General features: G+C 51.5%; 1 protein-coding gene across 1 annotated transcript; it reads left to right on the top strand.

Annotated features, from left to right (window-relative positions):
* Positions 1-24,313: 24,313 nt before the first annotated feature.
* HCN4 (hyperpolarization activated cyclic nucleotide gated potassium channel 4) lies at positions 24,314-119,462 on the top strand. Its single transcript, XM_041418712.1, has 8 exons — positions 24,314-25,017; positions 52,164-52,587; positions 81,116-81,277; positions 90,057-90,275; positions 102,539-102,685; positions 104,266-104,506; positions 106,651-106,815; positions 117,895-119,462. Exons 1-8 carry the CDS (start codon positions 24,314-24,316, stop codon positions 119,460-119,462), a joined length of 3,630 nt encoding a protein of 1,209 aa, XP_041274646.1.
* The last annotated feature ends 2,434 nt before the right edge of the window (positions 119,463-121,896 follow it).

A 121,896-nucleotide genomic window follows, 5' to 3' on the forward strand; every position in this document is an offset into this window, starting at 1 on the left:
CTGCTTCCAGATCCCTATCTTGGTTTTGGCAAGATAAAACACTGGGCCACCAGTGCTAAGTTCAGCTTGAGCTAAAGGACCAAGTTAGAGAAATCAGTATTTGCTAGTAAAGGAGCACAAAAGGAAATGTATATCAGACTCAGGCCAGGGGGGTATACAGAATATTGTCAGGGCTGGGTGGTACAATCTCACATACTTTATGGCTAATATATACCTCAGACAAACTCAAAAGAACCTCAAAAGTGTCACTTTGGTGGGGGAAAAAAGTGAAAATATATGGTGTAGAAAATGCCTTTTTATCCCAGTCTGATGATCAACAGGGTGCCTCTGTCCAAGCCATCATCAATTATACCTTTTCCCCCAGAGCTGTTTACTGATCTATTTTCAGAGCTCTGTGTAGTAGCAACAACAAGAGGAAGAAGAAAGGCTCAGCAAACAGGCTGAGCCCTTCAGGTACAGAGCAGAGGATCTATTAGTGGGAGGAGATGCTATTTTTGAAGCATTCCCACTGTCCCACTTATTCACGGGTCTCATCCATCCATGTACCTCTCAAAACGCTGTAAGAAAGCAGGCAGCGAGCCTTTGGCCAGACGTGCGTGCGGTGCTGCTGGTTAATGGGCGTTGGGCGAGTGAGCTGAAAGGCTCCGTCCGTGTCAGCCCCCGCCCCAGCTCCTCGGGATGGGACACGAGGGGCCCGCGGGGTCCCTCTGCTGTGAAGTGCTGCCGCCGGCAGCGGGGAGGAGCAGAGATGCTCTGAGGTGATGCCTTCTGAACTGCCGGGAAAAGTCGTTTATTTGGAACTGCTCCGATGAGCTGAGTGCCCCAAGGGCCACAATCCCATCGCTGTGATCCCTGCTCCGGAGCTGCGGGCAACCCTGCTCTAGGGGACGCCGTGTTTTCTGTGGGGTGCGAGGCTGTTTGAACGGCTGAAGTTTGATCCAGGCTCCATTGTCCAACAGTTCTAGAAGCTGGAAGTGCCCAGAGTTCAGTGCACAAATCCTGACCTTTGTTTTCTCTGGATGAACTTAAGAGCAAAGCAAGCAAAGGGCTCCTGAGTGTGTGACAAACCATCCTCACAGATAGATCTGCTCTGGCTTTAAGGCAGGTTTGTTCCAGGACTCTTCCCCGCTGTGGGGGCTGCACTTGAAATTTACTTTGCTTAGGAACTGTCTAGTGCTTGGGTTGGAAACCGACACGGTGTAACCTTGGGGGAGTCATGAAATTGCACATAACCCTATTTGCAAGTTTGGGATATTAAAATCCTCTTCTTGAAGAAGGGCACAAAGTCTATTAAGTTCCCTAGGAGGCAGACTGCTGGGAAATGAGCATCATTGCAATTCACATGCTTGAGTGAGACATGAGTACAATTTGCTGTGAGCTCTGCAGCATGAGCAGCATTTTCTTCATTCTGTTGTACTGAGATTTTATAATTTCATTACTTTAAATTGAATGGGACATGAAGGCAAATCCATCTATGGAATTGAAGCATAGTTCAGTGCATGCACTAATGCTTTAATATCTTTAGACAGGGCACATCCCATTGGAAGTAGTCTGTGCTTATGTTGTGAAAAGCTTAATCTGGGAAACTGAGGCATGCATCCTTCCGATTACTCACCTGCCTAAAAGCTTGTGCCTTCTTTTCAAATTATGCTCCCACTAAAAATCTGCGGTTTTCGTAATGATAAATATTTAACAGCCCTGAAGAATTCCAGAATTTTGCATATTTATCAAATTATTCAAGCAGAAAACCTTGTCCTATCCTTGCACATGCTGCTCTAAAAAGGGGGAAAGTTTGCTTTCCCTGGCTCATTCAGTTCTCAGTAGGCAAGGCAGTTTAATTTGGGAGCAGACCTGAAATCATTTAGTGCTCTCAGTGCAGTCATCAGGTGCAGGCATTGGTTCTGGCTCTCTGCAGGTGGAGCAGTGTGAGCTGGCTTTGTTCTTGAGGCTCTGGTTGCCATTGCCATTCTCCAGTGGCTTTTTTGAACCCTGTCCCAAACTAATGAAGCACTCCTTACGATATCCCTCACCCAGTTAGTCCTGAGACCGTAATTTGGTTTTGTTACTGACGGTGAATTCCATGATGAATGTATGCAAAAGGAGAGAACTGCAGAAGGGAAGGTGATCATGGAAGAATTGCTTCTTCCATCCCACCCCTCTCAGGCACACACCCCTTGCCCTCACAAAGAGGTGGAATTGCTGAAGGAGCAGGAAGAGCAGGGCTGTTCTACAGGGAGTCAGCAGCTGAGGGAGCCCAGGCAGGGGCAGCATCCTCCCCAGTGGGCCACAGCCCCACAGCACTTCAGCTGGGAAAGCAGGACAGGGCTGGTGACCATCACAGGGCCAGGAAAGTCAGAGAATTCAGGAACAAACATGGAAACAGCAGAGCTCAGGGCAGGACTGGCTGCAGGACCGAGGATTCCAACTCCACAGGTTGAAGAGAGAACTGTCATTCAAAGATGAGTGCTCCCTTCCCTCTCTCCTCCTGCAGCCTGCCTGGCACTGGCAATGCTGGGCTGCTGTTCCCTTCATTCCAACGACATGAATCTCCTAAAGCCAGTCACTGCCTGACCATCACAAGCAATTTATGGGAAAGCACTTCTCTTGTTTGCTGAAGTGTCACACCAAAGCAATTTGAAATCCAGGTTTATCTTCCTATTTCTTTAACTGCTGTTTCCTGCAAATTCACAGCACTGAATAAATGAAGAGCACACAGTAATAAATCACTCTTGTTGAGGCTGCTTGGTGCCCAAACACTGCAGCCAGAAAGAGATGTCACATCTTTGCTGCGGTGACAGTGGAGGCAGTGAAGGATGATGCTGCCCCCTCCCTCAGTGCCAGGCAGGAGATCCCAGCTACCATCTCTTCAGGCCTTGATGTGTGCCAGCTGCCATTCATTAAACAGCACTGGAGAATTTGCATCCATCCCCAGCACATCTGATTTACTGACCAAAGACTGGGAGCCTTTTCTAAAGGAAACATTTTTCCTACCCTCCTTCACACTTAGAGCAGCTTGAGATGGGGACATCTTTTCTTCCTTAATTCCTAACTATTTAATTTTGAGGCAACCCAATAGCTGCCTTATTTCCTAACCACTTTAGCATCTTCATAATTCACAAGCTCTTCCATGGACAGCTCCTGAGCTATCCTTTTAGACATGGCAACTTGGCTTCTGCTCCACAGGATACTTTGCTCCAGTTCAAGGCTAAATATTAGGCTGTTCCCCAAAATTTCCATGGAATGCTCCAGCTGAGTGCTGAGCCCTTTCAGTCCCACACAGGAGAAGCACTACAGAGGTTGCTTGTTAAGGGAGCAGCCACATTTTTTCATTTGGTACTGTTTAGTCATGGGTCCTGTGCCTTGGGGCTGCCCGAGGGATTGTCTCTACAAAAGCTGTTTTAAAACAGACTTTGCATCAGATTTCTGAGAGTTAAAGATGATCTGGCAATGTTTAGTGCCATTACTGTTCTTCTTTGTGCTCCCTATTTTAGTGGGTTCTTAGGAAGATAGCTTTGTGATAATCTCTCCCTAATCCTGCAGAAACCTGGTTTTTGCTGGGCTGCTGAGGGCTCTGGTGAGCAGAGCTTGCATTTGGGGTATAAATGCACTTGGCAGCGTGGTCTTTCTTACACGTGATGGACTCTTCCAGATCAGAGGGATGATCACTCTGATTCTCAGCCTCTTCTTTGTGACTCATTTTTGGTTACTGAGAAGTGTCTTTGAAAGCAAGGGATTCTTCCCCAGCTAAGCCACGATGGGTTTACAAACCTATTGGGCTTCCTTTTTGGTTTTGATGGGAAATGAGACCCACTTCTGCCTTCAAAATCAGAGAGAAGGCAGCTGCCTGAGTTGCAGCCCATGTCCTCCAAAGGAAGCCAAACACTCCTGTGGAGGTCAGGACACTGAGTTTTGGACCAGTTTGAACTGAACTACAGCTGGCAGCCCAGGAGCAGAGAGGTGCTGCATCTTTTTGTTCTCCCAAGACATCTAATTTTCTAGAAGAGGATATAAATATTAACAAATAATTGCTGTTCTGGTTAATAAAAGAACCCATTTTCCATCATCCCAGGAGCAGGCATTGATTTTTGTAGAAATTCAGCAATCTCAATTCAGCAATCCAGAGAACAGACCTGTTCACTATTTATGACTTACACTGAATGGTTTTCTAAAAAATAGAGCCAAGGATTTGATCTTGAATGATTCATGGAAATCAGAAAAAAAGGTCAATCCCCAAGAAAGTCTGATAAGTATTTCAGAATTGCAGCAGCACTTCCCAGACTGTATTCCTGGCTCAGTTATCATCTTTGAACTCTCCATTAGTCCCCGATTTCCTTCTGTCTTGCCCATAACCATCCTGACTAAATCCAGGGACAGGCGATTCCATCGTTGTCCCTGTTAAGCTCCCAGCACTCGTTCCTGAGTTACCACAACAACAAGGATTACGTGACAAGCAAATGAAGAACGAGTGAGATAATGGAGTTTTTTAAATGGGGATTACTGGTGCTGAAGATGTAATGGCCTCTTTGATGCTGTTACTATCTATAGCACAAATCCTTCTCGGTCTTTGGACTATTGACCTGACACACTGAAAAGGCTCCTCTGCAGCCCCCATTGTCCGGAGAAAGGGAGAAGCTTTGAGCACAGACGCCTTCAAGGCACAGGAAAAACACAAGGCAAAGAGATAAGCTCGGTAATTTGAAAGCATTTGATTTCTTTCAAGCACAATCCCAACGTTTTAGCTGAAACTGATATCCCGATTTTATCTGTGTTGCTTTTTCTCCAAGGTGTGCACTCAATACTTTGTAATTTCCAAAGATACTCTGAGCTGATCTTCCAGCAGCTTGCAAATCAGATCTGCCGGAAAGGACTGTCTGAGGAGATTCTGGGGGAAAAGGTGTCCCTGACCCTTGGGCCCTTGTTCCTTTTGGGGAGTGTACAGGTTGGACAGCATGACTGGATGTAGAACCTAAGAATAAATAGCTGGATTTAGGAATAACTGGGCTGATTGTTCTTGGTTTGGGAGGTATCAGTTAATGGCAGCGGGGAGAATTTGCAGAAAGGGGAGGTTTTTTACCCTTTGTTGGTAACATAATGCTGATTGTCTGAATGGCTGCTGATGTCCAGGGAAGCTGGACAAGCATCAGCCCTTTGCTCTTTCATCCAGAGAGTTCTGGGGTTTTTTGCAAATAGATTATCAAGCTCATAATATTGGGAGGAAGTCGGGGATTGTAATGCTTCCTATTTTAGAGATACAAGGTGAAATTCTCTCCTGCATTATGGCAACATTGTGCTTTCTAGCAGAGTTGTGAAGGCTGCCTGCAGGAACTGAACAGGTGTAGCTGTGCTTCACACACACACTCCCCTGCTTGGGTCTCTGATTAGTCCCTGCTTTTGTGAGAGCTCTGTGGGATACCAGGCAATTAGCAAGTGTTGGACCAGTTTCAGTTTGCTCCGAGACTGAAAATATGTGTGCAAAAGAAAACTGAGGGGTGAGGCTGAAAGCTGCACTTGTAGAGAAGTTGCTTCCTTCTGTTTTGACTCTGCTCCTCAGCTGCATTCAGGGCCAGGCTCATGGAAACTCAGCACAGTGGGACTCATTCAAGTGTCCTCTGAGGAGATCCTTGTCCTCAGTGTCCCCACGAGCTCTGCCCCTCAAGGCTGCTGTCCCTCTGTGTGTGCACAGGCCTGTGCTGATGCCAACACCTTCAGTAGGTGCCACTGCCCGGCCTCACAGGGACTGCTGCCTCCTTTCCCTTGTGCCTCTTCACAACTCAGGACTCTAAACACTTGTCCAGGAGCTTGACTTCTACACTGGCTTCAGAGCATTTTCCCTTGCAGTGCTCCAGTGCTGGATGTCAGAGCTGTTTCAGCATTTGTGCTCTGGACTTTTATTTCCACAAGCCTTGGACGTGTCTCTGCTCAGTTGCACGGTTCATGGAGTGTCATTACATCACTGGCAGGAGACTCCTGGGCTTTGCTGCCTTTACTGCCTTCCCTTTCCCTTCTCATGACAGCACTCTAACAAACTGGATTGCCCTTCCTGCATTCAAACCCTTCAGCTTTGGGCAGGTGGTTTTCAGGACCCCCAGTCATTGCTGAGCCAAGCTGTACATATTTAATTGTGTTCATTTCATCTTTCTTCACAAGTCAGTCTTTTCAGCTCCCTCATCCCTTGTGTCATTTTTTCTGAACTGCCTACAAACTCTGTCAATAAAGGAGTCCATGACAGAACACCATCTTATAGATACAATTTCACCACAGTGGCAAAGAAGAAATTTTACTGTTTCCTGCTTCCTTAATGCAGTGTCACTGCAGATTATACCTCAGAATTCCTTTGCTTTCTCTTCCCTTTTACTGATGTATTTTAGTGAAAACTTACTGCCGGTTTCTCCTAAGGCCCCAGGTGTTGCCCAGGGTCACATACAGTGCATAGGATGTGGGGAGGATATTGACTTTAAATTCAGCCCACTCGAGAAGGATGGTGCACTTGTCCAGGAGCTTGACTTCTACACTGGCTTCAGAGCATTTTCCCTTGCAGTGCTCCAGTGCTGGATGTCAGAGCTGTTTCAGCATTTGTGCTCTGGACTTTTATTTCCACAAGCCTTGGACGTGTCTCTGCTCAGTTGCACGGTTCATGGAGTGTCATTACATCACTGGCAGGAGACTCCTGGGCTTTGCTGCCTTTACTGCCTTCCCTTTCCCTTCTCATGACAGCACTCTGTAGCAAACTGGATTGCCCTTCCTGCATTCAAACCCTTCAGCTTTGGGCAGGTGGTTTTCAGGACCCCCAGTCATTGCTGAGCCAAGCTGTACATATTTAATTGTGTTCATTTCATCTTTCTTCACAAGTCAGTCTTTTCAGCTCCCTCATCCATAATTTTTTCTGAACTGCCTACAAACTCTGTCAATAAAGGAGTCCATGACAGAACACCATCTTATAGATACAATTTCACCACAGTGGCAAAGAAGAAATTTTACTGTTTCCTGCTTCCTTAATGCAGTGTCACTGCAGATTATACCTCAGAATTCCTTTGCTTTCTCTTCCCTTTTACTGATGTATTTTAGTGAAAACTTACTGCCGGTTTCTCCTAAGGCCCCAGGTGTTGCCCAGGGTCACATACAGTGCATAGGATGTGGGGAGGATATTGACTTTAAATTCAGCCCACTCGAGAAGGATGGTGGGCTTATTTGTCAGGATGGAGAGAGGTGCTGGTAGGAGTCCCCTGGGGCACAGCAGTTTAAACAGAATTCAGGGAATGAGTCACAGCCAGAGCTGAGAACACAAGACAGGAGCTCGGGTTGCTGTTTTCTGCACCAACCTTTGCCCTCACACCCCAGGCCCAGAGGCCTGGGAATGGCCCCTATCTCGAGTGCGTGCTCTGAGCTGCCCTGGCAACCTGAGCAGCAGCACTTCCACCCTGCTGTGTGAGCAGGCACACCCGAGCTGGGCACAGCAGGGTTACTCTCAAATGCAGCCACACACGGTCCGTGCTGCACTGTGTGACCTGATCTGTTCAGACTGGAGCTGGTTGAGGTGTGATCTCTTACAGGGGCAGTGACAGGGGAAGCTGTGGAAATGGAACGTGAGCTGACATCTCAGAGTGTCACAGCAGAGACTCGGTGTGGGTACACTGACCTGGCCTGGTGCTCAGGACACCCTGCCCTACACCTGACTGACTGACTGTGGGCATGACTGAAGCACCTTCCCACCCTTGGCCTCTCTTTGCTCCCTGACCCTTCATCTAGAACATCAGCCCTCTCAAACAGCAGCTTGGGGACTTTTTTTATGCAGTGCCTAAGCAGCAGGGGCTGGGTTTAGCTGGGTTTAGATTCTCTCAATCACTCTAATGAAGCCCATCACAACAGAACAAAAAAAAGCAGAGCAGAGTGGTAACCCCTCACTAAGTTATTAGAATTGCAGCAGGACTAAATCCCGCTCAATCTGCTAAAGACAAGGCTGGCAGCAAGGGAATTTCAGTAATGTAATACACTTATTTTTAAACAGGGAAATAAGGGGAGCTGCAGGCCAGGCAGTCTCACCTCAGGACCCAGCAAGGTGGAGCAGATCTGCACTACAGTAGAAGTAAAGAGATGATTGGTGACAGCCAGCATGGCTTCTCTAGGGGCAAATCCTGCCTGACAAATGGGTGACCTTCTGTGACAGGATTATAGTGTTGAGGGGTGAGGGAAGGACGACTGAATCGTCTGCCTGGGCTTGTGCAAAGCATCACACACTGTCCTGCACGATCCCAGTCTCTGAACTGGAGAGACATGGATTTCATGGCTGGGCCACAGGGTGGGTGAGGAATTGGCTGGATGATCACACCCAAGAAGCTGTGGTCAGTGGCTCAGTGTCCAAGGGACCAGTGGTGTCCTCAGGGGTTGGACTGGGACTGGTGCTGTTGAACATCTTTGTCAGTGACAGGGACAGCGGCATCCTGTGAAAACCCCAGTGGGTTTGCAAAGACACAGAGCTGTGTAGTGTGGTGAGTGTGGGGTGTGGGGTGTGGTCAGCCTGGGGACCTGGCACAGGGTGCCCAGAGCAGCTGGGGCTGCCCCTGGATCCCTGGCAGTGCCCAAGGCCAGGCTGGACAGGGCTTGGAGCACCCTGAGACAGTGGAAGGTGTCCCTGCCCATGACAGGAAAGGGCTTTAAGGTCCCTTCCAACCCAAACCATTCCATGGTTCTGTGTGTGAGCTAACACACACTGGGACAGGAGTACATGGCCATGAGTGCACCACAAGTAAATTTAGGGTGAAAAGTTGAAGAAGAACTTTCTAAGCATCAAGCCAGATATGTTCTGGAAGAGTTCCCCCCTAAGGAAGTTGAAGGCAGATGACATAACCTTTTGTACTGTGAACACCCTTTTAACTTTAAAACATGGGCAACTAATGAAGTTTACAGACAGATTCCTGCTCCACATCTCCCTTTCTCAAAGCCATGTCAGTTCTTAATTTCCTTTATTTCTATCTTGAATTCCTACCAAGCATTTCCTTTAGTTAACCTGAAAAAGAATCTAAAACGAATTTGTTAACCAAGCTGAGGTCAGGTCAGAGGGTTCTACCTGTCCATTCTAAACTGAGAAACTGTGGCTGCTTAGTGAGGACTTCTAACAGGATTTTTGTCTGAACCACATTACCATAATGGAGATAATTTGTTCCTTGATTGCAGCAGTCCACTTAAGGAAGTTTGCAGCTGAAGTGTGCAAGCAAATGCACCTTCTTCCCCACCAGCAGGAAGGGAGGCTGTGCTCCCCTGCCTGCCACCTTGGGTTTCTGCAGCTCTGCAGGCTGTGCCAGTGTCTTAACTAGGTCAGGCAATATGGAAAGTGGAACCTTAGCTGGTTATCACCCTTGAGAAAAGTGCTGGCTTGGGTTTCAGCTCGAGCTGCTGATCCAACCTGTGGGGAAATGACTTCAGTGGAAAAAGCTACTTTTGTGAAGGAACAAAGCAGAAGGGAATTTGAATGGACTTCAGAGTAGCTGAGAAACTCCACTTGGTACCTGCCTGCCTTTGTTCCCCTGTCCTTCCTGTGCATGTGCTCTAAAATACATAGCAGAACAAGCTCCTTGGAGTGTAAAATGCCAGGAATTCTGCCTGAATGGATCAGTGTCACTCCTGTGCCAGTGGCATGGCTTTGACAGGGCTGCTGGATGCAAACACCAATCGTGACCTCCAGGCCCAGGCAACTCTTCCTTGTAAGAGCCAGCTTGGCAGCATCCTTTTCCAGGAGGTTTTGCAGGACCATGTGACTGGCAGGCAGAACAATCTCTCACAGACACCCTGCACAGGATGTGGATTGGGAAATGCACTCTGCATCCATTTGGGATCTTCCTTCATTGTGTCTTCGCTGCTCTGTCCTTTCTCCCGTGCTCAGATGAAGGCAGATGCTCTGTGTTCCTTTCCAGCAGTCACAGCTGAAACCAGAGTCCTGAGGCTCCCCTGAAGGTACCATCTGATAGTGCCCAGGCAGAGCCCAGGACACAGTGTTCTGCAGGGCTTCCAGCCCTTCTTTCTCAAAGCATCCCAACAGCTTTCCTGGCAAGGAGTCCCTTCCTGGCATCTCTGCCTCACCTTGCTATTCTGTGTGTCACAATGAGCCAAAGGTTACTGCTGCTCCAAGGGGGGAGCTGCATTTCCCCAGCCACCTCCCAGCCTCTGCTGCTTTTACTGCCTCTGGCTCTCAGCAGGGCTTTACAAACTGAGGGGGTCTTCTGAGCTGTCAGCTAAGGAAGCAAAACAAAAAACTCTTAAGATTTTCTGGATTAGGAAGTAGAAATGTTTGTGAAAGTTTTCTGAGTGCAAAGAAAAGGGAAGGGAGAGCAGAACTGGAGAGTGAAGACCACTTTCAGTATCTGCCAGCTGGTAAAGTTGTAGTTTCAGCTGTAGTTTCACCCTGTATTTTCTAAAACATTGGGAATAACTAAAAAGCTGAAAACACAGAACCAATTTTCAGGCTCAGAGAGATACCTCTCCTAAGGTTGCAAAAATGCCTACAGGATAATTGTCACAGACCACAAGCCACATGAATGTAGTGTCCTTTATTCTAGGTACATTTTGGCAGAGTGCAGCCCCTAATGGTGAATATTCTGCTCCTTGGGTGGCATCTAGGCTAGAAAAAATGAAGAATTAGCTTGTCCCAGTGGAACACTGTCAGAACTCCCACCTGTAACTCTGGATTCAGGCTGTTCTCTCATGCTCCATGTTCACCCTGGAGAACCTTCTCCTGCTCTCTAGTGGTGGAAGCACAAAAAGGCCAAAAATGTTCCGCTGCTTCCCGGCCAGCTCTCACATTCACACCTCGCTGTTGCTGCACAGCCCCAGAAATGGTTCCCAGTTCCAAGCTGGAGTAGTTCAGTGCAGCATATATCTGTATGCATAGTGCTTCTTAAGAGTGTCAGAGCAATCGTCGTGCTGCACTCTTGAAACTTTTAAAGAAGAGTAAAGTCCTTGCCCAGCTCTGCCTTTAACTCACTGTTCCACGCAGTAAAAGTGGCAGTAGCAGAGAGGCTGCTTGGCTGCCTGGCAGCTGAGGACACAGTCCTTAAACTCACACCTGCAAACACACCTATAAATAGAAACGAGTCCGAACTAAATGAGAGGTGGATCTGGGTTTTAAACATGCAAACATTTCAGAACAGTGTCCTGGATTATAAACTAAACAAAAAGCTCCCTTTAAGGCTTGCTTTAACACAGGCAACTCAGAACAGATGAGTCAGTGCTGGAAAATTGCAGATTACTCTCTTATTCATCCCATCCAGTGAAAAATAAGGGATATAAACTTTTCCTAGTCATCTGCTGACGTGTGAGTAACATGGTTTGATACCTGGACAGGCAATCCTCAGCTTAACTGCCTCAGTTGCTGAAGTATCCATTTTAATCAGAATTGCACAGCACCCTCTTCTGCTGAGAGGAGCTGAGCCGTGGAACTCCCTGGGCTGGCTCTTTTCCTGTCTCTGATGGGCATTTATACACTGAAGAGCAAGGTAAGTATAAAAACTCAATTACAGCAACCAGGGCAGAATCAATAAAGAAATGAGAGGCTGGCAGCTGCATGGATGGGGCTTTATCTCTGCAGCAGAATCCTGACACACGACATTACAAGAACATGGAGTGCTTAGATGAGTTATGAAGATTGATATTTATGATTATGACTTGCAATTGTGCTATTTAAAAAACCCACCTATTTGGTAATGAAAACCTGCTGGCAAGATCTGCTCAAAGAGGTGAAATTGCAGGAAGAGTAAAATCAGATCAGTAAATCAAATGCTCTAAATCATCAGTGAGACACACTACAATTAGGATTGGATTCAAGCAGGCAGACTTATTGAATTGCAAGCATAAATCCATGGCATGCATGTGCTGCCACTCCTTCTGGGAAGCACACTCTCACCTCCAGCATTTCCAGACTGACCTCTGCCAAGGGCAGGAGGATAAGGACTGTCTCCCAACATAGTGATTCCCATGGACCCAGTGAGGTTCAGTTCTCCAGAAGATCCCCATTCCTTACCTCAGGCTCTGGGGGCACACAGGTGGATGAGGCACAGAGACCTGCTGGAGGCTCAGAGCCCTTGGCTGACTCTGCCTGATCTGAAATGCAGAACAACCTTGGAACAGCAGGGCCTTCACTTTTTCTGACTCCAAACCTTGGCTCTTTTTTTTCCTTAATCCCACTTGCTCTGTTTGACTTAAGAAGACTCCCAGTTCCTAATTCCAGTGCACGGAATCTGCAACAGGAGTGGAAGGTGCGGGAGCTCCTCTGAGCAACGCGGCGAAGCTCTGCTGTGCTGCGCTGTTACCCCTTTCCTTCCCCACCCCAGAAAAACATGATGTCAGGGGATGAAACTGCAGCCTGGGCTTTCCCTGCTGCCCAGGCACACCTACTCAGGACATGGCTGTCAGCTGGGGATTGAAGAGACTCTCCCAGTGGCAGCTGGCTCATCAGGTTCAGTGCACACAAACCTGCCTTGGAATGCATTTAGGGAAATGCTTAACAAAAGCTGCTTTCAGCTCAGTGGCAACAGCTGGATTCTGGTTTTAAGAGGCAGCATTGAACAAGCACAAGTGGAGAGGAATGGTTTGTTCCAGTGGGCTGATTATGGCACAAGGAATTAGGAAATCCTGCATTTTAGTTCCTACCACTGCTTTGCAAAGAGGCCTTGGTGAAATCTTTTAGATTCTCTCTAGTGAGCATCTTCCTTATTTCACCTCCTCTAGCAATAAAACTTGCTTCAGTGAACAGTCACAAAGGCTGGCAGCTTGACACACTACAAATGAGCCTTGCTCAGAAAATTTAAGCAGGGCATATGGTTTCCCTGGTTTAATTTTTAGTAGAGAGGAAAATTGTCCCAGGAGTACACATGGGAGTGATAATATCTGAGAATTTCCTGTTCTCACTGGAGGAAAACACAGATCTAAGAGCACTTCTTTCTGTTTCTCCTATTTCAGATCCTCTCTCCTTGATCCCTTTATAAAGAGGAATTAGAATAAAAGAGTGGATTTATGAGGAAATAACCCCTCCAATTAATTGGGATTTTTGCTACAGAATGGTGAGGAATGATTTGAAAGTGACAGCAAGACTGTTACAGGTTTTTAATCCTGAATCCAGCATTGATTTCATTGTGGTAATCTGGCCAAGGTAACCATTCTGCTCATTTTCCCCACACAGAAACCAGACACAAGGTGCTGAAGTGAATTTGTGCACCTGCTCTGAGCAGCACCTTTGGTGCAAAGGAGTTATTTCAGTGGCTCCTTGATGTTCTTTGTGTGTATCCTGCAAAACTGCTGGAGGGAACTCAGTAAATGAATGGTTACTTGTCATCCAGCCTTGGGAATGGCTCCATCAGTTCTCCAAAGTGCCAGTTTATTACTCATTTTACTGAGCTACGAGGCATTAATAAAACATGAAGGCTGAAGCTGACTTCACTGCACTTGGAAATTCATGCAATATAATTACCCAGGCTGGGAAATCTCATTATTTTGCTTTCAATTTCTCCAGGAAAACAAACATTTTGCACCAACAGAATTTACTGTTTGTGGGTTTCAGTTTGGATTCAGCATCCCATCACATTGCCATGCTCCCAGCAAGAGTCTTGCAAAAAGCAAAGACACAATCCCCAAGAATTCACTGGGAGTCTTCCTTTGAAGCAGACTCAAAGAGTGGTCAAACAGATCACTGCAACCAAACCCAGAATCCTGAATTCTGGGCACACAAACCTCTGCAGGACAGGAGCTTGGATAAAAAGGATCTACTTGGTTCCACTTGGGAAGGGTCAAAAGGAGCCCTGAGAGTTTCCAAACCTCTTGAACATCTTCAAAGAGTCATCAATAAATGGAATGGCAAGATCTGATTTATACTGTCCATTGGAAGTTTCAAAAGGCTTTGGCAAATCAATTTTTTGAGGAAACTGAGCAGCCAGAGAGAGCAAAGGAAGGTCCTAACATGGGGAGACAAAGACAGGGATGGTAAAAGTAAGGGATGGAGCCCCACGATAGTGCCAGAGGAGCTCCTTAGGGATTTGTGCTGCATGTAAGCAGCAGAGCATATTCACAAGTGACTCAGAAGAGGGTGTGAGCATTCTAGTCACTATTCCTGTTCATTTGCCTTTCTGTTTTCCAGGATTTAATATAGAAAAGAACATTAACATTTACTCTGGCTTTCTTTGCGACATGAGCTGGGACAAACCCAAATTGATTGCAGATTCAAATCTAGTATCTGGGATTGAGCTAAGGCAGACCTTTTATGAAAAAAAAAAAATCTAATCTTCTGCTTAAAATTTCCTGTGACAGAGAATCTACGAGAACTTCATCGTGTCAATCTAGAGGTTGGTTGCCCTCAACATGAAAAATTATTAACTGAATTCTGGCCTGGAGGCGTGGAGCTCGCAGGCAGCGTCTCTTTTGCAACTCCATCTGCTGGTGTGAGGAGTCCTCCGTGTTCAGGTCTCCACCTCTCCGTGTGGGTACTTACAGATGATTATCAAATAATTACTTACACTTCCTTTTGCTTAACCAGAAAAGATTAGGCTGCCAGGGTCTTTTCTGTTAAAGTCTGTCTTGCAGTTCTTTTCCGCTGAACAGGATCTTCAGCTTGAATTTGGTGCAAACACCTGCTCCCACAAGTCCTGGGTGGTGTTTGATTACCTTTGTGAGGGTCTTCTGCACCTGGAGACCCTTCCAGCCAAGGGGAAGGGCAGGATCTTTCTCTGTCCATCCTACTCCAGTCTTGGCCCTGCTAGGAAAAGTTAAGCGTTCCCTCGTACTGAAAGGGCAAACACCCGCTCTGAACCCTTTCCCCTCCTGAGAAGTCTGAATTTATAGAAGGAACAATGCAATTGTGAGCTTCCCCCCATTACTCATGAAGGAGATGTTTCCATCACCACACATTTCCACAGAAATCCTCTCACCTAATCCTGTTAAGCGAAGCCTGCAAATCCAAGGAAGTGAAGTTTGTTGCTTCACTGAAACAGGGATTTGTGAAAGGTTTTGCAGAAAGGTGAAAAACAAAGAATTAACAAGCCCAGAAGTAGCTAATAACATACACAATTATTCCTGGAACAGACTTTGATCACAGCTTGTCAAGTGTCTGCTGTGCCATGAAGTTTCTCTGAAGGGGGACAGCAGTGGCTGTGTTGCTGTTTAACCTGAAGTGCTCCCTCTGGGCTGGAGCGTGCCCTGGGATGTCCCCACTCCACAGTGCTCCTCAGCCTGACCTCTCTCCAGGGGAGCAGGACGAGATGGTGGCAGTGTCTGGGTGGGCTTTACTCAGCTGCTTTCTGGATCTATGGATGTGAACAGAGCCAGCAGAAATCAATGTTTTGTGCCAGCCACTGTGGGAACACAGAAACCTGGGAATCTGTGGGCACGTGGCCTGTGCCGCCTCAGGCAAGGTTTTACCAGCCCCAGAGAAGGGTGGAAGTGCAGTGTGTGGGTCCTGGGGGCCAGCCAGACTGGGACACTGGACCTCTCTGTGCACTGGTGGCTCTCTGGGGACCATGCCAGCCTGTGTGCCAAGCAGGGAGCAGCTGAGCCCTGAGGGAAGTGCTGCCAAAATCAGGTACCCACAAATTGCTGTTCCCCCTTATCCCACAGCAGATCAGCCACGTGTGGGGCTGCATGTGCTGTCCCATCATCCAGAACTCTGCCAGAAAGATTCAAGCTTTTTTCCTAAAAAAACCCATAAACCAGAAGCATTTTCATTCTCCTCAATTGCAGCTGGTGAAGCAAATACCCCTTCTCTGTTTGCCTGATGTCCCACAGGAAGCATCTTGGTGAAGCTGCTCCATTGAACAGAAGATTTAAGACACCATCAGGCAGTAGGGAGAGCACAGGAGGGAATTTGATTCTGTCAGCTAATGGTTCAGGGGGAAATCAGGAAGGCCTGGCTTCTGTCCTGCTCCAGGAATGTCTCTGCAATTCACATGGGACACGGCCTTGTCTGAAGACAGCCCTGGAAGCAGCATCTGGAACTGCTGGGTGTTGCCCTGCCCTGCCTCAGCAGCACTGAGCAGTTACAGCTGCAGTTCCTCATTGATTTCACCAGAAAAAGCTTCAATGTCCACAGAGGAGCCAGGTGAGGGATCCCTCCCCCGCACAAAAACACACAAGGCTGCCATCCACCCAGGCAAATTTATTGCAGTGATGAACTGATACTATCAAGGCAGCAGCCTCAAGGGTCTGCAGAGCTTTGTTTAAACCCTCACACAAAGGTCAGCAGAGTGTTGAAAACAAATGAAAGCACAGGCTGTGAAAATCAATCCATGGGGAGTCCCTGGGTGGGCTCAAGGAACAGGGGGGCAGGGCTGGGCACTCTGCTTCCCTCTGCTCAGCTCCAGGAGCATCCCAGAATTTGGCACTGTTTAACCAGGATGGCACTGAGGAGGAGCAAATCTTAGTTTGTCCTTGGCTTGAGAACCAGGGAGGTGCCTGCAGGATAGAATTGATGAGCACAAGGTGAGGGGCACCCAGGGAGGGCAGGCACAGGTAAGGAAACATGGAAGGAACCTTCTGCCTCCCCCCTCCTGCCTTTGCTGGGTATTTCACCTTTGTCAAGTGAACAGCACCAGCACTTTCCTTTATTAAGGAGTCCTAATCTTATTTTGTAATTAACCACTTGAGTAATCCATTGCCTCCTAAACTACCATATAAAAAATAGGGGAAAACCACATTTTCTCTCTTTTTTTTTTCCTTTTCTTCACATACAACCTTCTTGTTTACAAAGCCAGCAGGTTTTGCTTTATCTTTCAAAAGAAGGAAATTCCCTTTTAGGTAAAGATAAGGTGTTCAGAATGTCAGCTTAGATAGTTGAGATGAAGAATGACCACAAGAGGGGAAAACCACATTTTCTCGGTCTTTTTTTTTTTTCCTTTTCTTCACATACAACCTTCTTGTTTACAAAGCCAGCAGGTTTTGCTTTATCTTTCAAAAGAAGGAAATTCCCTTTTAGGTAAAGATAAGGTGTTCAGAATGTCAGCTTAGATAGTTGAGATGAAGAATGACCACAAAGCAGTTTATAATGGAAGTTCAGCTTGTCCTTAATGGTGGCATTGCAGCACAACCTCATCATGCAGTGCAGACAGTTCTCCCCCTGCCTTCTTCCCATGTTCTCATGGAGCTCTGCCCTCCTCTTCTGCTTGGATCCCCTTCTCTGTCTTTTCCCTGCTCAACTCCTCTCACCAAAGCTTTCTCTGAACCTAAACAAGCAAAAAGGAAACAGCTCTCAGCTGGTATTTGGATCCCATGAGCTTGTTTCCTCTGCTGCCATATTCTGTTCTCTGCTGGCTTTTGACATCAGCAGGATTTTCTGTAACACCTATAATTAAACAACAGCAACAAATGACACACAGATGGGACAATTTTGATCCAGAATTGAAGGCAAAGCTTGATCAGCACAAGCACAAATGTGCATGTGAAGACACAGGCAGGAGAAAACTGCAGGGAATAACCTCTGATTTAGGCTAACCACAAGACCTTTCTGGTGCTGAGTGGGCTACAGGCAGTGCCACCCAAGGGTGAGTTCTACAGCAAAGCCCAGACAGAGCTTTATTTTAATCTCAGTATTATTTGCAGCCTTATCAAGTGAAGCCTTTTCCCTTTCCTGTCCTTATCTCCTGGCTCCTGAGGTGCTGGGCACTGCTGACACTGCTGCTGAGCCACACACATGGTGGTGGCACAAATCCTCCTTTCCCTGCAGGAGGATGGGGATGTCTGGAGGACTCAGGCTGCCCTAAACTGTTTGCATGTTTGTAGAGGATGTGCTTGTGCCAGTCAGAACAAAATGCAGGCAGAAAAAAATACTCTGTGTCCCTTGGCTGTGTTTTCATGGCAGTGAAGCTCTGCTCCACTGAAGTTACAGAGTGGGAAGGATAATTCCTGAAATTCCCTCTGTGGCACCGTGGCAGGGGTGTGTGCATGGGATAACTCCTGAAATTCCCTCTGTGGCACCGTGGCAGGGGTGTGTGCATGGGATAACTCCTGAAAATCCCTCTGTGGCACCGTGGCAGGGGTACTTGGGAGGGATAACTCCTGCAAATCCTTCAGTGGAACCATGGCAGGGGTACCTGGGAGGGGCAATGGTCAGCAGGCATCTGCTTGAATCTCTTTTACTTCAGATGTGCTGACCAAGCTTGGCTTTGCAGGTTGGCTGTTTTCACAAGTCCAGGGATATTGAGTCAGAATGAAAATACCTTGAGGTTGGTCTCCCAAATCCTGACTTCTTGCTGCCTGCCTGAAGAAGTGAACCCTGCAGAGTCATGCTCTGTATCTATCATTGTGTCAGTTCCCTCCTACTAATATTTCAACCTGTTTGATCATTTGAAACTAATTTGACAGAATGATTTTATCTCATAGTGAGTATCTTCCTACATAGTTCTGGAAGTAGGTGGCTGGAGTAAAGAGAGAATTCTTCCTGAGTCATGGCATTATAGAATTAGAGAATTATTTAGGTTGGAAGGGGTCTCTGAGAATCTATTGCTCCAAGCTGCTGCTCATGGCACAAGCATCAATAAAGGAGCAGACACTGGAGGATCCATGTGCTGTGAATTATGGACAGAATGTTTGTGTTGAATCCTGCACATTGGACATGGGAGACTCCACTCACAAGGAATTTCTTTATGGCCATTTTGCTTCCAGAACATCTTGTTTCTAATTAGTCTCTTATTTCAAATTTTTCAATCTTCTGCCTGTTTTCAGCCAGTGGAGGGAGGGAGGCAACGCTAAGGTACATCCCTGAGGGTTATGAGTTCCTAAAACACAGCTGTACAAGTGCCTGACAGGCTGTAAAACTTTGGGTTGGAAATGTGCTGTTGAGTTTGATTAACCTCTTCTGAGAAAAAGAGAGGTTTAAAGTGAGCCCAGACCGAATGCAGCTCACCAAGAGCAGAGTCTGGACTTGCCAAAGCTGGAGCTGCCATGAGAGCTGTGGGAGCAGAGGCACATTTGCCATCCAAACCAGCACTGCCTGACCATCCAGAGTAGCACAGTGCCTGTAGACAGGAGATCCATCAGCAGGACAGGCTCCAGAGAGGGATGCATTCTTGTCTGGGAGGCTGCAGCTCATTAAGCACTGCTGAAAGGCACTATTTTGAGAAGGACTCGTTTGATAAGCACTGAGCTGATCCAGTTGGAGCAAACCTCTCCTGAATAACTCCAGATCACGGGAGAAAAATAAGCTAGTGCTCAGTTTTAAAATGTAAATTTGATGGAATGTATATTTTGAAGGCAAATTTTGGTGAAGTCCAAGATATGTGCTCAATATAAGCACTCTGAATATTGGAGAATTCATTGGTAGAGTTTAGACAGGAACTTTGGAAGCTAATTGTGACTAAATCATGTAGCTGCTCTAATCTCAGCAGCTCCTCTGATCTCTGTCATTTCTTTTCCTTGCAGCTCCATCCATGGTTAACTGTGTCTCTTTTCCTATTTCTAGGAAGGTTCCTATTCTCCAAGGGGAGTGTAAAAGGCCAGGTGCCAAGAGGCTCATGCTAATCACTCTGTTCCTAGGTAGGATTTTCAGCTGCTTGCTGCAGTGAGGATTACCATCTTCTGCAGAACATCCTGGAAATTTCAGGGCGTTATTTGCTGCAGAGTCTGGGAATTCTTTCCATAGCCACCAACGTGGCTGAATTTTTCGATAATGTCCTTTTTGCAGTTGGGTTGCAAAGCAGTTTGTTGGCTGTCAGCACATTCCCAGCAACCCCCTCACACCCGTGACAAGTACTGACATTCTGATCTTGGTTACAAGGGTGAAGAGAGCAGGCTTGCTCTGGATTTATTTTCCCCTGGAAGCTGGAGTTATCATTGCTTTCCAAGCACTTCCTGGGAGCAGCTTTTCCACCCTGCTGTGTATCTGAGCTCCCGTGCCAGGCTCCGCTCTCCGCCGCCGCTGGGGATCTGGTCAGTGTCTCCACTGATGGACTTGGAACAGTTCTGCCTCAAAACCCACTGCAACCCTTCCTTCCATCCTGACAGCAGCTCTGGGGATCTCCCTGTCTGTCCCCCTGCCCAGATCCCAGGCATGGATCTCCCTTGCCATTGCTCCTTGACAGTGGAGCCTTTATCCAGGACACCCTTAAGGATATCTAAAGGATACCCAAAGGATATCTAACCATGTACAGGATATCCAGATATCCTTTATCCAGCCTCGTGCCCTCTGGGCCTTAAATCAGCCTGGGCTGTATGTTGCAGTCCCCACTCTGCAGCTCCTCTAAGGAACACAGAGCAGGAGCAAAGCCCAGGCTGAATTTCAATGAGTGCAGTGTGACAGCACACCTGGGTAATGAATAGGGCCAAGGGTGAGCGAGGATTTGTGTATTTCTCACGATTATTTCTTCATTATCTCTGAGCTGTGAGGGAGCTGCAGAGGCAGCCAGTGCAGCCTCTCCCACCAAAACTCCAAGGCAGAATTTCTCTGCTTTGTAGTGTTGAATATTTCATGAGTTTCAAATGCCAATTATGAGTTACCTGCTGCCTGCTAGGAACAATAGGCAGCTTTGAAAAGACTTGCTCCCATCCTTCCAAGGCCTGCCACATGTTTAGTGACTCCTTTTTTACCTGAGAGTCCAGAGGCTCAAGGGTGATGATGGGAACTCTCAGCTGAGCCAAGGTGGGCTAAAAGACCAGCTTGCACTGCTGTTTCTGTACCTTGAGCCACAGGATATCTGTCAGTTCTTATGGCTCTCAATCTATTCTTCTGTAGTCCTGAGCTCATTTGGGATGGGATTTTTCACATTTGCAGTGTAGCACTGGATTTTTATCAAAATACCATCTATATGCATATTAAAAAAATTTATAAGCAATATGAGCTGGCAAAATTCCTTAAGAAACAAACAAATCGTTGGCTGCTTCACCTGCATTCTCCCCAATAAATCCATTCCCTTTGTATCTATGCCAAGTCCCTTGGAACAGTATTGACAAATATTGTTGAAAAGGAGATTATTTCCCTCAAAACCAGTTCTTCCTTTTCCTGACAGGTGACTTCTCCATCCCCCCTTTGAATGTACAGTGCAGCCAGTGATACTCAAGACAGTGAAATATTTTAAAAATCTGCTTCTAAAGGTGCATTTGCTGCCCTGGAAAGCAGTGCCACAATGCTGGCAATAAATTCCATCTCTGATAGTGGTTTCATAACATTAGACAAGGATAATTCCCATCCTCTACACTTAGTTCTTGGAAGGCTCTCAAGTAAAATACCATTACTTTGAAGTTGTTTCAACACAAAATTGTCACTACATTTAAAGAGTCAAGAAATTCCTCTGAGTTTGGCTATCTGGCACCGCTGGAGCCAAGTTTTTAGAAGTGTTCAGGAACCCACACTTGGAGACAGAAGTGCACAAGGAGCACCTTCTGGATTTAGCACTTGGGATGATTCCATGAACTAACAGAGCTTCCTTAGATTCATCTTTCTTACAGAGAGGTGTAAAGGTAGCTGTGGTCTGTGAGTGAGGAATTGCAGCTGTGATGTACAGACTGGCCAGTGGGGCTGGGCAGTGCCAGGCTCCCGGGCACAGGGATATATCCATCCCTCTGGAATGGTGCAGGGTGTGCCCACAGCCCGGCTCAGCCTCTGCTCCCCGTCATTTCTGTCCTCCTGCACAAGGGGTGGAGCAGAGTTCTGCTGCTGGCTGCCCTGTGGTATTCTCCCTCTGCCTCAGGGCTGGGAGAGAACCTGATCCTGTCACCAAATCAGGCACAGCCTGATCCTGTCACCACATCAGGCCCAACAATGCCATCCAGGCCAGGGAACAGTGGCATTTCCACGAGTGGCAGCCAGAGCACCTCTAGCTGAGAGAGGACAAACAGCTTGGTTGCTTGGGCACGTCCTTTCCTGCTCTGTCATTCCCTGGGAACACGAGGGACTACGCTTAAGAAGCTGCATCAGTTTCAGATGTTGGTGCACCTCATTAATCAACACACATCCTTTTGGAAGGCAGTTGATTGCAGCTGGGGCACAGAAGTGCTTACACCTCAGCATCCCTAGTGCCTGCAGGAGGGAAGAAAAACAGGGAAAAGACCTTTAGTGCTCTCCCTGGCTTAGTTCACGTTATCTAATCTACAGGAGCATTGGAAGAATGAAATTTATTTCCTCAGAAAAGCTCGTTCTATTAGAAATTGTGATGAAAATAATAATATTAAATTATATTTGCACTGTGGAGTATTTGGAATGAGTCACAGGCAGTCTGGCTGTGCCAGGAGGTGGGAGTAGAAAAGGAGCAGGTAGAACACATGGGAGAAAGGATTCAGGAGAGGCAAACAAAGATGAGGAAGCATGTGCTGTGTGTGTGCTTGGTGGAGTCACTGCTGAGCAGCATTTCCTTGCCGTGGAGATGCAGGAACATCCTGCTGCTTTGCATGGCACAGTCACTTCTGGCCAGTGGCTCCTGCAAGGAAAAAGGGGAATATTTGCTCCCAAAGCAAAAGCACAGAGGTGAGGTGGGGATTTCCTCCCTGCCTGCCGTGGGCATTCCTTGCTGTGCTCAGCCTCCCTGCCTGCGCAGTTCACGTGGTTTCCTTCTCCTAGCAGGTAGGATTTGCAATGTCTGAAACAACAAACATTCTAGAAAGCCTCAGATGCTGAACCTCTGCAAAAATACACACCAAAATCTCTCATATGACCAAACAGATTCTTTATTTTATTCCACTGGTTTCACAGGCTCGGCAGTAGGAACTGTGTGAACCACTTTATCAACCTAGGAGCGTTTTGAACAGAATAAGCAGCCATTCCCAAAGCAGCACGGGCAGGGCTGACTGCCACCTCTTTCCCTCTTTTTCCCCAGAAAAACCCTCTCAAATATCAAAAGGTAGGGAAATGCCTAACTGTAGCCGTTTTCCCCGCTGTTTTGCCTCAGTGACAGGAGGTGCCCTGTGGGCAGCAGCGAGGGGCAGCAGCACTGCCAGCATGAGCGGCTTCCCCGAGCAGCCTGGGCGGGCAGTGCTGACTCAGGAGCCCCCTGGGAAGTGGGGTTCCCCCTCCGCGGGAGAGCCCACGCAGCCCGCAGCGCCAGCCCAGCCTCCCGCAGGCCAGCGGCGGAGCTCGCCCAGATGCAGCTGCCTTTTATTGATTCGGTTTTGGATGACTTCTGCACATCCAACCCCGCAGGAGAGCAATAGTACCGACAGCCAGGGAAGAAGGGTCCTTCCAAACCTCCGGGACGCTGCGGACGGGGGCGAAGGCAGCGTGTTCCCGGCAGGCAAACTTCTGCTAGGGAGCACAGGCACTCCCGAGCCCCTGCTTTGCATGCAAGTGCGATTTTCAAGGTGAACCGCTGGTTTTCCTTTAGATTTGGGTTCGCCCCTTCCCACAAAACCCCCCCGTGCCTTCACGAGCAAACCTGCCCCCAGCAGCCACACCTCCGGGCGGAGCAGGGAGCGCCCGCATCCGAGAGAAAAAGGAATATTCTCGCTCCTATTTATTTACTTTGTCATGTTTACGATGCTGCTGTTGATAAGCTGGCGGCAGCCCGGCGGCCGTGGCCGCTGACGCGGGGCGGGCCCGGGGCCCGGCGCTGCCCGGTGCCCGCAGCGCGGTGCCCGCAGCGCCCGGGGCGCGGTGCCCGCGGCGGCGGCGGAGCCCGCGGTTGCCGGGCGTTGCCCCTTTAAGAAGCCCGGGTGCTGTCTCAGGTAGGCAGAGCCTGTGCGCTGTAGTCGCTCCTATGGCAACCCAATAGAATGGGATCGCTTCATGAATATTCCCAGGAGCAGGGGCTGCATGAGGAATAAGTGATGACAGTGATGTAAGCAAGCAGTGGCCGCTGCAGGTTGCAGTTCATTGTGTTATTGGCCGGCAGGTTGAGGAGTTTGAGGCTTGAGCTTCGCTTTCCGGATGATGTCTGCCCGCCGGGAGCCACGGCACATTTGCATCTCGAAGCCAACATGGCAAGGCGGCTGCTGCCGCCGCTGCCGCCCTCCCTCGCCTTCCAGCCAGAAGTGTGTGGCTCTCCTCTAGACTACTTGCCCAGTGCTCAGCATCTGAGCAGACAGGGATTGCAGTAACACTCACCAAGGGGAGACAAGCAGCAAGCAGCCAAATCGGGACAACGGAGGAGAAGGGGGAGCTTTTTGCCTTCCCTCTTTTTTTTTTTTTTTCCTTTTTTTTTTTTTTTTATCCCTCATTCCCTTCCCTTCTGGATGCAGAGCCTGTGTTTTGATGCAGAGCCTGTGGATGCCACAGCCTGGTAAGGAGATGACACGCCAGTCCCTGGTCCCCCGTGCCCCGTGAGCCGGGGGCAGGGGCCTGGGGGCAGTGCCGGTTCCCCTCGCTGGGCAGAGCGGGGGGGTCTCTCCCTGTCCCCGAGCAGCAGCAGCAGCAGCAGCGGCCATGGACAAGCTGCCCCCCTCCATGCGCAAGAGGCTCTACAGCCTGCCCCAGCAGATCGGACCCAAGGCGTCGATCATGGACGAGGAGGATGACAGCGACAAGGACACCCGCAGGAAAAGCATCAGGCTCAAGCCACTGCCTTCGCCCTCTGCTGGGAGCACCCGGGCCCTCGGGGGGGACCCCGGCCGAGGGGGAGACCCCGGCCTGCTGGAGACGGAGGCCGGCGGCAAGGGCGCCAAGACCAGCACCAACGGGGACTGCCGCCGCTTCAAAGGGAGCCTGTCCTCGCTCACCAGCAGGCACCTCCACGACGCGGCCGAGGAGAAGCGGCTCATCGGCGGCGAGGGGGAGCCGGCCTCTCCCGGGGAGGACAAGAGCCCCCCCGGCAGCGGGGAGCTGGAGCAGGGGCTGCCTGTGCCCCCACCGCCCGCCTCCCCCCCGGAGCCCCAGCAGCCGCCCCCCCGGGCCTGCTCCTCGACCTCCATCAAAGTGGAGGGAGGTGGAGGGTGCGACCAGATCACCCCAGATGAGGAGCAGAGGCTCGGCCAGGCCGGTTTCATGCAGAGGCAGTTCGGGGCCATGCTCCAGCCGGGGGTCAACAAATTCTCCTTGAGGATGTTTGGCAGCCAGAAGGCCGTGGAGAGAGAGCAGGAAAGAGTTAAGTCTGCCGGGTTCTGGATCATCCATCCCTACAGCGACTTCAGGTACACCCCACCCTTTCCAAACCCCCCTCTTTCCCGGCCCACTCCGAAACGGCTGGCCAGCCCCTTCCCATGCCACCTCCTGCACAGGGCACCCACCCCTACAGAACTTTCCTGGGTCATTTCCTAGCCAGAGGAGCTGGAAGACACAGCCAAGATCTTGTTTGAGCTCCACTCAAACAAACTGCAGGTTTCCTTTCCATTTCACCTTAATTTTAGTGTCCTCACACTATTAGCAATTTTAAATTGTTTTTAAACTAATTGTCTTTGGGTTTTTATAATGGAAAGGCTCTCTTTAAGTTCGTTGTAAATGGGAAAAACTGTTCCCACCTGATGCACAACTCTAAATCTCTGATCTTAACTAGTCCTGCATTTCCATGGATGCTCTGCTTGATTGATGCTTCCCGTTTTCACACTTCCAAGTCCTCTCCCTGCTCCTTTCCAAGAGTTAGGCAGGGATGTTGCTACTCTTGCTGCTGTGTAGGCGTCTTACTGCAGCATGGCTTTTCGGGATTTGGGATGTGCAGGGGATGGCAGGTTCATTAACAAGGTTCTTAACAGAGAACGAGCCTCTTTTCCATCTGTTCATCCTCATTTGCAAATTAGTTTGGATTTGGAATAGTTAACACTGACTTCACCGAAGTAATGGCTTGCTCTCAGTCCACATCAACATTTCTGTGGAGGTTAATAGGTAAATAAACTTGGAAAGCCTAGAGCTGGTTTTGGTAAAGTCCTGTATGGTCCTGCACAGAGGGGCTGTGTTTGGGTATTTCTGAGCAAAGTACTGTCTCCTGCACAGGTGAACTGTCCTCTGCAATATGTACCTAAAGCACTGCAATCAATAATTAATTACTGAGTGCAATCAATGCCTAAGGTTTATTGCTTCAACTTTAATTACAGCGGGCTTACATCTCACATTTAAAAGCACACAGGAGAAGAGCATTATTCAAACACACCTTTGTCACACTATCTGATTTTATTGAATGTGTGCACTCTGCAAGGAGCCATGCATGATTCCCTCAAATACAGTTAGCGAGATAATTGCAGGAAGGAGTTTCAGGGTGGATTTGGCCTCCCAAAGGCAGGAATGACAAACCTCTTGACACCACCTATTAGGGATTTAGCAAGCAGCCCACATGCTTAGCAGATTCAGCACTGGCACTGACCAGATTCCTTGATATTTGCTTGGATTAACAAATGTTATTAGAAGGCTCTGTGAGTTGGAAGACTGCACTGTCATTTAAATTCAGTGCATTCAAGTGTCCCAAGCACACAGCTGACTGAGCTTAGGAGGGTTTCCAGCAGCTACAGCATGATGCAGAGTCCTTGCAAGCGCAGCCTTACCCAATCCCACACTGGAACCAGGAGAAAATTGCCTCCCAGTGCGACTGACCAAGTAATAGCTCCCAAACACTGACATGTGAGAATGAGCAGCTTTCAAAAGAACAAAACCAGTTTCGTACTCTCAGCTATATTTGCAGTATTTGCCATGAGTCTGGAGTTTTAACTGCTGTGTTTTCTTGGGTTATACTAGCAAGGCGTGCTCTGCATGTCGCACCCTCAGGAAATTTGGGGTTTAGTCTCTGCGTTGGATCTGGAGTTAGGCAAAAGCAGTGTTCAGCTTCCATATCCTTCTGTCTCTGTAGTGGGTTTATACTCTTCCATATCTGTGCCTGTTTTCAGCACAGAACCATCCTGGCAAACTTCAGCAGCAGGAGATGAGGTAACCACCTTGCCCAAGGTGAGATGTACCCAAGAGTTTGAGATTTTAAGGTTCCTACAGAGCCAGTGCTTATTCTGCGAGATGATGAGGTAACTTTTCCTTCCTGAGGCACTTGGCTAATGAGGCCTTGCCCGAAGGAATGGAGTCTGCTGGCAAGCCCTGGCTCCCCGAGCCACATGATGGCGCGGAGCTGCTGGCACTGAGCTGTTTGTGCGTGCAGAGCTCTGTGGGTGCATGGGTGACTCCTGGTGTAAGTAACAGCCCCTGCCCTGATGGAGCTGGGAAGGCACAGAGAGCTGCTGTTTGTGCCTGTGGGCACATTCCAGGTGGGCTGGTTTCCTTGTGAGCTGGTGTAGCAGCCCAGCCCAGCCCAGCAGCACGGAGTGTCCCTGCTGTCCCCCTGGGCCGGGGCAGTGGGGTGAGTGTCTGGAGCCATGTGCTGAGGCCGGGAGGAGCTGGATGCACCACTGCCTGCTCAGGGGGGATATTTCCAGGGAGGCTTTGTTCACCCCTGTTTCTAGGTCACCTGCAGCAGATCTGTTTGGATAGCAATGCTGCTTAGAGCATGGGCTTCCATGGAAAGTGACCTGTGGACAATGGCTGCCTTGAGGGGGAAGAGTGGGAGCCTTCCCACCTTCTGTTTGGGCTTTGTGTTCCCTCTTGCCCTCTGCTAAGGCATACCTCTTGGAAACAGCTCCCATGAATATGGCTAACATTTTTTGACCTCTGAAATGCAGCAGATTGCACCAAAGAGCAGATCTTATCAAAGAGCTGTATCCGTGCCCCAAAGGAGGGTGTAGTGTGCCTGGGGAATTACGCAGTGCAATTCCTGACTGCTCCGTGTTCCAGCCGGCTGCGGATCCCGGAGCCTCGGCATCCTGGAGGCTCCATTATCCTGCCCTTGGCTGGAACCAAGGCTGTGCAGCAGTGTTTGCTGGTCAAGTTTCAAAGTGAAGAAAAGGTTTAGAGGCTGAGCTGGCTTTCTGTGCCTGTGGAGGAAGCTGCCTCTCCTCTGTGAGTGAGGTGCATCTCCAGGCTCCAGGGCTGCAGCCCTCGTGACTGCTGGCTCCGGGCAGCTGGAGCTGGGAAGTTTGCATGGAACACTCCAGGCCGATGCACTGCTGTGAAATGACATTGGTGCAATTCCCCGACTCCACGGAGTCGCTGCTCCTTCGCGCTCTGCTTCCAGAGGAGTTCCTGATTTGGAATGGAACAGAGGCTTTCATCATTGTCTCATTAAATTACCATTTTAGCATCTAACGGGGCTAATTCCAGTGGCAAATCTATGACCCTCCAAGAGTAAAACAAATTAATATAGATTCAGGCTCTGTTGATCTCTGCTTTTAGTCCATTGTGAGGGGAAAAGACATCAAATGACCTTTATAAAAATCAAGCTCAGTGCCCCCGAGTACTCCTGACTAATGCAGTGGGCTGGTTCTAGAAGCACTTAAAAGGTGTCTTAACAATTTCTAATGAAAATTAAGAATCCTGGCTCCCGTTCTGAGGTGCAGATGTGTGTGCTGGCAGCTGGAGTTCATTTGCATCTGTGGTTGATTGCACATCAGTGCAGAGCCACACTGTGTTTCCTAGATCAAGATTTATCTGTGACTTTGAAAGCTCTTCTACCGGGTAGACAGAATTGTATTTTATTGCTTAGAGGAAGCATTGATCCAGTACAATTGGTTTAATAAAAAAATTCCAAACAAACAATGATCTGTCTAGTTCGTAGCTGACTGAAGCATATGGTTGTAGCTGCTGCCCAGAATTGCTTGCAAAAAAAGTGTAGCATGCTGCTTTTAGAAAGACCTGAGAACAGATACACTATCTGAGGGCCCAAAATAGTCCCAGCAGTGGATGTAAATAGAACTGCACATTATTCACTGCCCAGTAATCTATTAACTTCCTCACAGTGAAGAGAAGCTGCTGTCTCTCTGAAAACAATGGCAAACATTCCGCTCGATGGCAGACCCAACTACAGATTTTAGAATTCTTCTTTTCACTGCTCTCTGTTACTTGTAATACTTGTGTGCAAACAGATCCTTTCTTTGGTTTGCTTCCTCTGCCAGTACTCCCTGGCTGCTGGGACCCTGGGGAGGTTTCTGTGGCAGCAAAAACCAGGTGCTCAGGTGTGAGGTATGAGGGGAAAGAACAAAATCACGGCTTCCCTTCGTGCTGCAGTGTCCCTTGGCCTCCCTTCTCGGGGGCAATCAGTGTGATTTACTAATTACAGTCCTAAGAACTGAACCCAGCAGCACTGTGGGATGGAGCAGAAATGGGAGGGATGTGTTTACCTTTCCCTCTCTCCTGAGCAGACCTGATTACCAGTGCCTTTCTGAGCTCTGCTCTCACTGGGAAGCTTTTCCCCGTGCTTCAGAAGGGTAAACCATTTGTGGAGAGTCCAGCAGTGCTGACTGACTTTGGCAGCCCCCTTGGGTGGGGGTTGCTCCCTGCTCTGAGGCAATAATGCCCTTTTGTCCACCTCCTGCCCAAAGTGCTGCTCCTCCTTGTGCTGCCCTCCCTCCACTCCTGCCCATGCCCAGAGGCTGAGTCCGTGACTCGCCCTCTGCTCCAAGTGCCCAGCACGGAGCAGGATGTGCAGCACTTGGGAACTGTGGCTCAGGGAAAGGGCAGGCAGCAGTGGCTTTGGTGGCAGGACCTGTGCCTGCCATTGGACTCCAGCAGGAGTGCCAACAGGCCAGGTTTGGAGGGGGCAGCTCCCGGGCTTGGCTCTCTTCTCCTCCTCCTTGTGGTGATGGTGTGTCCCTGGGGTGGCAGGATTCCACACATTGGAGACAGATCCCTCTGCCTTTGCTGCAGAGAACTTCCCAGCCAATTCCCAGGGCACTCTGCTGGAGCAGAACAAGGGGATCCCAACAGGAATCGTACAGAGGATAATCCAAATTCTGCTGAACACATGGATTGGTCCCTGTTGTCTTCAGTGGACTTGAAGTCAGGCTGCAGAAGAACCATGGCTTTGTGACCATGAGCTAAGGGGGTGAAACTCCTGCATCCATACTTCCCATGCCCATAGGCAAGGCAGGCTTTGTGCTCCAGCTCACTTGGCAGGAGGCAGAGGGTACATAATTCCACACCAGACAGCCCATGCAGGAGTCCAGCTTTTTGTAGGAAACACGTTCATGTGCCCAAGCTGGAAAGCAGGAAGGCTTCAGTAAAGGCAACACCTCAGTGGGGCACCATGGTAAAGTATTTTAGGACTAATATTACAGTATTTTCACGTGGAGAAAATGACATAAAATAACATGAGTAAATAGTAAAGCAAGCATTGAGATTTAACAAAGAATGGTTACGATTTTTGCACAAACTTAAGCCCTTCATACCAGTCTCTGCCAACAGATGAAGACATTATCTCTCCCAGAGAAGCTCCTCCCTCAGTACACTCAGGGATGGCTCCTTTGGGAAAAACAATTTAGTGTTTTCTCCATCTCTTCTTGTAAGATAACATATCTTATTTATTATATCTCATTCAGATCCTGATGTGAAAAAAAAGATTAATTTTCTCATAGTGTTACAAAATATTCATTATGCTAACAATAAATGTTCAGTTCACTTCCTGACAGCAAGGAAATTGGAATATCATCCCCAGGTTATAGTGAGCTGGCACAGCCTGGTGGGGATTGAGGTAAAACCATCCCTGACCTGGGTGTGGTGGAACTGAGGCCCAGTTGTGCAGAGCAGGAGGCCTCACACAGCATCCCCTGGGTCAGAGCTCTGCCCTGGGCCATCCCTGGCACTCAGAAGGGTTAATTAGGACCTGTGTGAGGAGCCATGGGTGCCTTGAGAGGACTGGGCACATTCTGGTTTGGACCATTTCTTAGGCTGGCTCTGTGAGCAGCCAGACTGGGAAATGGGCCCATCCCTCCCACCCTCTTCCCAAGCCTCTGCTACTTGTTGGTTTGTCTGTTGTTATAGCAAAAAATAATCACTGCTGTAAACAATGACATCGTGTTCTCTCCCATCCTCATCTCAGAGAATTACTGCAGTTACAGTTTGGGATTGGGCTCCTTGCCTGACACTTCTGCAGGAGTTTCTGGCAGAGGGGGAGGCTCTGGGGCTCTGCTCACCCACAATGGCCATCACACCGCACCTGCAGTTCCTCCTCTCTTCCACTGCAAACCAGGCTGGGCAAGAAATGGGCTCCTACAGAAAATCCCCTCTTGCACACGCCTGCCCCAAGCTCACCCTCCCACCTTGGAGGAGGCAGGAATTCTCTGGGAAGCACTGCTTTGATCCATGACCTGACTGTAACAGCACAGCCAAGCTCCTGTCTGCTGTTTCCTACCTCCAGCTTTTGACTTTGCAGTCTGATTTTTAATGCAGTGTTTTGTACAGTCCTAGGGTTTTCAAAACAACTCAGTCTCTCCCTTTGGCATGTCTCTGGGTTCATTAGCAGGTGTGGAGCTCTCCGAGGCTGTGCTGCACTGCCCTCTGCTCTGAATGAAGCAGTGCCTGTAGCAGGGAGCTACAGCAAAGGAAAGATGCTGCACCACATTCTGGGGCTGCTCCAGGCTCCAAAGGAAACACACTCTGCCTGTTATAACTCCCTGCTTGTTTTCTCCTTCTCACCTTCAGCCCCACTCTCTCCAACCTGTTGTCTTCCCCATCAAGTTAGTGTTTCTCATCCCAGTGCCATCTCCATTTTCTCAGCTCCTCATGGCAGGTGTCTTGTCCAGCCAGTCTTAGATGCCAATATCCAGCTTCTTTCTCATCTGATCACTGATTTCCACCTTGTTTGCAGTAATACCTCTCCCCCTCACCCCTTGCCATGTTCCAGTGTGTTGGGTTGGCATTTACTCAGTCCACTTCCAGTCTCCATCCTTACCCTTCAGCTTTTTCTCTGGGTGGGTCTTTCTAAATCAATTCCTTCTCCTCCTACATATTCCTAGTTTCTATTGTCCTTCCAACTCTTCCAACAATCTCAGTTTTCTCCATCCCCTTCCTGACTTAAGAATGGATCATTTTTCCCTGTAATTTAAAACCCTTCCACATTTTCCTTCTCCTTATCCTTGGACACTGCCAATGTTTAAACAAAAACTACCCATTTTCTAGTTTTTAAACTTGAAAGATTCAATCCTCAGACCTAAGCATTTAACATGATGAATTTGTCTGGAAGCACAGTCTCCACTGCAGGAGAATGAAACAGATTTTATTTGAAGGAAAAACGTGGTTTCTGAGGGTGAAACCCACAGAGTCAGTGTAGGACTTTGCAGCACTATTTTAAGGAGATAAACTTGGGGTTTCAATCCAGTCTTATTCTGGTTAGGTAACTGTGCTAGTGCTTTCTGTGGCACTGAGGTTTTTCTGCTCTAGAGTCACTGCTGCTGCACTGAAATCCATTTATTATACAGATAAAAGAGTGATCTTTGTCTGGAGATAACATAGTGTCATTTTAGCTTGAAACCATTGAAATTTGTCTTTGTTTCTGATGTGTTATGAGCATCTCATTAGCAAGTCCATGAATCCCTCAGTTTGCTCTCAAAACCAACTATCTGAGCTCTCATCTCTGCCAGAGCAGAGATTTCCTCCTTTCTCTTATTTTTGAAAGCTGTGTTGGTGCCAAGGCAGTTATAGGTCAATTGAGTTATTGTTGGTTCTAATTGGCACTCTAACAAGCTATTAAATCAATTTACCTACAGATGAATGTCACTCAAAAAGCAAGGTGCCAGCTCCTTTTGAGAACTTCAAAAAGCCCATTTCCACTGCTGAGTGTGAGGGAAAGGTCAGGCTGCAGGGAAGTGGCTACTTGAGATTTGCCCCCGAAGTGTTTGTGCCACGAGCTCTGTGGCTGAGCACAGGCCAGGCTGTGAGGAGGGATAAGAGCATTCCCAGAACTCCAGGCCAGGAGGAAGAATGAAGAGCATCACCAGCTCTGACAGATCTCTTGCATCCTTTGCTGGGTGTGTAATGAAGCACGGCTTAGTTCCACGTGGAAGGATCCAGGTGCTGTCCTCCTCCTCACAGGTGTGTGTCCCACGTGCTTTCCTGTGGCTGTGCATGCAGGTGCAGTGTCCACACCATCTTTCAAGGCAGGCAGCCCCCAGCTGGTGACATCATTGCCTTTTGAATGTCTGGAGATTCAGGAGATTTCCTGAAGAGTCAGAGTCATTATGGTGAACAGGGTTGATTTAAGTTCCTTTCTGAAACGTTTGGTTGACCTCTCCCCCCAGCAGCACTGCAGAGCTCATCCCCACGGAGCTGAGCACTCCTTGGCTGTAAACCTGTCACTCCTGAGCCTGCAGGGCAGGACAAGGACTCTTACCCAAGCATCCCTGCCCGTTCAAAGTCTAAGCTGCTGTCCAGGACGAGCGGTGAGGAGTGCTCAGGCCCTCTCAGGCAGGCTGGGGTTTGCTGAGCTCAGGGCAGGACGCAGCTTGGCTCCGTGCAGCTCTGCAGTGCTGACAGCACCAAGCCCGGGTTTGTCAGCAGACACAGCACTCAGGACTCCAGCAACACAGCAGAGGGAGCAGATGTGTCCTGGCTAGGAAGGTGCTCTTAGAGACCTTTTCCTGCCCCTTTTCCATGCTGAGTGCTTTGCTAGCTGGGAAGTCCCTTTCCCAACTGGAGTTATTCATTGCGTGCAGTATCAGATGTGGTCACTGCGTGCCTGGTGTTAGCAGCAGGCTGGAGGAAAAGCAGGCTCTTATCTCCCGAGGAGATGCTGCAGGCAGCAGGGGAAGACAGTGCTGTGAGAGCAAAGCAGATGAGCAGCCAAGGGGGAATTCCAAGGTCAGCTTGAGGGCCCACCACTTCCACGTTCCGGGGCACAGCAGCTTCCCCAGCATTGCAGGAGAGCTAATCTCATTTGTGGTGACTCGTCCAAATGTGCTAATTAAGGATTTAACTCGAGGCCTCTTTGGATGGAGAGGTTGTCTGTGTGTGTGCATCCATTGTTCCAGAGCTCAGAGGCAGGAGAGGAGCTGCAGGTTGCCAGCTGACTCAGTGCAGGAGCTGTAACTCCTGGTTTTTCCTTGTCACAACTGTGCTCAGGGTGTTTGTGAGTGCCAGGCAATCAGGAGCTGTGCAGGGAGTAGCTGGAAACCACAGGGAAAGTTGCACTTTTGGGGTCTCCCTTCCTTTATTCCCATTGTGATGGGCTCCTGTGCTGCTGTGTCTGCAGCACAGCACTCCTCCCTCATCCCACTGTGAACTGGGAGCACAGGAACTCTGCTGGGAGTCACTTCTGCTCCTGGTCAGAACCTGGGCACGGTTACAGTGTGATCCTCATCCCACCTGAGCACGGGGAGGCCATGGAAAACCCAGGGAGATCCATTTGGATGTGCTGGGTGTGGGAAAGCAACGTCTGGCAGTTATCAGCTCTTGGGAGGAGATAACGACTGCATTCCAGAGACTGGGGGACTCCGCTCCACAAATCCTGGCCTTCCAGTGGTGTCAGGGCAAGGGGCTGCACTGACACCTCTCAGCAGGGTGGCTGTGGGGGCACTGGGGGCAGGGGAGCCCCTCCCTGTGCCCCGTTGTGCCCAGGTGCAGAGCCAGCTCAGGGACACCCCAGCTCTGCACTGGGCACAGCTGGGCAGTGCCAGCCTCACTCCTGCCATGTCCTGAACCAGCAGCCCAGGAGATAAGAGAAAAGATCATGATGCCTGCCTCCATGCAGCTTTTTTAACAATAGCAAACCCACTTTCATTAAGCACAAATTCTTGATGCTTCACCTTTCCCCCTTCACTTCAAAGTACTAATGCATGCACAAGTTACACTTCTATTAATAACAAGAGGAACATATTTTTCCATCCCTATTTTCCTGTGAATCGTGGGGAGGGCAGGAGGAGGGACCAGTCTAGACTGCAGCTGATGGTCTGTTCTCCTTGATGCCCATACAAAGCACTCGTATCGTGCTCATTTAGCTGTGGATGCTCTTGGAATGACAAGCAGTGCCTAGCAGACAGAAGGACAAGCTGGAAGGGATGTCAGGCATACAGGTTGGACCTGTGAGCCATCCTGAGCTGAATTCTCCATGCCTTGATTCCTCCAGCTTTAAAAAAAGGGCTGATGGTGCTGCCAGGGGCCATGGAAGATGCTGGGGCACTCTGTAATATTTTAATGTAACAGCAGATGCCAGAGGAGATACCAGCAAGGGTGGGCTTGGCCTCTACAAGGCATTTCCATGAGGATTTCTTTGGGATTCTCCTTTTCTGTGTAGATTTGGTCTCACCTATTGTCCATCTTTTATCAGGACCCCAAAAAGCAGTGGAGCTGTGTACCAATGGGGGGTTTCTGAATCATCAGTTCCTGTGTCTTGATAAGGGAAGAGATTACCAGTACTCTCCAGTTCCATGTATGGTGCTCTATTGTCTGGCAGGTTTAGAACTAGGCTGGAAAAAGATGGAAAAAAACCTGCATGGAGAGGCAGGCAAGATGGATTTTACCTTTTATGTCCATAAATGAAATTGTGCAGCCCCTGCATGGGGTTTGGAGATGCTCTAAGAAGAAAATGTTCCATCCTTCCCTCACCAGTCATGTGTACTGCAGGGTGTGCTTCCCTGTTCTTTGGGAATATGTGACTCTTGACTTCAGTAAACACTCCCAAATACCTGGTCTGTCACAGGAGCTGTGAGGTGTGACAGCTCTAGCAAACATTCCTGGTTTAGGACAATCCCTTAGGCTGGGTGGCTGGTGGATTGAACCAGAACAGAACCCTAGTTCCATTTCTCTCTCAGCAATGTCTGTCCTTTTCCATGGCATTTCTAAGTCAGCATTTCTTATTTCAAAGTTTGCACACAGATGCACACTGTGTGAGCCTTCTGTCAGGCTGTGAGAATTTTCTATGCATCCATTTCCCACACTGGATCTTAAGGTGATGTGTTGTGACCCCTGGCTTTTAGTGCAAACACCAGTGTGCTCCATGCCAGCCTTGGTTAGGGCAGTTCCCCGTGCGTGCTGTGGCTGGGACATCCAGGCTTGTCCCAGAGCTGGGAATGGAACAAAAGCCTGGCTCACAGACCTGCTTCAGTCAAACCCCAGCTGTGTCCATGGCTGCTGGCTAAACCCTCAGTGCTTCTGGACAGCTTTTGGGGCTCAGTCTGTGAAACCACAGGGAAAGTTGCACTGCTGGGGTCTCCCCTCCTTTATAGCCATTGTGATGGGCTCCTCTGCTGTGCTTGCAGCACAGGCACTCCTCCCTCATCCCACTGCCAGTCCCACTGCTTCTCCTTGCCTGCAGATCCTGCTGGGAACTTGGGCCCAAGCCTTCCAAACCAAGGCAACCCCTTCTGCAGCATGAGCAGCAATTTGGGCTAACAGTGGCAGCTGTGGGTATGGCCTAGGACTCCTGCTTTCCAACAGGGGATCTGGAAGCCTCATTTGCAAGTAAATTCACACAGCCAAATCTGCACTGCAGACAAAAAAAGATTTGCCTTGACATCATCTGCCCTGCTCTGCGCTCCGCAGTCAGTCAGGAGAGCAGAGCACAGCTCCAGCCTCTCCAGCTCAGCAGAATTAAGGCTAAGCTTCATCATGAGCTCATGCAAGCTGTTCCCACCCCAAATAATTGGCTGCTGCATGCTTTGTGTCTGTCTAGCCATTGCTGCCTGTGGGTGGGTGTGTTGTGTGTGTGTGAATGAGTCTGCTGTGGAAATGAAGGCGTAACATCGGGGGTGCAGCCGATAATAAAGTACCTTGGGAATGCTGGGGCTGGGAGCAGTGTGAGCAGAGCTGAGCCCTTCAGACACCTGCACAGAGATCCCTCTGCCTGCTACCACAGCATGGGCATTCCCACTTCAGACCACCACCACCTCTTTTTTGCTCTTCCTCCCACCCTAAACCCCCTCAGGAGTGTTTCCAGCCTGTGTTTCCCGTGGCTGGGATGTAAAAGCAGGACAAAAAGCAGTGTCATTTCTCCAAAGCTCAGTCCCCATCAGCACAAGCCTTTTAGCAGGTGAAGAGGAATGCCAGAGGTGCTGCTGTGTCCATTGGGATGGGAGACAATGCCATCCATGAGCGTGGCTGTGGGGACACTGCTGGATGAAGTCAGGGATGGAGCCCCTGTGGGGCTTGGCAGCTGTTCTGGGGCATTGCTCTCACAGGGCTGAGCTGTTCCCAAGCGCTTCCTCCAGTGCAATCATCACACACACTCTCAGGAGTGGCAGCATTTCTACCCACTCCCAGATAAGAGGTGCAGAGACAGGCTGTCAAAGAGCTCAACAAGGTGCCAGGAGCTGGGCTCTCCCATTTCCTCAGTCTGGCCCAAAGCTTCCAGCCTTGCTGTCTCTCCACACCCCCATGCCCAAGATTTTCCTGGGGAAAGGGCACCTCCTTGAAGTTAGGACAGGTCCGTGGAAGCTTGTGCCTGCCCCCAACTGGGATCCTAAGATCTGCAGCCCAGTTAGGGGAAAAGAATAGTGTTGGTTATTCCTCTGGTAGTGTGGTTCAGAAAGGAGCATGGCTTTCCTACAGCTGGGCACAAGAGGAGAGCAGAGAATTCTTCACAAGCTCTTGAAAGACTTGCTTTTCCTAAGCAAAGTGTGGCCCTGGCTGGCTCATGGGAGAGGAGGGGAGGGTATTCCAATAAAGGAATTTTGTAGTAATATAAACTCCCCAGATGATAAAAGCCATGGCTTTGGCAGAGCAGCTCGTGACCTTTGCAGGCAGGCAGGTGACACTGTGAGTAAGGGCAGTGCAGTTCAGATGCTCCAGCTTTGCTCAGCCCCTGCCCTGGAGCTGCAGTGGTTCTGCTGCATTTCCCTCAGCTCAGCCTGGCTGCAGGGCTGGGTGAGATCATTCCTGCACACGTTTTTGTGGATGCAGGAGGGTTGATCACCATTCCAGTGAAATGAGGCTCATTATTAGCCAAATTCCTGGGTGAGAACGGCCCTGGGGATGAGTTTCCCCCCTTGGAGGCACCTCAGGCCGTGTGTCCCATACAGGAACCCCAAATTCCATCCAGGCCCTGTGCTGGCACTGCGTGGCACCTGCTGGTGCTGCACTGCTGTCACTGGTCCCAGATTCCACTCCCAGCTTGGTGTTTGTGCAGTGGCTTTTCAAGGCAGGATTCAGCCAGCCTGGGGCTCTCTTGCTACAGTGCAAGTGGTTCAGAGCCCTGAATTTTCTGCTCTTCGCCCACAAAACAGCTAGTTCTGATTCAAGGATGCCTTTCCTGAAGGAGATCCCTAATTTACTGTCTGAATATCTAATGAGCTAATATGGGTTTGGATGCACTTGAGAGCAGAGCTGATCTACTCCCTGCTTTCCCTGGCCTCCAATCCAAGACCCTCTGCTGTTCCCCACTGCAGTGACTTGAGAGCTTTCCCAGGTACCCTCACCACTGACCCATCTTCCTCCTCCTCTTCCTCAGCCTCCCTGTGGCCTCCCAGTGCCAGGGCTTCCAGCTGGGCTGAGGCACAGCACAGACATTTCTGCTGGCATGAAAAAACAAGAGCAAAACCCTGGCTCTTGCCTTACTCTGAGCTTAGGCAGGACTGGATTAACTAAAAGGAAGAAAACCACAGAAATCATGTAATGGATGGAAGTGCACGAGTTCCCAGCCAGTTTATGTGATATCCCAGCACATCCCTGCTGAAATCAAAGGCTGAGCCTGCTGCAGTGGCCTTGAAACTGGGTCCTGTGTGTGCAGAAGGAAAAACTAAAGGATGTTTTGTGTTTTAGGGAAGAGGGCCCTTTGAGAGTGTGTTCTTCTTGGGAAAGCTGGAATTCATAGAGACACTGCTGCCATCCTACATTCCCAAAACAGGGCAGGGAACAGACTTGCCTCTAGGCACCACAACCAAAGGATAAGTCTTTTCTTTTAAGGCACAAAACTTAAAGGCCCAGAATAGTCTTTTGTGCCTGGGACTCTCGGATCCCAGGGCATGTTTAGGTTTTTTAGGGTTTCTTTTTCTGCACTCAGGACCAGAAGTAGATTTTTCTAGGCTGGTGAGGAGGGCAAAGTGCCCATCTCACATTTCCATGTGGTTCTCTTGGCTCAGGCATGAACAGAGCCTGTGCTGAGCTCCTGCCTTGAAGTATGGATTTAAAATTGAAAATAAACCCTTACACCACATTTAGTGGTACCTTCAGTGGCCAGGGAAGGGTTTGGCTGTCACTGCCTTGGAGCAGCTCCTGTCCTGCTGTCCCTGTGGTAACCATTTACTGTGTCAGCCTGTCACATCTAAGGGCTGTGGCAATTATGTGTCCCAAACTCCTTACAGAGGTTGTTATTTCACATTGCCCTTGTAGCTTGTCTGAGCCTGATGCCAAAGTGGAAATACAAGGGGGTGTTGTTATTTATTGGGTTTTCATGGCTCTCATTTCTGCTCTGCCCCAGCTGTGTGTAGGAATAGCTTTATCATATTCCTGTGAAATAGCAGGGAGATCTATTCCCAGCTAATGGCTGGAATAGGAGTATAGAGAAAAAACTCCTTTATTTCCTCTCATGCAGACTGAACCTGAGTGGTGCAGACATCACAAGGAGCTGTCCTGCCTGTCCCTGCAGTGTCCCTTTCCCAGCCTGTCCCTCTGGCAGGCTGGAGCCTCCTCATTCTGTATTGATGGAAAATGCATCAAGCTGAATATATTTCTGAAACAACTTGTTTCTGGCAGGTTGTTCATTCTAAAAATATATTTATTTCTAATTGCTGAGCAGAATGCTTAATGAATTCTTCCTTCCCAAGAACAATTAATCAAAGAAATGATTTAGGGTTGGCACTTGCTCCCCCAGGCCTCAATGGCTTTGTTCCATTGACTTAAATAGAGCAGGGCAGGTCCAGCCCATAGTGGAAAAGATTGATCTGAGCATTTTTCATGGTGCCCATCACTGTTTGTCTGCCTGTCCCTGGCACTCTGTGTGTTGGAGGAGCAGCACTGCACAGCAGGGTCACAGCAAGTTTACAAAGCCCCCTTATCCTGGTGGGGTTTGGTGGGCTGAGGAGAGAAGAGGCTGCAGCTCCAGCGTGCTCTGGAAGGTTCCTTGATGGGAACAAATGGCTGGAGAGGACTCTGTGGGTCACAGACCCTGCAAGTTTTGATGGAGGAGAACCCCTTGGGAATCCCCACCACACCACAAGTCAGAAAGTTTGCAGTGTGTCCTGGAAAGAGCAGGAGAGATGCAGCAGCATGCCAGGTCTTGGCAGAGGGCAGGGAGGTGGAAGTGCCTGGATCCCCAGCACGTGCTGCCATGCTCCTTCCCAGGAGTGTGTGTAGCACATTCCATGCCACACAGGCAGGGAAAAGCCCAGTTTCCTCCTAGCAGTCTGACAGGAGGGAAAAGGCCTTAAATGTCCTGAATGTGGCCACCGAATTCTTTACATTGTGATTCAGAGCATCCTCTGTGGGCAGGTGTGTGACACTGGCCTTTCTGGGGAGGATGTGTTTTACACATCCACTGTCTGAGTTTTTCATTCTGCTGTCCCAGGGTGTGCACCAAGCCCTGCTCCTTCTCCCTCAGTCTCCTGCCCCCCTCAGTTCCTGCTGGGTTTCCTCACTCCAGTCAGTCCAGCACAGGAGCATTTGGAGGGACAGTAACAGTTCCTCAGGACCTGGAAGGGGCTTTGGGGGATGTGGAGCTCAGAGCTGAATGCCCTTCACACTCTGGGTTGGATGTCAGAATTCCTGCTCTCTCATCTCCCTTCTGTTGAGGGAGTGAGGCCCTCTGCAATATCCACCCTTCTGTGCCTCAGTTTCCCAGCTGGCAGATGCTGGTGGGGAGACTCAGGCACCTGCCCTAAAAAGCTTTGAGGTCAAAAGGGAGCCAGTCTCTGGGGAGCTCCTCAGTGCTTCAGTAAGGCAGTAATTAATTCAGCAGCCATTCCAGGGGGAGGGATAGTGGATTCACGTGGATGCCTTAGGTAAGCACAGCCTCAGTACAGTATGTTTCTTCTGAGACTGAAAATAATCAGAAGCAATTGGACTTTTTTTTTTTTCTTAACTGCTGCATTTTTAGAAGGTGATTCATCTCTTGTCTGGGGTCTGGGCTACCTGAATAGCCCCAAGATCCCAGCAGCATTAGTCTTTTTGAGGATTCATTGTGCTCCATTGCAGCCTGAATAACTCATTACAAACAAGAGTCTGATGTGAGCAGCAGGAGAGCTGGGCAGGAGAAGCATTTTGTACTTTGGAAGCTGAAGTACACACAGGCAGTGCCTTGCTAGCTTTTCAGGTGCCTTACTCCTTCCACCCCACTCCTTCTCCATGGAAGGAAGCTCTGGCACCACTGGGTGTGAACCTTGTCTGGAGCAGTGGTGCCAGCAGGGACATTTCCCACCAGGGCTAAAGCAAGGATGTAAACCAGTGAGGATTCCCAGAAAATAATGTGGATCATGAGGAGCTGAAGGCCTGAAACACAACACAGTGTGGGCTCCATCCATCCCAACCCATGCTCCTCAAACATTGCTCCTTTGGCACTGCCTCCAGGGCCTGAGCCATATTCACCATGTGCAGAAAATCCACACTAAAACCCTGGCCATCCTTGGCCAGAGTGTGTTTAACCCCAAAGCCACACTGGGAAAGAAAGGATTTGCCCAGGAGTGACCCCTCTCCTCCAGGAGTTCTTCAGCTGTGCTGTGTAACCCTCAGAGCTGTGGCGAGCTGTCCTTGCCAGGGGTGACAGCCACATGCAGCCAGCACCTTCTGTCACTCTGGCTTTCCTGTCCTCACTGAACATGTGCTTTAGGAAGTTTGGAGCCTTTACAGGGAGGCAGCTTTGAATATGATCATTCCAGCAAACCATTGGAAACCCCAAACTGCTTTCTGTCACCTTTTCTGGCAGCTTTGAGCATCCCTGTGCTGCCACTAGCCAGGACAGAGGTCTGAGTTTTGTCCCTGCCCCATCTGGCATGCCCAGGGCTCACCCAGCAGGAATGTGTGCATGGTGCTGAGCTCTGGCAGATGCTGTTGCCTGTCTCAGACATAAATCCTGGGAGCTGTGCAAGCTGGAGAGAGGCTGAGATAGCACGTGTGCCTGGGAGCAGAGCTGGAGTAAATCATGCAGCTGAACAGCAGCTTCAGGTTTGATCCATCCTCAGGCACTGGGAGCTCTCTGGTGCTTTCTGGGCTTTCCTTGTGGGCTGGCTGATGCTGGGCACACACAGAGATGAGGTACCAGGGGGAGTTCCCTCTGGGGATGGTTGTCCTGCTGCTGCGTGCTTCAAAGGTTATGGCAGGTATGCCAAACCTGGGCTCTGGAGTCTGGAGGAGAGCCTGGATGTTGGAATGATCACAGAATCCCAGGATGATTTGGCTTGGAAAGAGCCTTAAAGTTCATCCCATTCCACCCCTGCCATGGCAGGGACACCTTCCACTGTCCCAGGCTGCCCCAAGCCCCGTCCAGCCTGGCCTGGGGCACTGCCAGGGGTCCAGGGGCAGCCCCAGCTGCTCTGGGCACCCTGTGCCAGGGTCTCCCCACCCTCACAAGGAGCAATTCCTTCCCAATATCCCATCCATCCCTGGCCCCTGGCAGTGGGAAGCCATTGAGAGACCCCACTTTCCTCTGGGGGCCGTGTGAGTCCCAGCCCTCAGGAGCTGGGGCACAGCAATGCCCAGGAGGAACACTTTTAGCACCTCGGGTGGTGGGAAGTCTTGTTCTCAGCTGGGTTTGTCACTTCCTTGGGGACAGCTTCAGAGTATGAGGGCATAAATATGTCAGTGCGAGGCAGAAAGCACTGCAGAGTCCCCTCCACACCCCCCACTCCCCAAACTGTGATTCTTACCTAGTTGTGTGACTCATGTCATTTCTCTGCCTTATTTTGGTGTTTAATTTTAGTAAATTTGGCTTCCTAGTGGTGAGAGTGACATCCTCAGCTCACATAAACCCATATTATGTCAAGACAGGCATGTCAACACAAAATAGTTTAGAAGCCAGCCTGTCATCCCTGTGACTTCCCAAGGAGATGAGTGTGGAGGTCCCTGGTGTCGGTGACGTGTGTCCTGTGCCACTCTTGGAGCAGCTCTGAGCTAAGAGACATCCCCAGAGCCTCCTGCCCTGGGCTGAGCCCCAGCCTGGGCAGCAGGGCAGGGGGGATTCTGCCCTTCTGCCCCCTCAGGTGAGACCCCCCCTGCAGAGCTGCCCCAGCCCTGGGGCCAGCACAGGAGGGAGCTGCAGCTGCTGCAGCCAGGCCAGAGGAGGCACCAGGATGAGCAGAGGGATGGAGCAGCTGTGCTGGGAGAGCTGGGATTGTTCACCTGGAGAGGAGGAGCTTTGGGGTGACCTCATTGTGGCCTTGCACAGCCTGAAGGAGCTGACAAGAGAGATGGAGAGGGACTTTGGACAAGGGATGGAGGGACAGGGCAGGGTTAGATGGGATATTGGAAGGGAATTCCTGGCTGCTCAGAGCAGCTGTGGCTGCCCCTGCATCCCTGGCAGTGCCCAAGGCCAGCTTGAAGGACCCTGGGGCAGTGGAAGGTGTCCCTGCCCATGGAAGGGGGTGGCACTGGCTGGGCTGTAAGGACCCTTCAACCCAAACCACTCTGATTCTGTGATGATATGATAGATATGATGGATATCATATATTTCATACATACCTACAGCATCTATAGACAGTCATTTTCCTTCCTGTCCCTGAGTACAAACCAAGCCCTTCCCCAGTCCTGCTGCTCTTTGAGACAGCTCAGAGCTCCCTGGTGCACATCCTCCCTGCCTGGGGTTTGACTCATGGATGGTGGACCTGGGCCAGGGCCTGAACTTCATCATGTCACAACTTATGCATGTCTTCAGGCTTTAATCCTTCACATTCCACAACATGTTCCTGATGGCTTGGAGGCTGCAGCCCTTATTGATCCATCCCTTCTCCACAACAGCAACATATGGCACGTTTCCATGGCAATAGGTCCCCCTGAAGGGGCTTCCTTCCCTTCCTCACTTTATTGGTCTTTCTCATTATTGAATCATCAGAGATAAATGCACACAGGAGAAGGGTCAATGTGTGGATCAATGGGCAGCAACAAAGAGGAACTTTTCCATATTCATACAAGCAGGAGATTTCAGGAGATCAAACAATGCAGAATTGCCAGGCCCTGAGGTGGCAGCTCATGCATAATGTATTCTGGGAACTCTGCAATCAATACACACCCAACACCTTGGAGACCCCTGGGATTCAGCTGCAGGTGGGCAGGGACAGGGGAATCCACAAATGTTTGTGGGTGCAGTAGGGTGGGGCATGAAGAAAGGTTAATTCTGCTTTGTGCCAGCCCTGCAGCTTTGGCTCAGTGCTGCAAACAGAATGGATTCTCTACTCATGGAGGGTGTGGGGTGGGAGGTTCCTTCTGGTGGGGTTTGGTGAGCCAGGCATGGAGTGAAACCTGCTTTGTGCAGTGATGTGACCCAAAATGGTCTGAGCTTCCGTGGGGACAGGAGTCCTCCAGACATGGGGCTGATGGTGGCTGCTCTGCCCTGCTTCCCTTCCCTGTAAACCTCCCAGTGAATCTGCACCATTCCATCCTCAGATGGTGTCTCCTGCCCCTGCTGCAGTGAATTCCCACTGCAGGACAATTTATATCCGTGCTCACCTCGGTGGTGCTGTGAGAACAGCAATAAATTGTCTGGGTTCAGTGTGTAAATGCTGCTCCTTTGGGCCTTCACACAGAGAGGGGATAAGCTTTCCTAGGAGTAGTACCATAGAAATTTCTCTGCTTCTGCAGCCCGTTGCAGGGGAATTCTCCATGAGATATTAATAGCTGTGTCCAAGCAAGTGAGAAAATATTAATAATGCTGCTTTAGTCGGAAATGGGATGTGTGCTCTGTTGGCCTCCGTGCTCCAAATTTAGAGCCGGAACAAACCGAGTCTCTTGTGGCTATCTCTGCTTCTGGGAGAGAAATGAAATCTTGTTTATTTTTACTTTTCTGGGAAGATTGGGTTCTAAGTATAGATTTAAGGTAGGCTTTAATTTGTTAGCTGGGTCTGCAGGCAGGAAGGCAGCGGGACCTGAGGACAGTGGGCATTGGTTCCATGGGGCCAAATCCCTGGGGACTTTGCTGAGCCTTGTGCCATGGGTATGGTTCAGAGTGACTGGGAATGAAAGTGCAGGAGCACCTTGGTTCTGGGTGGTCCTGCAGAGCCAGGACTGGGTGCAGGTGTCCATCAAATTGAACATAAATCCTGGGAAATGCTTATCCAGGTGCTGTGGAGCCCCTTGCAGGGTTAGGACCTCACAGATTGGATGGACCCTCATTATCCCAGGACAGATGCAAGGCAGGCAGCAGCACTCCAGCCTCCAGGAGCCTTTCTGCAAACATGATTTGCTCAATCCTTGAAACTGAGCTTAGGATGTGAGTTCACTCACCCTCAGAGGATCCACCTCACAGCTGGGATGCTGCTGTCCTGGCCATGGCACTTCAATCCCATCCTCACTTCCCACCCAGCTGGAAGTGAGCACACCTCTGAGCAGGGGTGGCAGCATCCCTTCCACTGCCTTTTCACATGCTTGAACACCACTTCATGTGGATGTGGTTGGTGACTGGTGCACTTGAGCACAAAGATAATGCAGAGTGAGGGGTTTTCTGAGGCAGGAAACACAAGGAAGATGTTCCAGCAAAGTCGCTGAAGGTCAGGACTGTCTGTCTTGGCTGATTCATAAAGCCTCTTTCAAACTGAGATGGAGGCCAGGGAAGTGTCTGTGTCTCAGTGACTGGAGTTTCTGTGAAGGACAGTCAGCAGCAGCTGCTGGGGGCTCCTCTGGCAGTGCTGAGTGTCCCACATGTGGCTGTTCTCCCTCCCTGCAGAGCTCCCACAAGGGGAAGCCATCTCTCCTGAGGGAGTAGTTGATGAAAGCACCCTGAGCACTGAGCTGTTCCCTCATTCAGACAAACCTATTGCTTGGTGGATTGCCTTTGACATCAGCTCTGCTTTCCTGGTCCTCAGTCCTTCAGAATTCTCCAGGAAAATTCGCTGTCACATGGATCCATAGAATGGCTTGGGCTGGAAGGGACCTTAAAAGTCATCCAGTGCCACCGTCCCCTGCTGCTGGGATCAGCCCAGGGAGGGGGGAAATTCAGGGCTGGATCATTTCAGCTGTCACCCCCAGCACCCCCAGGTCCCTTTGTCCCAGGGCTGCTCTGAATCCCTTCATCCCCAGCCTGGGTTGATCCCAGGGCTTGCCCAGCACCAGCACTTGGCCTTCCAGGGTTTGCTGAGGCTCACACAGAGCCACCTGGGCATCCAGGCCCCCCAGATGTCAGCCAGGTCTCCATCCCTGCAGGCAGCCTGGCAGCAGAGGGTGCAGAGCAGAGGCAGCAGCTCAGACTGACAGAGTGCCCTGGGTTTTGTGAGTTAAAGAAAGGGCAGCATTCACAATGTACCCGCTTATAATTGCTTAAATCCATCAGTGCCTCAAACGTGGTGTTTGCAAATTGTCAGCTATTACTGCTGGAATAAAAATACCTCTTAAGTAATGTGTATATTTATATTTTTACAGTAGAAAAGGGAAGAAATTTCCCCTTTGCTGCTACTGATCAAATTATAGATTATAACATGGCTGGAAACCTCTCCTGAGTCCAGACAACCACATTTGCTGGGTGGTGCTTCTACCTCTGAATGAGTTTCTTTAATCTTTGGTATCTCATAGTCTATCTGTAATATAGGATGATAATACCTTCCTAATTATATCTGCTGGGATTTAATTAATGTTTGGACATTACTTTGAAAAATGTAGGGTCTTGATTATTGTTTAATAATATAGTGTTAGATTTAAAAATTAATGATAGAGAAGCAATGAAAATACTTCCTTGCTTGGACTGCAAATGCCATCTCCAAGTATTACATAAGCAATAGCTTCCTTAATTTTCCACTTACCAAAATCCATGTAATTATATTTTAAGGTAATAATATGAGCATGTGTTCTAAACTTGAAACAGGGTTTGGAATTGGGCACTGCTCGGAGGAGATTAGGTGAGCAATTATGTAGATTGAAGATAATCTAAGTCAAAGGCTAAGTGCAGACCTTGGAGAATCTCTTGCCTCGGGTGAAACTGCCAGCTGAATTGGATGGGAATTCTGTCAGGGACAGCACAGGAGCTTTAAGGAATCCAGATGCAAAGTGCTGCCGGGCCCACACCTCACAGTGCTGGGATCCCTCCCCATCACCCACGTCCTTGTGTCAACATTCCAGCCCATCACTCCTGTTCTCCTGGCAGGGCACTGAACTCCATGGGAGTCCTGTCCCATCCCGCTGACCCTGCAGCCAGCTGAGCCCCGGGTGACCCAGGGAAGGGACGTTCCCTGCCAGCTCCTGCTGGCACCTGAGAGGTGCTGGAGCATCCCTGGGGAGGTGCTGTGGGTGCAGCCCTTTCCCAGCCAGCTGGGTCCCCACTCTTGGCTTTCCATGCCTGGCAGTGCCCTGGGTTTGGTGCCCCCAAGTCCAGGAGCAGCCAGGAGCCAGCAGGGCTGAGGAGAAGCAGAGGTCCAGGAGAAGCAGAGGTCCAGGAGATGCAGGCATCCAGGAGATGCAGGCAACCAAGAGAAGGAGGCATCCAGGAGAAGCAGGCATCCAGAAGATGCAGGCATTCAGGAGATGCAGAGATCCAGGAGATGCAGGCAACCAAGAGAAGGAGGCATCCAGGAGAAGCAGGCATCCAGAAGATGCAGGCATCCAGGAGAAGGAGGCATCCAGGGAAATCTGGAGGAGGCTGGGACCCAGCAGGCTGTCCTGTGCTGTCAGAATGCATGGTTAATTAGCAGTGCTCCCAGGGGCTTTAGTCAGGATGGCAGAGTATTTGCATAGATCGGTCAGAAGGAATTAAAACTGTTTGTCTTTTCCTTTAGCTGGGTCCTTTCCCATTACACAGCACTCAGAATATTTTTGTAACTCATTTGACTCTTTTTCTGGTGAGTATTCATGGCAAAGAAGTTTCCAAGTGCACAGGTCTTTGAGTAAACTCTCTATAAATAAATTAATTCCTCCCACAAGGGAATTGCTGGACTCAGAGCTGGTTAAATGTCCTTTAGTGTGTTCAGGAGCAGTGAATCACCATGTTCCATCCTTTATCTCTAGGGCAGAGCAAGTCTGTAACTCTCCAGTAGAAGCAGCCTGCTCCTGTCTGGGAGAAGTGATGCTTCCAGAGGCAGGGAAGGATCTCCTCATGCTTTTTTCTCCTTTGCTGTCTCTGTTCAGCTGTCTGTGAGTGGCTGTTCCTGGAGTAAACTTTGCTCCCACTGTGGCTCCAGCTACCCTGAGCTCCCCTAATGCTCTCTCCAAAAGGTGATTTCTGTTTCCAGCCCCACAGCATTCCTGGGAATGCAGCACGACCTCTTTCCTGCCAGGCCACCTGATCAGCATGCAGTCCAGAGGCAGGAAAGGCAGCGGCCGCTCCACAGAGAAGCACAGGTTTCCAGCAGCTCAGAAGGGATTTGGGAGCATTTCCTCCCCACCAGGCAGGGGATGGAGATTCCTGGTGGGGCTCAGTAGGTGGCACTCTGTTTCTGGAGTCAGCACCGAGCCTTGGGACTGAGCTGGGCTTGCCTTTGGGCTCGGTTCGAACAAGCTGTGCTCATTAAAGAGCTGTTCTTGGGAGGTCAGCAGGGCTGGCCACGGGCTGGGAGCTCAGTTCCACTGCTGGGGAGAATCTCCTGGCCCCTGGCACTGCCAGGCAGATGCATTACTGTTTGTGCTTCAGCCCAGAGCTGGCTGCCCTTCAGCAGGAGCTGAAAACCCCAAAAAGCTTTGTTAATTTGGAGGTGAGGCCACTCAAGTCCATTTTCTCTGGACTGTGGAAGCACTGTGGAGCCAGAACAGAAGTTCAGAAGCCACAAATGCACAGAGTTTCAGTGCTGCTGTGACCCAGTGATGCTGCTGAGCCTCTCACCTCTGGGATTCACTGCTTTCTCTCCAATTCCTCACTCCTGAGCTCATGCTCTAGAATTGCCCACACTGCACTACGGAATGAAAAAGGAAATTTCATTTGATTGTAAAAAATTACTTCCAAAAGCAATATTCCCAGCCTGCTGTCAGTGTGCTCTAGGCAGAGCAGAAAGATGGTCCAGCATTCCAAACCCACAAACCAATACCTACAGAGTGTACAGGCTGTCACATCAGCTGAGTGACACAGCAGTGCTTAAGGAGCACATATTCCTGAAGTGTCTGTGCCACAATAATTCTCAGATATGTTCTGTTTAAATAATGTATTAGGAATTAAGAGATCCGAGGTAGTGGTGCATGTTAAAATTTTCAGATCCAAGGAGTATGCAGAGAGTAGGATGGAGTATAAAAACCAAAGGTGTTTGAACAAGACATCTGGCTTATATAGTGCTGCCTGTTCCCTGTGCTCTGAGCTGTTCAGTTGCACTGAGTCAACTGTAATAAAACAATACATTCATATTTATTAATTTTTTATGTAGGCTTTTGGAAACAGGAAGAGAAGTGAGAAGAAGACAGGATATCAGACATCCCAGAGATGCATCTCTGTTAGGCTCTTTTGCAAGCCATATGAATGGCTTCAGATCTGCTTAGACTCAAAAATCAGATTCAGGTTCTAGCCCTTGCTTGGCCTCAGCCTTCCGTGGACAAACCCCATGCTCTTCACTTTGCCACGTGGCTCCTCTGTGTGCAAGGCAGGGATAATAACTCTGCCTCTCTTGGGTGCAGCGAAGCCAATTTCATCACTGTCAGCTCCGTGGAATCCCTGGGTGAAAGGAACAACAGAAATTCAGAAAACATGGGTTATTAATAGCTGGTGCTTGCCCTTACATACATCACATGCACCGTTAGTCATTGTGGCCAGTAATTTACAGGGAGGGGAAAGATGTTCCTGGGAGCAAATGCAAAATGACACTTGGATGGTATCAGACCTCTGAGGTGTTGCGGGCCCAGAGAGTCTAATTAAGTCTAAATGCACTGATGCCACCCTGAACAGATCCTGCTTCCCATGTGGGTGAAATGAAAATGTGCAGGAGCTCTGCAAATCTTAACAGGGGAATTTTAACTCCCAGGCAGTTCTCGTTGGAAAGGCAGGTGCTGGAGTTGGTGTGCAGGCCAAATTCTTGGTGTGCTCCAGCTTTTTCTGCCTCCTTCATAGAGCCCCAAGGTTGTCTTCTCCCTGACAGCTTTATTAAAGGGATCACTGGATACAGAAGTTTCCCTTCCCTGGTTTGAAGTGGTGGCTTTAAAGGTCAGAGCTGAGGGGCCCTGTCGATAATGTGGAGTCAGCAGTGCAGCCCTGAGGAGAGCTGTGCTCCGAGGGACACGTGGCAGTGGGGCTCAGCACCTGACTGCCCTGCCCACACTGCACACCCTGCTGCTCCAGGGCAGCTCAGGAGCAGCAGGCTGGGAGGGAAGAGCTGCAGGAACTCAGGAACTGCTGCAAGTGAGGATGCAGGACAGCTGAGCACACTGGGCAGGGAGAGGCTAGGCTAGCAGGGGTGCTGCAGTCAGGGGAAAGGTTTCACTGGCCTTGGGTGTGTGCAAAACACCTTCCTTGGGCTGGGAGCCATCCTGCCACTGCTGGCCCTGTCCCCAAAATCACCACCCAACTTAAAAAAGAGGCACAAAAATGCAAAGATATGAGAAGAAAGGCACTTGCCTTCCCAGCACTGCAAACCTGGCTGTGCCAGGCTCACGCCATTAATTTGAAACTTGGGAAAACTCATTTCTTTGAGCCTATCTCCTTGTGTATTCCCTAAGGGAAATGAAGGATGGCTGGGAGGTTATTTATTTTCAGTAATAATGCACACACTGCTTCCAGACTTCCTGCTATTGTGCGATTATCCAGATTAATTGCCTGGGAAAGCTGCAGCATCATCTCGGGCCCTTATTAAGGAAGCTCACAACACGGATTTATATTAATGCCTCTTGCTGGGTGCCACAGCCTTGCTCTTGGAGGCAGATGGACAAATCCCACTGCTGAGTGCTGCCAGCAGCCCTGTACCTGCAGACTGAGGGGGGGATTGCTGGTACCTTGAGAGCCAGGAGAGAGCGGAGGTCGTTTTTAGGAAGCTCATTAGTGAGTAACTTTGCTTATTCTAAAATCAGTTCCCATCAGCCTCTGCTGAATGATTGTGAGAATTGCTGGGGTGCTGCTGGCTGCTGACCCTGCCTGTACAAGGCCAAGGGTTGGAATCTTAAAGATGCTTTTAGGTGCTTTAAAGTGTTCTTACCAGGGAGAGAGGCTCTAGATAGAGAAGGCTTTTAAGGTATATTCTGCCCTTTTGGTTTCCCTGCTGAGAGTTTAACAAACCATGTAGTTGCCTTGCTCTGAAAATCCTGTTCTGCAGCAGCTCAGCCTGGCCCAGGTTCCAGCCAAACAGTCACTAACCAAGGTAGAGCTTGAGGGCCTTTAGAGCAAGTCCAGCTCCTCTGAAACATTTCAGGGATTTTGGCTGTAGAGGGTTAGAGAGAGGAGCAGCATGTGCACGTCCTTCAGCAGCCCAACACTTCCCTCTGATAAATCAGTGTCAGTGCAGGGTCCCACTGGTGCTCTCACTGCTGCTGAGGGATTGCTCATCTCCTGTGACAACGGGGTGATCATTGTATTAATAACTAATGATATTAGAGTAGCTGACCCATAGTGCACAGTGTGGGGCTGCTGGAATCTTGGCAGTGTGAGCCCACAGTGCATCAGCATCTACATGTGACACATGAGGAGAGCACTGGAGCACCACTGTGCTGGGCAGCGAGGCACCTCAGCAAGCTCTGACACTGGGAGGGGTTTTAGTCCCCACTCTGCAGTCCTCCTGCATCTGTGGGAAATCTTTAAAAAATCCCAATCATATAAATTAGGGGTTCTACTCAGACTGTGTGCCTTCCAAGCAAAACGGAGTGTTACATTAAGGGCCACTGGGTAACACTGAGCTACCACTGGAGTGAAGATAAGCTTCCTGGAGACTGTGCTTCACGGAACAGGAGTTAAATGTTGGTGTTACTGTCCTTAGAAATGGAATGGGTATCTCCAGGCACGTGACTCTGGGCTTTATTGATTGTTTCTGTACAACACGGGAGCCTGTAGAGCGTGGGCTAAACTCCTGGAGTCCAGCTCAGCAGGAATCTGAACTGAGGGCTGGAGATGAGAGCACAGGCTCCAGTTCCATCCTGATCCCAGAACTGTCAGTGCTGGCTGCTTCTAAAGAAGGATCAGACAGCAGGAGCACAGCCTGATGGTTTAACCCCACGAGACTTTATTGACACACAGACTCTGAGGCCTCCCCAGTCCTCCTTCCCTCCTTACCCAGCAGTCCCTGTAGTAACCACAGGTTTTTCAGTCTCTCCCCAGGCAGCTCCTAGGTCCCAGGAAGGTGTTCAAGCAGGCGTGCCCAGCCCTGGCTCAGCTCCTTTGTGAGCCCTCGAAGGCAGAGCGGGAGGGTTCCTCTGATATTAATTAGTCAGTTAGCAGCTTGTGCGGTGTGTGTGCTCAGGCGGAGCAGCAGAGCCCAGGGGATGACTGACAGCAGAGACGGATGAGTTCTTCAGTGCAGCTGACCCGGGCTCCCCGACCTCCTGCCCTGTGGCTGATCTCACATGTCTCTGTCTTGCTGTCCAGGTTTTACTGGGATCTGACCATGCTGCTGCTGATGGTAGGGAACCTGATCATCATCCCTGTGGGCATCACTTTCTTCAAAGATGAAAACACCACCCCGTGGATTGTCTTCAACGTGGTTTCGGACACGTTCTTCCTCATCGACCTTGTCCTCAACTTCCGGACAGGCATCGTGGTGGAGGACAACACCGAGATCATCCTGGACCCGCAGAGGATCAAGATGAAGTACCTGAAGAGCTGGTTTGTGGTGGATTTTATCTCCTCCATCCCCGTGGACTACATCTTCCTGATCGTGGAGACGCGCATCGACTCCGAGGTGTACAAGACGGCGCGGGCCCTGCGCATCGTGCGCTTCACCAAGATCCTCAGCCTGCTGCGCCTGCTGCGCCTCTCGCGCCTCATCCGCTACATCCACCAGTGGGAGGAGGTGAGACAGCCCCGGCTCTGCCTGCCAGCTCTGCTCTCCCATTTCCTTCAATGCCCCTTCTCCTTCCTGCCCCTTGTGTCAGGGCCTGATGCTGTGTTGGAGCGGGTTCCTGAGGGAATTCTGCAGGTTGTTGGTGCTGCGGGCTCTGGGATCGGCATCCACGTGATCTGTGGAGATGCTGCAGGAGGGTGGGCACAGGTGGCCCCTTGCAGGAGCTGTGTAGCTGGTGAGCAGAGCAATCAGCCAGACAGCGAGGGCTTGCCCTCTCAGAGCCCCCAAAGGTCCAGGAGCAGCTCTGAGGAAAGGGCTGGAGACAGCTGATTTGCAGAACCTGTGGCATCTGTTTGCCATGTGCTGCTTCTCTGTGCTTATCTCTTGAATGAAGAGATAAGCATGGGCATGTGTTAGAACCCTCTTGCTCTCTATATTCTCTGACACTATGCTAAGGGAAAAAGGAAGGAGCAGCAATCTGCAGACAAAGGTCTGGTGAAAAGCAAGATCCCCACAAGCCTGGGACCCTGTGCTGCTCCCAGGGGGAATTCCAGGATGCAGGGTGAGTTGTCAGGAATAATGTGGGTGAAGCCACAACCTTGCAAGTAGCTTGAAAATCAGTTGTTTTTCTCCTGTCTCCGTGCTCTCCAAAGCAGAGAGAAAGCTCCCTGCATCTCTCTCCACATGTCAGGAGCATATTTTCAGACAAGGAAAGCTGATCAGGGCAATTTCATCTTTGTCTCCATATTTTGTGTTGTGCTTTGGAGCAGAGCCTGCTGCAGAGCATGATCTAATGCAGGGCATGCTCCTGGGAATGTGAAGGAGAAGCAGCCATGCAAGTCATGGCTCAATTGCAGCGAGCTGTCACAACACTAATTCATGATAGAGCTGAGCCCTTCCCTCCTCCAAGCAGCCCACACTCACAGGGAGAGCACTGGGGCATGCTTCACAAATCTCAGGCTTTATCCTTGTGGTGTTACCATTTGTGAGGTCTTCACTTAGAGCAGAGCAGAGCCTCATTGAGCTCTGGGATGACAATGGGCAAGGTGCTGGGCAGCTGCTGGGGAGAGGCAGCCCCAGCCCTGAGATTTATAATTCATATTCATTCACTTTGTGGTGCAGGCAGGAGTGCACGGAGAGATGAACAAAGCACAAATGTCCATCTGGGGTGCCTCAGTGAGTCAGGGGCTGAGCAGGGCACTGATGTCTCTCCAGGTGTGTTGGCCTGTCCTGTGGTTGCTTTGCTTCCCTCTCCTCTAATCCGAGTGGCTCAGCAAAGGCGAGGTTGTGGCTCAGGCTCTCCACACATTCACAGGCACCCACAGCAGTGCACAGCTCCCTGCTTGTTTCCCTCTGCTCCTTGACTTTCCTTTCAGGAGGTGCTTGAAGAGGACTGAAGTATATTTGCTGTTTTGTACTGAATTTATTTTGAAAATGACAAGACAGAAGCAGATCAGTGTTTCTCCCTCTCTCACTTATTGTAGCTTGACCAAGCAGCCATTCCTAGCTTCTGTCTCCCAATGCCATTCCAGGGATGCTGTTCCCGTGCTGCTGTCCTGGGCCCTGGCACAGCACTGCTGGGTGCCCTCTGGGGCACAGGCTCCCCAGGGTGGGGCAGTGTTGGCAGGGCAGGGCAGGGATGGTGCTGGTTGCAGTTTGGAACTGCAATGCAGACTGTGCACTGCAGAGCCCTAAGAGCAAACACCACCAGCTGTGTCAAACAGGGCTCGGCCCAGGCTGCAGTTCCTGGACAGAGTTTGGCACTGGGAGCTTCTCCAGCTTCCACACCAGGGAGGGAGGCAGGGGGGAAGGGGTGATCCCCTGTCACTGGTGCAGTGCCTGCCACAAAGCAGAGGGGAGTCAGGGGAGGGGAGTGCTGCTTCTTGCTTGCGTGGGAGTTGTGCTCCCTGCAGCCACGCTGGCAGCTCTCTTCCTCTGAAGTGCCTACAGATGATCCCTGTCTGAAAGGCCACATTCATCATTCCTCCCTGCAGCCATCAGTGCTGATCTGGGCAGAGCAATGCAGGACCAGGCTTACTCTGGGTTTGCAAGAGGTTGCTGTGCACAGCTAAAGAAGGAGGAGGACTTGGGGGAGGGGATGCTGCAGGTCTGGTCTCTGTGGTCCCCCATCCTATTCCATGCCTCATCAGCTGGCAGTGTCTCTTTAGCTCTTTGCTTCTGAGCAGATCAGCTGTAAGGAGACGTGAGCAGGGTGTGCTGGGCCTCTGGAGAGGAGTGTGTGCCCTGGGGGAGCGTGTGCAGGGCAGAGGTGTATGGCCAGAGAGGGATCACCATGGCATTGTGTGAGGGCACAGAGCTGGGGCAGTCCCTTCCCGTGGAGGTGCCCTCCTCACTCACACACAGTGCCCTCCTCACTCAGCTCCTTGTGGGCAGGGATAAGGGGCCCTTCCCGAGCTGCCAGCAGCCTCTCCCTTCGTTCCCCTGCAATTGTCCATGCTCTGCATGAATTTATCTCCGAGGCTGCAGTGGGCAGGAGCAGCCTTCTCCAGGGCTGCAGTGCTGTAAAGCAGCCAGGCACTCATCAGTTCCACATCAGCGCTGCTCAGGAGTCTGTGGGCTCCAGAGCTGGGGCTGCAAGTCCCAGCAGCCTCTGCCATCCTCCCCACGTCCCTGAGAGGTGCTCTGGGGATACAGCTGGGCAAACAACCTGAAGAGAAAAGGAAGGCAAAAGGCAAGAAAAACAATCTAAGGCACTTGTGTTCACTGGAGTACGAAAATCAGCTTAATTCCAAATGTAGCAGTTTCATTTGCATGATGCATTTTGCATGAGTGGTCCCACGAATGAATTTACCAGAAGGGCAGAATATAAATAGAGTCTTTTTGAAGTGTCTGCCGTGTCTCCCCTGCACTTGGGAGCTTGATTGCAGTGTAGGCAGCTGCACTCACCCTGGCTGGGGTCTGGCTTGCCTCACATCTGGATCACCAGCCCCAGTGGTGTTCCCTGGAGTTGCCCAGGCCAGGAGCACAGGTCAGAGCAAACAGGGCTGCTCCAGCCAGGCCTTGTCCTCCCCCAGAGAAACTCTTGTTTTCTCAGCCTTTCTTTGGGGTACCCAGCTTGGTCAGTGGCTCCTGGGCCTGCAGCACATGTTCCCAGCTGTCCCATTGTCCCACTGTCCCAGGGTTAGGGAGTTGGGTCTCCCCACTGCTGAGCTGAGAGAGTGTCCAGGGAAAGCAGATCCAAACATGAGCATCCTACAGACCTCATCCTACAGACAGAAAACCAGCAGAAACACCATGGAAGCCATGTATTCAGTCAGGATGAACCACTCAGGTCAGATTGGGAGTCAAAAACCCCTCAATTTTCTGAGCTATCCCTGTTGTATGCACAGCATCTACCCCGTGGTTGGTGCTGGGGTGCAGTAATCTGTATTTAATATCAAACTATTTTGACTTAGGAACATTCATTGGAACAACAGCACAATCCTGCTCCTATAAATCTGTTTCCAAATAGTACATAGGCCAAGATAACCAAAATGTTTTGATTGCAGACTCTGTGGGAGGGACTGTGATGGGAAGGAAAGGAGCTATCTGGATTTGATATATATCACAATGATAATACTGTCATAAGTGAGGAATTTTCAGATTTTTTTTCAGGAAGAAAAATACATCTTTTGGTTTTTGCAGCTGAAACATGAAGCAAAGGACAATTTGATGATTTTCAGGCTATTATGTTATTGAAACCTTGCAGACTTGCCTGAGTGCTGTCCTTTTCTTCCCTCGAGTTTCTGTATTACAGAGAAGCTTTAGGAGGCAGGGAATGCATCCTCTCAGGTCCCAGTAACAACTTCCCAGTAACAACTGGGCACAGCTCAGACCATCTGAAAGGTGATGCCACTTTCCAGAAGCTTCAGCTGTTTGGAAAGCAGATCCAAAGCTGGAGAGCTGTGTGGAAGGACCAGGAAAGAGCTTCCAGAGGCTAGGAGAATATGGCTCCCAAGTGATTCTCCTTTGGTTTGCTAATTCCCTTTGTTTCTCCTGACCTTTCTGTAGCCTTTCCTAAATGCAATTACAATAATGTGGCTAGAGGCCCGGGGTATCATTGTCACCCCTAGTAATGAAGGGATGGGACTATTTTGGGGCTAAGAACTATTTATTGTTCAGATAAACATCACTCTCAGAGACAGTGAGATTTTAAAGGAGCAGGCAGCTGGTCACAGCTCAAAGTAGTCACAAATTCTTTGTTACAAGGCAATACAGAACTGTCTAACCCAAGGAATAGATGGCACAAGGTTTATTTTGCTTTTCTAACCTATCACCTTGACTCACTTCTACTGCACTGTGGGTATTTTTACCCAGTAGGTTTCTGTCTCACATGCACCCATCTGCTCCTGTTACAACTTCTAAACTCTGAAGGTCAGTTTGATCCTCACATGGGGCACCACTTTGTTGGATTAAGCTCTTTTCTGACTCAGAGATGGGCCAACCCAGAAGTGTTTTAAAAACTTTTATTCCACTTTCAGTCTCATGAGAAGAGTGAGACAATACAGATGTTATAATTCATGCCATTGCAATCAGAAGCCAACTATTTTCTAATTGCATTATAAGTGTTTCTTGGCCTATCAGCTTTTGTCACACCATGCTGTAAATGCCTCAAAGCCAATCTAAAATGCATCTTTCATAATTCTGTTTCTCCAAAGTATCCAGTCTTATTTGCAAGGCCATCCTTTGAAACTTGTTCCTAGTTCCATTTCTCTCTCAGCAATGTCTGTCCTATTCCATGGCATTTCTCAGTCAGCATTTTTTATCTCAAGGTTTGCACACAGATGCACACTGTGTGAGCCTTCTGTCAGGCTGTGAGAATTCCCTACAAATGCATTTCTCACATCAGTTTATTCTATATAACCACACCCCTACATTAGAAACCCTTCACCATTTATCAATTTAGTTTCTCACTTATTTAAAGCATATTCCTACTTACAACTATAGAAACATAAATTTTTGATTTTTCTGCTTTATGTCTGTGTATTGTATTTTCACATCAACCCAAACTTCTCCCAAGCCTGCAGATGAAACCCTTCAGTGTCTGTGGAAGTTTCTGGTTTTCTGAATCCCACTCAGGGGAATGGGATGGGATGTGAGGTCAGATCTGTAAGTGGAAAGGGGAGGAGCTGGGCAGAGTGACTGTTCCCAGGCAGCACAGCAGGGTCCTGTGGCACAGGCAGCTCCAGGGGGCTGAGCAGATCCTTTATCAATAGAATTTGCAATTCTGTCCCATTAAACAGCAAGGCAGGCCCAGGAGAGCAACTCATCAAAACCTCTGGCCAGGCTTGGGTAAAATCAGACTCAACAAACACCAGCAGTGTGGCCAGGAGGGGGACTGGGGGCTGGGCTTCTTCCCTAATTTGCATTACCTCATTTCTGAAGCCTTATTAAGCACTGCTCTTTAATGTGCTTGCAGGAGCTTATTAAAACCATAATGCAAGATAGAGGAATTTTCATTCTCACTGCACAAAGTGACCCCAAATTTGAGACATCTTTTCCTCTCAGAGAAAATCCTAGCTGGCCTGAAACAAATGGCAGAACCCTCTTGTTGGAATATCAGTCAGAGGGTTTTCATTATTGCACCACAGCCTCTCACATGGAGCTGTTGTCACTTGTGCAGCCCAACATCCCTGTGGAGGGAGAGCAGGCAACACAAGGACATGGATGTTCTTTATTCCTGTACACTGAATTTTCCCTCTCCTGCCCCTGGGCATCCCCAGTGCTCCATCCCCTGCCCTGTGCCAGGAGAAAGACACCCAGAAAAGTTCTTTTGGAGGAGTTGGTCTTTGGCAGGAAGTTCTACTGCTCTAATGGAAATTCAGCTCCCCACCTGGGCACTGGGAATACAGTTTCAAAGAGAATATCATCAAAAATGGCTTCTAATGAATTATAAGGAGCCAGGCAAATATTTGAATAGCTGTGCAGCCACGGTGCTTGCCATGAAAAGGGAAAAGCTTTTCTTTTTTCTACAGTCACCTCCTGGCAGTGCTTAATGTGTCTTGTGTCAACAGCAGGGTGTGAGCAGGGAATGCCTGCTCTGGGGTTAGGGATTAGGGCAGAGTGTCTGTCTGTAGGATACCTGGTTTGGGATTAGGGCAGAGTGTCTGTCTGTAGGATATCTGGCTTGGGATTAGGGCACACAGTGTCTGTCTGTAGGATACCTGGTATGGGATTAGGGATTAGGGCACACAGTGACGATACCTGGTTTGGGATTAGGGCAGAGTGTCTGTCTGTAGGATACCTGGTTTGGGATTAGGGCACACAGTGTCTGTCTGTAGGATACCTGGTTTGGGATTAGGGCAGAGTGTCTGTCTGTAGGATACCTGGTTTGGGATTAGGGCACACAGTGTCTGTCTGTAGGATACCTGGTTTGGGATTAGGGCACACAGTGTCTGTCTGTAGGATTCCTGCTCTGGGGTTTGGGATTAGGGCACACAGTGTCTGTCTGTAGGATATCTGGTTTGGGGTTTGGGATTAGGGCACACAGTGTCTGTAGGGCAGGAGCTCAGGGCCAGGCTGAGGCAGTGAAAGCCATTTGCTGTCTCAGGGACGTTTGCCCTGCTGTGTTCTCAGCAGAGGTGCCCGTGTCACAGATCCAGCTGGGCACTGCCCTGGGCAGCAGCCGTGGGGTTAAACCCTCCCTCCTGCAGGGCAGTCCCCAGTGCCAGGGGTGCCCAGGCTCTGTCAGGGGTCACAGGCTCCCTCAGTCTGGCCTTTCCTGCTGGGTGGGGCTGTGCAGGATTCCTAAAGCCACAGGCTGCTCTCCTGGTGGTCCCTAATCCCTGGCAGAGCTGGGGCCCTGGCCCCTGTAGGTTTGCTGTCTCTCAGGGAGTTCTCATCCCCTGTGCCCTGCCAGCACCAGCTGCCTCAGCTCCGTGCCCACATCGTGCCATCTGCCTGGCATTTGCCTCGGGCAATTGTTTAGAGGCTTCATTATCACTGCTGTGTTACAATAACAGGGACGTGCTGCAGCCTGGCACCAGGGCTCCTCCTGCCACTGTCACTTCCCGAGGTTTGATGGAGCTCTGCTGATGGGGTTTGTTCCAGCTGCAGCCCTGCAGGAGCCCGGGCCCAGCCTGCCCTGGGGCTGGCACACAGGGGCCAGCTGGGGAGCTGTCACCTACCCCAGAGTCACACTGTGGGTCAGCCTGGAAGGCACCACCCAGCCACAGGATTGTGTCTGGAGGACTCTGGAATGTCCCCAGGGAGGAGAGCCCCAGCCTCTCTGGGCTCTGCTCAGGGCTGGGCACTGCCCAGGGCAGCAGCTCTGCCTCCTGTGCATGGGCAGCTCCTGGGCTCAGTCCCTGCCCCTGGCTCTGGTGCCACTGCTGGGCCTGGAGCAGAGCCTGGGCCCTGCTCTGCCCCTCCCTGCACCGAGGGACACGCAGGGACACCCAGGGACACCCGGGAACACCCAGGGACACCCAGGAACAGCCAGGGACACCGAGGGACACCCAGGAATACCCAGGGACACCCAGGGCTGAGGGCCCCTCTCAGCTGGGGCTCCTCTCCAGGCTGAACAGCCCCAGCCCCCTCAGCCTCTCCTCAGCAGGGACATGCTCCAGGCTCTTCCTCATCTCTGCAGCCTCTGGAGCTCCGTGTCCCTCTTGTCCTGAGGAGCCCAGAGCTGGACACAGCCCTCCAGGGCTGAGCAGAGGGCAGCAGCTTTGTAAGCTGTGTTTGTAACAGGGACAGGGGTCTGACAACCTTGTATTCCAGTTAAAGGGAGCTTCTAAATCACATCCCAGTGCTGTGAGCTCAGGAAGCAGCTAGTGTGGGAGCACAGATTTCCTCCTCAGAAGGGCTGTGCTCCATAGAAGAGCACTGTGAAGGCCTCTGGAAGGGCTGCACCCTCCCTGGAGCAGGAACTGAGCACCCAGGGCGTGTCTGTGCCCCCAGCCCACACAGCCTGCTGCCAGCACATCATCTCTGCTGCACACACACAGTGCTGGTGCTGGGGACAGCTGAGGCAGCTTCTGAACCTTCCATAGAGAGATTCCTGTCACCACTTGGGCTCCTGATCCAATGCCAAGTCTGGCTTTGTCCCTCAGAGTCATGTTCTGCCTGCCTCAGCCCAGACTTGGAGACCAGTTTGTCCAAGGCACATTAGCCCTGGCAAGAGGGTGCAAATTAATGGCTCCTCTTCAAAGCCTCTTCCAGGAAGGCACTATTGATTGCATTCATATCAAGTGGGAAACTTTAATGAGACAGCCAGAGAGAGCAGCATTTCCCTCTCCCTGGCTGTGCTCAGCAAGGCAGGGCTGGAGAGGAGCGTGCCAGATCTGGGAGTTGTGTCAGTGAGGCAGGAGCTTGGCCCACATAGCACTGTGGCCAAAAATCAAGTTGGCTGGTGGTGGAGAAGGGGATTTTGAGCAGCATGGCAGTGGGGAGCTGCTTTCTGCCAGGAGAGATTGAAGTCAGCTCCTCTCCCCTCAGAGCATCCTCCTGTGCTGTGAGCACAGGGCTGGGGCTCAGTGTGGAAGGGACTCACAGCTGGTCTGTGAGTCAGAGTGAGTTGAAGAAGAGAAACTGATAAGAGTTGCCTTTGTCCCTGAAAGGAGTTCTACCAAGGCCATTGGTGTGGAAATGGAGAGAAGAAGAGATAAACGAAGGGCCTGCAGTTAGATTTTGGAGGAAAACAGTGGTGGAGACCACCCTGCACCAATGAACATGATGTTGATTTCTTGTGGCCAGTGAATAGGTGTGAACTTTGTGAGAGTATATAAAAAGACAGCATGCTGCTAAAAAAAAAAAGATAGAAGCCTTCTTAAATACAGGGTGCTCTTCTGTTTGTTACAACTGTCTCAACAAGCACAGCACAGGGCAGTGGCAGCCCTGCAGAAGGGTCTGGGCTCCTGCTGCCCTCGCACTGGAAGGGAAGGGATGCTGTTCCACGGGGCACCAAACCCCTCAGCAGCCAAGCTTTGCCTCTGAGCAGCTCTCCTTCCACTCCAGTCTGCCAGCCACACTTCCAGGTGTGTGTGGGGTGCAGAGCTGGAAACCCCCAGCCCTGAGCTCAGCTTTGGTTTTGACCCACTTTTCTCCTTGCCAGAAATGTGGCAATGGAAGAAAACAGCAGTCTGAGGTGAAGGAAGGAGAAATCTTTCTTGGGAAGGACAAGAGCCAGGCCCAGAGAGGTGTGTGAGGGTTTAATGGGCAGCAGCCTCATTGATGAAGTTATTTTCTGAGCCCTGCTGTGAAAAGAGCTGTTTGGAAGACAGTTTCAGGACATGCAATTATCCAGTTTGCCAGCTTAATGCATTCAACTTAACCTCATTTTTATGAAGCAGAAATCAATGTGGTAACTTTTTCAGGGCTAGGAGATGACATTTTATTCTTGCTTCTCATAAGGAGGCATATTTTTAAGCTTCATTTTCTGCTGTAACTCCTCCCTCTCCCACTTTTGCTTAAGCAGGAATACTCCAAGGACTAGAGGAAAGAGTGAGGCAATTTCCACATTCCCAGAGTCACATTAGAATGGAAGATATTTCTGAAATCTCTTTGCAATGCATGGAATCATTTTCCTTCTTGGAAAAGAACTTGGAAATGCCTTTAGAACTTCAATATAAGCACTTTTTCATTAATTAACAAGCACCACTTCACCTGGGAAGGATTCTGATGGTGCTGGTCTTCCCCCCACTTTTTCTTTCCAAGGAGTGCATTTAGAACTTCAATACAAGCACTTTTTCATTAATTTCATCCAAGCACCACTTCACCTGGGAAGGATTCTGATGGTGCTGGTTCTTCCCCCAGTTTTTCTTTCCAAGGAGTGCATGGCCCCTGTTCTCTGTTGTGCCAATGCCTCTCACCCTCTCTGCTCCCACCTGGGCAGGAGTATTTTGGTACCTGCTCCTCCCCTGTGTCTCCTTCCCTTCCCAAGCCAGAAGTCCTGCAGAGCAGCAGCTGCCAGAGCTGAGGAATGCTTGTCCAGAATCTCCCCAGCAAGAGATTGGAGAGAGCAGTAACTGCCCTGCTTTTCATGAGCATGGCCCTGTCCAAGCCCTGGCACTGCTGGCATGGTGGCAGCACACACAGGGAGTGTCAGTGACACGTGCAGAGTCCTGTCCCTGCTGAGCTGCTGCTGATGGTGTCTCTGCCATTTGCTCATTCAGTATTTATGAGGGAGAAGCCAGAAATTAGGGAAGGCCTCGTCAGGGGGAACATTCTGCCTTTGGTGACAGCTGGAAAGAGAAAGTGAGAGATGTGATGTGAAAACAGAAACACCAGAATTCTCCTGGCTCCCTTCTGGCGTGGGCTGAGCCACAGGCCTGGAGTGGCCATGTCCCCTGCCATGGAAGGAAGGCACCTCACAGGTATCAGCTCATTCACCCCCCCAGGAGCCAGCAGGCACCCTGAGCCACCCTGCAGAGCTATGCCACCAACACACCTCTCTGCTGGGTGCCCTGTCCCCAGGGCTGGGGACACTCTTCACCCTCCTCAGTAGGAACAGAGCCCAGCCCTGGGTGGGACATTCCCATCTTTATCTCAGCCCCATCAGTCTGGGATGTATCCAGTGGGTTTGGGGTCATGAGGGGACACGAGCAGAGGAAGGGTGGGGTCGTGGTTTCTCTGGGTGTTCAGTTCCTGGGGCTTTGGAGAGAGGCAGAAATTTGGGGAGGGTGTTTCAGAGCTTTGGATCCAGCCAGAATGGGTCATCAAGAAACAATCGGGGTCTGTGTGTGTTGGACAGAAGGAGGCTGGTCTGAGGGCAGATCTCGAGGTAAGGGGTGAGTCAGGAGCTGAAAATGGCTGAAGAGAGCAGAGCCTGGGAGCAGGGAGCAGCTGGATCCCTCCCCTGGGATCACCTGATCTCTGTCCAGCGTGGAGGAGCTCCAGAGGGTGAACTCTGGGAGAGCCTCTCTCTGTGCTGGCACTGACAAGCTCTCCAACAAGCAGCAGCAGTGCCTCCTTGTAAACACAGGAGAGAAACTGTGAGGATAATGTCCCTTAAAGGAGCTGACAGGCCTGCTTTTCCTCAAGTCCCTGGAGAGGGCGGAGAGCAGTTAAGACGCAGCAGCTGTGTTTGTTTTTTCTTCATTTATATATTTTTTTCACCCAGCAAAGTGCCGGGTGTTAATTCCTCTTGATTTGCTCAGTGCAGCCCAGTTTGGAGAGGCTGTCCCTGGAATAGGGCTGATTAGCCTTCTCTCCAGTGTGCATCACCCAAACAGCCACTAATCACACTTTATCCCAACTGTGTGTCTCTTGCTGAGGCTGCAGGGAATTAGGCTGGAATTGTGCAGTTAATTACACAAACTTGGGGTAGCCAAAGTCCAGAGGCTTCTGTCAGGCCCTGTGCCCAGCTGGAGGGGATGTTCCTCTGGTGGTTTGGAGTAAATGAGTGCACAGCTGAGCTCTGGGTGTCGTGTGAGCCCAGCACTTCCCCCTCCCTGGATCTCCCTGTGTCCCTGCCCTGTGCTGGAGCATCCACGGGAGGTGCAAAGTGGAGCCAGCACCTTCCTCTCCTTCCCGTCTGCTCTTGAATGCACAGGAAGGGTAACAAGGGCTGTCCTTTGGAGAGAGGAGAAAAACTCATGATTCAAGTGAAAAATCCATGATCCAGGGTGGTCATTGCTTCTCCAGTGTTCCACAGGAATGGGGGTGAGCCTTGTCCCTCTGCACTCCAAGCTCCCTGCCCAGGTCTGTTCCCTGCCAGCAGTCACAGACATCCCACCAGGAGCCTCTTCAGCTGACAAATCACCTCAGGCTGCTGGGAAGGACAGATAAGAACTTCCACTTCAGCTCTCTTCCCTCCAGACTTGAAAGACACGTTGGTGTTTTGTGTTGAGCATAAGGCAGCCTCAGTCCAGCTCTGGAATGGGAAGGAGATGCAGGAGGGGAGGGCAGCAGGATGGAGGGGCTCCTGTGAAAGGAGACAGGAGGAGGGAGAGCTGGGCAAGGCCTGTGGCATCCCCCTGTCTGTCCTGGCATGGGATTGTTTGATCTTCAGGGCCTGTTGTCAGATATTTGTCATGTTTTTTGGGCTGTCCATCCAGCAGTTCACCCCACAATGTGGTGGGAAGAATGCAGCCACACTGCAGGGAATTTGAGGGGTGCTCCCTGGATCTCCTCTCATGTCCTATGGCAGTAACATTGCTGGACATGAGGTACAAGCACATGGGGATGCTTCTTCTCATACACAGATTTTTTGCCCCTCTCCTTTTCGTCTTCAAGGTCATTTGAGCAGCTGGCAGGGAAGGAAGAACACAGCCCACTTTGGGAAGATGGAAAAAACCCTTCAGTTCCATCCTGGCTGGCGGGGAGTGCTGGGAATGCAGGCGGTGAGGTGTGGAGCCAGGAACATGTTCCTCTGGCCTTTATCCTCTCCCTCCTCCCCTCCCCGAGCCACAGCACGCAGCAAACTCCTCCAGGAGCCCCTGCCTTTGGAAGGAGCCTTATCTCAGAGCACTCCCCCCTTATCTGCAGCCTTCAGCCTGGCCGTGCTGCACGGAGTGCTGGCTGGGGACCTGCAGCTGCTGGCAGCACTTCCCATCTGCTGCTGGAAGTGGGAGCTCGCTGGACCCTGCTCCCAGCCCGTGGGCAGCTGCACAGCCGGGCACAGGGATCCCTGCTGCTCTTGGAGCTTCCCCAGCACTGCGGAAAATCGGGCTGATCTCTGTGCCTTTGTCAGTGACATCACAGAGCAGGGACCGTGCACACCTGATCCGGGCACAGCCCTGCCCAGCCTCCTGCTCCTGGGTGCCAGCACACCCCGTGGGAGAGCTCCCCAGGGTGGCGGCGCTGGAGGGCTCTGCCTGAGGAACGGTTCCCCAGGATGAGCTGCTCCTCCAGCCTTCCCTTCCCACCTCTGCAGGCTCTGCAGGCACAGGGGAAGAGCTGCAGAGCCCAGCAGTTGACCCTGATCAGCTAATGGGGCATTGGGAAGGGAGAGGAGTCGGTGCTACAATCAGTGAAGCAGTGCCTGTTTTGATTAGCCAGCAATTTTTCTGGACATTTGGAGAACAAAATTTGCCTGCCTGTGTTCCCTTGTGCTCCTTCCTTCCTGGGGGAGGTGTGAGCTGTTGGATAGCACCCCAGAACTCCCTCTGCTGTTTGGGAAGTGGAGAGAAGCTATTTCCACAGTGATTGAAGGGGATAGCCCAAGCTTGAAGGGCTGGGGAATATTTTACCCCAGCCAAGGCATTTCCTCAGCAGGAGGGCTGGCCAGCAGCGCCCCACACAGGGGCTTTTTGCTGCTGCCATCAGCCCTGGTTTGCAGCTGGTGCAGAGCTCGCTGTGCCTCCCAGCCAACAGCCAGCCCCTGCCCGAGGCTGCCGCTTCCGTGCTCTGTGGAGCCAGGAAGGTGGGAAGGCTGCACCCCTGTGCCAGCTTAATTGACAGTTGGCACGGAGCAGGGGATGTGCTGATGGATGGGAAGCAGCTGCCAGCTTCAGATGCCAGCACTGGCAGCAGAGAAGTGACAGGGACACGGGGCCAGGAACAAATCGGGGAAGAGCCTGGGACAGCCCCATTAGGGCGGGTGGTGCCTGACTCGGGGTGGAAGCAAGGGAATGTGGCAGCCCAGGTGGCTGCCTGCGAGGTCACCCTGCAAGGACAGCAGTGTCCCAGTCCTTGAAACCTCCTGGGAGTGGGACAGCAAAGCTGTGCCCTCCCCGGGTCCTGCTGGCTGCACTAGGAGCCAGCTGTGCTGGGTTCAGCTCCTGCAGCAGGGACACGGCCACCGCTCCCCTGGATGGCCAGGAGAGATCCTGCTGCTTCCTGAGAGCAGGGCATCCTGCCCGTGGGAGGGTGGGGCTGACCCCTCAGCACAGCCCTGCTGGCCTTCCCTTGGGGACTTTGCCAGGCTTGCCAGGTCACCTTGGCTGCACTGAGTCACAGCCAGGACGTGCTGGCTTGGGCAGATCCATGTGCAGCCACAGCTGCCCACAGGAGCCTCCTGTGCTCCCCATTCAGCCCCCATTCCCAATGCTCCAAATGTGTGGGCTCCTGCTTTTCCTTTAGCAAGGTGCTGCTGCTTGTCATGGAATCATGGAATTCCAGGCGGTTTGAGTCAGAAGGGACTTTAAAGCTCATCTCATTCCACCTCCTGCCATGGGCAGAGACACCTTCCATTATCCAGGCTGCTCCACGTCCTGTCCAGCCTGGCCTTGGGCACTGCCAGGGATGGGACAAAGACCCTTCCAGTCAGTTTTTTCCCTTGAGGTTCAGTTTAGGGTTTTCTGAGATTGCATCCTAATACATTCTGCTCCAGCCCCTTCACCTCATCCCTCGTGTCCCTCAACATTTCCCTCCTCACCTCCCTTTCATCATCCAGCAGATCTGAAGAAGAGACAATCACCAAATTCTTTGTCTTGTCAGGAGACCACAATATCCTCCACGATATCTGGAGCACAGCTGGAGTCCATAATGAAATCCTGATGTTCAGATCATCTCTTGTCTCTGTGCTAGGGAGCTACAAAGCTCAGCTTCAATCACTCATTAAACATCTGAACACCACTCCGTCCTTCCAGAGCCCGAGGTTCCTGGTGATTTAGGGAGATCCAGACTAATAACTGGGATATCAGACATCTGTTCCTGACTCCATTTTCAGTGTTCCCACTGGGGCTGTGCAATTTCATCCCTCAGGTTATTTTGTTTGGTGCCCTTGGGAGTGCCCACACCCATCCGTGTGCTTCTGAGCAAATTCATTGGAGGAAGTCTCCAGGTCTGGGTGATCATGAAAAGAATCTTCACTGAATTCCCAGCTCTCACCACCATGGACACTAAACTCTGGAATATGATGGTGCTGTGAATCCAGGTTTAGTGGAAGGACTCAAGCTCTTACGTTCTGTGAGGTTTCAAGGGTATGGGACACAGACCTGGGATCTCAGGGTTCTGAGCCCTAAACTGTCAGACTCACACATGGGGTCTCCCATCCAGGCTTGGAAATTTAAAGAGGTCAAGTTTAGTGTCCTGCATTTTTCACATCCCATGCTCAGTTTAACCTTGGTTTTTTGATGTTCAGAGCCTTCACAGGCTGCTGAGAAACCCTGAAGTTCTGGCTTTTGGAAGAGCCCAACTTGCTTACCCCATGTTGCTTTGGCAGAACTCCTCATGTGCAGCTTAATCCCAGTTCCATTTCTGGAGGGGAGAACACCATAAGTGCAAAGAAAGAACTTGTGGTGTTATTTGAAACAGGAAATCACTGAGTGCCAAAGCTTTCCCTTAATGTTGCCTAGGAGGTGTCCCTGGGTCCCTTGCCTGATCCCATAGGGTGCAGCTGCTCCCATTTCTTGCCTTACCAAATCTTTGTGGGGTCAGGGATCCAGCTTCATTCCTAACCATCTGACACTGAATTATAACTCACCTTGGGTTGGAAGGGCTCTTGGAGAAGACACCCATTATGGAAATGCAAAGCACTGGAGCACTGCACTGGTGCCTTCTGCGTCCCTGTTCCAGCAGGGTTTGCTCTCAAGGGCACAGATTCAGCCCTGCTGCAGTTTGACCACTCCTGTAGGAATGTCAGCTTTCCTCAGTTCCTGCTGTGGGTCTGAACCTCTCCTGGAGTCCCAGCTTGTGTGGGATCTGCTGTGTGTCAGTACTAACCCAGACAGGGAGCAGCCCACAGCCTTCATGGAATGATGGAATCACAGAACCCTTGGGCTGGACAGGCCTTTAAAGATCCTCCAGTTCCACCCTCCTGCCACAGGCAGGACACCTGCACTTCCCCAGGGAATGGCTGAGTGCTGTCCTTAGCACAGCTCTGGAGAGGTCAGCACTGAGGTGACCAGCAATGATTCCCTGAGACCCTGAGCCCTCCCAAATCCACTGCTGCTGCTGCTGCTGCTGCTGCTGCTGCTGGGACCCTGGGACCCTGAGCCCTCCCAAATGCACTGCTGGTTTCAGGCAGTGCTGCAGGCAGTGCCAGGGTGGAGCAGGGTGTTCTCCACATCCCCAGGGCTCAGTGCAGCCCTTCCCTGTGTTCCAGGGCAGGTGCAGCCATGTGGGCACAGCCTGGAGCCCCTGGAGGCACAGCCAGTGTGGCTGTGCAGGGCCCAGAGCTGGAACCCCCCCAGAATGTCTGTGAATGATCCCCAGAGGTGCTGAGGGGGCAGGCTGGGCCATGGCAGCTGCTGGGGGCTGTAAGGAATGATCATCCTTGGGACCTTCATCCCCCGAGGTCATTTCTCAGTACTGCTACCATCGTTCTTGCTTTTTCTGATGGGGGAAAATTTTCCTGCTGCTGGCCTGGGGGTTCTCAGCAATGAGGTGTCATTAAATTAGCTTGGAGGTGGAGAATGATCCAGACCATGCAGGGCAAGGCAGGAGAGGTGCAGTGAGCAGGTTTTGAATTCCCCCAGGACTGAGTTTCCTTTAACTGAACAAGAACCAAGCAGAGTAAACACGAGTGAGTACACAAAGCAGCTCCATTTGTGTTTTGTAGCAGAGCTTCTCTGTAGAAGCTGCTTCTCCAGAACTTCTTCCCTTCTGCTCCTCTGCTGGAGGGGATAAAAAGAGAATAGGGATTGAGGGAGCACAGGGTGGAGACAGGCACTAAAAATAATATAAATGGCCATTGTAGGTTACCTGAGTCTAAAAATATTCCAATTTTCGTTACTTGGGCTACTTCTACACCAGAGAGTAAAGTGAATTCAGAGAAATCTGATGAGAACAACCTGGAAGAAAGGAAGAGCTTGGCATTCTTTCCTTTAAAGGAAAGAGATAAAAAGAAAACCCTGCAAAGTAATAAGTCAGCTAGAAAAAGATGAGTTCTGTATTAATTTTTCCTGCTGTATTCAGCACAGATAGTGGCAGCCAATGACATTGAAAAGGCAGCAAATTCCAAAAGCACTCCAGGAAATGCTCCTTGAGACAGCAGCTGCTGAGGCATGGGAGCCCCTTCCAGAGGGAGCCCCTTCCAAGGGCTCCACTTTGGGGGTTCCTGGGAGCTCCTCCCTCAGGGAACCCCTTCCAAGGGCTCCACTTTGGACTCAAAGTCCAAAGTGGACTTTTTCCTGGGAGCTCATTCCATGGGGAATCCCTTCCAGGGGCACTTTGGGGGTTCCTGGGAGCTCCTTCCAATGGCACTTTGGGGGTTCCTGAGCTCCTCCCACAGACACAGGGATGGTTTGTAACCCCTGAATTTTCCTGCACCTCCAAGCCCCTGCCCAGCTGTTTTTGCTGTTTCTGGGCTTGCTGGGATCCTGGTGTCTTACACCCTCAAAGAGCTCTGCAGATCTCCTCCTCCTCCCTCAATGTGGCTCTTGGGATTCCTGCCCTGATAGCTGTCATCAGGCAGCATTTCCTGTTGGATTTCTAATTAAAATGGCAGCCTTTGGGGACTCTCTTCCTGCCCAGCATGTATTAATGCAGGAGTTAGAATATTTTAGGTAGAGTTTAAATACTGCTTTTCAATGTCTTTGTTCTGCCTGAGTACATTTTTATATAATCTATGAAATCTATATACAACTACAGCAGGAATTAATCCTTCATACCTTCACAAACATCATCTAGGCTGCTTCTTAGTTAAAACCAGTTTTCCCTGCCCTAGATTCTTCAAGGAAATGAAGAATTCACCCAGCACTTCCCCCTTTCTTTCCTGCTGGCATTGGAGCAGCCTCAGGTGTACATCTCAAGGTTATGGGAGCTGCAGCTCCTCAGGATTCACCTTCCCAGTGCTGTGCCCGTGGGATTTGTCCCCTCTCAGGTGCAGCAGGAAAAGGTTACATTGCTGTTGTTGTCCCAGCAAAGTGGAAGGACATTTGTGTCCCTGTCACTCGTCCTGGGCCGCCTGTGACATTGCATTAAAATACATTTGTGTCAGGCTGGGCAGGGACATTGTCACTGCTGAGGTCCCCCAGAGATGATCCAGTCCTTGCTGGGTGTTCTCACACTGCTTTGTCAGAGAAATTCAGGAAAAACCCATCACTGACAAAAAAAACCATTGGAGTTTGTGCTCCCTGTGCCCACAGCCTGGCACAGCTCTTCCCAGTCCCTCCAGGGCTGCAGCCAAGCATTCAGTCCCTGGGGTGGGAAGTGCCCCAGTCCTTTCTCCTGCCCTCTGAAATGCAGGAAGAGCAAAGAGGGCCCAGAGTGGATCCCTCTGCAGGGCAGGGCTCAGCCCTGTGCCAGCCAGGCCGTGGGGCTGAGCATCTTCTGCTCTCCTGTGTGGGAATCACAAAACCAGAAACTTCCACAGACACTGAAGGGTTTAATCTGCAGCCTTGGGAGAAGCTTTGGTTGATGTGAAAATACAATACACAGACATAAAGCAGAAAAATCAAAAATTTATGTTTCTATAGTTGTAAGTAGGAATATGCTTTAAATAAGTGAGAAACTAAATTGATAAATGGTGAAGGGTTTCTAATGTAGGGGTGTGGTTATATAGAATAAACTGAGATATAACTTCTAAACTGAGAGTTTCGAAGTTATAGCAGAAGCAGATGTGTGCATGTGAGACAGAAGCCCATTGGACAAAAGCATCCATAGTGCAGTAGAAGTGAGTAAAGGTGATAGGTTACAAAAGCAAAATAAACCTTGTGGCATCTGTTCATTGGGTTAGAAAGTTCTGTATTGCCTTGTAACAAAGAAACTTCCACAGAATTCACAGAATCACTGGGTTGGAAGAAACCTTCAAGACCATCGAGTCCAACCCAGCCCCAACACCTCAACTAAACCCTGGCACCCCGTGCCACATCCAGGCTTTGTTAAACACACCCAGGGATGGGGACTGCACCACCTCCCCAGGCAGAACATTCCAGAGCTTTATCACCCTTTCTGTAAAAAACTGTTTCCTAATATCCAGTCTAAATTCCCCTTGGTGCAGCTTGAGAGTGTGTCCTGTGGTTCTGTCAGTGCTGCCCGGAGAGAGAGCCCAGCCCCAGCTGAGCACAGGCACCTTTCAGGGAGTGTAGAGACTGATGAGGTCCCCTGAGTCTCCTTTTCTCCAGGCTCAGCACCCCCAGCTCCCTCAGCTGTTCCTCACAGGGTTTGTGTTCCCAGCCCCTCTCCAGCCTCGTTGTCCCCTCTGGACACGCTCCAGCCCCTCAATGTCCTTCCCAAACTGAGGGGCCAGAGCTGGACACAGCACTCCAGGTGTGCCCTCACAGTGCTGAGCACAGGGGCAGAGTGACCTCCTGCTGGCCCCACCATTCCTGATCCAGGCCAGGATGCTGTGACTTTGAGCTGTGTCTGACTGCTTGCTCCTCTAAAATCTCACAGCCTCTGGCACTGATGTTTTTCTGAGCAAAAAATCGTTCTTAACCCAAAAACACCCCCATCTCTTCATTATAATGATACCATGAGCTGTGCCCACACTCTGCCCAGTGCCACAGGAAACATTCCCAGCTCCAGGCCTGCCAGGAGCTTCCTCCCTGGCCGTTGCAGCCCCTGGCAGCCCCCAGGAGCCCAGGCTGGAAGTTGTGCCTGGTTGCCCTGGCTGTAATGCAATTAGAGCTCAGGATTGAGTTAGGTGGGAGCACTCAGCGTCCCTGCGGAGCTCGGAGCATCCTGGCAGGCTGTGCCAGGCTGGAGCAGCCACAGGTCCTGCTTTGGGACAGCAAATAATCCAATATAACCCAAGGGCTGTGCCAGGGCCTCACCTGCCCACGCTGCCCCTGCTGTGCCCAGCAGAGAGAGCCTTCCACAGACAAACAGGCACATGCTCCTTCTGGGGAGTGCATTTTTGGCTCTCTTCTTCCCCTGTGCTCCTACAGACCCCCAAACTGGGTTAGCAGAGGGATAACAAGTGTGTGCTGTGCTGTCTTGATTGAAATGCAGGTAGCATCAAAGAAATAATGTTAATTGATCAAGAGCAAACTGCAGGAGTTCTTTGGTTCTTCAGCAAGTTTGCAGTTCCAGGGCGGGACCTAATGAGTTCATATTCAATATCAGCTGATAATCATATGGATCCCTAGGGATCAAGCTTGGATTTTAAAAAATCTGTTCTGAATTTTAAACAAAAAATTCAGGTGGGACTGAAAGGAATAAGAAAACAAGGTTGTTGCTGATTTCTTTCTGAAATTGGGAACAAGAATTCTATGGGCAGTCAGAATTTTGAGAAGACAATTCTTTCTCACTGAAGAGTCTGTTCTCTTGGTGGGACTGTGTTTCTGCCATGTCCTGGTGCTGTGTTTATGGATACAAACAGTCCCTGGCTCCCTGGTCAGGCTCTGGGATGGGGATGGGGAGGCACCTGTGGCACAGCAGACGTTGGTTGAATCCGCTGCAGAGGGAGCATCAGATGGGCTCCAAGACAACAGCTCTAAAACAATAACAGATGTCATTTACTGGTGTTTAACTTCTACCTCCTGATCAGGGACCTTCAGGCTGTGCTGAAGCTGTCACTGTGGAAGTGAAACAGCTTCCAAAGAGCCCTGGCATGGAAGGAAAAGGGTTTGGATCCTCTTCCTTAGCACAGCTTCCCAGTATCCTCTGGAAACAGGTCCAGGGGCAAGGCTGGCACTGGGCTGGGCACTGACACAGCCTGAGCAGGGGACAAGGCTGGCAGAGACCTGGGTGCCAGCACAGGATGAGCAGGGGACAAGGCTGGCAGTGGCTGTGGCTAGGGTGCTGGCACAGCCTGAGCCCGGGGCAAGGCTGGCACAGGCTGAGCAGGGGACAAGGTTGGCAGTGGGCTGGCACAGGCTGAGCAGGAGACAAGGCTGGCACAGACCTGGGTGCCAGCACAGGCTGAGCAGGGGACAAGGCTGGGAGGGGGCTGGCACAGGCTGAGCTGGAGACAAGGCTGGCACAGGGTGTGCAGGGGACAAGGTTGGCAGTGGGCTGGCACAGGCTGAGCTGGAGACAAGGCTGGCACAGGGTGTGCAGGGGACAAGGTTGGCAGTGGGCTGGCACAGGCTGAGCTGGAGACAAGGCTGGCACAGGGTGTGCAGGGGACAAGGTTGGCAGTGGGCTGGCACAGGCTGAGCTGGAGACAAGGCTGGCACAGGCTGAGCAGGGGACAAGGCTGGCAGTGGGCTGGCACAGGCTGTGCAGTGCTGGCAGCAGTGTTGGCTCCGTGCTGCTCCCAGCCAGCTGCCTGCACTGTGGGCCTGGCAGCTCAGTGCATTCCAGGATGATTTCCCACTTAGCCCGGGCAGGTTTGCTCAGACCACAAATGAGCCCTCCTGGCAGAGGCTGCAGCCTCACCTGCAGCTCCTGGGTAGGCATCCATCACCTCCCCATGCTGCTGTTCCAGGGGGAGTCCTGCCCTGAGCCAGCACAGACCCTGGCACCACCCTGCACCTCTCAGTGCCCTTCTGGGGCCATTTCCAGGCCTGCAGGCCCCAGTTTCCACCCACTTGTGTGTGTTGTCCCTTTCTCAGGGATTTAAGCCTCCTTTTCTTTCATCATCCCAGATATTCCTTTCCCTGGGCACATCTATGTATAGCTCCTGAGCAAGGCAGACCTTTTGTCTGATGACTGTGGTCATTCTTAAATGTCCAAAAAAGCCCGTGACCTATTTCCAGCAGTGATTCATTGCAAGCCTCTCAGAAGGACTACAATTCCCAAAGATGCAGATAAGAGCCACGAGAGATTAGAGCCAGCCTCAGCAGGTAAGAGATCTAATTCCCCTTGAGAAACAGACACCCAACCTATTTACAGCTCTGGGGGCTTGTTTTCCTTCCCTTTTCCAAAGACACCGAGAGATCCTGTGGAAAACCTGAGCTGGGGGCGTGTGGGAACATAAACCCCATGGAAAAGCAAAGGAGAGCTTCCTCCAAAGTCACAGAGCTTCTGGAAAAAGCCCTGGCCCCAGTCCTTGTGTTGCTGTTCCTGGAGGTGACAGTGCCACCGTCCTTCCTCCCTGGAGCTGCCTGCTGCTGTCTCACACCCAGGGCAGTCTCACACACAACCCAACCCCAAATGTTTTTTCCTGAAGGTTGAAAGGGAACTGTGCAGGAAAGACAGTCGTTTGAGTTGTGCTAGAAAATATTTTTAAAAGTCTGTGTCACGTTGCCGTGGTGACAAAAGTTCTTAAAATGATGAAGATTAAAGTCTAGGCTGGGAATGGTGGCATGGGGAGAGGAAGGGGGGCTGCTGTCATGACAACCTCAACTCTGAGAGTGCAAGAGGCAAAACACACGGTGGTGGCAGGATCTTTGGGGTTTATATATATCCATAAACATCTGCCAGCTATGCCAGCCTTCTCCGTGCTAATTAGTCCTGCTATTTCACCTTTCTCTGCTGTAAATATTTTCCAGTAGACACAAGTCTCGGAGGGAGAAGGCAAGGAAATGTTATTTTTTCCTCTTCCCTTTTGCTTTCTGGTGTTCTCTATCTCTGGGGAAGAACTTCAGTGGCCAGGAGCAGGCTGCCTGGGAGGAGTTAAATCATCTGAGGAGGAGGAGCTGGAGGCTTGCTGGTCCCTTACAGAGCTTTCCAGCCCCGGGCTGGGGCAGGAGCGCTGGCTGGGCTGCCCTGCTTACCCACACACTGAGGCACCTGCCTTGAGCAGCAGATCAGAGCTGCCAGCCCGAGGTTTGGCTGGAAACTTTGCCCTCAGCTTCCAGCGCAGGAGGCTTCTCCCTGTTCCGTGCCCTGCTGGCCCCTCCGGGATAGCACAGCTCAGGGACATTGGGAACACAGCAGATGAGCGTCAGCGCAGCCCCCGAGACCTGCAGAGGAAAACTGCCACGGCAGCACGGAGGATTTTGTATTTGGAGTGTAAAATGTGCTTGGCTATCTGTGCTAACACCTGGGCCTGGGCGCGCTCCCCTCCAGGGCTGCCGCGGGCGGCGGGGCCGGCCCTGCCCCCGGTGATCGCGGCGGGGCTCCCGGCAGCATCGGCAGCTCTGCTGACATTGCTTGTGTCACCCGGTGCAAGGCAAGCAGAAAAACAGAATCAACCCCAAACTCTCGCCTTCATCTAAAACTTGATCTTCTGGCTCTGGCTGGCTGCTGGCACAGCAGAAAGCAGGTGAGCACGGCCCCAGCCCCTGCCGGGGTGTGCACACTGCCTGCAGATGTAGCTGTGCTCCACAGCCCGGCCCTGCTCAGCCCATCTGATGCCTGCTGCTGCCAGCCCTGGCCCAAACAGTCTGCATCCCAGCTCCCTCCCTGTCCCAGGCACGCTGTGCTGGCCACAGCCCAGAGCTGTCTGTGAGAAACACGCTCACTCTCCTGTGAACGTTTAAAAAGTTTAATAAAGGACAGTAGGAGACAAGGACCACAGAGCAAAGGTTATTACTGTTAAAAACACGTTCACTCTCCTGTGAACATCTAAAAGGTTTAATAAAGGACAATAGGAAACAAAGGACCATAGAGCAGAGGTTATTGCTGTTAAAAATACATTCGCTCTCCCATGAACATTTAAAGTTTAATAAAGGACAGTAGGAAACAAGGGCCACAGAGCAAAGGTTATTGTGGTCTGACCCAGTGCTGCTCCTTCTGAAGGGATCCCAAGGTGTCAGTACACCCAGCTGTGTTCCTTTAAGGGATCCTTCTTCCCCAGCTCAGCCTGTTGGCAGCAACAGTCGCCTTGGAAATTTGGAGTTTCTATCTTTGTATAATTTAGTGGCCAGAAGATCATTTTGTCCACTCTTCCAAAGAAAGAAAAGTGTAAAAATGTGTCCATTCTTCCTAAAGACCAAAACCTGAGGAGTTGCTCAGGACAGGAAACCTCCTGGAGTCAAATTGGATTATATTTTGACGCAGTTTAAGTGTGACATCACTGAGAGAATAAATAGGAAGCTGGGGAGGGTGAGGAAGGAGCAAGGAGCTGGGGATGATGCATTTCCCAGAGCAGCATCAGGAGAGGGCAAGGAGCAGCTGAGATGTTGCTTTGCCTTGCTGAAACACCGTGTGTGCCAGCAGGGTGGGTTCATTCCACAGGTGGAATTCCTGGGCGATCTGCCCTTTCCCTGCCAACCCTGATTGCTGTGTGTGCCCCGGGTGTGCCCAGGGCTGGCTCTGTGTGCCCTGGCTCTGTGTGCCCCAGATGTGCTCAGGGCTGCTCTGTGTGCCCAGATGTGCTCAGGGCTGCTCTGTGTGCCCAGATGTGCTCAGGGCTGCTCCGTGTTCCCAGATGTGCTCAGGGCTGCTCCGTGTTCCCAGGCTCTGTGTGCCCAGATGTGCTCAGGGCTGCTCCGTGTTCCCAGGCTCTGTGTGCCCTGGCCATGCTCAGGGCTCCCATGCCTCAGTGCCCTGTGTGTGCCCAGGCAGGTTTGTCCTCCTGGGGAAGCCCACCCTGCCAGTTCTGTGTTCTTTGTCTCTCCCTTGCTGCAGCTTCCCAGGACGGGTCTGCTCATCAAGGCTCCCGAAGCCTTCCCCTCTTCAGTGAGTTGTGTCAGTCAGGGCTCACCCTGGGTGTGCAGAAGGTGACATTTGCCACAAGAACTGGCACTGATCCCCAAATCACAGTTTTTTTCAGTGAGCTGCCTTCAGTTTGCACATTGGCTGGAATGAGCTCATTGTCCAGGCTGGTCTTGGGACTAAACATGATGAGTGGTTTTGGGTGATCCAGAGCCACAGCAGCTGCTGCTGCAGGGCCTCAGCACAGCCACCCTCAGTAATCTAGCTAAACTGGATTTGAGGTTCAGAAAAACTCTTCACAGCACCCACCTATCCCCAGTCTATTGAGAGATTAACACTGAGGTTTGAAAAGGCAGCTAATGCCTCTGTGAAGAAAATGGATCTTTACCTCTGTTATCTTCAAAAGCCAAGGAGAGAAAGGCAGACTGAAAGACATGTCAACTTTCTTCCTCACAGCCCACAAATACTCTTCTTAAATGTGAGTAAACACATTTTTCCTCACAGCAGAACAGCCTTAACTGTGACCCTGGAGCACTCACAACAGCATATGAGACTGTTTTGATTCTCTTTTGAGATTTGTATTTCCTTCTCAGGTCTGTGGGTTTTTTAAGCCGTAAATGAAGAGTAAGTTCTTTGCTTCTGTTAAGCTGGAGCAGTGTCACAGCTCCTTGATTATCCCCAGGGGTTTTATCATAGTTGTATATTAACCATGGTGTGGGCACAGACACCAGCACTGGCTCAGGACCAGCCAGGATATGGAGCTACAGAATTCCTGCCACGTTGGCAGTGCAGTAGTGAAGGGCAACAAGCAGTTTCAGTGCTTTCCTGTGGAGCAGAATCTGTTCAGGAGCCCTGTGGATGGCAGTGAGTCCTGCCAGAGCCAGTGCTCAGTTTGCTGGCTTGCCCTGCCTCAGCCAGGATCATTGGGATGCCTCTGTATCAGGGCCCCCAAAGCCCTGGGAAAGCCCCTCAGCTCCGGGCACAGCACCTCCAGAAAGTGAAAAGCCAGCAGGGATGTGCTGTGAGATCCCAGCCCGGATGTGCAGTCAGACCCCAGCCTGGCTGTGCAGTCCTACCCCAGCCCAGCTGTGCAGTCAGACCCCAGCCTGGCTGTGCAGTCAGACCCCAGCCCATCTGTGCAGTCAGACCCCAGCCCGGCTGTGCAGTCAGACCCCAGCCCAGATGTGCAGTCAGACCCCAGCCCAGCTGTGCAGTCAGACCCCAGCCTGGCTGTGCAGTCAGACCCCAGCCTGGCTGTGCAGTCAGACCCCAGCCTGGCTGTGCAGTCAGACCCCAGCCTGGCTGTGCCAGCAGGGTCAGGGCCAGGGGCTGTGCCAAGGGCTGGCCCTGGCAGGGTGTGCCTGGAGCAGCTGCTGCCCTGCACAGCACTGCCCCAGGATGTGCCATGGACAGGGCAGCTCTGGCGCCCCAGCTGGAGCAGAGGGATGGTGTTGGCTGTGGTTTGGACAGCACCTTTGTGCCAGCACAGACCAGCACACCTAATTAACCACACAGCCTTGATTGGAGCCACTGCCAAAGCCAGGCCCCACTTCTCCAAGGTGTCCTTGATTCCTTCCAGCTCTGGTGCTGAGCTTGGAGGAGGGCTGCACAGTTATTTGGGGCTGACAGGATTTCACATTCCTTCTGATAGGATCCCGATAGCTCATTCTGTATAAGTGGAGTTTCCAAGATGGAGCTCTTACATAACCAGAAATGACTTTTGGAGGAGAGTTTTGTTCCTCCCACTTTCCCAAGCTGTCCTTTCCATAAGAATTGCAAGGTGTCCTTTGGCTGGAAGGACAGCACTGATTTTGTAGCAGGGGTGCTGAAGCCAGAGCTTGTTTTGGTCTGTCAAAAAACAGAGATATTAACTCTATCCAAGAATATCCTTTAAATGGGAATCCATGCTCTGCTCTTCTCCTGGCTCCCTTTTCCCCAGTGCAAGCAGCAGAAAGTCAGCAAGCACAGGCAGTGCTGGTGTGGAAGGAGCTGTGATGCTCTGGGACTCAGCCTGGGTTGTGTTACAACAGGACACAAAGTCCCGAGTGTTCCTGATGGAAACCAGAGAGGTTGCAGTTACCACTCACATTCCTGTGCTTGTGCAGGGACCAGCTCTTCTGGAATGTTCCTGGCCCTCCTCTCCCTGGTGAGCCATTACTGGGCCAGAATTCTGGGTCAGAATTCCATGAAACCAGTACCTCTTTGCAGGAGGAGCTTCTCAGTGGAGGGTGTTTGTTCCCAGCCCTTCACAGTTATTCCTGCACCAGGAGTGCTTCTGCTTTTCTCTTGCATGGGAATGCAAATGTATTCCAAGGAGTGGGCAGGAGCTGGGAACTCCTGAGACATTTGGAACTGGAGTTGTCTCACCTGCAGCTCAGACATTTGCAGTTCATAATGATAATGACTCCTGGGAATCCCTGAGCTCCTTCTCAGGTGCCACAGCCCAGATGTGTCACCCTCAGGGATCTGCTCCCATCCAGTGGCTCTGGGGTTCCAGTCCAGTTCCCACAGTGCAGAGTAGGAGCTGAATCCACCCTCTCCCCTCTCCGCATGCACCAAATGAAGCCTGACTAGGATGGATCCCAACCCTCCTCTCAGAAGCTCCATATCCATCACCTGGTCCCTGAGCCATCCATGCCCTCGGGCTCTTCCCTGTCCGCTTTTCATCTATTAAAGGGATGACGGCAGGTCCTACCTCAGTCTGACAGGGCTTCTCCCTGCCTCTGGCTGGAGCTCCCTGGGTTACAGCAGGGCTGGAGCTCTTTGAAAAACAGCCGGAGGTGTGAGAGGAAAAGTCATTAGCACATAAAAACCCCGGTGGCACAAAAGATCCTTCTGCAAACTGCTGCTCCAGCTTCATTAAAAGCACAGCCCCGGGCTCTCATTCCAACAGGATGGATTCGCTCTGGGTTATCTAAATGAGTGTGATCATTTCTGCAGGGGGAGGAAAACAGAGGAAACCAGGAGGAATTATTCTGTATGAATTACGTGCTCAGCTTTCATACTGACCTATTGAGTCAGCAGCGAGAGCTGGATTTCCTAGAACAGCCTTTCATGCTGGATTTTGGAGATATTCTTCTTTTCAGCCCTGAAAGATCACTCAAATGGCCTTTCTCACACTGGCAGTGTGGGCTCCAGCCTGGATGCAGGGAAATAATGGAGTTAGCAGCAGTTATCCAAACCATTCATCCTTCTGGATTCCAGCATCCTTCGTGCTCCCTCCTGGCAAGGGTTGGGCACATGGGCATCACTGTGGGCTTGTGACTCTGAGATGGGCATGGCTGGTGTGGAGATAGACATTCCAGCTGGACAGCCAGCACCAACAGCAGCAATTCCAGCTGGAAAAATGTAATTCCTTTGCCTGATAACAAAGGTTTCTGCTGTTTTAGCTGTTGAGCTGCCTTCCTGTGGGATGAGAGGCCAATCTGTGGTGTGGGCAAAGGTGGCAGGCACACAGTGCCATGGTGAGGGGAGGAGCAGGACTGTCCCTGTTGGAGCAGCCAGGAGGTGTATGGATTTGGGCACATATCACACAGCCTGTCTGTCCCCTGTGTCACAAACCACCCTGACACTCACTCATGTCCCTTGGAAGGTGATGCCCAGGTGATACACTTGAACCCCCGTGGATCAGGGGCTGTGTTGCTTCTGACCTGTAAGAAAGTTGTGTTTGCAGCTTTATTTTCCACGTGAAGAACTGACAGATGAGGGAAACCAGCCCTCTCTGCCATGGTTCCATTTTCCTTGTCCACCTGGGCAGGGGTATAGAAGCAGAATACAAGGACCACAAGAAAAGAGATAAATCAGATCCTCTTCCAGAAGCCTCTGCTGAGTTGGAGGCCGTTCCTTGTTGCATTTGGTTCGTGCAGAGACTGCAGCTGACATCCAGTACAAAGGCAGATGCCACCATGGGTCACTGTGGAACACGTACCCAGCAAGAACAGAAACCAAAGAAGGGCATTGCAGCTAAAAGATAGAATTATAGAGTTGATTCCTGAGAAGCAGCTGATAGTCCAGAAACATTTGCAACCAGCTTATTTTACAGAAGGAGTTATGGAGCTTTTAATGGTAAATTAGAAGGCAAAGTCTCAGGGCAGGAGGGGTGACTGATGATGAGTTTGTATGTTGTTTTTTAGGCTGTTTTTCAGCTGGTTCTGCTTGCCTGGTTCTGTATGTTGGTTTTTAGGCTGTTTTTCAGCTTGTTCTGCTTGCACACTATGCCTGAGCTGAGCTGGTGCAGCTTTCCTGTCCCTTCAGCAGGGTTCTGGAGCCTGGCACGGTGTGCAATGACACTGGGGGCTGTTTGGGGGAGCTGCCATCTCACTGCCCTGTGTGCCTGCAGATCTTCCACATGACCTACGACCTGGCCAGCGCCGTGGTGAGGATCTTCAACCTCATCGGGATGATGCTGCTGCTGTGCCACTGGGACGGCTGCCTGCAGTTCCTGGTGCCCATGCTGCAGGACTTCCCCGACGACTGCTGGGTGTCCCTCAACCGCATGGTGGTGAGTGCCGGCCGCAGAGCCCGTGGACCTGCTCGGGGCTCCTCCTTTCTGCCCTGGTCTGTCTTTTCCCCCTGTTTCCACTGTCTTCCCACTGCCTCTTTCCAAAGAGTGAGGCCAACACCAGGTGTTGCATGTTTCATCCCCTTGATCAGCTCATAATAAATATTTAAATATAAATAACGAAAATTATATAAAAATAGATATAATATATAATATATATAATATATAATATATAACGTATCATATAATAGATAATATATAGTATATAGTATATCACATAGTATATAACATATAATAAATATATATAATATACAATAGAAATATATTTTAATATGTTTTATTTATATATTTATATATATGTGTGTGTGTATATATATATGTATGTATATATGTGTGTATATATATATGTGTGTGTATGTGTATTTTATATATAAAATTAATTAACCAGCTCAGAGATGAGGGGCAGGGTTCCCACGTGCTGTGCTCCCTATCCCATCTCTCAGCCCTAAACCCAGCCCCTGGGTGTCATCTCTGCAGGACCCACTGCCATCCCCCAGCTTCCCGTTCCTCCTTTCATCCCCCGGGGCCGTCCCACCGCTCCCCGGCGCTGTGGGCAGGGAGGCAGGTCCTGCAGGGACACAGTCCCGGGGCAGGGAGGCAGGTCCTACAGGGACACAGTGCCAGGGTTTGGGGCAGGTCCTGCAGGGACACAGTGCTGGGACAGGGGGTCCTACAGGGACACAGTCCCGAGACAGGGAGGCAGGTCCTGCAGGGACACAGAGCCGGGGCAGGGAGGCAGGTCCTGCAGGGACACAGAGCCGGGGCAGGGAGGCAGGTCCTGCAGGGACACAGAGCCGGGGCAGGGAGGCAGGTCCTGCAGGGACACAGAGCCGGGGCAGGGAGGCAGGTCCTGCAGGGACACAGAGCCGGGGCAGGGAGGCAGGTCCTGCAGGGACACAGAGCCGGGGCAGGGAGGCAGGTCCTGCAGGGACACAGAGCCGGGGCAGGGAGGCAGGTCCTGCAGGGACACAGAGCCGGGGCAGGGAGGCAGGTCCTGCAGGGACACAGAGCCGGGGCAGGGAGGCAGGTCCTGCAGGGACACAGAGCCGGGGCAGGGAGGCAGGTCCTGCAGGGACACAGTCCCGGGACAGGGAGGCAGGTCCTGCAGGGACGGTCCTGGGGCTCGGAGCATGACCGGCCCGGGCAGAGCCGCGGAAGGCAGGAGCCAGGCTCCCTCTCCTGGCACCGAGCAGCAAGGAGCAGGCATGGAAACTGCTTCCCGCTGGAATCTGAGTGTATGGAGTCCCAGAGACAGGGCTGGGGCTGATCCATGATTCCCATTGCTGGTCCCTTTGCCCCATACCCCCTGGAAGGGTCGGTGTGACCACCCACCCACCCCGGAGTGAGCCGCGGTCACAGGATGAGGAGCCAGATTGCCCAGTGCCATCCCAAGCTGTGCCCTGCTGTTGCTGGGAGGGAGTTTGACACCATATGGCAAAGGCAGGGCAAATTCATTGTACCTTTCAACCATCTTGCTGAGAATTCAGGAGCTTTTATTCAAAGGGACAATGTCCAGTTGATTAAGCAGCAAAAACTGACAAAGCTTAAAAAATTGCCTGTTATTGCAGTTCTTAACCTCCAGATTCCCCCAGCCAATTTCTTCTTGAATAAAGGAAATAATCAAGCACTGGGGCAGAACAGAACAAATGTAAAATGTATCAAAGATGTGCCAGCCTGCCATGCCTCCCACGTGCTGGGCTGTGGGCACAGGCTGCCCGTGCCTGCAGGAGTGAGCATCCATGGAAAAGTCATCTGTTTGCTGTTTATTTATTCATTTCTGCTCTCTGCAATAATGGTTCTCTTCCTGCTGCTGCCAGACTGCCAGTTCTGGAGCCTGGAACCCTCTGTTTATCTCTGGCAGAACAACACCCTGTGCAGCAGCTGCCTGGCCTTCCCCATGCTGCCTTTGCTTTATTTCTGTGGCAGGAGCAGTCAGAGATTGGGACCCCATTGTGCTGCTCGGGGCCAGGAGCACGCTCAGCTCCTCATGCCAGGGAGCTCAGAGGTGCAGGTGGCCTCATCCCATCCTGGGGGTGACTTGGCCATGGCAGGATGGCTTCAGAGCAGCAGATTTGGACCACAATTCCCTCATGCCAACGTTTGGCTGCTGATGGCAGCAGCAGCTCCTGGCTCTCCCCATCCATCCCTCCCTCGGGGCAGAGGTGCAAGCTGGTGCTTGAAGCTGCCAGCTGTAGTCAAGGGAAGGGGTCTGCAAAAGTGGCAGGACATGGGACAGAGGAAGAAAAGATTTAGCCAAGGCAAATCTTAGCAGCAAGGCTGGGGAGAGGGGGCAGGATGCATTCCAGAGGCAGGAAGGCTCAGCAGGCTCCAGGAGGGCAGGGGAGGGAGCTCCTATCCAGAGCAGAGCTTTCCTCATGCTGCAGCCTTGTCTTCCCAGCCTTGAGAGCCTCTGAAGCTGGGAATTAAACTTGCCTTGGGAGATTTTTTTTTCTGCTTCTTCCCTGCAGCTAAATCACCTTTTTTTTTTTTTTTTGTTCCACTTAAAAGAAGTGAAAAAAAAAAAGTCATTATCTCTGAAAATGGAGCCTCAGGAAAGTGGGATGAGGAACTGGAGAGATGCCCCACCTATAGTTCAGGGGGCTTCCACTCCAGAAGCTGTGTGGGAATATGCCAGCCCCAAAATAGCCTGGGTTTGGAATATTTAACAAAGAGTGCAGTAGTTCTTTGGGGAAAAAAGTAGGTTTTTTTCTCCCAATAATGCCCTTTAATCTCCTGAGAAGATTTCCAGGCGTGTCACTGGGACCAGCAGTGGATGTGGGTGGCAATATCAGTGAAACAATTTACATCTAATCTGGAGGGGAGTATTGAGAGAGGCCACAGAGTCAGGAAACAAGAAACTGGAGCTCTGGGCTCTTCTCAGGCCTTGGTGGCAGGATGTGGATGGAAGGTTCCAGCATGGCTCTGTGTGATGGACACAGCTGGGAGGGAAGAGGCCAGGGTGGCCTCTGTGCCAGGGATTTTGGGACATTCTGTACCAGCCTGGTGTGAGTTCTGAGGAGATAAACAAATATCCTGGTGCATGGCTGCCCTGATCGCACACAGGAGCCAGAAATCTGGGAAAAGGGAATCTTCTGAAGCTGCTGCAGCCAAGGGGAGCTGGAAGTGAGGTCCAGATGCTTTGGAGGCTTTGTCTGTGAGCGTGCTCGTGGTGCTCTTCCTCTGCTCCGGGGTTTCCCACCACTTGGCACTCCATAAAACCAGCCCTCATTTCCATGCTGCAGGGAAAGAAGATTCATCACCTCCCATCTGTTTCCTAAAGGTTTGATCTTCATCCAGGGGATTTGTGAAGGGTCTGGTGTTGCCAAAATCATCTCAGGGCCTCGACAAATCCCCGAGTCTGGTTCATCTGGGTGTTTTCCACATGCCTCGTGTTCCATCTTCAACAGCCGTGGAAGCTGTGGGTGTCTGGCTGACTCCTGAAACAGCAGGGCAGGATGTTTGCAGTATTAATTGCTGACTCCCAATCCCAGGGGCTTCAGCATTAGCTTTCCTGCAGTGCACTTTATTAAAAGTGGAAACACTGGTGAGTCAGCTACAGAGTGCGTGCTGCTCCCCCAGAGCTGGCCTGGCAGCTCCTCTCCCAGAGATCTGAACTCTGCTGAGCCCCGAAAGCTGCTGGGAACACGTGGCCTCCTCTCCTGGGTGCTGTGCTGAACCCACACACCCTGCAGGGAGGACAGAGGTCCCTGAGGCCAGGCAGCAAACTCTGATCAGCTCCCCTCCAGCAGAACACATTCCCGTGGAGCTCTGCCCCTCCCTGCTCACAGCACCCTGCCGAGGGCTGCTGATGGAAAGGGGGAGAGGAATGGCTGCAGAGTGTGGCAGAGAACAATCCTGCACAGATCTGCTGGGATTCCCAGCTCCCCCCGAGCCTCTGGGCCAGCTCATCCCTCCTGCCCTCCCTCAGCAAGCACAGGAATCTGAGGGAGATTCCATGTTCTGGACAGTCTGTCAGGGGCAGCAGGAGCACTTCCCATGGGGTGGGAACCTGGAGCCCAGGGTGACAGGCACAGGAATCTGAGGGAGATTCCATGTTCTGGACAGTCTGTCAGGAGCAGCAGGAGCAGTGCTGCTCCCATGGGGTGGGAAGCTTCACCTGAGGGTGACAGGCACAGGAATCTGCAGGAGATTCCATGTTCTAGAAAGTCTCAGGAGCAGCAGAAGCACTTGCCATGGGGTGGGAACCTGGAGCCCAGGGTGACAGGCACAGGGAGTGCCCTACCCAGCTGTGGCCAAAACCAGTCCAAAGCAGGGTGGGCAGGCAGAACAGCCCATAACTGGGAATACTGACCTTTCCAGGGAAGGCAGGGTGCCAGGCACCTCCAGGGGCTGCCCAGGGAGGCCAGCTGGGAGCAGCACGAGGTGGGCACAGCAGCAGGCCTGGAAAGGAGGCAGAAGCACTCTGTGCACAGACCTGGCTACAGGTACCAAGAGCCCAGGCAAGGTGGGGGTGCCCAGGTCTGGATCTCCAGGAGCACAGGGTTCTTGGGAGGGCTCCCAGGAAAGGCTGCCTGGGATCACTGGGACAGGGGTACTTGGAGAAGATCCCTGCTGTCAGGTGAAGGCCATGTGAGCTTCCCTTGGAAACAAGCCTGGAACAGGCAGGTTCTGTCCAAAGTGAAGTTTAACCTGTCATCTCCATGTGTTCCCCCACTACTCCCACCCTTCCAACTGGATCTGGAGGGGTGTTTTCTCTGCCCAGAAGTTCCAGGGGTGGGCAGAGATGGTCAGAGACAGCTTCTGAGTTCTCCAGGTGTTCATGGTGGACTACACCCCTATCCCAAGAACTTCCAGTACTTCTCCATGTCACTCCTCCTCTCCAGGGAGGATTCAACCAGGCACACTCACATGTACATCGGAACCAAAGTACTCTGTCAGACACCACAGTTTGCCTTCAGGTGCTTCTGTAAGGTACTACAGAACCCAGCAGTGCCTTTGAAGTGTTCCAGGGAATTGCCTCCAAGTATTCAAAGGTGGATCTGAGCAGGCCAGTCTCTAATGCCAGAGAAACCCAGCACTGGATGTTAAAAACAAACCAGTCTGAGAAACTGCTTCAAAGTAATTTCACTGCTTTTTGCAAAGTCTCTTGGTGCCTCTGAGATAACCCCCTCTTGACTGTGAACAGGCACAGATCTGTAGCTCTGCTTTTGCATGCTTTGGGATTTGCTTAACGAGGAGTCATTTTCCCCCTGCAGTTTAAGGCCTCATTTCCCTGCCCTAATGGGCCATTTTAGCCACTCCAGTATCTGTGGAGTGGTTCAGCCCTGCTGCCGTGGGGGCTGGTGTAGTTGGGTGTTAGATAGGGTATGGCTCTTACAGGAAGGAGCTGTGGCAGTGTGAGGCACCTGGTGCTGATAAACCCGTGACCACACTGCATCTGGAACCTCTTCTAGTCTGGCCTAAAGTGCTGTGGGCTTGACCTGTCTGCTCATCCCGTGGGAAACAAAAAACCTGAAAGCTGAAGAGGTACCAGGACCTGTAAGTGAAGAATCATCACAGAGCATCCAGTGCTCTTCACACTGGGTACCCTAAAGGTAATTGCTCTGAAAGGCTTCCCCTTCACAGAAGTGCCTCTCTCTGAGCAGCCCTGACGTGCTCTCCCAGCAGAGCTGGGTGCTCAGGGTTTGTTTGGAAAGCTCTGTGTTTTCCTGCAGCTCCCACCCCCCAGTCTGTCATCCTTCAGCCTGTCCTCACAGGAGCCTTGCTGCTGCTGGGAATTGGGCTGGGGCTCGGAGCTGTGCAATTCCCAGGGAGCCAGCAGCGTTTGTGCAGGCTGCAGGGGCTCGGCATGCTGGATGGCAGAGTTTTGGATGACTAATTCCTACAAAACACTGGCAAGCTTCCTTGGAAACAGCACTCCTGAGCAGCAAGTTGCTGGAAGAATGGCTTTTAAACCTCCAGCCTGCCTGGTACCCAGATGTTCACAGCCACTAAAGAGCCTGGCAGCCAGTTTTCCAGCTCAGCTATTACTGCTCTGTCTGCCCAGATTCCCTTTGGAATTCCCTCAGCTTCCTTTGTCCCTGCTCTCAGGTTTGTGGTGATGTGCTGCCCTGTTAAACTACTGCCACACTGAACTCAGAGGGCAGCAGCATTCCTGCAACAGCCAGTGAGGAATGGGAAAGGAATTCATTCAGCAGGGGATGGGTCTGGGCAGCTGCACTGCTCCCTGTGCCCCAGCACCATGGACTGTGAGACTCCGTAGCACTGGCAGTGTGCTCCCACCTTTGCAGGGATGCAGCATTTTAAGCAAAATGGCCAAATGTGACGACTGCCTGCTGCTGTCAGGATGAGGGACAATGGATGGGCTAAAGCCAGGGAAGTCACAGCAGCTGCCATGCCCTGAGTGCAGGGCCATGGTTTCAGAGTGCCAGGAGTGCAGGGCTGAGGGAAGGGGGCTCCTGGAAGGGCAGGGTGCCTGTGGCAGCTGTGAGAGGCCCAGTGCCTGCATGGAGCAGAAGTGAGTCTGCAAAGTGCCACAAAACCTGGGGGTGGAAACCAAAAATGCCACAAAACCTGGGGGTACCCAGCATTTCTTTGGCCAGGCTCAGAGCCCCAGCACAGCCTGGAGGCAGGGGAACAGGAGGGGTCACTGCTTTGGCCTCACACCTCTGTGACCCTTCCTGTGCCCTGGCCAGGGGACAAATTCCCTGTGCCCTGTCCTGCCCTGTGTGCAGCACCTCTGGGCTCCTCACACACGAGTCTAGGGCACAGCCAGCAGCAATCACCAATGGCCACTTTGTCTCTTGCCCCTCTCTCTTGGCTGCAGGGTCGTTTTTCCAGGTCCTGCTCTGTTGGGAGGTGAGCCCAGACAGGCTGGCACCGGCAGCAGGAGCAGTCCCTCCTGGGCTGTGGCTGTGCCACTGCTCCCCTGTCAGCTCTGCTGTCACTTCTGTGGCTTTGCCCTTCTTGCTGCAGTGGGAATCAGGCCTGTCTTGCATAATGAAACTGAATCTGGCCAGGTAATGCTATCAGCTGGCTTTGTCTGTGTGCTTGTCTCCTAACCAAGCACCAGCCCTCGGCAGAGGTTCCAGCCCTGTGCCCAGCTCCCAGCCAGCTTTGTCACTGTTTGCTCTCCGTAAGGACAGTGAGAAGTTTCCATGGGCATCAGTGGCACCGAGGGCTGTCTGCAGGGAGGTCATCAGCCACCCCCCTGGCCGTGCTGAGATACCTCCAGGAGGTGCCCAGTGAGCTCCAGAGCTCCCAGCACTGCTGGCCACTGGTGCTCTGGATGGAGGTCACAGGAGAACTTCCTGTTTATTGACAAGCCAGCAGCAGGCCTGTGCAGTGACCTTCCAAGCTGCCACAGCACCTGTGTCTGCAGAGCTCCATCCATAACCTTGGCCCCTTTAGGAACAGGGAGCAGCTGAGGAATGCCAGTGCTGCCACGAGTGTCACCCAGCAGAGGCATTTTCACATCCTTGTAGGAGCCATGTGTGATGCCACAGCAGTTACTCCTCAAGGTTTCACAGCAAGAACTTGCTGGCAGATAATACCCACAGGATGGCAAATGCACCTTGAGCTGTTCCATGAGCTCAGGCTAAGCAGAATCACCAGAAAACTTGTGCTGGCTTTTCTCTCTGTGCCGTGCTGAGGTGCTGCCTGTGTGAGCTGCAGGAGAGCACAAGGTGTCTCAGCACTCTCTCCTGGCAGGACGTTGCTGCTCTCAAATGAGACCATTTGTAGTTCCTCAGCTCTCTGAAAAAGCCCAGTTTTGCACTGAGAAGAACTTGCTGTCCAGACATTACCAACTTCATTTTCTGCCCTTCTCATCTCTCCAGGTAATGACCAAGGACCCTGGCCATTTCCTAAATTGCTGAGCAGTGATTTTCCTCACTCTCAGATCCTGCTGCTGGCAGCCTTGCTCAGGCTCTCTGTTATAGTTCTCAGTTCAAGTCCATTTCCCTTGGAGGAAATTATTTCCTTCAGTTCCCTCTCCCACACGTGGGTCTTTGTGAAGATCTCCCAGTGCATCATCTGGGTTTATCCCAGGTTACCAGCAGGGCACACTGGCTGCCTTCCCTGCTGGAAAAAGCACATGGAGTCTCTAAAAACCAGGGCCAAAGTGCTGATCTCAGATCTGGGATCTGGGCTTATTTTTCCAAACAGACTGAGCTGGGCTTCTGGGGCGGTGAGGGCTCTCAAATTAAATTCCTTTTGTAACAGAGTAAATTTCTTGTGTCGAGGTGCCTCCAGCAGGGATTTTTGGGTTCAGTTGGGAGCTTTGAGGTGTAGGGTCTCAGTGAGGGATATGGGAGTTATGGGGCTATGGGGGCATTGAAGTGTAGGGGCTCTGTGAGGGATACAGGAGTTATGGGGGCTCTGAGGGCATTGAGTTGTAGGGGCTCTGAGGGGTTTGAGGTGTAGGGTCTCAGAGATATGGGAGTTATGGGGCTGTGAGGGCATTGAGGTGTAGGGTCTCAGTGAGGGATATGGGAATTATGGGGACATTGAGAGGTAGGGGCTTTGTGAGGGATATGGGAGTTTATGGGGGGCTCTGAGGGGTTTGTGGCTTGAGACTCCATAGCCCTCCTTGCTTTCAAAGACCCTGCCCCCCCCAGTCCTCCAAGCCACCAAAAAATTAAATTTCTTGTGTAACACATCAAAGTGGCTCTGACAGGGATTTTTGGGTGCAATGCCAGGGGTGCTTTCCTGCCCCATAGCCATGTCCCCATGCTAAGGCTGTGCCCTGTCCCTGCAGAACGACTCCTGGGGGAAGCAGTACTCGTATGCCCTGTTCAAGGCCATGAGCCACATGCTGTGCATCGGCTACGGGCAGCAGGCGCCGGTGGGGATGTCGGACGTGTGGCTCACCATGCTCAGCATGATCGTGGGGGCCACCTGCTACGCCATGTTCATCGGCCACGCCACCGCCCTCATCCAGTCCCTGGACTCCTCGCGCCGCCAGTACCAGGAGAAGGTAAGGACAGCCCTGCTGGGGCTGGGGTGCTCTCTGTGCTGTCTGTGGGGAGCCCGGGGTGCTCTCTGTGCTGTCTGGAGGGAGAATGAGGTGGTCTGTGATATCAGGAGGGACCCCAGGATGGTCTCCGTGCTGTCCAGATGGAGCCCAGGGTGGTCTCTGTGCTATCCAGAGGAAGCCTGGGGTGGTCTCTGTGCTGTCTGAGAGGAGCCCAGGGTGGTCTCTGTGCTGTCTGGGGGGAGCCCGGGATGCTCTCTGTGCTGTCTGGGGGGAGCCAGGGTGGTCTCTGTGCTATCCAGAGGAAGCCTGGGGTGGTCTCTGTGCTGTCTGAGAGGAGCCCAGGGTGGTCTCTGTGCTGTCTGAGGGGAGCCAGGGTGGTCTCTGTGCTGTCTGAGAGGATCCTGGGGTGGTTTCCTTGCTGTGAGGAGGGAGCCAGCACTGTCTGTGAAGCCAGGGCTGCTGCCCCTTGGCCACTCATCCCCATCCGTGCACTCCCACACCCCTCAGGGAGAAACAGCAGCAGGATCAGCTAACAGCAGGGCAGGGAGATGGTTGTTGTTGTCTCTGCCTGTCTCTGTTCACCATTATCAATGTCGCCGGTACCTGAAATTTTAAGTCACTTCTTCCTTTCCCACATCTTGTTTCAAACCCCAAGTGAGTGTTCCAGAATGTGCAGCTTTTGTTTAGCAAGTGCTCTCTATAAAAGTATCCAGATTATTCACTCCTGTGCTCCTGAGTGAAGCTGCAGAACAACCCCCAAAGCCCAGACCAAGGCTCGGGAGCTTGGAGCAGGTTCCCCAGGTAGCTGTGGAATTAATGGCACCATTGTTGGTCTGCAGAATGGAGGGCACAGCCACAAATGTCACATCTGATCAGGTTGCCACTGCCACAGTCACTGAACCTGTGAGCTGGGTAAGGCATCCAAAAATTGCAGCTGCTCTCAGTTAGTGGGGCAGGGGAGGTTTTATGGCCAGGGTCTTGTGGGTACATTTGATCTGGAGATTAAGAAGAGGAATTGTTCCTATTCTGACCCTGCCAGCTGCAGTTTAGGTGAGAGGGGAGCTGTGATTCAAGCGAGGAAACTGTGACCAGCAGGCACTGCTCAGATGAATTTTTAAGTTCAGGGAGGAAGTGGGATGACCTTGGAACAGGTTTGAGACACAGGAATTACAATGGGAGGAGAGCAGGGCAGAGAGGGAGAGCAAAGGAGACCGGAGGTTGACTCATGCTTGGAGCATAGGGAAGATCCCAAACTACAGCTAGAGCTAAAGGAGGGGGAATGCCCAGGAGAAGAGTGTGGAGGCCTGGCATACATCCAGAGCATCCAGAGTTTTAGCTCTGTGTCACAGCTGAGCCAGGCTGATCCCCACAGAGAGCAGGGCACGCCAAAGAGAAGGACACTGCAGCACTGGGAGTGCAGGCTGATCAAATCTCGGGATGCAGAGTATTTATTCAAATGTGTTTGAAGTAGCACAGAAGTCAAGGACTGATCTGCAAAGCCAACCACCTGGCCAGCCTGGCACAGCCAGCACTGCACCTGCAGCACTGGGCACTCCGGGCTCTGGCTCCAGCCTGCGCTCACACAAGGGCACAGCTTGACCCTGGCACTCGGATCCCAGCAGTGCTCAGGGAAATCAGTGCCCAGGAAGGCAGCAGGGACTGCAGAGGGGGTGGCAGGCACAGTGGGAAGTGTTAAAGCCTCATTAGAGCTGGGGATGTGAGTGAGAGGGTTAACAGAGCCAGGAGAAGAGCTCTGGCAGCAGGGAGAGGATTGAACCAAGGGTGTATTTCCTATGGCAGGTTCATTCCCCAAGTTATCCTGCGAGGATCGAAGCCTCAGGGATTGAGTACATTCATTTTCCTCTTGCAAATGGGACAAGTGATGGCCTAAAAACAAATATGTATTTACTTTGTGCATTCCTTAGCACTTGAATAGCCATGATTAAAATGAGGCTGCTGCGTGATTTGCAGCCCTGCAACTCAATTTAGTTCAGTCCTCCTGGGACAAAGTGTCTGCTGAAGCAGATTAGAGAGAGAATCTCAACAAGTTTGGAGGTTGATTGGTAGAAGCCAGCAGCAATTGAGAGACCTCTGCCGAGTACCCTGTGGGCTCTGCCTGTCCCTCAGCACAGCTCAGCCTGCAGGGGTCTCGGGAGCTGTGCTGGGAGTGGCCAAGGAAGGGGACACGGTGGAGAGGGAGAGGAACAGCACAAACAGACAGGAGAGTAGGTTAGGAAGTTACAGCTGGAACTGCCCTGGGAGGCTCTGCTGTGTGGGATCCTCAGGACAAGATTCGGGAGTGAGTTTTTGGGGAGGTTTCAGATTGTCCAGACCCACTGGTTCTTCCCTTGGAAAAGCAGGGCTTTGGAAAAGAGGAATAAAAGCCAAGCTGTGCTGTCTGTTGGCTTCAGGAGCAGGCTTGTCTCGCTCTGCCTTGGAGTCTCTGAACACAGGGATATTCAATCCCTGTCAAAATCTCCTCCTGGACCTCTCACTTCGTGCTGTGCTGGTTGTGCAAGGCAGGGCAGCTGGGTGCATCCCTGGGGAGGCAGGAACCGTGGGGAGTTCAAAGGGAATGCCCCCCTCCAAGCCAAGGGGCTGCTGAGGTTCCTGGCTACCAGGGCACAGTGCCCTGTGGCACAGAGCCCTCCCAGCACATGGAGGGGGCACAGCCATGGTGCAGGGCCAGCCCTGGCCTCCCTCCAAATGGGAGCAGCTCTTTAGGATGGGCTCTCTGAAGGGACTGTTTGACCTCCAGCCCCAGAGGCAAAGTGAGAAGGGACCTGTCTGTCCCATCAGGGTTTCCCAGGGTCACAGAGAGTCAGCAGCAGGATCAGGAGCTGATCTTCTCTCTTAACCTCAGCCTGGAATTTAACTCCACACTATCCTGGCATGTTTCCTGCATGTGAGACACCACCACCACAGCTCCTTCCTGAGGGATTCTGGCAGAAGAATGTCCCCAGGTGCTGTTGTGCAGTGTGGTGTTGTACCTGAATGGATGTGACAGCTCTGACCAAGAACTGAGCCTGTTCTCACCCAGGGCTCTCTGCCACTGTGCTCAGCTGGGCACGCCCTCCTGGCTTCCCAGACACTCCCTGAGCTCATCTCTTCTCCCACATTCGTTTTCTGTCACATTAGTAGGTTGAAAGAACTTATTTTTCAGCCCATGAGTGCCAGAGCTGATGCAGGTGCTGGTGGAGGGGGTCAAGGACAGGAGCAGGGGTACAAGACCCTCTGCAGGTGTTCATGGATCAGCTCCAGCCTTAACTTCATCACTGGCTGCAGAATTCCCCCCCCGGCTGTGTAACTGTGGCTCACATCAAAGGAACACTGTTCCCTGCCCAGGAGAGGAATAAATAGCCAGATATGCCTCTTATGTTCATGTTTTTTGCAGGTTCTCCTGTTAATTTCTTTCCCTAATCCTGCAGCTCAGCTGGATTAGTATTTCTGTCAAGTCACCATGCACACCCTCTCCTCCTCCCCAGTGCTCTGTAACCTTGAGGGCTGGGGAGAGGGATGGTGCTGCTCTCTGCAGCTCCTTGGAGCAGGGCAGGGATGCTCAGCCCCCATTGTGAGAAATGGTGCTCACTTCCAAAAAAATGTAAAAGGTTTATTAAAACCTTTTAAACAATACAAACTTTCATCAAAAATACAACAGAAGACCTAACAGAGAAAATATTACAGCACCGGGAGCAGAGGATTTTTCCCACCATCTGCTCACCCACACAATGGAGGTTTTGCCTTTTAACCCTTTAGCTCTCCCAAAGTCTGTCAACTCCTCCTCCCTGTCCAGTGGTGGTGTTCAGTTCCTTAAATCTCAGTTGGAGATCAGGTGCTGCCACAGTAAGGAGCTGACCCTCCCAAATGTCCCAAACCGAGGCCACCCCCCTGATAACAATGCAAGGTGGGGGGTGAAACTTAACTATAAATCTGTAAAACTTCTCTTAACATGTACATAATATTTGCCTTTTAACTGTGAGAGTCACCCATCACATTACTCATCTATCCCAGTCAGGGTCACTCCCATCCCAGTGGATGCAGGGAAGCTCAGCTCCCCAGGAACACCAGAGCAGGGACTGCAGTGATGCCTTGTGAAGGCTGACCTAGAACAGAGGCTAGACTGAGCTAAAGAATAAAGTAGGGATTTATTAAGAGGCCTCAATGGATCCACCTTGGGCAACACAACCCAAAATGGCCACAAAAAAATGGACAACTGGTCACAGGGTCTCACACTTCTATAAAAGTTCTGGGTCATTAGCATATTGGAGCTAATTGTCCAATTACGGCTCCAGCCCAGGAAGTCCCATCCTTTTTGTTTTTCTCTCTTCTGTCCACGCTGTTTGTGCTCTTGGGGCTGAGATCTGGATCGTTTGTCCTTGGTCCCCAGCTAGAGCAGGAATTGTTTTGTCTCCCTGCTCTGTGCAGAGAGCTCACCATCCCATAATATGAAGCCCAGACCCACACACTAAATCTGAAAAATAGAAAAGCTAAAGCTGAGGCATCCCTGAGAGGCAGAGCTTGCTGCTGTCAGCACTGCAGAGCCACTAAAGCCCTAATCTCTCCTTCCAGATCCTCATCTCCCCTCAGGATCTGCTCTCCTCACTCCTTCCTCACTCCTCCTCCTCCCTGAGCAGTCCATGCAGTGCCTCTTGTTCTTAAAATACTCTTGACTCTGGGTAGGGACTTGCACTTTCCCTTGTCATTAGGCTCTTCACAGCCTCTTTGCCTGGGCTCCCCAGCCCAGGGGAGCTTCACAGTGGCACCCAAAGAATGTTCCTATGGAAATCCTAATGTTCAGGGGTTCCTTTTCTCTTCAAAGCAGAACTCTGAAACATGGCCAAGGTCTTTACCATATTTAGATCAGAAGTGTTACCCAGCAGTGTCCCTGAAGCAGCACATGCTGCAGCAGGATTGCAGGGGGACACTGAAGAGAGAATCACTTCGGCAGCCCTGCAGAGCACTGCCATCACCCCTCAGCTCCTCACACCTCTGCACAGCCCACAGCTGATCCCTGCTCTGCCTATCCAAGCACTTCATTGTGCAGCTGGAACATTTCAGCCCTTCTGTCAGCACCCTGAACTCAGCAAAGAGAAGCTGGGCAAGGTTTAGTCATGGGAAAGACTGAAATAAAACAACTGGAATGTTCTATCTCTGTTGGGGATGCTGGACCAGGATTTGTTGGGGGAAAATCCAGACAGTGCCCTTGGTCTGCCCACTGCTCTGAGAGCTGGGGACCTGTCCTGGGGCTCAGGCAGTCCTTGCTCCTTCTTGGACACCAGTATAATAATAATAAAATAACAGTTTTAGTTTAATAGTAAAATAATAGTTTTATTAGCAACAAGTTTAAAGAGTGATTTGGGCTTTTTTATGGTCCATGATGAAGCTGTGGAACTCACAGCTCCAGGGTGCTGCAGAGCTCCAGAGTCTCATTAACCTCAGAATATTTAGACAAATTGACTTGAGGAGAACCTTTCAGGTGTTGCTGAGTGCCCAGATGCAGATCCAGCCCCTGGCATGGGAATCCCAGATCTGCTTTGTCTGTGGGCAGGAGCTGGAGTCCTGCTGCTGCTCCCCTGAGCCAGTGCAGGGACCTGGGGGCACAGATCCTACCTGGATAATCCCACCAGCCTGGCACCGTGCCCACAGAGCTAATTAACCCTTTGCTGGAGCTGTGGTGGTTGCTGGGGCTCAGGGCTGGCTCAGCCAGGGGCACAGACACACTGTGGTGCTCTGGGAGCCTGCAGTGGGCACACACTGCCACAATTCCCACTGCTTCCTGCCACTGAGCTGGCAGGGGGGACTTCCCATCCTCTGCCACTCTGGGCAGGCTTGGAAGTGACATTCCCGAGAGGATTGGTCACCAGGAAGTTCTCAGGGATTGACCCCACATTCCCTGAGCTCACAGGGATTCTGGAGAGGTCTCCTCCTGAGCCAGCACCCACGGTGGAGGTCAGGGGAGCTGCAGAGCTCCCTCACTCCTTGGGGAATGTGTGTGAAGGAGAGGGCAGGGAGTGCAGCACTCCAGAAATTAAAGGTGTTTGCAGCTCTTAATCAAATGCAAAATGTAATCAAATTTCCTAATTGGAAAAAAGTTTGGAGAGCCTGGCTTTATCCTGTCATGCCAGCACTGGGTTTTTGTTCCCTCTGTGGAGAGATGGCCTGAGCACTGTTGTGTCCAACACTACTGTCAGTCAAAGCTCCCTGGGCTGATAACAAGGCTGATAAACGATGGCTCCAGTGATTGTGTCAGGGCCCCTGCTGTGCCCTGGGGCTGGGGTCCCAGCACTGCCCCAGGGCAGCTTTGCTTTTCTGCAGTCAGGGGGTTCTGGCTGCTTTGCAGAGCCAAAAGAATGTAAGAAACAGGTAATGGGGTGTTCTTCTCAGCCAGAAACTCAGAAATTGTGTCAGTTGTTTTAGGTTTATTTAATCCTTTCCCTGAAAGAATCCTGGGTTGGTTGTAAGACAGAAATGTTTGTTTAATGAAAACCTCATGGCTTCTTTGCAGGGTGTCTTGTGGTGCAAATTGCCTTAACCAGACCAGGGTTGAGCAGTTCTCTTGCAGGACAATATGCCATTGGTGGACTTCAACTTGGTTTACCCATTCCTGAGAGCAGGCTCATTTTGGGGCTGTAAAACTGTCAGAAACAGTGGGGTCACAGCTCAGACTGTGACATGTCCACCCTGGCCTGGAAGGCAGACAGGTCCTTCTGCCCTGTGACCACCATGTGCAGTGCTGGTCCCTCACTGCACCCTCCATCTCCAGCCTTTGGGGGCACGTTTCACCTCATTCCCCCTCTTCTGCTCTTCTGCAGAGAGTATTGCTGATCCCTTTGCCCTGTCCCATTCTGGATGTGTGGCTCCAGTGACCTGCCATCTCCACAATGTCCTGTGATGTTTCTAAAGATGGATTGACCATGGCCAGAAGTGCCCTGTGCTTGCTAGTGCCTTCTGGCAGGGTGTGGCCCCTCCAGCCCGGCCAGGCACTCCCTTCAGGGCCTTTCCCAGGGAAAACAGGCAGTTCCATAGCCCTGATGTGCAGATTTGTCCATATTGCATTCCCTTGGCATGCACAGGATTAGACCTTAGACCACAACATTTCATGCAGAGGGATTTGTCCCACAGCTCCTGCATCTGCTTTCCTCAGAGCCCTGAGCAGCAGAGATGGGTCAGAGGCAAACAGGGGTTTAATCAGGCTCATTATTGATCCTGCTCAGCCTAGTGCCATCTCCCAGCCCAGGAAGGGGATTGTCCAAAATCCCTGCCTGAACAGGAATGGGATTGTCCAAAATCCCTGCCTGAACGGGAGCTGATGGGAGAGAGGCAGCTCACAGCCATCCCCAGTGCAAGGAATGTGGACAGAAAGTGGGAGAAAAGCTCCAGGAATTGTCTGTACCACAGCAGGAGATCAGGAGCCTAACCCTGGATGAGATAATTCCCCAAGGTACTTTGCAGTAAGGGAAAAAGTGTTCCAGGTTTCCCAGGAGGTGACATTTAAAACTCATTTTCTGGTGGCAAAGTGAGCAAGGACCATGGTACAGGAATCAATGAATCCAGCCTTTGGAAAGGCTCACATCCAGGACATCACATAAAGCTCTTGCAGAATGGAGGTAGCTCCCAGGTTTCTGTCACAGAACTTCTGTTGTTCCCTTAAACCCCTCCCGCAGTTGGTGACTCCATGAGAATGACCATTCTCATGTGGAGTAAGCTGTAGGATAGAATAGATCCTAAGGGTGGCAATATGAATGGCTTAAGAGAGAAAAAAACCCAGAAGTCAGCATTTCCTTGGGTTTGATGATTCCTGAATGCTGGGGAGCTGCACTGTTTGACTCCTAATCAGCCATCAGGGAAAATAAACCAAAGATCCCAGTGTGACCTGTCAGCAGCCTCCATGTGGTGAATCCCATGAGCTGATCTTCCCCCTGAGGAGCACTGCTCCACTTGGAGAGCCCCAGGTGAATCCCATGAGCTGATCTTCCTCCTGAGGAGCACTGCTCCACTTGGAGAGCCCCAGGTGAATCCCATGAGCTGATCTTCCTCCTGAGGAGCACTGCTCCACTTGGAGAGCCCCAGGTGAATCCCATGAGCTGATCTTCCTCCTGAGGAGCACTGCTCCACTTGGAGAGCCCCAGCAGTGCACAGTGTGGCTCAGCCCAGCCTTGGCAGAGCACCACCATCCTTCTCTGAGCTGAAATGCTCCTCTGGAGCCTCCTTTCCTTCCACAGGTGCATCTCTGGTGACTTCTGTGGGCTCCAGATGTGGAGATATTTGTGACTGGGATTAAACCCGGTGCCACAGTGATCTCAGGCTAATCCTGGAAGGATCCAAGCAGTGCCAGAATCATGGAATGTGCAGGGTTGGAAGGGACCCTCAGGGATTGTGGAGCCCTGCACAGGACACCCAAACAGTCCCCCCTTGTACCTGGTGGTTTTCACCTTCAGAACTGGGGCAAGGAAAGGGTTGAGTGATCACTATTCAGTGATTTGTCCCTGCCAGAGACAGGAGGGTTCCTGATGGATATTGAGGGCATGGAAGGAGTTAAAAATATTCAGTTCTCTTTGGGCTATGAGTGTCAGAGCTTTGGTAGAAGGGGAGGGAAGTGGTGAGAGAGGAGGGAAAGTAGCCAGCTAGAGGAGCAAAAATCCTCAGCTGAATGGTTTCCTTTTGATATATTAATACCTCCTTCAAGGGCTATTTGAGGAAAAACAGACTTAAGAAAATGAGCTGGGATTTAAATGGGCACAATTGTCTTCAGAGAGATTTAAATAATTCCTAAATGAGTGTTTTTAGTTGAACTCAGAGAGGCCACTAAGCTCTGAGCACAGGTCAGGCTGGGGACAGGGAGACAAGTGGGAGGCTGAGCAGAGAGGAGGAGGAGGGAGGAGGGCAAGGGGCTGTCAGGGGAGGCCTGGCCACAGATGGAAGGCAAAAAAGGGACACCAAGTGGCTTCAGAGAGGGCCAGCTGAGCGTGGCATCATCTGCCTGACCCCACAAGAGTGGGGCCTTCAGCAGCTCCAAGGGAAGGGGGAAAACCCCAGTGAATCTTCAGTTTCCAGACGTGGAAAGAAGGGGTTGATGCTTTCAATTCTGACCCCATCTCTGCACAAGGGAGAGCTGAGGGCCCCAAAACCCTCGTGGCTGAGAGGAGGGAGCACCAGCAGAGGCAGGAGAGACAAGATCTCCCTCTCCTTAACCATGACAGAGAATGATGGTTCCTTATCTCACAGCTTGCTTTTATAACCCTGATTTCCATTTGCAATGGGAAGCAGCACCTTTATTCGTGGGGAAGTAAATTTGTCCTGTTTTCCCTGGGAGCCTTATCTGGGGACAGCGGTGACAGGGGACTCTGACAAGCCCTGGGGACACTGCAGAGCAGTAATTTATTGCTCTTTGTTACAAAGCCATAAATCCACGTTCAGTGGTGAATAAGCAGAGTCCCAGTCACCCCATCCAGCCCGTGCTGGTGCATTTTTGGAGCGTGGGGATGTTTTTCCCAAGGAGCAAAGGGCAGTTAAGATGGACAGCAAGTGCCAGTGGAGCAGAGGACAGGGGCAGGGGCATGTGGCTGCAGCAGGTGAGGAGAGGCACCTGGTGACACTGGTCACTGCTCTAAAGCTGAGAGCCTAAGGGGATATTTTTGGCAAATCATTTATTCAACAAAAATGCAGTATTAAAGCAAGCAGAGTTCTTAGTGGATTTTAGATGAATTTAATAAACCTGAGTCAGCAGAAGCTCGTGCCTCATGATTTCCCTTTCCATGTGAGAGTCCCACACATCCTGTGCCTGCTTTGCCAGGACCCATGGGTGTCTCAGGCTGCAGTGCCTCTCCAGTGGCAGGAGACATCTGTGGTGAGATGAGCCAAAAATCCCAAAACCCTCTGCTTGGAACACTATAACCTCCAAAACTCTCTTTGGATGAGTTGCCCACAAGGGAGCTGCTGTCTTCCACTCTGCTGCTGCTTTTCCCTTCCTTTCCCTGCCTCATTTCCTCGGGGCACCCAGCACATCCTGTCCTGCCACAGCCATCCCTGCGGAGCCTGAGCCACGCAGGTGACAAAGGGCCAGTTGGAGCTGGGGACTCCCTTGCCTTTGGTCAGGCTGGAGGGGTCAGGAGTATTTCCAGGCAGTTCCTGTGCTTTGGGAATGCCAGGAAGCCCCGAGTGTCCCCTCTGCCACTTTGGCTCCTTGGAGTGATGCCCTCTCCTGCGTGCTGCAGATGGAGCTGGCAGTGCCAGCACAGGCTGTCCCTGGAGCAGGACCCGGGGCTGGAATGGGCACAACTTCACTAATCAGGCTCTCCTGCACTAAAGGGACATTCAGGGACGTGTTTATCAGGGAGAAGAAGGGAAATAGGGCTGGGAAAGGAGCAGCACAGTCCTTTTGTCAGCAATTAGTGCAGTGCACACTGAGGATTGTGTCCTGTACTGCCAGCAGTGAAAGGAGCGTGACCATTCCCTGCACACACCTTGTCCTGCAGGACCCTGGTACAGCCCTGGCCCTTGGGGAGGTGTCCTTTACTCACAGAAAGCACCATCCATCCCCAAAGCTGCTGTGCCATCAGTCAGAGCATGCCCTCTATTCCACTGGAACTGACTCTGTGGAAATATGAGCCAGGTGAAAATGTGGAGGGATTAGGGTGAATCCTTGGGGCACAGGAGCGAAGGAAAAGAGAAGAAAGTGATGGGAAAGCAAAGGTTCCATCGTGGCAGGGTGGGCAGGAGCACAGAGGGGAGAAGCAGCAGGCTGGGACTGCAGCTCCAGCCCAATAACTGGGGTGTTGATCCAGGTGTGCCCCTCTGCTGTGAGCCCACACCCAGGGCAGGGTTTGTGCCCCTGGGGCTGCACCTCTGTGACAGCTCTGGAGCCCAGCTGGCCGCTGTCCTGCCATGGAAAAACCTTCCTTGGGTGTGGGTTTGTGATTCAGCCTAGGTGAGAGTGCAAGGAACACGCTGCTGCTGTGCCACACTCAAGTTTTTATTCTAAGATCTTCTGAAGGGGAGGGTTCTAAGGGATACAGTGTTATCTCTGGTGTGGTAGCAGCAGTGAAACAACTACTAAATGGGATCTTGAGTAGGCAAGTAGGTACTGAGTGAGCAGGAAGGGTATCCAGCATACAGAAGTGTAGGTTAAATATGATTATAAACTAATGAGTTTTTCTTTTTATCTAATCATGGCCTAATACTACTGGTTGTAAGATTTTACACAACATTACTAGAGTATTGCTCAGAACTATTTATGTATTTCTGTTAGTTTTTCTTGTTTATGGGAACACTATAGCTAAAAAATGTGAACAGGTTAAGTTTCCATTTGGTCTGGGGTAGGATAACTTTATGGAAATACCTCCACTATGGTAGAATTGTGCCTAAGGACAAAAAAAGTCTCTGCTGTCTGCTGCAGATTTTTAGATACTCAAGGCACTTAGTGTAAGTTTCTACTAAAAGCTAAAATCTATATTTCTATTCGACTTTGTGGCTTCATATATCTCAGTTTCTCTAGTGGTTTCAGTTCAATCTCTGAGCCTGGATTTCTCTCTGGGCCTGTGCCCTGAGGGGCTTGCATTCCAACACCTGGGGGCACTTGGACTCTCCTGCTCCCACCCTGCACTCTCCTGTTTCCTGGGAGGACACTCCCAGCCAGGCACTCCTTCCTCAGCCCTGCTCCCAGCTGGGGCTGTGTTGTAGTAATTAGCCTCCAGCCAGGTAATAATTAGCATTAACTCCATGTGTTACAGAAGGCTGATTAATAATAATCTTTATTAAGAGACTCCTTGCTCTTTTATAGACAGATACAGGTTGACCTAATTGGTCCTCTAGTCCAAACACATCACCTTGGCTAATTAAGAAACCACCCTTTGGTAAACAAATCTCCATAACACATTCCACATGTTCACAACAACAGGTGCAGGAAGTGAAGATAAGAATTGTTTCTCATCTTTTCTCTTATCTTCTCACAGCCTTTCCCTGGACAATGCCTGGGGAAGTTGTGTTTCTCTCTGTGGCCAGAGAGCTGCTGCCACAGGGCTGTGTGGAGGGGAGCCCAGGCTGCTCAGCACCTAGGCAGTGGGCACAGGGCACCCAGCTGAGGATGAGTTCAAGGTTAAACCACGGGGCAGCCATTTGGGGAACACAGCAGGGCAGTCTGCAAATCCCCATGGATGGCACAGGCCCTCCCTGCTGCTGCAGGTGAAGGGAGCAGGGCCAGCACAGGCTGCCCATGAGTTTGTGGCATGTCCTGGTAACTGGTGGCCCTGTGTCTCCCTGCTCAGTACAAACAGGTGGAGCAGTACATGTCCTTCCACAAGCTGCCCGCCGACATGCGGCAGCGCATCCACGACTACTACGAGCACCGCTACCAGGGCAAGATGTTCGATGAGGAGAGCATCCTGGGGGAGCTGAGCGAGCCCCTGCGTGAGGTAAGAGGGCAGCTGATGGGCAGGGCATGCTCCAAGCACCTCTGGCAGCTCTGGAGCTCCTGGGCCAGGGGCTCAGGAAGCTCCCACCTCTTGTGTTTGGCTGAAACTTGGCATGGAGTGCTGGCCTCATGCATATCGCACCCACCGGGGGAGTCACAGGAAGAAGGAGCCTTCAGAGAATCCCCCTTTCCTTCCCAGCTGAAGCCTGGCAATGCAGGTTGTCCCTGCTGTGTCACCAGTGTGTCACCCAACAGCTCCAAAAGGGGCATGACTTCTGTCTTTGTCCCCCAGTAATGTTCCTCCATGGCAGAGAGGAGAGCTGAGCAAGTGCCAGCCAGAGTTTAAAACTAGTTTTGCGCAGCTCCAAAAGGGGCTTTCTGTCTTTGTCCCCCAGTAATGTTCCTCCATGGCAGAGAGGAGAGCTGAGCAAGTGCCAGCCAGAGTTTAAAACTAGTTTTGCTGAAGTCTCAAAGGGCACCCCTCTGAAAACGCCTGTGGGAGGACACAGATGCTTCCCCAGCTCTCTCTCTTCCTGCTGCAGTTATCCCTGTTCCCATGGAGTGCTGTGCTGGGTGATGGGCTCAGCACCACATCCTGAGTGGGAGCTGCCAGGGCACAGAGCAGCTCCTGAGCTGTCACCCCTGCGAGTGACAGAGAGCCCCAGGGGAGGCACAGCCTGGCTGTGCTGACAGCTGAGCAGAGCTTTCTGCAGCCAGGCTTGGTGATCCAGCCTCTGCCCAGTGCCTGGTGAGCACCTCTCCCTCCTCTCCTGACACTGTCCCCATCTGCCCACATTTGTGCTGTTTAACAGCTCATTGACAAGCAAGGGCAGCAGAGAACCAGGGGCTGCCAAGGTGAGTTATGACATCTGCCTAGAGAGGAGCTCTGGGCTTTGTCAGACAGCATTTCACTGCTGCTGTGCTCCCTCACACTGTTGTGTTTGTGAGGTGCCCCAACGAAGGAAGGAATGCTGAATCTAACTCCATGTTCTCAGAAGGCTCATTTATTATTTGATGATCTATATTATATTAAAGAATACTAAACTATACTAAAGAATACAGATGGGATACTTAGAGAATGCTAAAAAGATAACAATGAAACTCGTGTCTCTCTCTAGAGTCCTGACCCAGCCTGGCCCTGATTGGCCAATGTGTGAAAACAACTCACAGCAGAATCCAGTGAAACAATCACCTGTGGGTAAACAATCTCCAAACACATTCCAAAGGAGCCAAACACAGAGAAGCAAATGAGATAAGAATTGTTTTCCTTTTTCTCTGAGGCTTTTCAGCTTCCCAGGAGAAAAATCTTGGGTGAAGGGATTTTTCAGATTGTGAATACCACACTCACAGCCCAAGGTTTCCTGTAGAAACAGGAATGCTGTGTGTGTTGGGGAGGCTTGAGTGTTGCTCCTGCTCAGGGGAGGCAGAAGTGAGCTCCAGCACTGCTCTGAGCATCCAGAGCCCATCCAGCCAGACCAAGGCACAGCCATTTTAAATGCACAGGTCAGGTGGGGACCTTCACAGGTCATTAGGTGTTGATAACCATATGTGTGTCCTCTCCTTTACACCACACCTGCTCAGGAAATCATCAACTTCAACTGCCGCAAGCTGGTGGCCTCCATGCCCCTGTTTGCCAACGCAGACCCCAACTTTGTGACGTCCATGCTGACCAAGCTGAAGTTCGAGGTGTTCCAGCCCGGGGACTACATCATCCGCGAGGGCACCATTGGCAAGAAGATGTACTTCATCCAGCACGGGGTGGTCAGCGTCCTCACCAAGGGCAACAAGGAGACCAAGCTGGCTGATGGCTCCTACTTTGGAGGTGCGTGCTGCTCACTGATCCTCCACTGCCACAGCGCTGCTGGGCTCAGCCATGCTGGATCCGCGTGGGACTGACCCCAGCACCTCCTCCTCCATGTCTGGGCAGCTTCCCAGACAGGGGATGGTGCAGGGGTGTTGGGTTAAACCCTTCTTCTGATCCAGAGAGGTGTTTTAAAAACTTTTATTCCATTTTCAGTCTCATGAGCAGGGTGGGACAATGCAGATGTTATAATTCATGCCATCACAATCAGAAGCCAACTATTTCCTAATTACAATACATTATAAGCATTTCTTGGCCTATCAGCTTTTGTCACACCATGCTGTAAATGCCTTAAAGCCAGTCATCTACAATGCATCTTTCATGGTTCCTTTCCTCCAAAGTATCTGGTCTTATTTGCAAAGCCATCCTTTGAAACTTGTTCCTAGTTCCATTTCTCTCTCAGCAATGTCTGTCCTATTCCATGGCATTTCTCAGTCAGCATTTCTTATCTCAAGGTTTGCATACAGATGCACACTGTGTGAGCCTTCTGTCAGGCTGTGAGAATTCCCTACAAATCCATTTCCCACACAGGGGGAGGTGACTGGTGGGCACTGCAGAACCTAGGTCATAAATAACAGCAAAACACAGCAGAGAAACTTGGTTCTTGCAGGTTCATTTCCCTCTGACAGGTGGGTGAAGCTGAGAACCTAAAGGTAAAAACGGCCTGTTCTCAGTTCTGCAGGCACATTCCTACTCCTGCTTTCCAGCATCTACTGCATGAGGGGCTGGATAAACACAGAGGGGTCCCTTATTTGCCCTGCCTGTGGCCCAGCTAAGTGTCCTGGGGGTCAGCAGGCAGGCAAAATGTATGAGCAGAGAGCTCTGGAGCAGTGGGAGCAGCAGGAGGCTGGGAAGGATTTAGGGCATTGCTCTCATGAGAAACACAAAGCCTGTTGTCCTGTCAGAGCCTGTGCAGAGCTCAGCTCCAGACAGGGAGGTTGCAGGACGAGCTCTGAGTGCACCACCCCTGATGAACTGCTGAGGGGAGACAGAGCAAAACCTGCCAGGCCTTCCCTCTAAAACATCCCTGTGATGAATTTCCCACACTCCTGTTACTCCTGGTTCATGTGGAACAACCTCACTTGGTACAAGGGTTTTGCAGCATGGCATTTGGAGCTGAAGGGTTGGAGTCAGGATACCCTGACTGCCACATGGGGTTGAACTTGCCTGTGACATTCCATCACAACTCCTCACACACGTGGCACTGTCTCCTAAGCATCATTTCCTTGGGAAAACAGCCTAGGAGCACACTCATAACCTTGTGGTGCTGCTGTAGCAGGGCTTTGGGGAGGCTCAGCATGAATCCAAGGAATGGTGCAGGAGGATTGGCACCCAGCACACACAGGGAGCAGAGTGCTGTCACTCTGCAGCTCACACCATCTGTCCTGCAGGGCCTGTCTCTGCTGCCCAGGCTCTGTGCAAGCAGTGGAAAAGCAGGATTTGGGAGCTCTCTGTTGGGTGTTCGAGGAGCTGTGGTTGAATGCAGGGCTTTGTGTTCAATAACCAGCTGAGCAGTGAGGAGTGTGTGACAGCAGTGTAAATACGCCCTGAGCTGGGAGGTGCCACTGGTGTGGCTTTCCCTGACAGTGCTCGTGGCATAGACATGAAAATCTTTGAAAACTGTGGAAAGACAAATGTTCCAGGTACAAGGATCAAAGTCACAGCCAGGCACCAAAGGCACAGATCAGCACAGAGCCTCTCTACAAATCTAGAGACAATTGGCTTCAATGAGAGCACGGCTCGACCTTCTGCTCCCAGTGCCCACGAGAAGCTGGAGAAACACAACTCCTCCAGTGTGAACACAAATGCTGCCTTTGACAATCCCCCAGAACAAACCTTGTGTGCCTGACTGGACCAGCAGAACCCCGAGGGGCAGCTGTGTGTGGCAGCTGCCCCAAGTGCTTTGAAACGTCAGTGTGCACACAGAATGTGAACCGTGGCTGCGTTTTCTGTGGGAGGGCAGCCTGGAGGGAGGCTGTGAGGGCACTGCAGGGAGGGAGGCTGTGAGGGCACTGCAGGGAGGGAGGCTGTCAGGGCACTGCAGGGAGGGTTCAGGCTGCTGCTGGGGGTGCCCATGCCCTGTCTCAGGCTCTGTGTGCTTGCAGAGATCTGCCTGCTGACGCGCGGCCGGCGCACGGCCAGCGTGCGCGCCGACACCTACTGCCGCCTCTACTCGCTGTCCGTGGACAACTTCAACGAGGTTCTGGAGGAGTACCCCATGATGAGGAGAGCCTTCGAGACCGTGGCTCTGGACAGGCTGGACAGGATTGGTGAGTACAGGGGGGAGAGTTTCCTTCCTTACCTGCTGCCTTGGCAGCCCTTCTCCAGGCTTGGTGCTCAGTTCTGTGCTGCAGTTGGGAAGTGAAGAAGATCCCAGCCTGGCCCTCCTTGTCCAACTTCAGCTCCCTGAAGGACTCCAATCTAAACCTACTGGGGGTAAGTTTAGTTTAGATTTTAGGGAGAAATCCTTCCCTGTGAGGGTAGTGAGGCACAGGGTGCCCAGAGCAACTGTGGCTGCCCCTGGATCCCTGAAGTATCCAAGGCCACGTTGGACACTAAGGCTTGGACCACTCTGGGACAGTAGAAGGTGTCCCTGGACCAGATGACCTTTAAGGGTCCATTCTGACCCAAGCTATTCTGGGATTCTGTGATGGTCACAGCTCACAGTGACCCATCTCAGGATGCTCTCTGTCCTGTGGGAGACACAACCTGTGCTGCAAACATCCTTGTCCAGCTGTCTTTTCCCCAGTTAAAGTTCAGGATAACGTTCTTTGGTCACAGCCAGAGGTGTTAAACAGAGATGAAGTGACTCATGCAGGAAGGCTGCAGAGCTGAGGAGCATTTTGGAGTCCCAGTCTAACTCCTGCAGCTCCTTGTCCATCCCCTCACAGTGCCTGCATTCCCACAGCTTTCTGCATGGAAAGCTCAGTGGAGCTCTGGGCACAATGCAGAGAGGCAGGAGGGTGATCAGGGGAGGGGGATAGGGACTAAGCTGGCATCCAAGCAAGGGGTGCAGTGCCTCTGGGGCTTCTCCTGCCAGGGACATTGGATTCTCTACATCTCATTACCTGCTGCAAATCACCAAGTGGGACCCTTGAGGAAAAGCCTCTGAGCAGAAGACAAGCTTTGGCAAAGCCCAGGCTAATGAGGCCCTGGTGGAAGTGGCAGTAGGCCCAACACTTGGGTTATTTCAGTGAGGCTGTACAAATGACAGAGAAAATGTAAAATCAATGCAGGGATGGGCCAGCTTGGCTTTATCTCCAGTTCTGCAGGTCTGGGTGCTCAGTGCTGCTCAGCTTTCCAGGCTGGTGCTCTCTGGGATCAGGTGGGCAGAACATCCCGTGCTTCCTGTGCTGTGCTCTGTGCCCCTGCACACGTAACTGAAATCCATGGAAAATTCTGACCCAGCACAAAGAACCTCACGTGCTTCTTCCCCTGAGAGAACTCTCCTTCCACTGACAGCTGCAAATGTCAGCATAAGGTCAGAAGGTGACACTGAGCAAGTGGAACAACAGGCCCTTTGCTGCAGGGCTCTGCCACTGCCCCCCCTTCCTTCAGCTGGTCCCTGTGCCACTGAAAGTCCTGCTGTGCCCTGCTTTCCCTGGCACTCACCCTCGAGAGCTGCCTGCTCCCTTAACTCTACATCTAAACTGTTGTGAAATGGCTCCTCCATAGCCCTTGGTGGTGCCCAGCTCTCCTCAGCTCTAACTGCCCCACAGAGCCCTGCCCAGGGGAGCTCTGGGCACCCTACTGGAGCTGGCAGATCCCATGGAATTCCCTGACTTTGTAAATAAGGCATTTCTTCCCTTCCTCTGGAACATGCACCATCCAGAAGGAGCAGTGCAGTAGTTCTGTACCAGCCTGTGACTTTGGAGGGAATTCAAGGTCACTGCATTCTGCTGAGGCTCTCTGGAAGTGCAGGAATCATTCTGGAGGACTGAAGTTGAGGAAGAGCAGTTCTTGAAAAGCAGGGCTGAACAGAAGCAGGGCCAATTTTGGTCCTGTCCCATCCAGTTCAGGATCTGTGCATAAGAAGGAAGCAAATGGAAGCCTCTTTCCAAGTCAGTGGTGCATTCACTGGCTCCCTTCTGCCCAGGTGACAGTGTCCTTGGGAAAGCCAGGCCACCGTGAGTGCAGGAGATGATTCAGAGGGCCCTGTCTCTGTTCTGGTAGCAGGATAAGATCTATCCAATATTCCCCTGTGCGTTGAGGGAGCAGGGAGGAAAACCTCAGCCCATCCAGTCCCATCTGGAGATGTTTATGGGATTTCTGGCCACTGGGGGGTTTGGAAAGCGTGGTCTTGTAGGCACACAGTTTGTGGTAATGGGAGTGGGGCTGTGGCCCAGCCTCATCCCCAGTGGGCACAGCTGTGAGCAGCACTGACAGCAGTGAGCCATGGAGTGCCCAGGGGCACTGAGCAACCCCCAAAGGGAGCAGAGGGCACACAGGGGCACACATCAACATGAGGGGTGTAAAAGGTTGGGCTAAAGAACAAAAAGATGGTTGCAGTTTCCTGAAGTGATGTTATTCTGTATGGCCTGATGTCTGAAACCTTCAGATGTAGTCTTGGTGACTCTGTTTGGGGTGAAGCTTTCTGGAATTGCATGGGGATACTCTGTGTATCTCAACTGTGCCATGCTGGGACATGGTCTCAGCTTTGTGGGGAGCAGGCAGGGGCTCAGCCCATGCAGCAACAGGAGCAGGATTGGTTGATTGAGGTGGGATGAGGCAGTCCCACAGCAGGGCTGAGCAGTTTGGAAGCAGTGGGTGGGCAGAGGAGAGGAGCCAGAGCCCCCCAGCCTGTGCTGCCATGGCTTCCTGCAGGAACATGGGCTGTGCACGGAGCCCTGGGCAAAGAGCTGAGGTGTAGCCTTCAACCTCTGCTCTCCTGGGGATTGTTCCTGGTGTCCTGCCTGGATTGGGCAGGAAGGGATTCATCTCCATGGCTTGACAGAGCCTGGGATGCTACAAAGATTTGTGTCTCTGCTTAAGTCCAAGTAACTTCAGGCTCTGAGAGCTCCTCACCAGCAGAATGTCACACACTTGTGACACTCCAGAGACTCAGGGCTGGAAGGTGGACACTCAAAGAAATTGGGCTGATCACTGATTAATGATCATTTCTCCCTGATTAAATCAGCCCCTCTTCCTTGTTCCTGCCAGGCTGTGTGCCCTTGTTCCTGCCAGGCTGTGAGGCTGTGTGCCCTTATTCCTGGGCAGGCTGTGAGGCTGTGTGCCCTTGTTCCTGCCAGGCTGTAGTTTGTGTGTAGTGTCTGTGGTTGCAGGGGTGCTGTGCTCTCTGCAGTGAGTAATTCTCTGTCTGGCAGTGTTGGTGAAGTGCCCCAGTTTGCCGTGCCCCGTTATGTAAATCACACCCTTCTGTTCCTGCCTGCCTTTGAAACTGGCTTTCAGTGACCACTGGTGCTTAAAATGAGATTTCCACAAGTATTTGCACTTGTAAAACACCACCACTTAAATGCTCATTGAGAGGAAGCCCGGCAGGGGTGGTGAGTGCTGTCAAACCCAGGGCATAGGGAATAGCAGGGACCATGCTCTTCACTGCTCCATGTGCCATCTACATCCAGAAATGCCTGCCACCAGCTCCTCCCCACCCACAGCAAGGGCACTGGGGAGAGCTGAAAGCCTCCTAGGAGCCAGAGGAAGTTCTTGTTTTTGTTTTCCCCAGGAAGTTTTTGCCATGTGGTTTGAAATGCATATACTTTGAATGCCACTTGTGTATGTTTTGATACAAGGATTCAAGTTAAATCAGGATTAAAGATGCCTTGAGTTTCCTCCAGGCATTGCAGATGCCAAAAAAACAAAGAAAAGCCAAGGCAATGCAATTCCAGCCCCTAAATGTAATTTATTATATTATTGCAGTATGAGAGTGTCTGTTCAACATACTACAGTGGTAGAAATGTTAAAAGCTTTGTCTATAAAGAAACCACAAAAATAGCTGTTCCCAGACTTTTGGCCTGTCAGCTCGTGACCACAGTTTTGCAGCTGAGATGCTGTTGGTTTTGCAGCCCTGCTTGTCTAGTCCTGACTAATCCCCTGGGTTTAGGGCTGGCCTGGGCCAGGTGAGGCAGGGAGGAGAGCAGCTGGGAGCAGTGCCAAGCTCTGCCTCAGATTCCCTGCTTGTCCTTGTGCTGCCTTTGCTCCCAGCCTCAGCTCCTCATCCCTTCTGCAGGGACAGTGGTGCTCACAAAGGGGGAGCTGGGATGTTTTGGGGCTGCTCCCTTTGGCACTTGTGAGGATTTGTGAAGGAATTTTGAATGAGTTAGAGACAGGACCTCTGAGTTGCTTTAGATGATGTGATTTCTTTTTCTTATCTTCTACATAGGCAGAAAGGGTGAGTTCGGCTCACATCTTCACTGCATGGCTCAGAAGGTCACAAGGCCTCTAGTTACAAGATCTTTTAAGGATTTATTAGCCAATAAAACGCTGCCAACAAGGATATTTATGTTTTTGACCCAATCCTTAAATATTTCATCTTATGGACTCATGCTGCAGTGTAAGCTTTCTTAGCTAATCATGACACACAAACCTACAGTTCTGTACTCTAAAACTCTAACTTTACCTAGCTTAACGTGTCTCTGCTTTAAACTATAAATCCACATTCTCACTCCTATCACCTAAGTTTGGAAGCCTTTTCCAAAGTCTTGGGTCAAATCCTGTGTTTAATTCTAAGCTTTGGCTTACCGACCCAAAGTTCTGAGAGTTCCCTGCATTTCAGATTCCAACAGACTGCAGAGAACTCCAGCAATGTGTGCTCAACACCAGCTTTCCATTTTAACCAAATAAAGTCCCAGGTTTGTCCAATGGACAGGTGAGTAACCCCCCACAGGTGAGAGGAGCAGGATGATCTGGCCATCAGGAGATAAATACAGCTGGAGATACACAAACAGTTCTGATCTGAGGCTGTGGTTCTCAGATCTGGACCAGTGGTGCAAGGAGAGAAGTGCCTGTGGCCCAGGTGTGCAGTGGTAGAAGGTGTGTGCTTTGGCACAGAGCTTCCTTTCAAATTCCCAGCCCTTGGCACAGGTGGGGTTTGTTCTCCTCTGTGGTGTCCTCTCTCATCACCTGAATAACCACAAATGTAACTGTCCGTGAGGAATCAAAGTTCAGGTGCCACTTGTGCATTCTCTGTCTCCCTTCAGCACCCTAGTGTAGGGATCTGGGTGTGCTCAGCACAGAGAAGGCACTCACAGTGTGCTTTGTCTCTGCTGAGGTGGCTCAGGTGAATCACACCTGGAAGTGCTCCCTAGCACAGCTGGGAGCTTGGGCTTCAGCAGGAACGGAGCATCTGCATTTCCTTTTCTTTGGAAGCCAAGGCCCAGCCTCAGAGTACTTTGTGTTTAGCCAAAGGAAAGGGGTCAGCAACTCACCAGCCATGGGGGAATGTAAATCAGCTCAGTGAAGGGGACCTGGCAGCCCTGCTCACCTGAGTATGAAGTGCCATTCTCCTGTGACTCAGAGGAAAACACAGCCCCAGCACCCCAGGAGAAGGAGCAGGGTGCTGAGGAGATCTCAGGAGCCCCATCCCTGACCTTCACCTTGCTCTTTGCTGCCCACAAAGCTCTTTGCTGTCTGCATTGAGATAAAACACCTGCTCAGGAAACATTTGATCATTCCAGCACCTTTATAAATAATTTTCAGCCCTCTTTTTAATCAATGAAGAAGGAGCTGCTCACCAGTGACACCTCTCCTCTTGGGGGCTTCTCCCTGCCTTGAAGGTACTCCAGGAGCTGTCTGCAGCCAGCCCACCCTTGAGAGCAGCAGCTGACAGTGCCAGCATGTCCAGAGTGTCCCAGAGCCTGTCCTGTCACAGCTGTCAGCTCTGGCTGGGCTCTGGGGAGGGCGTGCAGGCACCTTGGCACTGGTGCCACTCGAGAAGGCACCTCTTGGCTCCAGTCTGCAGTGATGAGTGAGAGCCCTGAGGGTGTCCCAGCCTGGGAATGCCACAGCTCCTCACCCCTCCATGGACAGTCACACCCAGCTCTAGATATTCCATGTTTTCTTCATCCTGCAAATCTCTGTGTGAAGAGTGAGAGGGAAGAGCTTCATTCATCTGGAGTGTAGCTGTGCTGAGACTCCTCAGATAACATTATTCAGTGTGTGGTGGACCTGCAGCAGTGTGGCTGTGCTCTGGCTGTGCACAGGGACACCATGGTTTTGGGGGATAATTCAGTTTATGGAAGATGAGAAGCAATCAGAGGCAGGCCTGAGCTGTACAGGGAGGGAAGAGAGGGAATTGTCCATTTCAAAGGTACCCCCAGATTGGAGAGGATCCAGCCAGGGAGAAAGGGAAGGGCAGGATGCAGAGGGAGCTGCCCTGGCAGGTATCAGAGCTCACATCCATGGATTTACACAGCCAGGCTCTCAGGGAAGTTACTCCCAGTTTCCAGAGCAGTGTTCTGAGGGTGCTCTTAGGGCTGATCTAGCTGGCTTTGCTGAGCTCTCCCACAAGGGCTTCTGAATTCTGAGCAGAAATCTTCCCACAGAGGGAATGAAGCTCAGTGGGGCATCACCTGCATCTTTCCAACAGGGAAAGGGCCCATAGTCTGGGGGTTAAGAATCATTTTGAATTCCCTGTTCCAGCTCATTTCCCTGTGCACACAGACTCTGAAACCATGGCAGGAGCTGGAGCAGCTCCTCCCAACCAGGAAACTCCTGGGGCAGGGCAAACCCAGCCCTGAGAGTGGGCTGGGTACCCCCTCTGGGGCTGAATTCCTGCAGGAGACAGCTCAGGAGAACCCCTGGCAAGGAGGGCACAGCTCCAGGGCAGAGCTGGGATGTGCAGCCAGGCTCCAAACCCAGCCCTTGGTGCCAGAAATAATCAGTGCAGACCTGAGAGAAGCACCCGTGTGGAGGGAGCAGCCATGCTGACAGCAGGCCAGGGCAGAAGGCAGCCTAATAAAATGAGATTATTTCAAATACATGCAAATTCAGAAAGCAATTTAATGACCTGAATTCTTAAAGTGCAGCCAGTGGGCTCAGAGAGAACTGAAAGGAGAAAGGAACAGAAAGTCACAGCTAATTTCCCCTGTGTCTGGGCAGAATTTTAACAACAGAAAGCTAATTTTGATTGTTTGATAGAAGAATTATTGTTGAGTGCTGGCTCCTTTTATGAAATCACATGAGCCTTTCTCCCTGTTCTTTTGTGTGCTATCTACAGTTGAGAAAAATCTAACTTTGCAGTTGTTAATTAGGGGAGCAACATCTGTTTGCTTCATTTCCATAATTTTACATACCCCACTCCAAAGCACCAGGAGCTTTGCTCTGAACATCTCCAAGGCTCTAAATATCTTCCTTTTCCCCTTCTATTTAGCCCATAGTTGCAATGAGGCAAACAGGGAGTTCTCAGAGCCCAGGGGTGTTCTGAGGGGAGGGAGGGGAGCTGGGGCTGGGGCTGGGGCTGGGGCTGGGGTGGCTGCAGCTGGTTCCTCTGCTCTGGGGTGTCTCAGACAGTTTGTGTGCAGCCTTTAGCAGTGATTTGGGGTGCATTGTTTATCTCAGGACCTCACTGTGCCCAGCACTTTCATTTCTGTGGGATGAACATCCCAGAAGGACAAACTCAGCCTCCCTGATTGGATTGCAGGGGACCAGGAGCCCTTTTGCTTCTCCTGCTGAAACTTTCCTGTGGTTGAGCAGGAACACAGGAGTGACTGCCTGAGCAGGGCTGGGGACAGAACCTCGTCTCAGGGGGGTCCCCAGAGCCAACCTCATCAGCTGCATCCCCCTCCCTGCCAGCTGCCCTGCCCTCCTTCTGGCCAGGGGCTGGAACAAGGAGTCCAGGCCAGGAAAAGGGGTTGGAACTGTTTCCTCAATCCCATGAGGAGCAGAAATAATCTCAGCCCCAGCAAAGTCAGTCCCACTCCTCCTTTCTGTCCCACTGCTGGTTTCTGTCTTGTGCAGGACCTTAGGAATGTTTGTCCCAGCAGGACTCTGTTCTGGGGCTGGTGGGAAGCAGGATTTTCTCCACTAGCAACCCACAGGGCTTATACTGGCATGTGGAAACACTGTGTAAATGAGGCAATTCATTAGAATGGGGAAGTCAATTAATTTTTCAATTTGCCAACCAGTTACAGTTTTAAAAAATGGTTTTGAAAAATTCCTCTCCCCTTCCATGGCTGGAAGAATGTTTTCCATAATCTTCTGCAGTGTTCTGGAGGAGAAATTTGATATTTTCTTGGCAAATCAGAAGAGAAAAATGTGATCTAATGAAAGAGCTAATAGAGGCAAGCTGGGCTCAGGAAAACAGTGAAGTGTAATGTGATTTCAAAGGGAAAATGGAGTGTTCTGGTTTAAAAAACAACAGAAATAATCATTCCAAGGTTTTTACTGGTATCACTTCATCAACTTGACACAAACCTAAGGAGCTTTGATCAAACCACTTCCAGCAAATATCAGCACGTTTGGAAAACATCAGCATGGTCTGTGTTCAGCTGGGCTGTGGAGCCCCTGCAGTGCAGCTGGGAGACATCCAGGGTGATTCTGCTGGGAATCACAGAAATGCACCCACAGAAATGTTCTACAAAGGCAGGTTGGAGGCACAGCATTATTCTCTCCCTGGTGATGAATCCACATGCCAACACAGACCTCTGGGGCACTGAGCAGGAGACCCTCAAAGCTGGATCCCTTCTTGGAGCAGTTTCTCCCACCTCAGTAGCCCAGGTTTACAGTCCTTGCCTTTACTCTTCACCCAGACTGCAGGTGCCAGAAATCAGTGTGGCTTTCCAGCCAGCTGAGATGGCCTGAGAAGGAAGGAAGGAAGACCCTGCACTGGGACCAGCCCCAGAGCCACAGCCAGTGATGGGGCACTGGGAGAGGAGTGGGATGGGGTTAGGGCACTGGGAGAGGAGTGGGATGGGGTTAGGGCACTGGGAGAGGAGTGGGATGGGGTTAGGGCACTGGGAGAGGAATAGGATGGGGTTAGGGCACTGGGAGAGTGGGATGAGGTGTGGTGACACCAGCACGGAGCCATGGCTGCTGAGGAGCTTTGGGAAGCTGTTCCTCATTCCCCTGCTCTGGCCCCTGCCCTCAGGCCGGTTTGGTCTCGGGACAGCTGCTTTGTCCCTGGCTGCTTTGAGCTCAGCGTGTGTCCCAGCCACAGGCTGACCTTGCAGTGCTGCAGGGGCTGCACATGGCCCATGCTGGGATTTGTCCCTCCGGCTCTGGGAAGGGCAGGATTGCAAAGCTGCAGTCCCAGTCCCTCTGTGACTCTGGAGTGCTGCAGTCTGGCCACCTCCTCCCTCACCAGCCAGCTGCAGTCAGGCAGGTTCTGCTCTCTCCACACGCAGTTTGTGTCTCTGAGTGTGTTTAAGCAGCTCTTTGGAGCTCATTTTCTGTGATCTGGGTGGGAATGACTGTGTGTGTGTGTGTGTATGTGTTCAGTGACGCAGCATGCCAAACCCCATTTAAAGGTGGCCCTGGTGCTGCCTCTGCTGTCCCTGGCCATGGGAAGGGCTGGGGTCTGTCTCTCTGGGGATATCCAGAGCTGTCCCAGTCCAGCATACAGTGAACAGCCATTAGAGAATTCCTACACTAACACTTCCAGCCCCTGGAATAACTTGAGCAGCTCCAAACTCTGCTTGCCTCCAGGATCATGTCCTGCCTGGGCTAGGATCTTGCTCTGAGTGGGAAACAAATGCTTTTCTGCCTTCTTTTTTTGCAGGGAGTGATTGACAGTAGGTAAAACAGCAGAGCATTGAGCATCCCATCCCATTCCCCTCAGCAGCCAGGTGCCAAGTGCACATCCAGGATCAGAACCCTGGCAGCATTTCAGTGCAGCTCAGCCCACTTCAGCTTTACCCACAGAGGCCTCAGAGCCACCCCTGTCCTTTGTGGGCTTGATTTGAAACAGGGAAGGGAAAACCTTCAGCGTGTTCTGGCAGTATCTGCAATTACAGTCAGATTGCTCCTTCCTTTTTTATGGGCTTGGCTCAAATCTGTGTCTGCTGGTTCCTCCTGCAAGGGAAGGGAAGGTCTGGAAACAGCTTCCTTTGTCCCTGAGCTCCCTCCTCAGCTGCTGTGAAATCACCTCTAGTCTGAATGTGCTGTTCTTCCTCACTGATGCTTTTCACGGGGATGGTTTCTGTACATTCCATGCTTTGCAGCAAGAACTAAACACATTTTACCTTCCCAGCATCACGGTGGGAGTGACTGGGATCTCCCTCCTATTGTACAATTTCCTCTTTATTGGTGCAGGAGTTGTTTCACCTTTTTCTGGTGCTGGATTTGGAGCTCAGTGAGTTATATCCAAGACTCTGCTGTTGCAGAGTGGCTCTTTAGGAAACCAGGGTGCCACCGTCCCTCTTCAGTGCCATTCCAGCTCTCTCCTGCCAGATGTTTGATTTTCCATTTGGCTGGAGTAAGAGGCATGTCCTTAAACTCTTACTCTTTTATCTGCTGCACACTTAAAAGCTACATCATGCAGTAAAAAAACCAAACAACCATCTGGATATCATCTAGATGTGCCTCAGATCATAAAGATCTGAGAGCTGGCTGGGTGGGATCAAAAGGAAATCCCTCTGGTGCCAGGCCCTGCCCTGGCTGGCTCTGTCCCTCAGCCCAGGAGTGATCCCTCCAGTGCCAGCTGCACTCCCAGGCTGGACAAATCATTCCACTGCATTTTCAGCCCATTGCAAGGGCAAAGAGCAGAGTTAAACTCTGGGAATCCAGCTGGAATATTCCCTGAAGCTGGGGCTCCAAGGGCACAGGAGCTGCAGGATGCCTGAGGGTCCTACCTGGCCCAGATGAGCTTTTCCAGCTCATGAAGTCACAGAATAGAACCACAGAACCATTCAGGTTGGAAAAGACTCCAAGACCACCAAGTCCTGACTCACAGGGAAATCTCCTTTCAAGTGAACCCCTATATTTGACTCCAGAATGACCAAGGCACATGAGACAGGTGAGGAAAAGGTGAAGCTGAAGGAGACTGGCTGAAGACTTCTCTGGATTTTATATTTTTGAGATTTTATTCTCTTTTTCTAATGGAGGCTAAGGTGCAAAATGGCAATCTTCCAAATCCATCAGCTTTTTTCTGCCAGTCTGCCACCCTTCCCAGCAGTGCAGTTACTGCCTAAGGACTGCCTTGGACATGCAGCCTGTGCTCCAGCTCCCTGCTCTGTGCGACCTGAGGCTGTTGGTTCCACAGAAGCAGGAGAAGTGGTGTTCCACAGAAGCAGGAGAAGTGGTGTTTGCCATCTCACTGCTGGGGCAGAGGCTGTGCACAGACCCCCGAGGGCCATGTGGGCACCAAGGGGAGGCATTCCAGGGAAGCGGGGCAGGAAGCTCCACCTGTGCTCTGCCACCCACAGTGACCCTTTCTCTCCTCCCTTCCTCCACAGGCAAGAAGAACTCCATCCTTCTGCACAAAGTGCAGCACGACCTCAACTCGGGGGTGTTCAACTACCAGGAGAACGAGATCATCCAGCAGATCGTGCAGCACGACCGGGAGATGGCTCACTGTGCCCACAACGTGCAGGCCGCCGCCGCCGCCGCCTCCACGCCCACGCCGGTCATCTGGACGCCGCTGATCCAGGCCCCGCTGCAGGCCGCCGCCGCCACCACCTCGGTGGCCATCGCCCTGACCCACCACCCGCGCCTGCCCACGGCCATCTTCCGGCCGCCCGTGTCCGTGCTGGGCTCGCTGGGCCAGCAGCCCAACCAGACCCCCAGGCAGCTGAAGAGATTCCAGTCGCTCATCCCATCCTCCGCCGGCCCCTCTGCCGTGGGCTCCCCGTCCAGCACCCCGTCCCAGCTGCACACGCCGGGCGCGGAGACGCCCTCGTCCTCCTCCTTCCACATCCAGCAGCTCGCCGGCTTCTCGGCCGCCGCCGGCCTGGGCCAGTTCCAGGTGGGGTCCCCTCCGGGGGGCTCCGGCCAGCCGGGGCTGAGCAGCACCTCCTCGGCGGGGCTGAGCCAGTTCCACAATGCACCCTCTGGGTCACCCTTAGGCGCAGCTCAGCCCCTGCAGCAGCAGCAGCAGCAACAGCAGCAGCAGCAGCAGCAGCAGCAGCAGCAGCAGCAGCAGCAGCCAGCCCTCTCCAGCAGTGGATTTGGGCACTTCCAGCAAGCCACAGCCAGCTCCCCATCGACATCGCTCACGCAGCTCTCATCAAACTCCCCCCCAAGTCTCCTGAACCAGTTCCAGCCCTCCACCAGACCACTGCAGGGGGGACAGTCGCAGCAGCTCTCGGGCAGTGGGACCCTGGGGGGATTGAACCACTTCCAAGCCCCTCCTTCTTCCAACTCTCCATCCTCCAGCCTAAGCCAGCTGGCGCAGGCCTCGGGCGGGCCGTCCGCGGGCCTGTGCCAAACACATCCAAGTGCTTTAGGATCTCTGACTGGAACGATAGCCCAGCTCCACCAAGAGCGGCCTCCCTTCGCCTCCGCGTCCCCGCTCCAGCAGCCCGGCATCGCCTCTCCCTGTTACACCCCTTCTGGCCTTAGTCCTCCCAGTCAGAGCCCGGTGGCCACCAGAACTTTCCAGAGTGGCCCCGCGGGGGCCTCGGGCTCGCACGGCTCGCTGCTGCTGCCGCAGCCCGCCAGCCCCCCGGCCCAGGCGCTGCCGGCGCGCCTCAACCAGGACATCAAGCTGATTTCTGCGTCCCAGCCCTCTCTGCCCCAAGAGCTGGCTCAGACTCTGGGCCGCCACAGCTCTCCTCATTCCTCTAGAGAATCTGTTTCCAGCTTCTCCCCTTTCCCCGGCGGCGGGAGCGGACTCCTGGGGAAGCCTTGCAGCTCCATCCCCGGGCGGGTGACGCTGCCACGCCAGATGTCCTCAGGTTCTCTGCCACACCCGCTGGCCTTCGCAGCCGGCGCCGCTGCCCTGGCTGCGGGCGGGCGGAAAGAGTCCATAGTGCTCACGGGGGATCTGGAGCCTGTCAGGTCCAAACTGCCCTCCAATTTGTGAGGACTCCTGGAGGAGCTGCTCCTGCCAGCTCTGCCCTTCAGCTCCTGATGAGTTCACCGAGCAGTTTTTTCCTTTCCTTCCCCCCCTGCGCCACTCCTGCTTTGTTTTCTTTTTTTTTCTCCATTTCTTTTGTTTAGGTTTAACTGTGCTTAGAAACAAAGAAAAAACACATGAAAAACAACAGGAAAAAAAAAAAAGAAGATAACCAGGTATTCTTAGAGCTATAGATTTTTGGTCACTTGATTTTATAGAATATTTTAATACACAGGAAAAAAAGGATACGAGCAAATTTAATCCAACGAGGTAACGCACAGCCGGGGCGTGTGCCTGAGCTGGAACACGTGAATGAGCAGCCATAGAAGCCACCAAAAAGGTTTTCCTGTTGAGACAAAGATCTAAGGTTGATATGGGCCACAAAAGGGGCCATGGGGTCAGGCCAGGAGCTGGTGTTTGTAGAACAGCCCTTGTTGGCCTCAGCTTTGCCCCAGCTGTGACCCTGGGGCTGGGGACGTGGGTGGCCCAGCACACACCACAAGTGTCCCTCCCTCCCTCCCTGCCAGGTCACCTCCTGTGCTCAGCAGGTCACACAGGAGCCAGAAGGGGCGAGTTCACTCTTGTAGATCCCTCGAGGGTTTCCCATGGGCTGAGGTTTGGGTTGGACTCCAGCTGAGGAAGATGAAGGTGACCAGGAGATGGATGGGCCTCGGTGCAGATTGTCCCTTTCTTACTCCACTGATACTCCAGTGGGAACAAGGAGCAATCCCCTGTAAGGCACAGGCAGGGCAGGGATGATCCCTCTGTACTTTGGCATGTGGGCAGTGGGAGAAGCCCTGGCTCTGCCAGCACCCCAGGCAGAAGGCCCCAAGCTTCAGCCTCTCCGTGGTGTGTGCAAAGCACGGGAGGGATGAAGGAAGAGGCAGTGCTTTAACGTCCCCTCTGTCACTTCAGTGTCTCAGTGTCCATGGGTGACTGCTCTGAGGAGAACTGGAAAGGACTGAGCAGTGGGGTGCAGTCCCCAGCCCTCCTCCTCCTCAGCCCAGGGCAGTGTGAGGCACCAGGACAGTTCCAAGAGTTACAATTCTGTTTTTACCATTAAAACCAGATCAGCCCAGAAATTTGGCCAGCCATGGTCTGTGCTTGTCCCCTGCTGGGGGAACCGAAATCCTTTGTTTGATTTCACCAGCAATAAGAGCCTGCACCTGGTGGGCTTCCCCTGACACCCTGCAGCGTCCCCGGGCACACCTGGGCCACCTGGGGCTGGGCTTTGGGCTCCCCGCCTGGGGACACTCCCATGGGGCGGGGACAGAGCGGGGCCAGCAGCACTGAGAAGCCACAGCCTTTACCTCCAGGGCAGACATCTCCTTTTGTGTCACTTCGTCCTTCCTCTCTCTCTGTTTGGGGTTTTCTTAGGCCAAGGGGTGTCTGTGGCCACCTCACTGTCCGAGTCAGGTGCTCAACTTTTCTAACACTCCTGAGAGACACATCCAGCCTCCCTCCGTCCCCAGCCCTCAAGGGGACGCAGGACTCCATGCAGCAGTGCCAAAAACTTTCCCCCCCAGTCCCGAGCCCCTGGAGCTCCTCTGCCCTGCCCCCAAACCCTGGCTGATGGTTGTTTTTATACCGACTCGACTCGTCTGCAGAGCTCTCTGCCACGTGCCTGCACCTTGAATGTTGCATTCCTGGGCACTCCTGCTTCACCCTGCTTTGGTGGCTCTGAATTCAGATGTGATCAGCTTTGGTCTTCCTTAAAGGGTCAGGGGAACTCTGGAAATGCTTTTTCTACTGGCTCCATACAGCTCTGTCTGTGTGAGTGTGGTGGGAGGGTGAGTGTGTGTGTGTGTGTGTTTGTATAGATTTTATAGATGTACCTATATCTACACACCTGCTTTTCTATCTGTAGGGTAGTCACACACATCTGTAGTCTATTTATGCACATGTGTCAGCACACACACACACACACATATTTATATATATATATGTATATCCTAGTTTTAAATTAAAATACGTGTCAGTTCTGAGCCTCCTGCAGGGCTGATTGGCAGGTGACAATTATAACCTCTAGATCCTGCTTTTCCAAATATGTACAGGTTCATCTTGAAACAGGAATTGAAGCAGACTCACAGACCCTCTCATGTTTTCAGAGGTAGAAGGAAGACTCCCAATATCCTTTGCAGTTTTTTGGGTTTTTAGCAAACCTTTCCCCTATGTGCCAGAGGGCCCTGGCCGAGCACCTGGAGGGTTTGGGGTGGGCTGGGCAGGCAGGGGGGAAAGGTCTCCAGCCCTCCTGGGCTCCTGTCCCGTGGCTGCTGCACTGGCCCTGAGTCCTGGCCACCCTGGGGACCCTCAGGGGACACCCAGGGCTGGCACTGCCCGGCCATGCCCCCTCCTCACTGCGGGACATCCTCCTTGGCTTTGCTTCCCTCGGGGATCTTCT

Source organism: Onychostruthus taczanowskii, unplaced genomic scaffold (genome assembly GCF_017590055.1).
Source record: "Onychostruthus taczanowskii isolate IOZ18803 unplaced genomic scaffold, ASM1759005v1 scaffold6, whole genome shotgun sequence".
In the NCBI taxonomy this organism is placed as follows: Eukaryota; Metazoa; Chordata; class Aves; order Passeriformes; family Passeridae; genus Onychostruthus; species Onychostruthus taczanowskii.

Excerpts from the sequence above, each read along its gene's own strand:
- HCN4 (XM_041418712.1), top strand. The coding sequence starts at position 24,314 with ATGGACAAGCTGCCCCCCTCCATGCGCAAGAGGCTCTACAGCCTGCCC. Across the intron at positions 102,686-104,265 it reads TGAGCGAGCCCCTGCGTGAG|GAAATCATCAACTTCAACTG; the intron begins GTAAGAGGGCAG and ends ACACCTGCTCAG. Across the intron at positions 106,816-117,894 it reads GGACAGGCTGGACAGGATTG|GCAAGAAGAACTCCATCCTT; the intron begins GTGAGTACAGGG and ends CTTCCTCCACAG.